Source organism: Populus alba, chromosome 2, assembly GCF_005239225.2.
Source record: "Populus alba chromosome 2, ASM523922v2, whole genome shotgun sequence".
Lineage (NCBI taxonomy): Eukaryota > Viridiplantae > Streptophyta > Magnoliopsida > Malpighiales > Salicaceae > Populus > Populus alba.
This window is the reverse complement of record NC_133285.1, coordinates 7,883,552-8,021,672: the sequence shown is the minus strand read 5'-3', so window position 1 is coordinate 8,021,672 and position 138,121 is coordinate 7,883,552. Positions and strand designations below refer to the sequence as shown.

The window sequence follows — 138,121 nt, the reverse complement described above, 5'->3', positions numbered from 1 at the left end:
GAAATTTCATCACATGGGAACACACACGTGGATTAAGCAATGATGGGAGAGGGTAAGACGTTCACACACACACATATATATTTGGACATTGCTTGATCCACATTGGAAACTTTCTATTGCACTGCCAAAACTGAATTAGCTTACTGAACATTTTGGACCCTTAGGCCTGCCAGTGATGAATAGAAAAACTTACAGGAAGAAAAGGATACGAGGATAGTGTTATGAAACAGTTCTGACTAGGCCCAACAACTGAAGCTGGACTGCCTCAAATAATCTAACAAACAAATGAAAATGCCTTACCTCACAAACAAATGTCGAAGGAAAATTTGATGAAAACAAAAACGAAACCTGAGTATAATTGAGCTTAAGAAACACCGGGCAATCAACGGTCAGGTCCAGTAATCTTAACAGCTTACACCTAATTATAAAAAAATTAGCAATACAGAGTGTTCGTACACAGCGAGCATGCCTCTGGCATGAAAGGTCTTCCCATTAGACCGAGTTTCCAACACGTAGGTGGTTGCCTAGCAGTATGAGAACAAGAGGGAAAATCAGAGAACACTGCTGTTGTGGTGATAGTTGAATTTACTTTCTGTGATTGAAAATTTTCGGTAACTGTTGTGGTGACACATTGGATCATTATCTGCAGATAGATTTCTACTGAACGAGGAACAAACCAGTACAAAATCATTCAAGTTACAGCTACAAGTGTACAGCTCTTCGGAAGGCCAAGCATGTTGCTGCTGCAATTCACTTGCAAATATATCCCGGCACCCAACTCCTGACCTTCAAGGGACTTGATTCCTTGCCGGCTGTTCAATTGCGCTCACATTAGTTTATCATTCATCCACTCATCACCATACAGACACTCGAATTTGATTCCCCACATTCAATTCATATTTCCATACGTAGTCGTGTGAGTGTAAAACACGAAACAACGGCCAAAAGGCTAAAAAAGGAGTGCGACAAAAAATTAGTAATCGCGACTTCTTGAATAAATCCAAGTATATACAAAAAACATCAGCCGGAAATTGGCAAGGTGAGTTAGAATCTTGCACTCCTCCAAAATGCTCCTCCATGGAAATCAATTTTGTTTGAAGATTTAAAAACCCAATTCACCGCAGTAGGAGACCCAAGTTAGGGACTTCCCAGAAACAAATAGAGACAATGTTGGCCACATCTCTCATTATCCTAGTTGACTGGAAATTCATTTAAGGTTTCCTTGATGCCTTGTATTCAAGTTTGATAAGATTTGCCCTCAGCAACATAGCCCGAACATCCCTATCAAACTCACTGCCTGTCTGCAGTACCCGCTGGAAAGTGGCATTCCTTTGATCTGCATGCCGTGCATATAGAATTTTGTTGTGTGAGTCAATTCGTGCCTGCAGAGGCATGATGTTCTTATCAGTAAGATACTGAAATAAAATGCGCAATGGTATGAAAGGTTTGGCAGTGAGACCAGAAAACAATCACTGGATATGCCCAATAATACTGAAAAGTGATCAGGTCAAAACCCCCATCATGAAGGTCAAGGAATTCCAGTCTCGGGACATTTCCTACGCCTAGAAATTTCCTTCTTTTTTGTGGAAAAAAAGAGAAGGTTCAGGCTTTTTAGTGCTTGTTTAGGAGTGTGATAAATGTTGCGTTTCAAAGTGATTTTCGCTCATAAAAGCATCAAAATAACATTTTTTTTAAATCATTTTTGACATCATTAGCGCATCAAAATGATTCAAAAACATTAAAATAATTTTAAGCAAAAAAATATTCAAATTTTGGGCAACCAATGTTTTAGCTGCAATGCCAAACACGCCCTTAAGCTGGACAATAGAGGGGGGAAATAGCAATGCAAATTTCAAGGCAAACCTGTATTTGATTGTCATTAATCAAAGCTTCAAGTTCTTTCTCTAAGCTCGCAACAGTTGTTTTGAAAGCATTAGCCATCATGTGCAGATCAACAGACAGGAATGGGTGTGTATACTGAATGAGAGCTTTGTTGCGAATTTGATCATACAGTGTCTGGACATGGTCATGCAAATGGATGTCAAGCATCAAGTTTGCTTTAAGATTTCCCAGGTAATCCAGACATGAAGCATAATGGCTGCAACAGAAAGCAGAGTAAAGGAGAAAATTTTGTTTATGTAACACGCCTCAAGCCCAGCAACAAAGATATAACTGCTGGGAAGCATATGAGAAAAGGCAATGAAAAAGAAAATAGAGCACTCAACTAAACTCCAGGATATCAATTAGAGTTGAACAGTGATAAATTTAAAAATATGAATGTAAGCTCAGCTGATGGAAAAAGACACTAAAATAAGAAGGCAACTGATGTCTCAGGCTCCCAATTGGTGTTAAATATCAAAATGTTGACATTATAATGCAAACTCTCCAAGCAGCCTTGTACAATTCAATAATCTGACACAAGGCTGCTGAAATGAGAAGGAACCGTGTTTTCCTTCTTTTCCAGCTTTTTCCTGCTTTAAGCAGAAAAAAGACTACAGGAAAACAGAAAGCTTAACCCAAAAAGATTTCTTTTGGAACTTGGAAAGGTTGATCCCAGAGATTATAGATCTATTAATTGAGACAAACTCTTGGAAAAAATGAGCAAGTATTGAAAATCTTCCCAGTGTTAAACAACTCATTTACTCAAAATCAAAATCCAGGACTTTGATTCAAGAAAAAGAAAAGATCCTACCAACACATGATTTCTTGAATTTTACAATATAGAGCAGAATGGCTCATTTCCATCTTGCAAGAATATATCATCATGAAGTCAAAGAATTAAAAATGCAAATCAAATCGTGTACCATCATAATGAATTACCTTGAGTAGAAATCATGAATAAGCTCTCTCACTTCAGGTACCAACTCCAAGAAATTACGAAAGTTGATACTGTCTATGACTTTGTTCTGCCAAACAAAAGCATTGATTAGAAACTATCTCTGAAGTACATTAACGGCCAGAGAAAAACAAGTTAACAGGGAGAAGTTGAGAAGAAGGAGAAGAAGATACACCTTCAGCTCCATCCGGTCAAAACTTGCAAGTGCACAAAGTCCTCCATATGTTGCAACATCTTGAGGAGCAATAACTTCATTGTATGAATTTCCCAATTCAGGACCCACTTCCAGGAACTGCACCCATAGAAAGATAACATGCACAAAGTACGATCACAATTACAATAAAGATGCGAGTTACCTCTAAATGCCCAGAACATAGCCCATCCAAGTTAAACAATATTGAAAATGAGCGCAAAAAAAGGGGACTTGATTCATCAAAATGGCTGAGCAGCTGAATTTCAGTAAAATAACAAGCACCCTTCAACTTCAAGTTTTCAACAGTTAAATGAAACGTTGACCAATGCCTACTTAGAATGCAAGGAAGATACAGTATCTCTATCAGCAATAAATGACAATATTCCATCAATAAACAGGAAAAAAGGATTCTTAAATAGCTGAAAGCATAATCATAAACTTGATAATTCCAAAAGATACTTATAAGATGCAAATGTGGCGCTGTGAGTTCTTTACAGCCAGAAAGATCACAGGAAGTACAACTCACATGAAGCAACCAAAGGCACTTGAACACAACCAGTAAGTGATTCAGATAATTTTAACACACACAGAGAGAGAAAGCAAATATCAGCTGTGTAGTCCAATTCTTACTTATCTTAACTGCATCCTATCTAATTATAATGCTAAAAATGCAGAATTACCAATAATGCACGAGTTAAAAGGAAAGGAGAAAAAATGGAGAGACCATATTGATACTAAACAGAATACATTGGAAGTACACAACACAAACCTTTCGAGCAGCGAGTTTGTATTTTTTAGCATCCAAATTAGCCAATCCTGCAGCACAACGTAGTTTTGAGACTGTATTAGGGTCAAGGGCATCCGCTGTTTGTTCTGCTTTGTTGATATAGCTCGTGACATGAGTAAATTGACCCATCTCAATGCTTACAAGAATTGCACTCATACACATATGAATAACGTGCTTTGATGTAGTGCAATAATCACGGGTACGAACATAACTTTTAAAGGCCTCCGCAAGGGAACCATGAGCGTAATAGTAATCTCCAAAATCATTATATCCCATTCTTATGCTTTCTTTTATCAAATTTGTCTGCACAACACAATAAATAGAAAAGAAAAGAAAAGTAAATCATACCAGCAAAGACAGTCATCATAAAAGTGAAAAAAGGGGAGAAATTTACTTAATCCTACACCAAGCCTCAACTGTCATAATCAGAAGGATGATCATAAAAATGTGGCAGAGATACAACTACATAATCTCCTTTTATAGCAAATACATGTCCACCATTAAAATGTGGCAGAGATACAAATACATAATCTTCTCAAACAGCAAAAACAGACCAATTTATAGCAAATACAGTAAGCCAACAAAACAAACATCGCTCTATCTTAAAAAAATGAAAGAAGCAACCGGCATTAAATTAACAAAATAATCATCACTAAAACAAACCCACAACAAAAACCATAACCAATGTTTAATACTTGCATTACAGCGTAAATGTAGACATAATATGAATTCCGAAAATCACCAAAAGAATAATAATCACTGAAAGAAGCTCATAATTTTTTTGAAAAGAAAAAACAAATCAGTGCTTTTTACCCTGTAAGCATTAAGTTCATTCTCAAGCTTCTCTTTCCTCTGATCGGCTCTTCTATCCACCATCTCACACCAAGCACTATCCATTCCATAATCATCCCCCAACCTCCCATCAATCTTATGCACTACATCTCTAAACAATTGCGTGTTCTCTCCTTTCTTGATCTCTTCGTAAGCCATTCGAAGCGCTTCCATCTGCATCGCCGTATTGTTATTCTGACCACACTGGTCCGCGATAAACAGCAACCGCGTGATTTTCGTTCTTCCTGTGTACAGTCCAGCATATGCTTCGATGTCAAGTTGTTCGCTGCTTATGATTGGTCTGTTTCGGCTGTTTGAGCTGTCGGCTTCGCCGTTGGCGTAGATCTCGTCGTCCGGTTCCATTGAAATGATTGAATAAGAATTTTGTGGGTTAGGGTTTTTTTGGGTTGGTGAATGACTACTGCTTGGATTATCTTCCTGGGCGGTGGCTTTTATATGGACGCTTGTCTAGACTAAAGTCACCTAAAGTCGGCGTCGTTTCTCTTTAGTCCTTAAACGTGTATATATATATATATTGAATTATTTTTTTAAAAGAAGATAATCCACGAGTTGACTGATCATTAAAGGGATGCAATTTCGCAAACTGTGAAAAGAAGAAATGAAGTTCCATGGTAAAAGTCGAAACCAAAATTATGTAAGGAAACAAACAAAAAAAAGAGAGAAAAAAACTGTGAAAATATTAATAATTGCTGAGGCGAGCTGATTTGACATGGTTTATGCATCAGATTTGTTTAAAGAAACAACCTTGCCGCGAGGATCGAGAAAAAAAAAAAGTATTAATTTTCTGAGGAACCTTGAAAAAGCAAGAAAGGCTGCACAGGTAATTCAATTGTTTCTTGAGAAATTATACAAAGCACCACGCATCCCATCCAAATGACCCTGTCTTGGCTAGTGGGCTTAAGTTCATTGATCCTGTTTTATGAAAAAACAACTAAAACGGAAGTTAAATTGCTCGGAAACATAGTTTTGAAATTCGATTTGATTTAATAGTTCGAATTAAGACCTGATGATCTGGAATTAGAATCAGGTCAAGTTAAAAAAAATAAAAGAAAAAAAAACTTAGTGTGACCCGGCAAGATCTGGCTATAAATCCGTTGATTTTTTTTTACTAAAATAATATCATTTTAATTTTTTCAAAAAAATTAACTCAGTCAAAACTTGAAATCTAGATCTTAAACCACACAAGATCTTAAAATTATGGCTATAACCATCTACCTATATCTCTAATTGTTATTTTATATAACAGGATCAATGAACTTAAAACCCATTAGCTAAGGTTAACACAGGGCCCATTGGAATATATATAGACACATGTGATGATTATTTTGCTCTTTCAAAAAAAAAATCATAAGGCTTGGATTGGAGGTTATATTAATTTTTTTATACAGCTCATTAATTATTTAATGATTGTAAAATGATATATATAATTTTTTTTTTATTTTTAAATAATTAAATGATTTAATCACCCTCAATTTGAAAAAAAAATTAAAAGGTCAACTTTGCCAAGACCCCTTTTCAAATAGTTTTTATGGTAAATCTAAAAAACATTGACGGTGCACTTGAAATATTATTTTTTAATTAATAAAGTTATGATGCGTGGCAAACACCATACCTTTATTTTTTTTTTTATCTCCTTCCTAAAAAATTGAGTTCCTTCTTTTGTTTTTTATTTCAATCATTATTCTTTTAATTTTTTTATCCTTTAATTAATTTTCTTTTCAATTTAGTCCCTTTATTCTAATTTGGCATATTTTAGTATTAATCCTTATTGTTTTGACTTCTAATTTTTTTTTCCTACCTTTTTCTGTGAATTTTTTCTTTATTTTCAATTTATCCTCAATTCTATTTTATATATATATAATGTTTTTTCAATTTGGACGTTTCTTTTAATTTTTAATTTTTTTTCCTGGGTTTTTTTGTCGAGATTTTAATGGTTTTCACTTTCATCATTCAATTCAAATTTGTTGTGTTTTGTTTTTTTTTTTTTTAATTTGATCCCTATACTTTTGACTTTTTTATCCTCTTGTTAATTTTTTTTGTTTTCAATTTAACCCTCCAATCAAAGAATTGTTGTTGCCCTTTAATTTATTTTTTATTTGGATTTTCACACTCGTTATTTTAATTGCTCTTTCTTTTTTTTTCAAATCCTTTCATGTAATTGTTTTTTTTTCTTGGTTTCATTATTCAATATTTGATTCGTGTAAGAATTGAAATACTCGATTTTGTCATGTATGATGCTTCAAGTGCGATGACATATGTCGTAAGTTTTAAAAGTTGTCTATAACATAGCTTTCAAACTTGATTTGAGGGTCGGCCCGAGGCAACTCTCAGGTTACAAATCAAGTGGGTTGATCCTAGTCAATCCATTCTTTTTTATTTTAAAAATATATAAAAATGACATAATTTTGAAATAAATAAATAAGGTCAAAAGGTTTTTAGTAATTTTTTCTAAGGCTAATTAGGTTATGGATCAACTTTGTTTTTTGTTCGTATTATACCAGGTCAATCCACCCTTTATTTTTAGTAGAGCTCAACCTGGTTTAACCCCTAAATTATCCAAGCTAGGGGTTAAACAATCAGGCCGGGTCAGGTTTTAAGGATTATTCCTATCTTATTGTCTAGGCCATAGGTGTTGAGAGTTGCCTAAGTTGGCTTGCCCCTTATTATTTAAGTTACATGTTTATAATGTAACCTTCAAGTTTTCTTGAGTTCAAGTTTTTTTTATTTTTTTTTATTCAATAACATGCCTTTTGAGGGTTTTTTTTTCCAGGTTGTCAATTTTTTATTGTCTCATCAAAATAAAACTTGTTTATTCAACCCGGTCAAGGTTATAATTTGATCCTTATTTTTTTTGTCCTATTGTTATTGTTTTTTTGTTTTCAATTTAACCCTCCAATTAAAGAAATGTTCTTTCCCTTTAATTTATTTTTTGTTTTGTTTTCATTCTTATTCTTTTAATTGCTATTTTTTTTAAAATCATTTCATGTAATTGATTTTTTCTTTTAATTTTATCATTGGATATTTGTTTTGTTGAGGATTGAATTTTTTTGTTTTTTCATGTACGGTGCTTCTATTTTAATGACCTGTGTCATGAGTTTTAAAAGTTATAAATCACATAATTTTCAATCCCGACTCAGGGATCAACTTGAAATAAGTCATAGGTCACGAGTCAAGTGAGTTGACTCAGGTCAAACAGTTTTTTTCTTATTTTATAAATATGTAAAAATAGCATTGTTTTTTTTTCTTAAAAAAAATAATTTAACTAGGTTTTACTTAACTAATTGGATAGTTAAAACTATAACCATGAGTTTTTTTTTTCTTTCTTTAAAACACACCGGAGACACCTAAAGATTTTACAAAAAAAAATTAGTACATGCCCCCATCTAGTTGATTTCATTGAAAGTGTGGTAATAGGTTTTTTTCAAAGTATTTTTACTTAAAAAAACATCAAAATAATATATATTTTTTTAAAAAATTTATTTTTGATATCAACAAATTAAAACAATAAAAAAAACATTAAAAAAATTAATTTTTAAAAAAAAACTAAAATTTAATAAAAAAAAAACAGGTTGAAATTCATTCCTAAATAGTGCCTAAAAGATCATAGATATGATTTTTAAGACGGGTGGAATTTGAATTTATTTATATCCAAAATTATCTCTATAGTGATTACGTTAATTCTCTGTTATGATGAATACAACTAACCACTTATATAACTTTTAACATTAAAACTACATTTTTTTTTTTTTCTAACATTACAGATAACCATTTAAAAAACAAGAATGTATACAAGAATGTCATTTATAAGCCATAAGGGTGTATACAAGAATGTTTGTGATTATAAATTTAAAAAACTCCAAAAAAAACAAAATAAAAATGCCATCTCTGAGCAGCAACCCCTCCCTAGTCTTGGTCTGGACGTGGTGCTGTCCAATACATTTTGGTTGCAAAAAGAATCTTCTCCCTCTCGTGAGGGCCACTTTCATGGTCCGTAATTCTGCCATCCCATTGCATCGCATCCATGATAGCCTTGACATTCAGCAAGATATCGACGTCGTCTCTGATGATAACACTACCTTCCGGCCTCAAGATCCTATCCATTTCCAGCAGAATATCTTCCACGCCACATCTGCAGTGCCAAGCACCGGTGGATAAATTTAGAGGATCGATATCTTCACCGTGTACAAAGGCAGTACACACAGTCAAAGACACATAAACAACACAGAAATTAATCTCACCTGTTCTCATAGAGGCTGAAAAGAGAATCAACGTGGATAAAATCGTAAGTCCTTGGGTAGGTAGACATGGCTTCGCACCTGGAAAGAGACAAATCAGTAAGCAGGTAGTAGTAACAACCTCAACTTGATCGAATGAGCCTGGCTGGCTTGAGCACAGGGACACCGTGTATGACTAAGAACAGTAAATCATGTGAGAACAATGATTTCATTAATAAATATTATTCATTAGCATGTTTGATGTCACTAGCGCTGACAAAAACGAGTCTTGCCAGCAATAGACTGATCTGGAAGTTTACTACAGTCTGCAAAAGCAACCACCAGAAAGCGGTTGTGGGTCTGGGTGGTTTACCTGCTGCTTTTCTAGGGTGCCCTACTTTAGAGTAGCAGCAATTATGCATGAAGATCCCGATTTTCTTTTCCTACACTCCAATGTATGCATGTTCCTTTAATCAGTGAAAGTACCTTAAAAAACTCTTGGTGAAGTGTTTCATTCTTACTTTCTTACACATCATGTCATGTGAAATTATAGCTAACCGGTCCCTTAATCAAACTACCTGTACCTAATTGGAATATTGAGATTAAAAAGCATACCAATTTTGATAAGTTCCAATGAGGCCACGCTGGAAAATGACCCCCAAAGTATTCATCTTTGCCTGGACAGGGACGACATTCATAACCCAAACTGGATCATCAACAAGAGCAGCTGCAAAGCCTCCTAAATGGGCGTTCATATCGAGCAAGTTACGGTACCGCCCAGTCTTCGCTAGCTGGTAGTCAATCTTCTTGTAATATGCTACTCTTTTCTTCCATAACTCTGAATTTTCTACGAAACTATTTGCTGTAAGTCCCTCCAAACTCCCACTACTAATCCTAGGAGGGATCGCGTTCAACCTCTCAGGCCATTTTGCTAGCTGCCCGCCAGCTATATCTCTAATGCCAGCCACTTCAGGCAGCGGTGTCAAACAAGTCTCCATCTTGGTGTACCTATAAAACGAAAATAAAATAACAAAAAAGCCAATCAAACAGTGCAAAAGCAAATGAGCATCATAGGAAATTAGTGGGCAAATTTTTTTTTTTTTATTTTGAAAGCGCCTATTCACTGCTTGTTTCAGCAACCAAATTAAAGCATAAAGTGCCCAAAAGAGAGGGCAGGGAAGAAAAGTGCCACCTAAAATTAAGAGTTTAGGTGGATGAATCCGTTGAGTATCACAACTAAGTTTCGGCTACTATTTCGGTACGGCTTGTTACACACTGTCAAATACGCTTTTACAATTGAAAAATGTTTTTTTTTATATAATTTTTTTAATTTTGATATTTTAAAATTATTTTAATATAATAAATTTAAAAAAATTAAAAAAATATTATTTAATATAATTTTAAATAAAAAATAATTTAAAAAACAACCAACAACCTAAATTTACTTAATAAAAGTAGATTCATTATTAAAAGCAAGGCACGTGACATCTGAACCCAGGACAAACAAGTGTTTTCTGAGGCAGGTGACATAAGAACCCAGGACAAACAAGTGTCAACTCAAATTGAAAGCTACTTACCACGCCATGTCAGGATTTTGTGACTTGCAAAAGAGGGGGCGTTTGAACACCTTCCTGTTAACTTTGCAGTGGACGTGATTGGTGGGTTTTTGCCAGATAGCAATATCATTCCTTTGAACCAGTTTTCTCCAGCACAGGCTCTTGGCTACTCCCTCAATCTGAGATTGCTCTGCTCGAAGATGTTCACGTGTTCTGTTCCAGCCCTTCCAGTGAGTTTCCCAGTTAATCGGCGGCCCCGACAGAATCCAGTATCCACCCGGACGTAGAATTCTATCAATCTCAATAAGGTATTGTCCGTCTGCTCAGAACATTTCTCAGGAAATAAATCAAATCATGTAAAACACATTACCAAGTAAATCACAAGTTGATTGTAGCATCTGCACTACCATATTTGCCCCAGGGAACCAGGCAGCGAGAGCAATGAGCCATGTCGAAGGATCTTGAAGGGTAAGGTAGCCTAATGGAGGCAATAATTCCGATCAACGCAGGGACTCCACGTTCAAGAGCAAATTGCACCTGAGACACATGGGTGTCTCTCGGTGCAAATGACACTGTTAGAATATTCCTTGAGAGAAGGTAAGCTCCCCAGCTTGCAACCTGCAACCCGGTGAGGTCAATGAATTAAGAGAAGAGGGCCCATTTCCAATAATTGATAATGTCAAATGATTGAACAAGGGAATCATGCCGGCCACCATAAATACATACTAATAAGCAGTGAAAAAAATTGCATGATAACGTGTATCGAACAAGTTTCGATCGATCGCCTTTAATTAGATATGCCTAATTGACATTAAAATAATTTTGGTGAAACAGTGATCAGATTAATTTGTTAAAAAATCCTGACACAGCTAATAAAAAATAAAGGAGGGGGGAGAGGACGGCTCTGCAATTATTCGTTTACTATTATGGCCGGAAGGTTGATTCGGTGAAATAATTATTTCTATGCTGTCTTTCTTAAGAGTCAAACTCAATTACAAAATGGCGTGTAAAAAAAGAAAACTGATGTCATCAAATTAAGTAGGGAGGTTGAAATTTGAGTTGTAGATGGAGGCAAAAGCAGTCTATTTTGGATGGTTTTCTTGAGAAATGAATTTACAGAAAGTGATTATTTTTGGATGTTAAATAGTACTATAAAAAATAAATTGAAAAATATTTTCTAGTATTTAATTATATTTAAATTAACTTATTTATTTTAAAAATTTATTAAAATAACAATGAACAAATCTTATAAATTAAAAAGTTAAATGAGAATGAAATTAAAAAATAAATAAATCTAATTTCATAAATTATCTTAAATAAATAAATAATAATCAAAAATAATTGAGATCAAATCTAATAGATATCTTAAAATGTAATAGAGATCAAATCAAAATAATTGAATCTTAAACATTGAATTTCAAAATAAATCAAATAACAATTTCTAATTTTTTCAAATTTGATAGAAAAATAATTTTTCATTAATTAAAAAAATAAATAAAAAAAATTTAAAAAAGTTTGCAAATAACCACTTTTCATGAAAAAAAAAGGCCTGAGTTTGACATTAATATAAAAATTCAATTTTTTTGTTTAAAATTAATTTTAAGAGATGAAATTGAAAAAAAAAATCCACAACAAAATATATATGATAATTTAAAAAATAAAATAAATATTTTAATACAAAAAAAAAAAACATTTTGAAGAATGCAACAATACGTTTCCAAAGACTTGTTAATTAATGATTGTTTTCTGGGGTAACTTAGATATGTAAAAGGCATTCCCAGAGATCAAACAAATTATTATCCCTTGCTAGCAACTTTACTTGAAATTGAAGGATTTAAAAAAAAGAAAACAAACACAAACTTGTCATCTATTTGTTGACTCGATCTCCTCCAAAACTAGGTGCATGTTAAGAAACCTTGCGCCATTAAACTGTGTTTTACGTTTGTTTTAATGATGAAAAAAATAAAATTAATCTCGTCCACTCAAGCTCTCCTTGACTTGACCCACAGAGACATCAAGTCTAATTTAGGCTTTATAATATAAAAGAAAAAGGCATCCTTTTGGAGGGCTGCCCGGCGACGGGTTGAACCCATCACATTTTCTTGTTCAAGGACAGTTGACCCAGTGTGATATTAATTATTTTCAGAAAACTGTCCCCTAATTTTAACACGGGAAATTGCTCCGAAGTAAGACTTTCATGAATCCTAACATGAAATCTCACTTTCAGAAATATTTACACTTATTTTCCACTATAATGCAGTTTCTTCCCGGAAACTACTGGCTTTTCTTTCTTTGAAGGGCACTAATGAAGATTAAACCTCATACATATTATTCAATTATGAGGCCCAGAACTGAAAATTGGACAACCCTACAGTATTTCCCAAAATCTACTATGCATGATAATAAAAGAGGAGAAACATCAGATTAGTGATCTAATATGCAAACTCACGATCGCCTTGTTTGCATGAAACCTAGAATTCTTCAAATGCTACTTGATTAGAAAAAAAAAATAAAGAAAATCAAGCAAACATGCTCAGCCAGCTCAGTACCAGCAAACAACGTATTTTTAATTCCTTTTCAAAAAATAATAAAGATGAAACTTCAACTCTATGGAAACAACGTTTTAGTAACACTAAAACCGCCCGATTCATCGATCTCTTCAAGAAACAGTAAAGAACACAAGGGTAAAATAGAGTGAAGAGGTTACTTACCCCGCAACCAGTATCGATGGCAGTCCTTATCGACCCATCTTTGAGATCTATCAGCTTCCCTATGGCATCAATATAAGCATCAGCACCGCGAGGAAACATGGTTCCACCACCCGGGAACCTGAGCCGCTCTCCTTCTACGCGGACCCAATTCTGATTCTTCTTCTCAACCGTCAAATCTTTATGTGGCACATTAGCATACCATGCCAATCCTCTACTCTCCGGCCAGCTAAAAGGCACCTTATAACCATACGGAGGCGGTACACGGCACTTCAAGATCTCATGGCTCTCCGGGCAGTGTCTCTCTCTGTATATAAGTCTATCCCTATCAAATCTCACCGAACGTTCAACGTCCTCACATGGGGTGTACTCACTGAACTTGGGCTCACATGGCGGGAAGTGATGCTCACGCGCCACCGGAGGTTTTGGGTCTTGAGCAAAGTGGCGTGCTGCAAAATCTAGCGTTGTGGTGCTGTGATTTGTGGGGGCGCATCTGAAAGCTGTGCTTGAGGATGATGATGTTGCGTTAGCAGAGATAGTGCCACGAGAGTCTTTATAAAAACCTACCAGATAAAAGACTGTACATAGGATTATGGTTATTGTGATTTTGTAGAGATTGAATTTCTTGGCTTTGAATGTGAGATAAGGAGATAATATTGCCATTACTATTTGAACCTGAAACCAGACAAAACAAAACCAGCCTCTCAATTGCAAGATATCAAAGAGGGGTGTGTGTGTGTGTGTATATATCTCTGTGAATATATACAATTTTTAATATGAGTTGTATTTTGTAGAGAGGGATAGAGGAAGATTCAACGTAAGAGTAACGACGAGTAAACGCTTCAAGAGGTGGGATTAGGGGGAGGTCTGTGGACGACCAAGAAGAAGAGTATATATATGGGGGAGGGAGATTGAAGATCACGCGCGTACGCGCTCCCCCCGTGAGTAGTTTAATGGTTGCTTGTTACTGGAACTCATCTGCAAAGCGTGTAATAATTAATAGAATTTGTTTGGTTTTTATTTTTTAAGGTTCGGATTGTTTGCCATATTTTCCTTTCGTCCATTTATGAAACCCGCCGTGTCCTTTTCAGGATATTTCACTAGTAAAATTAAAATAATTATTCATAAAAACTCTAATGATTTTAGGAAATGTATTTTAAACCAAAAATTTCCTTTCATTATTCATTTTTGTTTACGCAAATATATATATATATATATATATATATATATATATATATATATATATAACCAAAAACATAGTTAAGAACTTAACATTATTGTTAGAAATTTTTTTAAAAAAGTAATTAAATTAATTTTATGCGAAAATATAAAAAAATAAAACAATAATTAATTATCAATAAAGTAATTTTTAATATTACCAAAAACTATCTAACCTAATTTGAAAAAAATAAAATTATGGTGTTTAGTGAATAATTAGTGTATTTATTAGTTACTTTTTATTATTTATTTTAATAAAAGAAATAGACACAATTAAAAGAGATAAAATAAAATTTTTAACGCATCAAAAATGATAAAAATATATTCATTTAGTTTTCTTTATTCTATCTGTATTTTTTTTTTAAGTGTATTTTAAAAAATAACTAATAGAATGTTACTAGTTCTTCCCAAGAACCATAAAATTTCTTTGAAAAAGATGGTATAATTGAATAATTTTTCACACATCATTTTAATAATTTTATTTAAATAGAATTTTTATTATATAATTGAATAATAAAAAAAAAAAAAAGAAGAAGAAGATGGACGGCCTAAAATAATATCTGGATCACGTGCTTGGGTATTTTTTTCAACCAATATATCATCAAGGCATCATCCGCCTAAACTATTTTTTTTTTTTGAAACATATAGGGTGTGTAACACCCGAAATCTTTTAATACAAAAAAAAATCAATTATTACGAAACTATAGTACGTGTAAAAGATGTATTATGCAATATTCAGGTCGTGTTTGAATTCTTGTACATGTTTTAATATTAGAATATATAGGATCAGATGGTTTTTTATTATTTTTATTATTAGTAATGTGGGTGTTTGATTCAACTTGTGTATATTTTGATTAATTTTACAAGTCTTAAAATTAATAATCATGTAAACCTTTAATTATTTTAAAAGGATTCGAACTCGTAATTATTAAAAAATAAACTTAAAATCTAACTTGTTGAGCAACCTTAATATGATTTGGCTTTTTAATTTTACAAGAGATGTGTAGCTTCAATAAAATATAGAATAATGATGGGTTTTTTTTTTTCTGATTTTTTAAAGGGGTTAGCTATTATTGGGATTTATTACAAAGCTACCCTAATATGATTTTTTTTTTTTTATTATTTTTATATATAGTATTTGAGCTTGTTTGCGCGTATCTTAACTAATCTTCACGGATCCTTGAAATTAATGACTGGATAAGAATATAGAATATTGGTGGTTTTTTTTTTTTTTCAATTTCTTCAAAGGGGTTAGCTATTACTGGGGTTGATTATAGAAGATATTGGAATCACATTTCAACTGAGGAGTCAAGGTGAGATACAATTCTCATAAAAAACAAATATATTTTCTGTTCTTCTTTAGATTGTTAGATCCAATGGGATGCAGTGGAAATATTGTTTAATGAAAAACTTTAGAACATAAAGCCTTTTTTGGTGGTTTAGCAATGATGTCTTCTGTGTGATCAAATCTCAACTTTTTGGCTTTTATATGGATTATACGTCTTGCCCTTTCAAATGCTTTGATTAGTAAACTCAATTTCATTTCAGTAATTTTATTTTGCTGGCCCTTCACTTACTAGTATGTTCATGGTATCTACTGATTTATTTTAGTTTCCTGGTTTGAGTTACCGCTAATGAATCATTCTGAGTAATTAATTTCATTCAATAAGAGACCAGCAAGAGAGAATTATGTTTATTTAGGGCCATCTAAACTCTGGATCTATATCTTGCTTATGGTTGTCTCTCTGTCTTTGGACTCTGAATGCTAGAAGGAACAATTGACTAGTTTCTGGATTTAGATTCCACACTAGTTAAGGCTGGTTCTTCTAATTCTGCAGGTCTTCAATGGTCTAGTTCTGTAGCACTTGTATGTTATGGTCCCGCTAGTTTGCTGTATTGCCTACCAGGAGCCTACTTACTCTTTGGTCAATTTTTTGAAACAGAAACAGAATCGCCTTCATTTGTCTCTTTTCTTCTGATAAAGGAATTCTCGTCCTGGGAACAGCATCCTGTTTTTTGTACAAAAATTTGCATCTGAGTTGAGATTTTTATATTTTATGTGTGTTGTAGTTCTGTTGCCATTATGTTTCATGTTTTGTTTTGGGAACAAGGAGTGTTAGATTTTGGGTAATCGGGTTACAGAATTAGAGATGATCTCCTGGTGTTCCCGTTGAATTTCTCTACACCCATGGCCGTATCTTTAAAAAGCATTTCGTGCTTGTATGTTTTTTTCTTTTTTCCTGTATAGAATCATGCAAATTATGGGATTTTACTTGAAGATTAGATCTTGCAAATTATTATAGCAAACCATACTTGTCTGCAGTGCTCTCAAGCCTCCAGCCTCTAGGAAAATTATCATAAACAGAGCGTGTCAGCAAGAGGTCGTAGAAACACCAGTTTTTTTCTTCTTTTTCCTTCTTTATTAATCATCTCCCACAAACTAGTATTAACTAAACAATTAACAATGTTATCATAAACGAGCCACAAAGCTTAAATACTTGAAATGTATTAAATCACACTCTGGCAAAACAAACAAGGAGAAACACCATAAATACAACTGGAGGCCTGAGGCCTCAGCTGCACCCTAATTAATAGATAAGAAATCTAGGACAAATATGCTGATAAAGTACCAACATAGGAACTTAGTAAATAAAGTTGGCTACAACACAATAGCTAAGATTGAAACATGGATGATAGAAAACCCATTTTAGGAGGGGGGGTTTCTCACTACACGTTCCCATTAATTTGTAAAGCGTAGGGCAGAGTTGAGGTTATAATCTCCCTCGTCAATCCCATTGAATGATTCCAGTTGTGCTCGTAGTTGAGAGCCTTCCTGTAGAGGTCAAGGTAAGTTCTTGATAAGCTTATAAGAAACAATTTGAAATTAAAAACTGCCTGTAATTGGTGCTATTTCTCACCTCATCCACGTTGGAAGCACTTGATTCACCTTCATCAAATGCTGGCAAATCATCTGGATTTTTCTTGAGTTTGTAGAGAATGAAGTCCCTCTGCACAAAGTTGACAGTAGCATTTCAATGTATAATAATAATAATAATAATAATAACTAGAGAACAAAAGGCAGGTTGTATAATCTGATCAAAAGAGCTGATATCAAAAAGTTTTTTATCAAATGAAAGAGAAAAAATTCTAGAAAATTACTTCGAAAGAGAGCATACCTTGTTAGGGAAGCTGAAAGTTGGGTTGTACTCGTGCATGATCCAATTGGTCTTGACTCCATTAGGAACGCGACCGGTGTAGAAAACCAAAGTTTTCTTCGTAGCAATTTGCTCCCCTGTGCTCTTAGCCGTGATTGTACGATCCCTACCGGTGCCTTTCCAGTATCCAGCTCCAGTAGTCCTGTTAGCCCTCTGACTATTGGAGTACTTGTAATTCCGACGAGAAAAGAAATAACACTCTGGATCATTTGACTGAATTGCTGATAGCCCTGCACAATCAACATGGAATTTGTTCCTTAGCAAAGTACAAATTAGAAAAAGATTGAACAAACATGCATGCACATATATCTGCAAGTACCAGGTAGTTCCCAAGGTTCATAAGCGCACACGTTAACCTCGGCGATTGTGCTGACTACGTGATCATGGCCACCGATCATCTTTAACTTGAGGAAATGGTTCACTAATTCCTCATCGGTTGGATGGAATCCATAACCCACTGGGGCTGATCGAAAAGGTGTTGTTGAGCCTGTCATCTATCTGTCACTCACTTCGTCTGTAACTGTGAGAAAAAAAAAGAAAAAGAAACTGAAGTTACAACTTACAACCCATCACACAACTTAAAGCAAGGCCACAAGATCACATAATCTAAACAGTTATTAGAGATAAATCTTCACCGATGTTATAGAAGAAATTCAGTATTCTGCAATCGAAAATGGAGGCAAATAACTAAGAGAAGGAGGAAATGGAGCAGTGACAATGTGTAAGATCAATCGTCTATCTATCTGTGATGAGCACAAGAAGCCGTTGCATGTTTGTGTGTGTATATATAGGCAATCTTGTGCTTCTCAGCTTGAAGCCCAAACATGCAAGTATCCGCTTCCTCCTAAAAGTCTCTACTTCACCAAGAAGTTCGTCGTTTCGAAGGCATTGATTTCTAATCTAAGTGGGGCCTACTTCAAACTGTGTCTTTATGTCCGTACAGTGTGTTGTCCCTGTTCAGCCGGTGAGTTCGGTATTACGATGCAAATGTGTTCGGTAACAGTTTCTTGAAATGTATGAAATAACTTTTTATATGTATTTGACTCAATGTATTAAAATCATTAGAAAATATTAATAAAATATTTTTTCAACGTAAAACAAATTATGCTTACATTAGCAATCAGATTTTACCAAAAAGAAAAGAAAATAAAAGGAGAAATTCATTTTCCGAGGGTTTCGCAGAACTTGTTTATCCCACAACTTCCAGCTCAAGGTTGTTGGGCTCCACTAACGAACTTCTCTATTCCCTTCTCAGAAAATTCGCTCACGCGGAAGAAAAGTCACGTGTAAGTCAAAGCATACACCAAAATTCAGATGTTCTTCTCTTCAGTCATTTAAGTGGCGTCACTCAAACAGCATAAAACCTTTTTCTTTTGGGTTTTGTTTTATGCTAATCGATTATATTTTGTTTTTACTTAAATTAATTATTTTTCATGTTTATATATTATTTTAATGTGTTGATGTAAAAATAAATTTTAAAAAAATAAAAAAAATATTATTTTAATATATTTTAAATAAAAAACACTTTAAAAAACAATTATATATATATAATATTTAAAAGTGTAGTTGCAGTTGTTTTTTAAAGTGCTTTTCATTTAAAAATATATTAAATTAATTTTTTTTTATTTTTTTTAATTATTTTTAATGTTAGTGTATCAAAATGATCTAAAAATATATATAAAAAATATTAATTTAAAAAAAAATAAAAAAATTCAAATTTTTTTTAAATATTTTTAAAATATAAAAATCAACAAGCTTATAATAACTTAAGTAACAAGCTTATAATAACTTAAGTAACATGCCGTATGAAACATAGTTGTAATTTGTCATGGAAGAATCCAACCTCCTTCAAAACTAGCACAGCCACAGCCTTCTTGAAACACGTTCCCAATAATCGACCCCAAGTAATTAATAATCTCTAAACACTTTGTTCGTCCTGTGTTACGGTTGCAAGTGCTGTATTTGTTTGAGAAATGCTTAATTTTTCTTGATCAGAAAATATAATTAAGTTCAGTTTATTTGCTGAAAAATAATTTTTATTAAAAAGTAAATTTAGAATAATAAATTATTTTATGATATTTAATAGTGTAATAAAAAATAAGTTGAAAAATAATTTTCAGTACTGTTTGGTTATATTATAAAAAATAAGCTGGAAAATAACTTATTAATATTTTATTTTTTCAATTTTATTAAAATAATAAGGAATAAATCTTACAAATTAAAAAGTTGAATGAAAATAAAATTAAAAAAATATAATTTCATAAATTATTTCAAATAAAATAAATAATAATTAAAATAATAAAGATCAAATCTAAAAAATAAAACAAAATAAAAGATGAAGAAATTAAAATAAAATAATTAACATTTCATAAATTATTTCAAATAAAATAAGTAACAATCAAAAGAATAAGGACCAAATTTGATAGATAAAAAATTTCAATAAAAAAATGATAAAGGAAAAAGTAAATAACAATTATAAAAATAAGGACCAAAGTGAATATAAAAATTAAATTTTAAGAGTAAAATTGAAAAATAAATATTCAAAACAAAATATATATAGCAATCAAAAGTTTGAGGATCAAATTTGATATAATCAACAAATAATATAACATTTCTAAATTTTTCACAACTTTCAGAAAGTGTTTTTCGTCTAAATTTTATAGGAAAACATTTTCCTGAAAACTAAGCCAAATTTTTCTTTAACTAGAAAGTATTTTTGTTGACCAACTTTTTTAATGATAAACAAACATATTAAAGTTTGAAAATGGTAATTTTTCGAAAACCACTTTTCTAGAAACAAATATAACTTTAATTTAATTAAAAAAACATATGGCATATGATATTACTGGCAAATTAAAGGAGTGCCTCTCAAGGCTTGATAGGTGATGAAGAATAAAATTAAATATATTGATGTGATTCACAATTATACATGATAGTCAAGGATTCAAGTGGATTATAAATTTTTTTTAAAAAGAAAATTGTTTCTTTTGGCTTTTTCATCGAAGATGCTCCAAGTGAAGTGGATAAAAAAAAAGAGTTGGGCAGAATTGACGATAAATACATTTTATATAAAATTAACGACAGGAAACAAGATTGTGCGAAGTCACAATCACTTCCTCGAGAAGTTAAAGACGGAAGACCACAAACTGCAACGAGAATTCTCTGGAAGGAACCATCACAGAAACTACACGCTGGCTTTCGGCTTGATCTACGTTGTAATATTCGGGATCGAATGTAACCAGACATTGTTTCTTTTCTCATCAAACACGACCTTACTGGATCTACATCACAGAAAGCCTGTACAAGTTTTGCATGATGGGATCAAAACTTATGAAAACTAGGGTGAGTAAATTCGGTTCGGTTTGGTTTTTATTTGAAAAAATAACCAAATCGAATTTTTTTTTAAAAAAAAAAAAAAACCGAACCGAAACTGGTTCGAACCGGTCGGTTTCGGTCCGGTTTGGTTTTTTAGGGGAAAAAACCGGTTTGGCGGTTTTTGGTTTTTTCAGTTTGGCTTGGTTTTTTTTTGTTATTTTTTCAGTTCGGTTCGGTTTTATAAGCCTAAAACCGATACCGAACCGAACCGGTCGGTTTTTTCAAAATTTTAATTGGTTTTTTTTCTCGGTTTGGTTTTTTCGGTTATTTTTTTCTCGGTTTTCTTAGTTTTCTCGGTTTCTCGGTTTTTTTCTCACCCCTAACGAAAACACAACAAAAATTATGTGAAAAAGGCATTGAAATCCTCTCCTGCGTGCTTGTAGGCTACCATTTGGGTCTAAAGATTTCTTTTCAATCATGAAGCTACATGTTTTATCAATCATGTCAAGGTTTGTTGCAATGTGGATCCCGTCTTTGGAAAAAAGGAGGCGTTGAAACTTGTTTCCTTTGCAACTATTTGCCAATGCTTTGTAGAATTTGTTCTAAGATCTTATTTACAGGGGACTTGCCTGCAGGTAACCACAAGTCGTCACACCTGAAAGATTTCAGCTATTTATGTTGGAAAATTAAGATGTTGTTGGAGATTTTCAGGCTTGTTTCCCAGGTTCCTTCCGATCATACCACTTTTGTCCCCCAATTTTGCTTTGGGGGTATCCATTGGTCCCCTCATTTTCACATCCGCCTTCAACCTGACTGCAAGTTTGATTTGATTGCTTTAAATGACACGGCAGAACTCCTGTTCTCCTTCCTTGTTCCCCGGTTCCTGTGCTAAATGCTTACAACGCTGCTATTGCTTTCATATGACTAGAGTAGGGATCACAAGAATCCGAACCCCATGAACATCGACTCCACCTAAACGATTATGACTCTTTTGGACCTTGTACAGGGTATGAATATTATCAAATCCGCTCGAACTTAACTCGAAATACATATTTATATTATATAATTATATTTGTAAAATATTTCAATTTTTTTAATACAATATGAATACCACTTATTGTTTTATTATTTAATATCTAAAACCTGATTGATGATAGGTTATAGATATCTAAATTTTTTAGCTAATGAATAATAGATAAAGAATGAATATATATTAAGAAATCTGACCCGCGAATACGCATTGACATCCCTACTCTAGAGATGGATGTTTCCAATGCTTTAGTACTTCTGTCCTGGATGTTGATCTTGATGCGGGATTTCAATAATAAAGAAAGAAGAAAAAAAAAAGAGATGCAACTTTGAATCAGTAACATGTTAGTTAGCAAGAGGCTGCAAATCCCTTCTGTTGTTATGCTAATGGTACACCTAACCAGCTAGCATTCGACAATTAATCATGGCCATTTACCTGCAGGTCTGAAATTTGGATCAAATTGATCCAATGTTCATTAACATAATTCTAATTAATGAATATAGATTTCTTCATTACACACTGTCTATTACATAATCAAGGCATTCTAGTACTAGTATTCTGCATTTACACATCAGCAAAGCAACAGGTAACAAAGATACGATGAACTAGAACTTATAAATTAAACAGAAAATCTTGTTTTAACATTTTCGAAACATAACTGATACTTAGATACAAGGTCCATGAGAGCTTTTAGCTCTTGATACATATCATCTTCACACAGACAGCAACAAATAACAATAACTAGCAAGCAACTGTAGATATGTAGAACTTGCAGGCTTTTTCAAGTTAGTAACTTCGGTAGTGAGGGATAACAATCTCATCAGGACAACAGAACAAGACGCATCCTCTGCTACTAGAAGTAAAATCTTTCTTTGAATATAGCATGCAGATTCGGGACAGCACAGGGTATCTTTTAGATGTTTGCAGCTTGAAGCTGCATGGAGTGGATGCAGTCGGACAAAGCAGCATCCACCATAAAGTAAGCAAGGTCTGCAGATCAGCAACCATGCAAGGATCCAAACAACTAGAGCGACACCAGTTTTTCACATTGACATATCAGAGGAGCATTAGTATTTTCCCTCTTAAGCCATATATAATAAACTGCATCGATTGTTTAGGATGGATGTTTATGTTAAATTAAAATAGCAGAAAAGGAACGTGCCGCTGATGTATAGGTCCACAGAACAGATATGTTCAAGTAGACGTGGAGGTATCATAGTCCATGTAGGAGTGGCTTTCCTCCACGCACACAGGCGGCTGAAGTACTGTGTAGAGACTTTTTTTTTGCTCAAAAATTGCTTCCTGCGCCCCTGCTAGAAGTTCAGGGCTTACCTGTTGAAAGTATCATGTAAAGTAAGAATAAACCGTGGGTTTGTTACTCGAATCACATAAGAATAACCAAAAAGAATCTGTAATGCATGTTACTTAATTCTTACATCTGGAAGCGAGACATCAGCTAGGTTATTTTCTGAAAAAGGGCCCGTCAAGTAACTCGAGTAACCTTCTTCATGGGTTGATATATCAGCCTTCTTAGAAGGATTTTCATTTCCAAAAGTCGAAGGTATTGCTGTGAGAGAACTCCATTCACCTTCATCGAAGGCTGGTAAATTAATTTCCTTGTCTAGATTTTGGTTTCCAAAATCAGGAGCCAAAAGGCTACTTAGTTCGCTTTCATCATAGGTTGATTGGTTTATAAATTTAAAAGGCATCACCACAGAAGGACCACATTCACCTCCAGGTGGAAAGGGTGGATTTTTATTTTCAAAACCATGAGAAGCCATTAACGAGTTCTCATAAGTTGATGTAGAATTTATAATGTTCAAATTTTGATTTTCTGAATCAAAAGACATGTACTGACTTTCACTGACATCATAGACTGAATCAGCTGTCAGCAGCTCATTTGGGTTTTGATACTCCGAATCAAAAGCCATATAATGGTTGTTGCTGACAGTATAAGCTGAATCAACTGTCGGCAGTTCATTTGGGTTTTGATTTTCCAAATCAAAAGCCATGTAATGGTTTTTGCTGACAGTATAAACTGAATCAACTGTCGGCAGTTCATTTGGGTTTTGATTTTCCAAATCAAAAGCCATGTAATGGTTTTTGCTGACAGTAGAAACTGAATCAACTGTCAGCAGTTCATTTGGGTTTTGATTTTCCAAATCAAAAGCCATATAGTGGTTTTTGTTGACAATACAAACTGAACCAACTGTTGGCTGATTCAGGTATTGAGTTTCGGAGTTAAAAGCCGTGGAGTGGCAGGAACCACTTCCATCGTAAGCTAAATTAGACCCTGTCTTAAATGAGTTCTGATTTCTAAAATCAGAAGCCATGTAGTAACTTAATTCACTAACTAGGCGAGCTGGGGTCAGCTCACTTGAGTTTTGGTTTCCAGAATCAGAGCCCACATGGTGACTTAATTCACTATCATCAGAAGCTAAACTCACAACCATCTCACTTGAGTTTTGATTTTCAGAATCAGAAGTCATACTCTGACCTGGTACAGCTTCAGAAACAGAGACTGAAGCCATAAGGTGATTTTGTTCACCTTTCTTGATCCTCTCATCTGATCTATTCTCCAATCTACATAGAACATATTGACCCTGCAAATGTCAAAACAAAAAAGTGGACGGGTTCTTTAGATCACAATTTCCCTACTCATCCATCGAACACAGTGTTACTTCAACCATGAATTTACCTTTTTAGAGAGGCTAGAATTGGTGACGATGTCAAATTCGTATATCATCCAGCCAGTCCTCACATCTTTCGGCCGAGCTTTTTTATAGAAAGCCAAAGTCTTCATGACACCAATGTTTTTCTTAGTATGCCCGGCCATGATTGGCTTTATCTTGCAGGTCGACTTCCAGTATCCAGCCTTTGTTTTTCTATTACAAAGTCTGCTCTTCTTCTTGTACTTAAGATCGCGAGGGCAAAAGAAATACCACTCTTGATCAGCTAAATTTATAATCGATCTATCTGCAAGGAAATAAATCCAGCCACCTTGATCCACAAAATATCCTGACAGATATATATATATATATATATATATATAGAGAGAGAGAGAGAGAGAGAGAGAGAGAATACTATCGTCGTGCGTTATTACTTGGTAGATCCCATGGTTCATGCTCGCAGAGGTTAACCTCTGCCATGGGCACGCCTTCCACAATACCACCACGTGATTTCGGCACCAAATAATTGATTATTAATTCTTCAGGGGATGGTTGAAATTTAAATCCAGCTTTCATTAATTGCATTAAGCTTAATGGATCCGCCATGACTACCATAACCATAACCGATTGATTAGAAATAATAAACAAAACCAAGTAGTGTACGTTGGAGATGAAGATGACTAGTGTTGAAAGGGTGAATTTGACTGACCTGATGAGAAATCGGAATTCATTACTCTTCCTAAAACAGGAATCTGGTCTTGAAAGAATGGAGAAGCGCTCACTTCAGTGGGAAGTTGGAAACAAGAGAGAGGAGTGGCTGGACAGAGTGAGCATGCTTTCAACATAAAATATATGCACCAAGTGCTAGAGATTCTCTTCTTGTGAGTAATTGACCAATAGAATCAATGGTGAGTCCACTAATGTAGTGATGTGGGCCATTGATTGATAGAAAATGTCCATTGACACTTTACTCACTACTTTGTCGAGAAGAAGTTGAAGGCATTGGACTCCGAAGTTCCACATTTGTAGTTTTCTGCTGGAAACGCGTTTTCTCCTTACACTTTTATGAAAAGCATTTTCCACAGGGCAAGTTTGGCACTCAAGTTCTTACCACCAGCCACTGCCCCTCTTCTACAATAATCTGGAATGTTCACTGGCTCACTCGTAGACGTCTTTGATGCTCTACGAAGACTACAGGATACTCTGTGCTATACAAATTATTTAATTTTACTGTATTCTTCTACATGGTTGTGATGATATAATGTGATTTTCACTCATTTTCATTTTAGTCCTTATATTATGTGTACACGGAAAGAGTACTAAAGCTTGAGCCTTGGATTTTGCTACAAGATTTATCCAATCCGCAGGCAAGGGAGGACTTTCTTTCTTGGACCCTACAGGGACTTGCTGGAAAGTGGAAACCATAAGTTATCAGGCAGAATGGATATCAGTCGTCTGCATATTGGGAATTTGATATGCTATTTGAGATTTGTTTTCAAACTTGTTTCCGAAGTTCTTCTGTATCTGATCCCATCACTTTCGCCCCCCCGAAAATTTTTTTGGTTTCCATCGGTCCCTTCATTTTCACATCTTAGTCATCTGACTACAAGTTTAATTTGATTGCTTAAAATGACACAGCAGAGCTCCTGTTCTCAATGCTTGTTCCCTGGTTCTTCTGCTAAATGCTTACAACGATCCCATCTCTTTCATACGATCACTCGCTCTCAGGGTTGGATATTTCCCGTGCTTTAGTACTTCTGTCCTGGATGTTGTGCTTGGTGCTGGATTTCAATGATACAGGAAATTGGTCTTGTTTTAAGATTAATGACAGGCTACATAGTTTGATACGGGAAAACACACACTGCCACTGGCTTCTGAGATACCAGATTAGGCAATATTGTATATATAGCAATAATTTATATTTACAGGATCTTAGAGCAATGTTAGGGATTTATATGGTTGGTGGAGCAATGTTAGCGATTTCGAATGATTTGATAGAGAAAATCATGCATGTAATTGATAATTAGGCTGTAAATAGAGAGAATTCTAACTATTTAAAGAGAAGCAAACCTTTATTGAGAGGCATTCAAACCGAAAACCAATTTCAATCTTTCTAACATGAATCAGTAACATGTTAGCAAGAGGCTTTCAATCCCTTCTGTTACGCTACTAGTACATATAACCAGCTAGAATTTAACAATCAATCATAATAGGATCATCGCCATTCACCAGGACAGAAAGTTGCATCACATCTACCCAATGTTGATCAGCACAGTAACGTCATTCTAAACTTTCAGTAACATAATCACCACATTCTAGTGCCAATCTGCATTCACTTTACATTAGCAATCCAACATTCAACAAAGATAAGAAAAGAGAGCTAGAACATATCAATTAGACATAAGTTTTGTTCAACATCTTTGAAACACACTGATACATAGATACAAAATCCAAAAGAGATGTTTGCTCTGGATACAATTTCACCTTCACGCACCCAGAAACACATAAGAATAATAAGAAAGTATATGTACAGATATAGAACTTGCACACTACTTGCAAGTATAATGTCTTTAGGACCGAAGGACAACAATCGCATCAGGATCATAGAACCAAGTTGCATTGTCTGCTAATAGTAGTAAGACTTTCTGTAGATATAGCTGCAGATTTGGGACAGCAAGGCTATGTTTTATAGGATTGCGTCTTGAAGCTGCATGGGCTGGATGAAGCCGAACTAAGCAACATCATCATTTAAGCAAGCTGAATATATAGATCAGCAAGCATTCAAGGATCCAAACAAATAGAGCGGCATAAGTTACCCTAATTAGCTGATTAGAGGAGCATTAGTAGTTGCCCTCTTAAGCCATAAATGATGAACTCCTTACAACTGGCGGTATGGTTTTTTTTTTTGGTCAAATAGCAAATAGGAAATGAAGGGGGTATAGGACTAGAGAACTGATATTTTTAAGTAGATGCACAGGTGTCAGAGCGCATGTAGTGGCTGTATTCCACGCATACTGGCAGCTGAAGTGCAGTGTTAAGGCTGTTTTCTATAGCTCAAGAAACTTTTCCAGATTTTCCAACGTCTTACGGATTACCTGCAGGAAGTATCTTGTAGGGTAAGAATAAGCTATGGTTTGCCACTCAAACCACATAAGAATAATTAAAAACAATCTGCAAGGCATGTTACTTAAAACTCACCTCTGGAAGCGCGACATCAGCTAGATTATTGTCTGAAATAGAAGTCGTCGAATTACTCGAATAACCTTCTTCAAGGGGTGACATATCAATCTTCTTACAAGGATTTTGATTTCCAAAATCCGGAGGAGTTTCTGTGAGGGAACTCCATTCATCGAAGGCTGATATATCGATTTCCTTGTCGGCATTTTTATTTATAAATTCAGAAGCCAAATCATTAGTTGATTTATTTATAAACAAAGAAGGTATCACCACGGAAGGACCGCAGTCACCTTCAGGTTGAGAGGGCGATTCCTGATTTTTAATATCAGGAGCCATTAACCATTTCTCACAAGCCATTAACCAATTCTCATTAGTTGGCATGGTAATCATGTTGTTTGAAATTTGAGTTTCCGGATCAAAAGCCTTATAGTGGCTTTTGCCTCCTTCATAATCTGAACCAACCGTCGGCTGATTCCAGTATAGAGTTTTAGAATTAGAAGACATGGAGTCGAGCGACCCACTTCCAGCATAAGCTGAATTAGACTTTACCTTATTTGAGTTCTGATTTCTAGAATCAGAAGCCATGTAGTGGTTTAATTCACTAACTTGAGGATCTGAGTTATTCACCAGCTCATTTGAGTTTTGAGTTTCAGAATTATAAGTAGCCACATGGTGACCTAGTTCTCTTGCATCAAAAGCTGAATTCACCGTCATCGCACTTCCATTTTGACTTTCAGAATTAGAAGCCATACTCTGACTTGGTTCAGCATCAGAATCTGAGACTGCAGTCATGTGGTGATTTTGTTCACCTTTCTTGGTCTTCTCATCTGGTTTTTTCTTCAATCTACAAAGAACATATTGCCCCTGAAAATGTCAAACACAAAAGTGAAGCAACTATATAGACCACAATTTCCCAAATGATCCATCAAACACAGTGTTACTTCAACCATTTAAAAAAAAAAAGAAAAAGAGTTGGCATTTACTTCTTTAGACAGGCTAGAATCGGTGATAATATCATATTCGTCTAAAATCCACCCAGTCCTCTTAGCTTTCGGCCCAGCTTTTTCATGGAAAACTAAGGTCTTTCTTATACCGATCACTTTCTTGGTATGCTTAGTCTTTATGGGCTTTCCCTGGCAGGTTGATTTCCAGAATCCCGCCTTCGTTCTTCTGTTAGAACATTTTCTGTTCGAATTCTTGAGTTCGCGAGGGCAGAAGAAATACCACGCTTGATCATCTGACTTCATAATCGATTTATCTACGCAGACATAAGTGCAAGCAACATTGACAAAACATTCTGACATTAACATACAAGATATACAGATGTCAATTTTTATTACCAGGTAGATCCCATGGTTCATGCTTGCAAAGGATAACCTCTGCCATGAGCAGCAAGTCCTCCACGTTATCACCACGCGTTTTGGGCACCAAATAATGACTTACTAATTCTTCATGGGTTGGATGAAATCTAAATCCAACTGGTTTCATAGGCTGGAGCTGGACTGAGCTTCTCGGATTAGCCATGACTAGCCAAGACCAAAAAACCAAAATGAAAATCAGAATAAAAAAAAACCCTCCTACTAACAAATTGTTTCAAGAGTGAAACTTGACTCGCCGGATGAGAAATTGCAATTCACTCGTCTTCCTAAGACAGGAAGGAAGAAGAGGCCGATTGATTTATATATTATTTACATTGGCTTTCACATTCTCTGTTGACCAATAGAGTCCATGGAGAGTCCACCAATGGGGCCATGGGTCACTGCTCACTCCTTTCAGAACAAGCTGAAGGGAATAAAGGGATTGGTTCCTTTTTATTACTTTTGTTAGAAGCACTTTTCACTGTGCAAATAACGCGTTTGAAATTATAACTTATAAAAATAATATTTTTTAAAAAATAAAATATAATATAAAAAGAAATAGTTTGTAAGCTTGCATCCCAAGTTCTCACCAGTTACCACTACATGGCCCCACCCACTAATTGATTCGTGAATCAGGAGGGAGTAGGGGTGTTCAAAATAACCGAGTAACCGAGAAAATCGATAAAATCGAAGAAAAATTAACTGAAAAAACCAAACTGAAATAAAAAAACCAATTAAACCGATTTTTAAAACCAAAACTTTTAACAGGTCCAGTTCGGTTTCGGTTTTGAACCAGAAACTAGACCAAACCGGACTAGACCCATTAACAAAAAATTATGGTATAAATAGTTAAGTTAACCTAATCGGTTAACCCTTCCTCCTTGTGCATCTCATCTCACAAAAAGTCGCCTCCTTCCTAGATAAATTCTCAATTTTCCTCTCAATTAATTCACAATCTTCCTTTCTCAGCTTCTGCACTTTCTCAATTTCTGCACTACCATCTGCATTTAAGGGTTTAACAAGCAAAGCCCTGGCCTCCTCTGTTTAGTTCAACTTGATAATGGATGTGTCAGATATGTATATAGAGAGAGGTTTGGTTTAGATTTTTTCTTGGCTTTAGGGATCACAAACAGTTGAATTGTGCTTTTGATTCAAGTAACCCCAATGGTACCTGTTCATGTTCATAGGTGAAAATCCAGCCAGGTTTCCCCAAACGAGCCCATCACCCTTTGATATACTTCTGAACGACGACAGCGCTAGCCTCAAAGGAAGCAGGGAGATCATGGACGGCGTGTGAAGCAACATCACGGATAATGGCAGATTCATTTTTCAAGCCCGATCTGAATTCTTCCAAGTCTTTCTTGTAGATTTCGATGATGGATTCAGATTTGGTTGCTAAGGTTTGGATGAGAGAACCAAAGGACTAGGTGGAGTTTTGGGTTGGCAGGTCAGGGTTCAGGTTAAGGTTTCCCGGTTTTTTGCCAAGAAAACTGGATTTAACCGAACCGGACCAGTTCGGTTTGAACCGGTTTTCGGTCCAATTCGGTTAATATTTCACAAAATTAATGTAATTCGGTTCGGTTGGTTTTTTTAGTCTAAACCTAACCGAACCGTGAACACCCCTAGGAGGGAGCATTCTGACAATTCGAGTGGAATATTGTTATTTTGGACAATTATCCAAATTTCTTTCTTTTTTTGGATAATTTGTTGATTTCGCATCAAAATCAACAAACTAAAATTTTTGTTTTAATTTTATTTTTTAATATTTTGTTGATTTTGTATTATTTATCATAATTTATTTTGATTTGTTTTTTATAAAATTATCGTAGTCTCAAACAAATAACTTAGTATTTGATTGGTGCTTAATTTTATAAACGCTTATTTTTTATCATTAAATTAAATAAAAAATAATTTAAAAAATAATTTTTTAAAACTCAATACAGTTCATGATATGAATTACAGGTTTGACGAGTTAAGTCACGAAGCCTAAATCGATCCAATATGTCGTCATTTTAATATTAAAAAAAAATCATCTTGAATTTCTTTAAAAGTCAAATCATATTTTTATTAGTTTTTCAAATTACCTTTGGATCCACCAGTCGACTAAATCACGTCGAGGCAACTCTCATACAAGTTAATTTTGAACTCGGTTAGACAAGGAGTTGAGTTGGGAAGTTTCAAGGTTGATTATCTGGGTTGAGTTTAATAACAATGTCAAATAATTCTCTTTCTTAAAAAATCTCATCTTTCAATTTTTTTTTCTTTTGATAGAATCCTTTTTAGCTTTTTTTTTTTTTTATTGCATCCTTCAATATGTAGTTGATTTTGAATTGATATTTATGATTTATTTTAATTTTTTTTATATGAGGTTATCGCAGTTTTAAACAAACACCTCGGTATTTTGTTAATGCCAAATTTTATGAGTATATATTTTTGTTATTACATCATTAAGTAAAAAATATTATTTTTTTTTACAAAAAAAAGAAAGTTGTTAAACTTAATGGAGTCCATGATTCGGGTTGGTGGTTTGGTGGGTTAAGTTATAAAACTTGGGTTAATCTAATATATCGTTATCTTAATATCTAAAAAAATATCATCTTGAAGAAAAATTTAAAGTCATATCATGTAGTTTTACTAATGGTCTGTATTATCTTTAGACTTAACAAGTTGACTGGGTCATATTAAGATAAGTCATAAATTATTTAATTTTAAACTCGGGTTAAACAAGGAGTAAGATTGGAAGAATTTTAGGTTGACTTATTATATTAGGTTTAATAACAATGCAAAATAATTACTTGTAACATGAATATATTTTTTTTACATTAAAAAAAATTTCAATCTGACCCACAACATAACATGAGTTAGGAAACTAATTAAATTTGACCCGTGCAAGATAGCACGAATTAGGAAACTAGTTCAAAAAAAAAAAAAAAGCTAAACCCAAAAGAGAAGTTGTAACACCTTACCCCACTAACAAGATATTGTTCGCTTTGGCACATGAGCCTCACGGATTTGTTTTTGGCAACCACGCATGGCCCCAAAACTCGTCCTACTAGTAAAGGTAAGTATGCTCATATAAGACCCTCCCCCAAGTCCTCACTCGCTGATATGGAATATTACAGAAGTTATTGTGCCCCAATACACATATTATTATTCATTGTAATTTATGAAATTGCCTTTGCAAAATAAAACCATTGAACTAGGCATTGGGGCAATATTATATTTTTACTATGACACAACTGTCTTTAACATATTATGGGGGGTTAGATTTGTCATTTTAAAATTTTTGACATGGTAAAATTACTAATTAGCCTTGAAATAAAAAATACTTATGCTTTTGTCTTAGGGGTATTTTAGTGCTTTCATTTTATTCAGAATGTACAACTACTTTAGTAACCTTGCTGACAAAAAAGATATTACTCTCTCAAAAGGGTTTTCTTTATCATTATACATTGGTTTTATTGTAATTTTAGAGGTTACTCAAAGGTGTTATTGTAATTATTATTTATTAAGTATTATTTAAAAAAAAAAACTTGTTTGCACGCACCAATATATGGACCGCCCCCGCGTCATTCAAACAACACATGTTGAGCCTTCCAACAACCAAAAGTAGCATTGTGGGGCAACATTTGGAATACCCCAGTGCCTTATAAAAGTTGGTATGACGTGTTTTTCAATATTGATGGCAGTTTGTCGATGATAGACATTTTTTTCTTTCTTCTCTCTCTTTTCAGAGTTTTGTGTCAGCTCCTACAAAATTTCAAAACACCTCCTTCAATTTCTTCTTCATTTATATTTGCTCCTTATACTTTTGATTATTTTAGAATAAGCTATATTTTTTGCTTAAGGATCAACTTTAAGCAAAACCAAATTAATATTACTCACACAACATTTATAATTTTTTTATTATTATTATTACTAGTAGTAGTATTATTATATATTATTTTATGTTAAATAATAAACAGTGCATGGATATTCAAAATCTAATAAGTATGATGTGAATATTTAAATTTTTTACTCAATGAATATTAGATAGAGTATACATATCTTTTCTTAGATATAAGTATGGATATTGATATAATAAAAAATCAATTTGTGGATAACTTTGCCATCCCTAATAATTGTAGGTTTATAAGCACAAATGTATTTTCATTACCATGCCTAAATTATATGCCCTGGTTAAGATGTTGGCATACTTGCGAAAGGTTTAATGTTTGGAAGAATTAGCTTAATTTGTTTTTTATATTTAAGGTTTAGTTTCTAATATGTCCTATAAATTTAATTGCTCCTTATTTATTATCTAAGATTATTGTTCAATCTAATCTTTTGGGATTAGATTATTATAGCTCTAATGATTTAAAATATTTTTTAATTTAGAAATATATTAAAATAATTTTTTTTATTAAAAAAATTGTTTTTTAATATTAATATATCAAAATAATTAAAAATATATTAAAAATATATTTTAAACAAAAAATATATATAATTTAAGATAAGGCGGTTCGAAAACACATCTTTAATATCATCAGATCTAATAAATGAAACAGGTCCCACATGTTAAAGGCATGCACACAGGATCAGGACACTCCCTGTCATTTTGCTGGTCCTCTTTGCTTTCATATCCTGGACAATCACATCAATATTTAGGCCCAATCACACGTCACCTGAAAGGCTCGAGGTTCGCTCACCTCCACACACATGCCATCACGGTTTTTTTTTTACAAAAATAATTAACAATTTTTAAAATATAAAAATGTCCTAAATGATAATTTTTTGTTGATTTTGAACCAAAGATAATTAAGTAAAATAACTTTAACATATATATATAAGCCCTTACATCTCTATGTAAGGTATCTTTTTTTTTTTCGGGCATTTATTCTTAAAAATAAAAAGATAAATGTACCCTCCAAATAATTTTTTATTATGATAAAAAAATCATATTTGTCTCAACTCCTAGTTTAATTGTTTTATACTCTAGGGGCAAATTCATTAGAATATTATTATAATAAATAGTGTTTTGAGTGTAAAAGTCGAATAACTTCCTTTCCCCTTTTATTATTTTTTTTTTTATTAATGTTATATAAGAATTTTCAATTTTAGCTATATATATAATTGAAATGATTGTCTAGATTAACAAAAGCTAAAACCCATTTGAAAAAAATTGTCCACCTAAATTTAATGATATTGTTCACTGAAACAACCGTAATGATGGTTTTGTTTTTCCTTTAAAAAATCATTACGTTAGCTATTGGAAGTAAGAAGGCTTTTTTATAAGGCTCATTAGATATTATTAAGTTCATTGGGGACAATTTGATTTTTTTTATATTTTTAAATTATAGTGAAATTATTTAATTATTTTTCAATGCAGGAAATTTAAAATTGGTTTTCAGAGGCCTTTTTGTGTTTTCAAACTGTTTTTTTTTATTATTATTATTATCATGTTGGCTCAGGAGTAATTTGTTATTTAATTGGATATAAAATATAATTAAAAAAAATTGTTGGTGCATACAACGCACATACTATCGTATGAAAGGCACCTATACCTTTCAAGCAGTGCGAGCAGTATCTCTCAGCGAACAAAACTCTCTTCCATCATGTTATTGGAAGTACTATGCCATCTTTTTCCTATTGAGGTAGCATGTGGCGATGAGATATCGGTGAAACTTTTTTTCTCTTTCCTCCTATTAAAATTCATGATGAACATGTCAAATTTCAATGTTGCCCCCTTTATTTATTGAAATTTTAACTTTTATCCTTATTCATTTGATTTCTAATTTTTGTTCTTAACCCTTTTATATATATTTTTTTAATTTTATCCTTCAATCCTAATTTGTGATATGCTATTTTTTTTCAATTTATTTTTTGTTCTAATTTTGATCCTCACTCTTTTAATTATTCTTTTATTAAATTGATTTTTCTTTTCAATTTCTAATATGAATCAATGAGCATCACCAAAAGATACATTATATGTGCTAATTGGACAACTAAAAAAAGCTTAAAGAAATATTCAATGGATTAATCAAGATATTTAGGCTTTATTTCCCAAAAGACCTGTGGATTCAATTTATTTTTCTACTTACACGTGGATGGAGCTTATTTTCCTAATATGTTGTTTTATGTTAATGAGCATGAGTTTTGATCTAATCGTTGGATCAAGTTAAAATTTTACCAGTAGATTCCTTATTTTCCTACAAGACTTGACGCCTTGTTTTATATTTGGTTAAAACTTCATGTCAATTAAACATTGGGAAGGACTTAGAATAATATCCATAAGTTATGGTGTGAGATTTGTATTAGTTGCTTGATTGATTTGAGATTTTTTTTTTAGAGCTCTTTTATTATTTTTCAGCATTATTTAGGATTTTTTTTACCTATTATAAATAAAATTATTTAACATGTATTTAAGTTTTTAATAAAATAATAAGAGATTGACTGACTTTGATTTTAGCAATTATTATTGTGTGTTGTGAGAGATTTTTCTCACTTTGGTTCTTCAAAGAGCTCCTCTTTACTTATTAAAAAATTAACCGATCTTTATGGTATTTTTCATATGTCTCGTTTGTTATTCTCTATAATTGTTGGGTGAGGGTATGGTTATTATAGTCTTGGTATATCGATATAAGTTGTCGTTGTGTCAAACTTAATTCCAAACTTGATCTTAACTTTTCAGGATTTGTGATCAATTTTAACTTTAGTTATGGATTTTTATATCCACTGGGTTTGTATCAAATTCAACTTTCAATCAAAAAATTTATATTTGTCCTCTAATTTATTTTTTATTTTAATTTTGATTCTCATTCTTTTAATTATCCTTTTGTTAAATTGATTTCATTTGCAATTTCAACATTCAATACAAAAAAACAACTATCCTCTAATTTATTTTTTATTTCCATGTCCTTTTAATTGTTATTTTTGTTTTGAATCCTTTCATATAATTTTTATTTTCATTTCATCTTTCAATATTTGATTGGTTCCATTTCACCCTTCAATCAATAAATTTTAGTTGTCCTTTAATTATTATTTTTTATTTCAATGTTGATCTTTTTAATTGATATTTATTTTTGTTTTGGATCATCTTGTATAGTTTTTTTTTTTTTTTTTGCTAACTTCATCCTTTAACATTTAATTGGTTAGGGATTAGGTTTTGTTTATTTTTCTAGGCGAGGTGCTTCCAATCTAATAATAAAGTTATGAGTTTGGATATTCAACACAAGTTGACATTTTTTTTTTACTTATTTTCTTTTCCAACTTATCATTTTATATTAGTTTATTTTTTTCTAAAAGAACGGGCTTTCTAGTTTTCTTTATTTTCTTTTCTATTGGGTTATCTCAATCACTTGATCTAAACTGCGAGTTAGACAGGTTAAATTAGGTTGATTTAACTTTTTTTTGTGGGGGTTCACTTCTTTTCAAAATAAATTTTAATTTGTTTATGAACATCATTTTTTATAAAAAAAATAATAATAATTTAACCTATAGTGTAGCGCTGCTCGACGTTTAGTTGTATCTATCCCAATAAAATATGATCCCATGAAATTTTGTTTATCAATATTTAGTATTATTTTCTTTACAATTTAATACAAATTCATAAAAAAGGCCATTGCAAAAAAAAGTAAAATGAAATAAAATAAAGAATGAGCTAGAAGAATTATGGTTGCTTTGACAATGTATGTGAATTGATGTTATGATAATTATGTATAAATTTAATTTTTATTCATTTTAATTGGTAAAATATCATTTTATATAATAGTTTTTTCTTACATATTTCTTAGAGGATATGATTACTCCTTTCCCCGGCTCTGTACCTCCTACATCTAATATTTGATGTATTTTTTTTTTAAAAAAATATACGAGATTATCAAATGCTTAGAAAAATTAGGAGGGGGGGGGTGTTGGATCGAATAATTATACACTAATTAGTGCAGGAATATCTTTAATTTGAAAAAAAAAAAATAATTTTTTTTTATAAATAGATGGGTCTGGACCGATAAAAACTTAGTTATCTTTCAAGTTTGTTCGATAATGTAGCTGTAATTGCTTTTCAAATAATTTTTTGTATCAAAATACATGTTAATTATATTTTTTTTTTATTTTTTAAAAATTATTTTTAATATCATAATATCAAAATAATTTGAAAACACTAAAAATATATTAATTTAAAATTAAAAAAATTAAAATTTTTAATTTTTTTTTTAGAAATACAGAAATAAACTGAATTCAATTTGGAGATGTTATTAAAATTTAAAAAAAAAAAGTTTAAAAAGAAGGGGCCTATGTAAGATATCCACTCCAACCCAATTAATAATAATAATAATAATTGCAGATAGAAGGATCAAATTCTGTCTCTCTTTCTGTTACCATAATCCCCACCAAGTCTATCTCTATCTCTAAACAAAATCTCTCGTTCGCTTTCTCTCTCTAGGGTTTGTGACAAAGAAGCACGCTTTTCTTCTTCATCAACAAAGGTTAGACATTCAAATTCCGTTTTTTACTCCCCCCCCCCTTCTCTTTCAAAAAAATTGGCATTCACTGTTTTCTCCCATCAATTTGCAAAAAAATCACTCCTTTTCTGATTGATTTTTGAAATATTTTTTTTCATGGGTTCATCCTGAAATGGCCAATAGCATTGATTTAATTGAATTTGTTTTTTTTTTCTTTTGTTATGTTTAATGATCAATGCCATCATCATCTTCATCATTGATAATCCTGATTTTACCTGTACTATTTTTATTTTTTATTTTAAATCCTGATTGTGTATTTCTGGTTGAATTTAATGGAATTAAACTAACCCTTTTGAATTCTTCGTCTTTTAATGCGAAACTCTTCTGTCTCTCTTTTTTTGGGCCCCCTTTGAAAAAATTAAAGAGGTTTTACTCTTTTTAATGATTTCAATTAAGTTTTTTTAAGTTAAAATTAATTTCGTGAGTGATTTCAATTAATTTTTTTGAAGTTAAAATTAATTACGCGAGTGATTAGTGAATGAATTCTAATTATTCAGCTTGTACAAGGTCCCAGTCCCTTGATAGCTTCTTGGAAGCTTGTGGTTCTCATGATTTTGTTTGGCTTTGAATTTGACATAAGGATTTTTGGTATTTGCGTTGTTATAGGAGGGTTAGATGAGAGTGAACTAAAGCTTTAAATATAAGCATTTGGTTATTTCAATATTGGAATGTACTTGAACTGTTGATGTTATTTAATGAAGTTGTTAGTAATGCGTTGTTTTTTTTTTTTTTTTTTCTCCTTTTGAATCAGCTTTTGAGGTTCAAAAAAAGAAAGCACGGTGCTGTTAGTGATTTGGTTTAAGTCGTTTACAATGGAGATCCGTATGGATTTCTTGGACTGGCTTGACCATGACACGTCGATGAAGATTCTTAGGTGTTTGGAAGATCCGGCTGATCTTGTCCGTGTTAGTTCTGTCTCTCGTTCTTGGCGACATTTTGGTGAGTATTTAGTGTTATTTTGTGTAGACTAAACTCTTTAAGCATTTTGCATCTGTTTTGGTATCTACAGAAACTCATTGCAAGAATTATTGTGCTCTCTAAGTGATCGTCTAGTTTCTGCCAAAGGAAAAAAGTAGACGGCATTTGTTGCAATGAATGTTGGTTGGTTCTTGGTCAGTTGAGATTTTTTCCTTGTGTTTTCCTAGTCATTTTAGGTTTTAAACAATGGTTATCTCTTTCATATAGAAATTTATAATTAATTAATTTTCCGGTAGCTGCAATTTAGTTAGATTCTCCCCGAGGTTCATTCATGCAATTGTCCCCAAGTTCTATTTTAAGGGATCAATCATCTGTTGCTGTTGCCCATGCAGTTTTCAATTATTTCTTAACAAGACTGATCCTAGTTGTTTTCAACCTTGCTATATATAATGCATTCTTGTTTGATAGTTTTTGAAAAGATGTCTCGACTACCTTCTCAACTACAAGCTTCATTGAAATTTTAGTGATGGTTGCAGGGTTTGGCTGGTGGAAGTTTCCCTTTAACATTGAATTTTGCTATGGTTATGGAAATGTTTTGATTTGTTTTGGTTTGCTTCACAGTGATTGCAAATGGCCTTTGTAAGCAGCTGTGCTTGAGAATGTTTCCTCACTTTCTTAGAGTTGAATGCGTCGCTGAACCCTGTTGTGATATTGAAAAAGCTTCGGAAGTTGGATGTAGCAAATTTGCGGAATGGGAAACTCTGAAGAGGGAGCATAAAGTGTATGCCTTTTTAGTTCAAGGGTGCATGTCATTTCCATTTGGAAAGTGCATTTTGGATGCAATAAGTGCTTCTAGCACTGATAATTATCCAGAGGAAAGCATTCGTAACACTCTGCAACAAGGAGACCCTATTGAAATCAGAGCTTCGTACTGGTCGAGTAAAGGACAACGTAATGCTGCGGTGCCTGAGACACTTGTGTATAAACTGGTTGCTGATATCTGTGTTATTACTGAAATCAATATACAGCCTTTCCAAGGTTATTTTTCTGATACACTTAATCAAATTCATTCACTCTCTCAATTTGTTTTGACCTTCTAGTAGTCATTTATTGAGGTATCATATGGTTTTATGTTCAGCTTATTTTCAGCCGGGTTCACCTATATATTCAGCCATATCTGTGCGGTTTCATATGGGTCATCCCATACACCCAATGGTTGATCCCTTGGGTGAACCATTTGATGACTCTGCTGATGACAAGTTCATATGGACTTACTCATCACCAGAGTTTCCAATGGCCCAGGTATGTCACTATGTCTTCCTTTATTTTTGTCATGATGAAGGTGGTGTGATTTATTTTCTTTTCTTAACTAAAACACTACCTATATCAATGTAGCCACGGAACTGCTTTACTATTAGCTACAGTTTCTTTATCAATTCAATAAGTGGAGCTTATGTAAAAGATCATAGTGAATTATTGATTGACATTGGCACAGGTGTGGCATTCTATATTCAGGCATAGTATATGGATCCTTTTGTGGGAAATTGTGGCAATCTATAATATGTAGACATGGAGTTGGGATCCAATATGTAGACACAGCAGCATGCATCTGTGTTGGTTACTTATTGCAGGAAACCTTGGGGAGTAAATTAAGCAATGTAGTAGCCAAGTTTTTCACAGACAAATGCAAGTAGCGATCTTTCATTTGCAATCACAAAGGATATTCCTAAATCCCAAGTAACATGATCATAAACCATATACAGTGATTGATTTTATCTTTTTTTGTAGTCTGTGTGATAAAAGAACAGGAACAGTAATTGGAATTACAAACTCTTTGAGAACACTGAATGGTAACTTAAACCCCATGGAGCTGTCTTCATGTAGCAAAAGAAGATTTTGCATTTTAGAATTTTCGGTAAAGAGAACATATATTTTCTGTTATCTTTAATGGCTTCAATGATTTCTATCCTAAATATTTCCTTTGTCAGCTGCTCTGTGTCTGTGTCTATATGTGTGCTTGCTTGCGGCATGAGCTCCTATTCACGTGCTTTTGAGTAATTACAACTTTCTATGACCGAATTCTCAACAGAATTCCTAATTTGACAAAGCCTTCTACATGAACAGGAGAGCAGCTTGCAGAACTTCAGGCTTCCAGAACCAGCTGTTTGCATTGGTGGGATTTTGCAGATTGAGCTGCTGGGAAGGGTTCAGAGGCAGGAAATGGATGGCTTGTTCTATATATGGTTTGTTCAACCCACTCTTCTTTAGCGGTTTTATTTTGGTGTTGATATATATTATGCTGCCCCACCCACATAATAGTGAGATTTATGGATAGTTATCATGGTGGATCTCACTCTTATGTGAGCAGGATCTCTACTCTAGGAATTCTCTCTCTCTCTCCACACACAACCTTGCGTGTGCGAGAGGCTTTTCATGGTTTGCTAGTCCTTGAATATGTTCAAATAATAGTTTTAATTCCAGTGACCAGGCTTGATTCCCTGCATGTGCGTAAAATTTGACGACGTTAAGTGTTGGCCAAATCTTTGTTGTGGGAATAAAAATAGAAACTGTGCACTTTGCGAATTGAAAAAATTTTCAAATTTTTTGTCAGCCTTTAACATCTGAAAGTTAAAAGAAACTATTCCTTAATGCAGAGCTATTGCAATTGTTACCCTGTACCACCAGTTTGCAGTGTGTTGGAATCGGGACTGCTGACTATCATGTATGGTTTCTGTTTTTAATGCACTTTCTTGTTGTATTGCAGCGTGGCTCAAGTTCAAGTTAAAGGTAGGCCATTATCACCAGCATTTGGTGTTGAAATGCTTGGACCTGCAGGAAAGTTTATACTGAAAGCCGAGAGTTCTAACACACCAAGCTTACCTGATGAGGACTCCTCATATCATGGTGGACATTTGCATGGGCGTGTTGATTGGGAGCAGATTATGAATGTGTTGAGGGGAGAAGGAGACTTTGAATATGATTGGAATTCAGAGGATGAAGTGGATGATGAGTTAGCATTCTAACCTGTCACCTATCTATAATAATTATAACCTACCTTTGTTTATTTTACCATCCCATCTGGGCCGAGTAACTAGTTGGTATCCTGATCTATCTAAGCGAGAGTGACTATGCTGGAAACCCTTATGCTAAGCATCCCAAGTTTTTCCGTTTGGTTTTTATTTTCTCTTCCGCTCTTAAGAGTTGTTATATATATATATATATATATATATATATATATATATATATATATATATATATATATATCATTTTGGTTTCCACGAGTAAGAAATTCGCACGAAGATCGTGTTACGTGCATGTGGTGGTGTTGATTTTTCTGTCAGTTTTTAGTCACAATGGGAATGTGCTTGTATCGGAAGACAGGTTTTGCTGTTAAAGTTGGTCACTCGCAATCATGTTCAGATAAATAAATAAATAAACCCCTCTCTATGTCCATTAAGGATATACAACCCCTGGTAGCGAGCTTGTGTCCATTTCTGCTCTAGGCCGCAAGCCTGGCTTAAGAGGGAACGACGTGGTGGCTGATTTAAGGAGGAATCAATGTGCATGCCACTATCCGACGTCACTGAGATTGAAGGTTGCCGAAATGATAAACGGCCTATCAAAATCCCTTGTATTTTACTATTTTGTCTGTACTTTGCTAGGGCTTTACTTGAATGTGATATTATAGACATGTCCCAAAAAAAAGAGGTTAAAATGAAAAAACTGTTTTGAGTGATTCCGGGAAAGGCACCTCCCGATCGTAATGTCATGCTTGGCTCAATTGGAAACTAAAATGGCCGACCCCTTTTAAGAAGAGAGCAAATTTTGGTAGCTCGGCGGGCCTGTAGTTTTTTCCGGCAACAGTTTCAATGCTTGCAAAACTTCCAGCGCTAAAAAAAAAAAAAACACCCCTCTTCGGGTGACCAAAAAGGTGGATATGTTTGTATTATTCTTATAGTGCACTGGTAATTTTATGATGAAAATGCACAGGCATCAATTGCTTGTTAGAGCATGGAGACTCACCATACTCACAAAGTTAAAAGACTCGGGATGTTATTACATGAAATTAAAAAATTGAGGATTTATAATAGCATATTAACTGATGGACACGGTGACAATCTAACAAAGATAACGAGAAACAAATACCTCATCAACAAAACCAAACACCCAAGAACGCAGAAACAAAACATAAAATGCATACCACCGAGCTTAGATGATGATGTTTGGCCAGGTAGGTTAACTTGAACATAATCATTTATACAAGAATTATGAACGCATGTGGAAAGGCCAAAAAAATGCCACCCTACTTTAGGCATATGTGCAAAACTGTGATCCGATGGAATTTAGTTTAGTGTAGAGCCCTCCCCAAGACAAGAATTAGCAGGTCAGCTGCTATGATTGTAGAGCAAAATATGAACCAGAGATTACATTTGCAGAATTATCATTACTACTGCAAGATAGATTGTAATGGACTGTGAATTGTGACCAACAAGGGTGCTGAATAATAGTGAGAACTAAATAGGTAAATAACCTTCCAAGTCACCCACAAGATGGCAAGAAGGTAAAAAGCTTTACACCAACACGGGTTTATCACATAGTTCAAATAATTATTGAGATGACATTTTTGACTTCTTGAGCAGAACAGGCTCGTGTCTTCAATTTGTCTTTGGCTTTTGTGGTGATGGAAGCAGCTGCATGGCAGAAAGAATATCCATCAGTAAAAAGCGCGCGCATTACCATCTAAAACTTCGGGGAACTTCAATTTTAAAAAACAAAATCCAAAGAAAGCAAGTTCAACCCAGCAGTGCTTCATACAATGCATGCAGATTCATGGTAAAACTCTGTCTCTATCACTCAGACACTCAAATACTCAGATGAGCACGCTCATACATCACAGCACCCTTCTCCCTCATTTGGTTAGAACTGGTTCGATTGCCAATGTCACCGCCCCTCATCATCATATGTCAGGCAAGATTTTGTTTTAAAGAAAATATCAAAACAGTTTACTATGTTGAAATGACGACCAAAAAAAATAATTAACTTAAAAAATGCCAATTAAATATAGTTTATGAAAAGCACAGCAGTTTTTTTTGGTTGTTCAGTTATAGAAAAATGTACTCTCTAAAAACTAAAAGCATCAAATTTACACCGACACTATTCAGAGATGCAAAGGGAGGAAGCAAAGGGGGTGAAGAGTCGAAATTGAATCTTGGATTGGGCAGGAGATATGCTTTAGTGGGCAATCCATAGCCAATCTCAAAAAAGTAAAGTAATATACTGATGATTCCCCGGTTACCAATGAAAACAGTGCATGAGAAGAATGGATACCTGGTAGCAAGAGATTAGAGAGGTAACAACTCCAAAAGCTCCTGTAACACGAGGAGTGACTTTCTTGGGTGCCAATTGAAGTAGCCCAACAGCAACTACAATGTCCATGGCTGATTTGACAAGGGCTAGAGACCTTTCATTTGATTTTTTAAGTTTGGCACGGTATTGCTCATTCTGTTCTCAGAAAGGACCACCAATAAGAATGCCTTATTACATGAAAGCATTTAAACAATCAACCTGATACGACAATGATGTACATACATGATGTTTTTCACCATCCTTAAGCTCCTTCTCTAACTTCTTCACTGACGCAGAAAGCCTCCCAAGCTCCCCAACCTGATGTAGAAATGGTGGAAGATGTCATAGAAATCATCTTCAGCTTGCAAAAAGACGCTCATTCCCTCAATTTATAAGAGAAGAAAAGGAAGTGAAAAGCTACAAACCTCAACCAAAGTAGTACAAATTGAGGATCCCATCCAACAGAAAAGGGATATTCGGCCAATTAGGTCAACACGCTCTTTGTTCTGTAAATATCAAGACTTCTCAGGTTTCTAACTAATGCTTCTCATATAATTTCATTCTGAAACATTAAACGATTAAAATAGAGCGCAGCATTTCATACCTTGTAAATGCCACTTCTTCCAAGCCAAACAATTTGATCAAGAAACAAGAAAGTTGACAACAACGCATTTTTGGACTGAAATAAGCATCCAATTGTTAAAGCCACCACCATGAAGACAGTGATAATGTAACAAAAACATTTTATTAACAAATCATTCTTACCTTTCCCAATAAAACGAGAGGCAAGGGGGTCCCTTGAGAAACTGGACTAATAAGACCATGCAGGTCATTGACAAACTGCAATTGGACAAGATCAAGAAGCATGATAAAATTTACCAAATCATAAATACAAGAAGAATGCTTTCATTCCGCTTCATAGAATGACCACATGAAACACTGCCAAATGTAGGTGCTTCAGCATTTTCATTCATTCCACTAGTTCTTTCTAGGAACAAAATGGACAACCAATTTAAAGTACCTTTTCGGCTTCCATTTACTGAACAATTATATATGTTTTTGGTTACAGAAAGAAAGACAGGAAAAAGTTCTACATTTCCTAGATTTGAAGGGATATAAACAAAGCCAGATGTAATTCCACTTAATCATATCTAATGTTATATCATATAATTCTACCTTAAAAAGACGAAAAACTTTCCGAGCTAAGCTGGTTGATTTGTCAACATTTTGGGCGGTACCAGGCTGTCCATCGCTCAAGAATTTTGAACCATATTGAATTGCCCGACAAATCTTGTCCCTGGCTTCAGCCTTATTCAGATACAGAACTATAAGAGCAAGTTCTGCTCTGGTTGCATCTAGTGTACTCATCTTTTATCCTGATCAAACCTGCAAAATCAATTAATGACCTATCCTTGGAACTCAAGAAGTAATAGAGTTTTAACATAATTAAACAAAGCAAACATTCCATCATGAAAAAATGAAGAGAAACGCAAAAACAAAACTCAGAAAAATCATCTCCGTGGAAATAAATTCTCGGGATCCTTTCTTAGACTGTGCCAATGGCTGTTTATTACAAAAAAAATGTCCTCTAAACAATCTTTTAACAAATTCAACAAAGTAAAGCTATAATAAATTGTCTAAATCCAATAAACATAAGATAAAAATCATTGCAGTTATCAGATTAGGAACACTCATTCCTTAACTATAATTTCAAAACGAAATCTTTTAAACCTAATCCGCACAATAGAGAGCAATCGAGGCGTATACTTATAGCACCTCAAAGTTTACTCTCTTTGATATATCATAGACAAGCAACCCATGCAATCTTCTTTAACAACAAAAAAACAATTCCAGTAGATTATCACCAGTTTTTGTCATAGTTTCTTGATGAATCACCAAACACACATAACTCTTAATGAAACAATTCTCAATTTAAAACTGACCAGGTTCCCAAACTCTTTAGAAATTGAAGATTCTAGGAATCTAGTGAATTCAAAGATTGTATGCCTTTGGCCTTCCTAGTATAGAGAAAAATAATAAAAAAGAAAACGGTCAATCAGAATTCAAGCCTGAAATAATGTTACTGACCTGATTAAACAAAAATATGATATCTAGCTGAGCCCATACATATATATATATATAAGACAACAACAGTAGAAATTAAAGAAAGAAACAATATTTGCTTTTGAACCTGACAATCAGTAATTCACATCAAGAATGCAACAAAAAGAAATCACCTTTAGAACACCCAAATAAAAGTTAAGACAGGTAGCAACCTCAAAGTCATCAGCAATAAAGTTACAATGATTAAAATAACTAAGTAGAAACAAACATGAACATCCTCTAATAAATAAAGACCAAAGCTTGACCTCAGAAAAAGCACAGATCAAGAATCAAACACAGGGGGTTCGCAAATTCACTATTTCTAAGGAGAAAGAGGAGAGAGAGAGAGAGCGTGTGTGCGTGTAATACCGAAGGGAGTGCCCAGATGGATATGGCCTCGAAATTCACAATCTCTCCTTAGCCGTCTCTCTCTACAAAAGCATTGAGACTTTGTTCTCAAAGAGATAGAATTGGCAAATGCGCAGCAACCAGTGTTTTTTAAGTTTCCAGCTAATGATAGACCATGACAAGGCCATGTTTGGTGCGCTCTCTCCCAGGACTAAAATACAAAATTAATTTGTTGGCCTCCTTTTTATTCAATTCCTTGTCTCTGCATGAAATTCGAGCCATCTCTCAAATTGGTTTATCAACATCTACGGCTCTGATCACATGTACGTGTCATTATGTGAATTCTTTTGTGTGGCGACGGATGATGACGTGTATAGATAGCCTGATTTTAGACAGTGCGGTGGCTTTGCACGCAGCCCAATCTGGGAATTGCTGGGTAATGATGAAGAGTGGAGGGCGCTGTGATCCGACTAAAAATAGGGAATTACGGGTTATATCTTATTTTTTTTATTTATCAGGAAAAAAATTAAAATATTTATAAATTATTTATCGGATTCAAGTATATTATTTATTATTTATTATTTATTATTCAATAAAAAATAAAATAATTAATATATATTTAAAGCATGTATGACTTTATTAAATAACAAAATAATAAATATTATAATGTTGTTATATATATATATATATCAATCATGTTGTATTAATAAATCTAAATTTTTTAAAATATATTTATATAATATAAATATATATATTTTAAAGTAGTTTCGAATAAATTTTAAATTAAATTTACTACATTTTTCACATGTAATTATTTTTCTTACCGGCTTGCAAATTAAACTAGAGGTAGAGCAAGGACGATATTGTTTGCTAATGTGTTCCATGCAGTGTTTTATAAAGATTTAAATTTATTTTTTTAAAAAAATTATTTTAATATATTTTTTAAAAAAGGAGCGCCGTACTTTCACGCAATCCAGAATACATCCCATGTTAGGTTAGCTGCTGCCCATTCATTTTAAACGACGGATTCTGAAGGGAAAAAAGGTACCACGGTGGTGGGGCCAAGACAACAGTGCTTTAATCTACTTTTGAAGTCTACAACCGACAACATATCTTGGTAAGGTCGTATTTATATCTTCAATTTTACAGGGGCACAGCTAACATCAATGAAGTACGGGGATTTTTCTCGAAAGGTGGGATCTTTGGCTGCATCTTTCTATCTTCTCGATTAGCTTGTGAATACAAATTTAAATCACAAAAAACAAAAAGGAAGGCCTCGCCTTTTTGCTTCATGGACGATTGAATCGATTGAGGTTTCTTTCTGGCGCAACTGGGCCTTGACAGCAAATTTGAAGCATCAATGGGTGGTTCTGCTCATTAGTCTTTGCAGCACTGTACATCGAGCACAATAGTTGGGCACTAGGGGATAACACAATCATTTCCTAACTATTGAAGACGACAGTGTTTTCTTTGTCGGAATCTTCGACACCCCCAGGTGTGGATGGCAGCCCAAGAGAATTTTCAACAAAGAACCCTGAAGCTGATCACCTGTGTTGCCTTGCAGAGGCTTAAATCACCGGCTGGAACATCTTCGATTCCTTCCACGACTGAAATATGACAGTTACAATGGCCTGCCTATGGCATGAAGGTCTTTGATCTCCCCAAACATAAAGAGAAGTGGAGTAACAGAAAGAAATATGATGGCCGCAGCGCTGTCTGCGTGCGAAATATGGAAGCTAGAAGAAGAATAAAATAAGCATAACTGCATAAGAGGTTTCTTATGTATTTTTATAAATAGAACATCGATTGCATAGATTTTAGCACACTTTTGAGTGCTCTCAGCTTGTCATTGACTACTTTGTTTCGTACAGAGAATTAAACGGTGAATACATGAAGGAAACGGGAAGCGAGCTTGTCAGACAAAAGTAGATTTTCGTCTCTCTATTTCTTACCGAACAAACTTCTTAATTTCCTTCTTTCTAATCGCTCGAGTAGCTTTTTAGCGCCAGGGATGTCCATCTCAGTGAGCTTCTTGAGATATCCAATCGCTCCATATGAAATCATCAACCTCTTACGTTTCTTACTCGAAGCGAGTGATGCAAGGGACGCTACAGCATATTTCTTTGCAGTGTTCTGTGGACTTGGATCAAGCAATTGCACTAGATTTGGCACGCTTTTATCATCCCTTTTAACTTCTCTTCGGTTCTGGGAAAGGGATACCAAACTCGAAATTGCTTGCGCAGAAACCTCTCTAACACTGTTTGATTTAGCCTCGAGCAATTTTATAAGAAGAGGGATGCACCCAGCTTCACCCACCAATTTTTTCATATCTGCGGAGGTGCAAACCCTGCAAATTGCAGATGCAGCAGCCTGTTGGGCACCCAGTGATCCAGACCTGAGCACATGAACCAAACGGGGTATAAAACCACAAGATACCAGCATTTCCGTAGAAACCGAGCTAACCAAATTCCTTAATGCCCCAACTGCAGATTCTTGGGGTAGTGGACCATCAAGATATACCAACAGACTTCGAATTCCGCCTTCTGAAATAACAGCTCTTTTCAGATTGTCATTGCTGGCAGTGAGATTCTGCAAGCATTCTGCTGCATATTCTTTTGATCCCAATAAAATCCCGCAATCTAGGAGATTGATCATTACCTTCACGATCCCTTCTTCAGCTAGATCTTGTCGAACCTCAGGGACAGCTGAGATATTCTTCAACGTGCAAGCAGCTGCAGCCTGTGAAACAGAATCACCAGTTCGACAGATCTGAATCAGTGGTCGAACACCACCATGCCCAACAATTGCCCTGGCTGTTTCTGTTGACATTGACAATCTCTGGAGAGAAATTGTAGCCTTCTCTTTGCCCACAGTGCTGCCTGACTCAACAAGCCTTATGAGAGGTGGCAGAACACCCTCTGAAACAAGCCAATTCTCACAGCTTCCAGATTCTGCAAGTGAGCAGATTGCAGTAACAGTCTTTTCTCGAATGCAAGGAGAAGTTGCTGTTAACAACTGGACTAAAGCAGCAATGTTGCTCCGCCCCATAACAGCCAAAACAGTCTTTTCATCCTCTTTCATGACCTCAACAAGTGTGTCGAGAGCTCTGTGCTTCGCCTCCAAGTGCCCAATCTGAAGCCGGGCAAGCAATTCCCTTGTATTGCTGTGAATAGCAGCCTCAGGTTCTGTTGATGAGCCAGCCACAGCTGAAGGCATAGTAGCCTCGCCAAGCACCCCAGTCTTGATCAAAAGTCCACAATCTCGTAAATTCAAATCCAGTTTACCAGATAAAGCATCAAGATCACTCTGCGTCCTAAGCTTACCACAATAATTGTCACCCATACATAAGATTGCCAATTCAATTGCTTCTTTGAGTGTTTTTGACACAGCCTGCAATTGCTCCTTGCAAAGAGAGTTCTTGGAGAAGCAAGGGTGGCTTGACAAATCCGATAAACGCGATGGGATCTGCTCCAACTTCGAAATTATCATCTTCCATCTACCAGGAAAGCCCTTAACCTCCCTAGCCTTGTGCACGGCTACAGGAACAAGCTCTTGTGCATGACATAACCAGTCTTCAACTGACTGAATATCAACCACAACTTCTTTCCCTCTATCTTCCACCATGATTTCTAACGTGTACGGATCAAATTGGCCACCAGAGCTGCAATAACTGAGTTACAAAGAGAACCAAACCTTAAAGTGATGAGCTGGGCATTAAGAAACGAGGAAGGAAATGATATTTGCTTAGAAAATTCAAAGGTAGTGGAGCAGTTAAAGTCATCATACATAAATTATAAACTAAGGTTACTGGTTCTTTAAAATAAACCACAAATAAAAAACAAATACGCTAACATCAAGGGCTTCGAGAATCTTGCATGATCACACAAAGCTTGTTTAACTGAAAACAAGACTTGACCAACCAAATCAAAGTACCCTTTAAGATGCTCCCACAAATCATTTCCATGGCTTTTTAAGTGATCATTAAATGCCAACTAAAATTAAACCTAAAAGAATGCATATCCAGCAAAACACGAAACTGTTGTAATTATTATGGATCGACTCGTGAAATTGAAAGAATTTTCTTTTTTAAAGACTAAAAAATATTGCCGTCCTATTAAGACATAACACCATGCAAATACCAAAACACCCTTTCGAATACAATCTTGAGCTTGACAACTACTACGGGCCATCCGCACTAGTCAAAAATTTTGATTTGCTTTTTTGTAAATTTCTTTTTTTATGTTTTTAAATTATATGTTGATGTGAAAAATAAATTTTAAAAAATAAAAAAATATTTTAAAACATAACCGTGATATATTACCAAACACTTCCTCCCACTTCGTGATGAAGGGTACAATGGGAAGTGAAAGAAAAAATTTCTGAAACTTTACTTTTCAACCATGAAGAAGGTAGAACATGGGTATCAGATTTATCTTCTAAGCTTTGATAAGGTGATCTTGATCGATATCCAATGGTCAAGATTTCATTTTTGGATAAAAAGTTGGATTCTAGGCTGTGTATTGCCATTTTTATCCCCATAAATAGAGAGCTAGCTGGTTCAGAGAGAGAGAGACTTTCCTTTGAAGAGAAGTTACGAGTCTCTATCTACATTTGTAATATACATCAGGTGTATTTAAATTCTTCAAGATTGATTCAATAGACCAGCCCCACTACAAGTTCATTTTTATTTAGAAAAAAATTCAAATCAATAAATGCAAAATATATATACCTCAAATAGATTTGACCTTCCTCGACATTCAAAGACCTCCACAATTCAAAGCCCCTCCTGTCTCTACGAGAAGAAAATGATACAGTAAGAGAATGGAACCATTAATTATGTGAACTGACTGATCTTTAAAAACCAGATAAGAGAACCCAGTGAGACAGGGGGGGAAAGCAAAAGGGGAAAAAGATCACTTCTTTTTTTCCAAATAGGATCATAAAAAGCAAAAGAAATCAACTCCAAGAACCAACCTTTACGCCTCAGGAATCAGAATTTGTCATCTCTCCAGAAAGCAACAACCAGCTGTATAGCTTGATCTTCAACTTCTCTCTCCTTTTCTCTCTCAGTTGAAACCTGAACTGCTTCTAAAGTTCAATAACTCACAACTCTTGTCTTCAAGACTCAAACTTTATCGAAACCAGAGCTGTTTCTCTCTCGATTGAAACCAGAAACTCACTAGGAGGAACAGCAACTTTGCCTTCAAGACTCAAACTTCGTGCAAGCTAGAATTAAGGAGTGCCTCCAGAATGAACAATACCAGTTTGATCTTCAAAAGCAAAGGAATCCCACACTCACTCACTGAGAATGAGGAATGCCCAGAAGCTGCTTTTGTTTGAAAATTGAGAAACTGACACAAACGGTCGAAATCATTGTAAGAAAATAAAAGAAAAGGAAGAATCTAAGAAACTAGCAGGTCAAGTTTGAATGTAGACACTAGCAGACACAGGAGAGCATGACAAATATACTAATAACAATCACATTTAAAAATCAAACTCTCTCCCTCTCTCTCTCCAGAACTGTTTCTCTCTCTCGGCTACTGGTAAATAATGTGTCAGGCCTCTCTGTGTGCTAAAAAACATTATTTTACTACGGAGTGTACTTCCACAGAGAGAAGTTTTGTTGGGGGGTAAAATATAGTTAAGGTTCTGTATTTTAAAGAATCATCACATTGATCCCTCTAGTTTTATAATATACTACTTGATCCTTCAGTCAGGTTTGCTTAAAGGAGGGACTAATCTTAGGTAATATTCTTCGCAAAACTGCTAGTGAGCCCATTTGTTTATTTGTTTTAAATTTTGTGTAAAAAAATTACTATATATTTTAGTAATTATTAATGAGTTTTGCGTGAAAATAATAAATTTAGTCGACAAATTGAGGTGAGTTTTGGATAGAGTTTACGGGCATTCAAATTTTTCTGACAACCCTAAAAGGGATCATTATAAGATTGGGCTTTAAACTAGTACAGCTGATTTGTTAATTTTTCAAACTGCTAGATTAGAGTTTACTCTTTGTCTAGATTAATCGTGGAGCATGATTAATGGATCATTCGGCTGTGATTGTTTCTGAAATAGGGCATTTGACTGTAGAGATGTGGGTGAAATTTGAATGTGTTTTTATTTTTGAAATATTTATATAGGCCATTGACGAGGTGGAGTTTTATTTTTTTAAAAAAAGTTATCAAATTTAATTTTTTTTGAAAAATAGTACATTTGGGTGAAACTCGTTGATAATAATTATGATTTTAAAAAAAGTCGCCATGAATAGTGGTGAATAGTAATGTTTTAAAAGGTTTCAAAAAAAAAAAAGAAAAAAAAAAAGAGAGAGAAAAACAAAAAAAAACCTAAAAGCATGCCTCAAAACTTTGATAATAACATTATTAGTATCATTGAAAAAATTTTAATAAGATAAATTCAATGACATCAAGAAAGGTCATTAACTATTTTTTTTTTTTTTTGTAAATTATAAGAATGCCTATATTTAAAGAAGCACACGCGCCGTCCAAAGATATAAAGTTTTTCATATTTGAACAACACTTGTGAAGCACTCTAATAATCATTGTTAACTTTTTAAGATGACATTGAATTCATTTCATCATAATCTTTCTATGGTATCAAGAATATTATAATCAAAATTTTAGTGTAGCTAAAGAGTCTCATTCATTTTTTTTTTTTTTCTAGGGTCGAGAAGGTCAATACCACTTTGTTTTATTTTAAGCTTAAGTAGATGATATTTCATTTGCTTTAGCCTTTCTCTCTTTATTTTTAATAAATAGGTAGCAAATGATATATCATCCATTACAATAATTACAAATCACCTTAGATTATTAAAAAAGTTAAGGTCTAGGCATATTGGATCACAAAATCTAATTTTTAATTTATTTTTATTTAAAACACTCAAACGAATATTATAGGAATCTTGATAACTCAAACTTTCTCTCTCATCTCTTGACTAAAAATTTGATGTCTAAAATATACATGCCTAAAACTATAAAAACTGTACATGTTAAAAAAAATAAAACTATACCAAAGCGTATATTTTTGAGTTCCAAGAGTAGTTACAAAGGTATTATATATAGACGCATAGCTCAATTCATAGTGTTTTTATCTCTAAGTCATACATGTTTTTATATATGTGTACCCTCTTTGAATTCATAAATATTCAAAATTGAAAAGAGAAATGTATCCTAGAATAAGGTTGATTATACAATTAATTTTTTTTAATACAAAAAATTTATAAATATCAAATCGATTTACAAGACATGGTAGTCTGAATAAAAAACACAGAAATGAGCGTAGAATATAAAATAATAATAACAAAAAAAACTAAAATCAAAAGATAAGGAATGCCATGAGAGCCTCGATTTCTAATAAATTCAAAAAACTCCTGCCAACTCAACCCTAATAAGCATCAAAGAGATACAAGGGCATTTCATTAACCATTGATTTTGTGGGATTTAATTAATTAGCACTATATATATATATATATATATATATATATAAAAAAATTAAATTGCATATCTTCTTCTTTCATTCCACACGCGTAAACCTCTCTGCAAAATCTCAAACAGACACTTGACGAATCCGATTCACAATTTTCTTGCAGGGAGAGGAAGACATGTTTCTAGGATTTATTACATCTCAAGTAACAAAGGCAGGAGACACGTCACCACTTGGACATGGGTGTTTGATCCCACGTTTTAACGGTAGTTTTTTTAAAAAAATTTTTTTTTATATATTTTTAAATAAAAAAACAAACTTTATCATTATTCTTAAACTTTTCGCAGATTTACTATCCAGCTTTATTATAACCAGACACGCACAGTGCATTGACAAAGCAACATATATAATAAATAAGCTCAATGATGAATTTGAAGTTCAAATCTCCTGGCTCAAAAGGGTTGTCAACGAGAAAAGAGTTGTACCATGGAGTATAATTGTGTTTGGATTCAAATTGTGTTTTTTTAAAAAATAAAATTTTTTGTTTAAAATAAATTTTTTAATATTTAATAATTATTTTAATGTGTTAATGTAAAAAATAATAAAAAATTATTATTTTAAAATATTTTTAAATAAAAAACACTTTAAAAAACAATCAGTACAACAATCCCAAACAATTCCTAGAATGAATTATAATAACCTATAGTTACCTCAATAATTAAAAGGCATGTGTTCCTTCCAGTATGCTCTGTCGAGTAAAATAAATCCTCCCATCTCAGTGGCATGCATGGTGAAGTAGTCATGCCACTGATACTACTTTCCTAGTGAAGTAACATCCAAATCACAGCTACTTGATAACATCAAGCACGAATATTATTAGTTCCCTAGAGGAGCCATAATCTTAATATATATATATATATATATATATATATATATATATATATATATGGAAATTAGAACCATTTCTTGATTGAAAAAAAAGTAACCGTGCAAAATTATGGTTTTTAAGGATATTTTACTTCGGGCAACCAAAATTGAAAAATGCAACCCTCTTGAACCTTTGTAAAAGGATATAATTATGTAAACGGAGAGATTTGCAGATTAATAACGAGACAAGAGAAGGGATTTTTTGAGAAGGAGCAGTGAGTATGTGCATGCCAAAATGTTGCATAAAGCCGACATGCACAGCGTTACGTTCCAGTTATGCATCCACGCGTCTTGGTAGACTCGCTCTTGCCCCTCTACCAAAAAAGCTAGCTTGCTCTCGGTTCTACTGCTGCCGGCTGTGAATGGTCCCACAGTCATTGGACTTCCTCTAATGCTATATATATATATACTTCGATATATGAAAACAGGGGTTATGATAATTGAAGTGGTTATGTAATGATTAGTTGTTGTTAATGCTAACAACTCCTTGACCTCACATAAGAAGCGTTTTTAATATTGATTGAGGTCAAAACATTATTCATATCATGTTGAGTGTGTACAGCGGATGCATTTAAGAGAGATTCTTGGCTTTTCATAGAGAATGCCGATGGGGGGCCTTTAATAGACCAACTAACTAATGCTTTAAAAGGTTTTACACAAAAAAACAAAGGGAGCTACGACATGAATACTTCTAATCGGTGATGCTTTGGACAGATCAATTCCTTCACGCAAACGCAAGGAAACGAAAATTGAAAGTATCGTGACCAATTAAAAACCTACCGCCAAAAAAAAAAAAGAAGAAAAGAAGAAGAAGGAATCTAGGTAGGTTTGACTTCCAAGTTTGGTGGAATTGTATACAAATCAAGGTGGAACTTTGGCTGACAGGGTTTGACCCAAATCGACAAAAACCAATTCATGCAAGTTGCCACCAGAAACCTAATCCATCATTTCCACAATCACCACAAGAAAAATAGGCAATTTCACTCTCGAAAACAAAAACACATTCAAATATTAGCATGCATGCAAAAAGATGTCCACAAAAACCCATGATGACATTTTGTAATCCTCACTGTTGTCATTGAACAAAGGCCCAGTGATTTCAGTGTCAATTGCCTAAACAAATGATTTCTCGACTCGAAAGTAGAAACTGTTCTTCTCCAAGAAAAGGGATGGAATGACAACAACAATGGTACACAATTACAGTTACAATTACAAGCAATAGCTCTCCAACTTCTATTCAACATTCCAAGTCCCAGCTTTATATGCACTCATCCAGAATTGCACTAGGACCAAGAACGAGACTTGAGAAAAATCGCACCAAAATCTCTAACAAATTATTAAATATGAAACATCACAAACCATGTCAACACACGAGAAGCCTCTAGAGCTAACCAAATCAACAGCATATCAATGCCAAAATCACTGTCTTAAAAAAGAAAGAAAGTCACTGATACAAAATGCACATCACCGGAGTAGCCCAGATACCTGAATTGACTAGTCAAAAGATAGAAAAGGATAGTCCAACAAACAGACTATCAAACCTTCTGCTTTTTCTCAAGAGCGTGACCTTTCCTGAGATGGTGGGGAGCGGCTGCATTGTAAATAATACGGTCAAAGTGCTTGTAAACACGGCATATTCACATCATGCTACAGCATTGAAAAATTAGAAAATGCACACAAAGCAAAAATAACTGAGAATTGCTAGTGGAGGATAATATGAACCTGCGGTATCTTTCCTTTTCAGGACCTTCAGCTTTATCATAAGTATGATTTACTCTTTGAGGTCTGGCATTTGTATTCTGTCCATGGCCGTAGTCTGGGCTACCCCTATCTCTACGATATGGACTTGGGGATCGTTCACGATCATAATTTCTGTCAGGAGATCTGTCACGGCCTCTTCTCTCAGGACTGTAACCGTTCCTTCTTTCATCATCATCTCGAGCAGCATATTCCACTGAAATGACCCGGTCCATCAACTTGCTGCAACACAGTATCAAAATAGAAAGCACTAAAATAAGCACAAGTTTTTGAAAAAAACTTTTGAAAGTGGCAAAAGTGAAAATGCCAATGGGAGTTTGGAAACACTTATCAATGAAAACATTTCATATGGTCACTTAATGGGTTTCTTGGGACTGTCTCACACATTGAACAATAAGTTATTGCACTGAAGCATATTAAACTTGGTTAGATTATTTTGTTTTAACCAAGAAAGCAAAACCACTAACACAACAACTTAATCACACCTGTTATTGATAATTACTAAGACAAAGTTTGAATGGGGCTACTAAATGAGATTGCAAGCAGCTAGAAAATTTATTAAGAAAAAATCAACCTCATATTAGTTGCTTCCAATGCCTTAGTAGCATCTTCCTGTAACTCATACTGAATGAATGCAAAATTCCTCCGAATCCTTGTGCTCAATATTTTTCCATAAGGATCAAAGTGCCTCTCCAGATCCCTAGTTCGGGTATGAATTGGATCAAAATTAATGACAAACAAAGTTTTTGATGGAGTCATATTAGCTGATGATCTTCTTGAACCAGCAGGCTTACTGTCACGTTCTTGCTGCAATACACAATTTTGGTTGATTTGATTAATTATAGAAAAAAACATACAACAATGTATATATGAAGTGAATACATTTTTCCCATTTAACACTGAAACCAATCCTTGAGAAAGTAAAGAAAAACAAACAGAAGCAATTGCAAGAGTTGCACACACATGAAGAGAGGGTCAAGAGAGGGAGAAAGGGGTTAAGAGGATTAACCAAAATTTCATGAACATGTTAAATGTCATGTTATTCTTGGCGTTCTTATATTCTTTGGAAGCCAGAACTCAGAGATTTTAAACAACACATACTTGCAAACTTAAATATGAAGGTCACGTTTTTAATACTCGTACAGATACAGTTTCTGTATGAACACGAATATGCATACCTATGTATGGAGCCAATATAAACCATGATGCGGGATAAAAGAGATTTAAAGCTAAAGAAGACAAAAAAGAATAAGCTACGAAGAAGAAGCCAAAGAAAGAGAAGAAAAGGTTGAAGAAGAGAAGAATGGGGGTTGAAAAGTCTACAACTTTGCAATTTTTATTCAATTCATCAAAACTGTCAAACATTTAGAAAAAAATAGAATATAAATACTAAAATCCTAACTAGAACAACTAATTAAGCTTATAGCCCACTAAATAAAATACCCAACAATTATTAAATCAAGCCCAACAAATAAAACCTAATTAATAAACCTCAGCTAAAAGTTCAAATAATTCAAATAAATAAAATCAAATCATAAGCTAAAGCCCCTTCTCTCAACGGTTTAGACTACCTTCCATCATCTATGATCATACGAGTGTGTGAACAGTATCTCGGGTACTTGTCCCCACCACACTAGGATATGGAATGCAAAAATACTATGAAACAAATAGACTCCAAGGCTTACACACCTTAAGTAACTACCAAACCTACCTTAGTCCACTCAACACGTAGACGGCGTCCTTTTCTCCCAAATTCTATTCGGTCAAGCCTGCGGATGGCATCCTCAGCATCTCTTTCATCCTCCATATAGACAAAAGCAAATCCTACAAAACCAGAGTGTCAAGTGACCAGGAAAAAACAGTTACAACCCAGAAGAAAGATCATCTTGAGTCAGGCATCCTTTAATGTAGACATTATACACCATGAGAAAATCTCAACAAAATTTAGTTTTTTAAAAATAGATCCAAAAGAAGACCTGTTGGGAGGTAATATGACACCTGTCATTGGCTTTGAGATCATCATGATTTCTATGCTGAATGATTCCAAAATCAGAACATTGACCAAAACTCATGAGGAAATTAAGGCAATGGTGTCTCAGGGAATGAAGGAAGACAGTTCCATGGTGGATCAGGTTGGTTCTTGTGGAAAAAAGACAAGAAGAAGATGATGCTTGAAAACATGCCACAAAAAGAAATGCAGAGGAGCATATCCATCCAAGAAGAGCATGGACATTCCAAGTAATCCTGCGTCAAAGAAATCTTTGAGTATATTGGGTTCACATCCTGAAAAAAAGTGTTGTGTTCTCCATTGAAAAAACTAATATGCATCCAAAAATAATTATTTCCAAAGGGAAAATCTCCTTTTCAAGTACATTCAAAATTTCAGCCAATAGGAAAAATTTCTTGGTGCCAAAGTGCCAGCCTACATGCTCAAAATATCAGCATCCCTCATTCCCCACCTAGAATTCACAGTTGTAGCTCACATCTTTTAGACTATTTATACAAGGAAAATAAGCACTAAATTCCCAACAACACATCAACATGATGGCAAAAAAGCTCTACCATAATTGTCCTGCCATCTCCAAATGCAGCAAAGCAGCGGGCTTATTAGTGTGTCACACTCATAGTGGTTGCTATAGTTTAAAAAAGGGCTTGTGAAAAACACAGAATATGACATAGGTTGATCTACAAAAAGTCAAAACACTAAATGTCCCAGCTCCGTCTTCCAATTACAGTCTCAGAAATCCAAATGCTCTGGAGATCTTTCCATTTGGCCTGGACAGGCATCCGTCTAGAAATAGGGAGCAAACCATGTTGCCCAATGCCTCACGTGGCCAGTTGAAAGGATCACTGCGCCTTACATCCTCTGTATCAACTTTGCGATGTCCAGAGTAGAAAACACAAGTAAATCCTTTTGCCCTAGTTTCTGAATTTGCAAAGTTCAATGACTCATGTGGGCAGGCGAGAGGATCATCACGCCTTACAAAGATTCCATTCCATCATCAAGAAAAGTTAATGACATACCAAACAACATCCAGCAAAATGTACCAGTTACTTTATTTTTTGATCTATTCTCAGGCAGCAACATTATAATAAAAAAACAAAATAAAATTGACTAACCAGACTTCATATCCACCCTGTCAATCCTCCCATATCTTCTAAAAAGACGCTCCACATCAGATTGGCGCGCGTCATAATCAAGATTGCCGCAAAATATAGCCTTCATTCTCCCTGGCAATTCGAGCAAAGCTTATCGTCCAAGGCCAAAAAGAAATTAATGATTAGAAATATAGAACCAGGCAAATAAAACTGGAGTAAAGATACTCAGCAAGAGCGTACCTGGTTGTGTATGTGAGGCAGAAACACAGAAGAGAAACCCTAGGATTGGCAGCGTAACTGAACGAACTGCAAGTCAGAAATTGAAGATAGGCAGCATAGACACTAGACGTAGACAGCCAGAAAGACAGGAAGCTCAAGGGAACAAAATGGTAACAATACGACAGCGTTTTCGTGGAAATATGGCGTCATTTTCTTTTGTTTTGAAACTCGAAAATTTCTCTCTTTCTCCTAAAAAAGAGAAGAGGTCATTGTCTTTGTCCAGAGGCTGTCAGGCCGCGTGTTTTTTTAAAAAAAAGTTTTTTCTATTTAAAATTAATTTTTTTATTTTTCTAAGTTAGCTAATTTCAAAATAAATTTTAAAAAAATAAAAAATATTATTATTTTAATATATTTTTAAATAAAAATATTTTAAAAAATAAAAAATACAAAGCATTACCCAAACCCCAAATAAAAAAAATGACGATCATGTGGATCTAATATTTTTTTTCTATAATTAGTGTTGTTATATGTTAAAACCCAATAAAATAAAAGTAATTCAAATGAAGGTATTGTTAAATTTATTATTTTTTATTATTTTAAATTAATATTTTTAGTATTTTTTTAATTTTTTTGATGTGTTAATATAAAAAATAAATTTTAAAAAATTAAAAATAATATTTTAATAATTTCTAAATAAAAAATATTTTCTTAAAAAAATATAACGATAAATAATGTAAACACATTTGCTAATTCTATTAATGTATGCGTGATCTTGGTGAGGCCAAATATATATATTATTGTTGGTCGAGCTGGCTAGCATTTACAGGTCCAGACTTGTGTATAATATATAGAGCTAATAGTCTTACAATTCAAGTGCCGGCGACGGATCTTGTGGAGGTTCTCTTTTCTTTCATGAAGAAAATCGATTTGAACTTCATCAGTCTTTCATGGACATATCCGAAAATCTTAGCTCTCCATGTGCTCCGTCGGAATCCCACATTCCATGCACCTGCGAAGCAAGGCTAGGTTTTATTAAGATCAATATAATATATTAAGATGATTATTGTAAATTTTTTAAAAAAATCTACTTCATTTTTAACAAATAAATAAATTTTTATTGAAACAAAAACTAAATTTATACTTTTTTGTCATTTGTTATCATCAATTGTGTTATTTTTTTATAATAACAACTCTTGCTTGATGCTTTATTTAGAAATAATTATTTTCGGTTCTCTTAAGTTTTTATTAAAAATAAATAATTAAATTAAATTAAAAAAAAAAAACCGAACCGATACCGGTCTCGGTTTGGTTTGGTTTTGGCTCGATTTTTTTTCAGTTTGGGTTCAATTCGGTTTTTTCAATTTTAAACTTATAAAATTAAACCGAACCAATCAATTTTTTCAAAATTTTAATCGGATTTTTTTTCACGATTCAATTTTTTTTGTTATTTTTTTCTGATTTTTTTAATTTAATTGGTTTTTTGGTTTTTTTTTTTTCACATATGCTTCTACTAGTTAATAAATAGTTTGTAACCCTCTTATAAATAAATGGTGTACATTTGAATTATTCATCAAGATGGAAAATAGAATTATGATAACCTAGCCGCCCATGATATATAGAATACGAGACTATGGCCGCAAAACTCATAAGCCTATAGAATTATGCATCATGAAGCTTGTTCTGGAATCCAGAACTTAAGTGCAAATCGCTGTCGTTTTTTTTGTTTTTATTGAGTCATATTTTTATTAATTTATTTCGACTTTTCAAGATCATATATTAATTTTATACATGTATGACTATATAATTACAAGTTTCATATAAATTAATCTTTGGCATTTTCTTAACAAAGAGCAAAAGGGATTTAATTTCTTGGAATGTGATGAAGATGCTAGTAAATTATTATATGATATTTAAATAGTCATGAATTTTTTAAATAAGATTTGAAATATTTTTCAAATCTCATTATATCTGGCATGATGATTTACAATCAATGTTATTTAAAAAAAGATAAAACAATTTTTCTAATTTATCTAGAATGATTAACTCTATCTTAATTATTTAAATATCTTCATATACAGTTCATATTATACTTCAATATTTATCTATTTTTTACCCTTAATTAGAACAACAAATAGTAAAATCAAAACATGACACTCTTTATATAAAATAATTTAATAATTTCAAGTCTAATGATCACTTACACAGCCATTATATGAGTTTTTCTATAAACACAAGTTAGTCTTTCCATATGAAATTTTCATGTGGGTCATTTAGTGTACATTTCATCCTACAAGCTCTTATATATATTCGTCTTACTTTAACTTATGAGAACAAGCTACTTTATTTTATAAAGAAAAAACTTAATATATATTAGTTTCAATAATTTTCATTAATGTCAAGTCTTAATAGAGTATTGACCATGAAGATTTAGAAACAATATTTTGATGTAATAAAAATCTCATAATTATAATAACTTTATATTTTTTTTTTGCAAAGTTTTTTTATATTAATAATTTTATCTTTACTATAGATTTATTAATTAAATATTAAATTAATTAATAAAATAAATATTTAATGTATATTAAAGATAAATAAGTTTTTATTAATAAAATAAATATATTTACACAAATAAAATCAATATTATAATTGATTATAGGGCATATTCACTAGCATTTTCATCACATTCCATGAACGACGCAGTTGCCATCCGACTTCCATTTTTCCACACGCCACTAATTCTCACCATGAAATGCAGAGCCACTGAAGGAAGGAGACGCGCAGAAGGATGGAGACCCACTAAAGGTTGGAGGAACGACAACAGAAGAAGAAACCTTGAACCTCTTGCTCCTTGAACACTCTCCACAACAAGTACTGGCATCTGGGCTATCAATCCAACCCATCATTTGATCAGCATTAACAGGGATGACTTCTCCGGTTTCAGATCCATCTGAATCAAGCGCATGTTGTCTGAATCCAATCCATCCATTGCTACAATCTGAAACACTAGATGTTTCCCAGGAATAAGAAGGCTGGTGACCTGATACATGGGGCACAATGATGCTTGGCTGCACAACTTTCTCAATGTTCTTCGTCTCCACCGGGTTTTTGTACTGGTAGCTCCTACAGTGGAATATATTAGCAAAAGTAAAGTTGTCACTCACTCTATTTTTTGTTGACTTATTCTCTGTCGTCCCAGCCATGATACTCTGTAGATTCTTGCTCAATCTAGCCTTCGACGAAGAGAAGCTAAGACTGTGCCTCCCGTCAGACTCTGGCATGTTGAACCCACCATTAGAAGGGGACGATCCAGACTGGTTTAGGCTAGGATTAACCGGAGCAAAATTGGTTCTGGCATTCCCCCCCCGTAGGGCACGAGCCGCTTCATCATAGGCTCTAGCTGCCGCTTCAGGCGAATCATACGTTCCTAGCCATAACCTTGCACGTTGAGATGAATCCTTTATTTCAGCTACCCATCTTCCGGACGGCCTTTGCCTGACTCCAACAAATCTCCTAGCTGTAGGGCCTTTGGTTGCTTGTGCCTTGCTTGTGGTCGCAGTGGTAGGGTTTTCCAGTGTTTCAGGCTCTGCCATTAACAGCAAATTATAACAAGTTTAAACAGGCTAAACTTATCTGAGCAGTGATTAGGTCTTTTTTGGGACTGCATATATATGTTGCAGGTGGAAAATGCATAGAGGGTATTAGCCCACAGTTAGGTAGTGATTAGCACCATGTATATAAAGGTGGCTATGGCTCCAATAAGTTTGTGAGTGTAGGCAGTTTTCCCATCTCAATTATTATTATTTTTTTATTATTATTATTTTGCATTAGATTTTAGCTCCAATCAGTACTTTGCAGAGTGCTTCAAGCAGTGGCTTAAGCTTAATGACCTGGCTGGTGACTGATCCATCTATCTGTATGCTTTAAACCCGTTTAAAGAAGTGATCTAACCTATATTTTTATTTTGATTAAAAATTAATTATTTTTATATATTTTGAATCGTTTTAATATGTTAATTTAAAAAGTAATTTTTAAAAAATAAAAAAAAATATTTTAATATATTTCAGTATGAAAAACACTTTAAAAAATAATTACAACTATACTCCCAAACAAATATTTTATCTCATACAATTAATCACACGCTAATTTTAATTAATCAGTGCTTATCACTCAAAAGAAACAATAATTTAATATTTCAATTATTAACCTCTTATTTGTTTCATATATAGAAGTCATCCTCGTGGGGTCATGGTTGGGCTGTCCACATTTGGGGGATTGTAAAATAGAATTATATCGCGGTTAGTAAGAATATAAATGAGTATAAACTCTTATTCTCAGTTATAATAATAAGTATAAGAATGATATTTACAATGAAAATTATATATAATCTTATGTTCATGAAAGAGGTCATAATAAAAATAATGAATGAAAATATATAATTTAAATGATATGTCATTTTTATTCATTATATATATATATATATATATATATATATATATATATATATATAAACTACTTGTCGTCGCCATCATCCATGATGGTAGTAGCATTTTTCTCTTATAAATATATTATTATTAATATTATTATTATTATTATTATTATTTTTACACCACCATTTTTCTGTCATCATGGCCGTCCCCGTTACGTGTTCTACCTTCCCCGCTGCTTATTTTTCAGGAGTGGTTAGTATTAAGGTTGCTATTGTGATTATGATTTTAAAAAAATTATTTTATAAAAAGTATTTTTAGTTAAGATTAGTTTGAAAAAATATATATCTGGTTAAAATTATGATTAAAATTGAGGTTAAATAAAAAGTAGTTTAATGTATTTGGTTTAAAAAAATGCTTTTCAAATTGAGTTAAAATAATATATATATATATATATATATGATTTTTAATTTAAATATTGTAAATTTAACTACTATTATTACATCATGAAATAAATAATATTGATATCAAATATTTTTTATTATTCTATTAAACTATGTGTAATGTCATCACATACGAAATCTATCCAACAAGGTCGACTATATTTTTCATGGTTTCTTAAGCGCGCAACAACAAAAACTGAATTTTTTAATTTATGTAATGTTATTAAATAATAAAGATTGTGATATCTTTATTATTGAAATTGCGATCAAAATTCCACAAATACTACAATATCGTGCGATATCTTTCTAATTCATTATTAAATAATATTAAATACTAGTTTTTTGAGTAAAATAGAATTTTTTTAAAAAATTACAATTTCATTACGTACAAAAGTTATTCGACAAGAACTACAGTTTCCATGATTTTTTGAGTGTGCTATAAAATTAAGTAAAATATTATCAGGAATAAAATTGAGATTACAGTACAAGTAAATTTAATTCATCTTAAACTAATTTAAAAAAAAAACAAAAAAAAATATTGTTCACGTGAACAATGCGAGTGAAATTAATTAATTGTACTGGTTTTTTGAGGGGAAAAAATAAACTAAACTTTTTGCACTGGTTTTTTTTTTTTTAAAAAAAAAAAAAACTATTCGCGTGAACAGTGCGAGAGTAAAGCATGGCTCCACTGTTGATTAAAAATACCCACGAGAAGCAGCTTCTCCAAATCTTGTGCCATGGCAGCGAAAGTTGGTGGGTCCTACTAAGCAAAATCATTTTTTTTTTTGCTTTAACAAACACTGATATGTGTTGCTGCAGGTGAACCTCACCAACAACCACATTACCAAACAGTCTCTTCATTGAGAGCGTTTAGAAACGCAGATGAATCTGTATTTTAAAATAATTTTTTATGTGTATTTTAAATTATTTTAATGTACTAATTTTAAAGAAAAAATTTTAATTTTTTTTCATACATCTTAATATAAAAATATTTTAAAAAACAATATTCACACTCCCATTATCTTCTTCTTGTAATTGTGATGATTACATTAATATTTTAAAATATATTATTTTTATTAATATAATATTCATTTTTTTTCTCCACCACCACAAATCATTTTTCACTACAGCCACGATTGATTAAAATATTTCGTAATCATTATTTTTTTTTTCAATTTAAAAACAAGGTATTAAAAATTCAAATTTCATTCGTTACCCTTTCAAACAAGAAATTAAAATCAATTAAAATGTTATTCCCATTTTAATTATAGACCTTTCATTTTTGGTAATTAAATGAAAATCATAAGATAATAAACTTTATGAAAATCATAAGATAACAATTAAAATATTGTATCTTTGAAGTATGCACATTGCACACATATTTTTTAAAGCGAGCCTTACCACGTCTTTCTTATTTCTTTCATTGTTCAAATAGACCCAGGTGTACGGCGGACTGCTGCCATGCACCTGGGTTGATCCTTCTTCCTTTTTTTTTTTTTTTTTCCCTTTTTAGTCCTTTCATGGTTATTCATTTTGGTCTCTTAACATTTTTTTCATTCAATTTCATCCTTTCATGTTATGCTAACATAATTTTAAACCTCCCACTAGCACTATACGCGGTGTGCATTACATTAATACTATGTTTTGCAAAATTTGATTTGGATTTGTCAATTTAAAACCATTGAAATAACATGGAATATTAATAAACCATCAAAGAATAACATTTTGCATGTATCAAGCTAAAAACTCAATAAATGATCAAAGAATATAAAATCAATTCAAGTAAAATTTTTCTTTTTCGGCTTCAATATATTTTCCAGGTAATATTGAGGTTAAAACTAATTACCACCAAACTTCTTGTTTAATGGAATATTTTGACACTAAAATTAACTTTTTAAGTATTTATAATTTATGTTAACCGTTGACTTTTTTTTTTTTTTTTGAAGCCCTGACTTTCTCTCATTTTTTTCAAATACAAGGACTATAAATTAAAAAAATAAATCTTAGATTAAAATTAAATTTAAAAAAATCATAGAGACCGTGAAGATTGAGAAGAGAAAGTAAAAGGATAAAAATAAATAATGTAATTAAAATCTAGATTGGTAATGAAATTTCTCTGTGTTTTATATTTTGATCCCTTATATTTAATTTGTCCCAAACTTGATATATTTTGTTTTTAGTATATGTTTTAATTCTTTAAAAAAAATTGTATATATTTCACATAATGGTTCTTCAACATTAAACTTATTGATTTTATCCCAGTCATATTTCAATTCCATCGCCATCTGAACTTTGAAGACCTAGAACTGAAGAAGCAAACTAGGGGCTTAATCAAGAAGCCGAGCCAAGTGGCTTAATGATGCAGCAAAAGGTACAGAGAGAAGCCGACAGAGAAAAGGCAGTCTTATTTGTCAGCTTGTAAATCAAGACCGGATCTGGAACGTTGGATCCCCGATTTTTAAAATCCGGCGGGAAGTTAGTTTTTCTAATTAAAATACCGTTGGAATTTAGCGCTTGGAAATAGAAAGAACCGTGGGTCCCATATCTTCGTCTTATCTTCTGTTCTTATTCCACGCCATCTTGTCCCCTTCTAATTAGACTTAACATCGCTTGATTCCTAATTAATTTTCTGTTTTTTGCCTTAGTGGGTTGGGAAACAGAAGTTTTTGTCCTTAATGACCAACGCGTGGCCCTTGGATTGGGACTACAGTCGTCATCATCATCGACAGGGGTCACTGCAGATTCCCAGAACCTCCGTTCCTCCTGGCGTGGAAGGGGGGGAGTTGTCACCTTGTGATTGGATTTTCTCCATGAGACACAGGTGTCATGTACGATAATCATGTGGCTTCACCCCATTGGCCAAAGGGGCCCCTTTCGTTACTAGGGTTCATACTATTTTGCATGAGGTAAGGTCAAAATTAACCACAGGTTCAGAAATGGTTCATGCCCCTAACTTTTATGCTGGATATTTTAAAATTAATCGGGGAAAGATGGATATTTTATGTTCTCATAGAACAATAGATTTACATCACTACCACTGAAAATAATAAGTTGTTAAGTTGTTATTGGGGGTTATTTTTGTATTTTTATATAAGATGTGCATGGTAAAATAATGTATCTACCCTTTATAGTAAAAAAAAAAAAACTAACAATGGGGGGGTTTTCATATTTTTAATTTGATTAGCACATTTAAAAGACATAATTATTCTTGTTTAATTTCGTAACCCTTTAGCAAGAGGGTTTTTTTGTCCTTATGCGGGAAATTTAGTCTTTTAATACATTACAAGTTTTTTTTTTTTAAACACGTGTCGATCACATGCCAGCTGCTTCACCAACCTTGGATAGCAAGTACGGCTTATTCATGTGGCTAAAATGGTTGTTTCGGGGTGGCATTCGATTAGTATTGGTGTTTCATCCATCACCCAAGGACATGTGCATATAAAAGATTTCCAGTTTGGTGTTGATAATTCTCTCATTTTTCAAATCAACCTCTAAATTTTTCTTGCTTTTTGATTTAGTATATGTTCTTTTGGTTATTATTTATTTTATTTGAATTAATTTATAAAATTAAAATTTTATTTTACATATTCAATCAATTACTTGCTTTGTCAAATTTGATCCTTATGTTTTTTAATTTTTATTTATATATTTTTAGAATTGATTTTTTTTTGTGATTTCACCCTCCATCTTTTTTTCTTTCCATTATATTTCCTCATTCTTTTTATTGTTATTTTTTTTCTTTGCTAGATTTTTTAGATTGATATTTTTTTATTTAATTTCATCATTCAACATTTAATTGGTTTAGATTTAAGTTTTTTGGTTAAGTTCATGTCTAGAATTTCAGGGATTGAAAGTTTTAGAAATTAATCTAATTTTAGAGGGTTCGCCTAGGAATTACTTTGATGTTTTTGTCATTTTTTAAGTTAATATTTTTTATTCAATTTTATTTTGTAATATTTATTTAATTGAAGATTGAGCTTTTATTATTATTATTATTTTGTTTTTTATATCTTTTGTTTTTTTTTTTTTCATTTAATTGATTATTTCAAGTCTTTTTATTTATTATTATTTATTAAATTTATTTTTTAAAAAATAATTTTTTATTCTTTAACTAAATAGAATTAATTGATTAAATATAGAAAGATGATGCCTTCCTTTTGTTTTGTTGACTTTTCTTTTAGAGGGCAATGCTAGTCCTAACCTGGTCTCCAATTCAGAAAATGCCACCACTCTACCTCTTGCTGCTATCAACGCCGCGTCTCTCAGCTCCGGCCCGTAAGCTATTAACAACCATAAATTACCCTTCATGGCATGCTTAACTTACCTCCTTACTCATGATCAATTATGATCCTTTTAGTTTAGTGGATGGTTCTTTAACCTGTCCACCTCAAACTGCTCCTAATTCCCTCTTCAATATTTCCACCGCCTCTGTTTCTCCTGCATATTTATATTGGAATTGTCAGGATAAATTACTTCTCAAAGCAATTTTTCTTGTTTGTGTCTCAAACTGTCATGCCTCTTGTGGCCACAGTTGACACATCCCAAGATGCTTGGAGCACCTTTACTCCTCTGTTTTCCAACTGTTCATGGACCAGGGTTATGCAGTTGAAGAAAGAACTCGTGTTAAGCCAGCTTAGTATTCACTTGGTCTCTGAGTTTCTGCATTCCATCAAAGGCACGATTGATGAACTTGCTCTCATTAACACACCTTTAACCAATGATAATCTTACTCTTCATGTCCTCAATGGACTTGGTGCTGAATTTCATGACATTTCAGCCATAATTCGGGCTCGATCGGGAGACATCCCTCACTTTTAAGGAACTTCATGATCTTCTCATTGGCCATGAAGCCTATCTCAAGCATATTATACGTTAGAATCTCAATACCCTGAATGGTATATAAATCATATTATTCTAAAATTAAACACAATAAAATGTGAATATAAATAGGTTTCAAGTTTAAAAAGAAAACGTGTTAGAAAATTATATAAATTATATCTTATAGTTTTATATAATAACTTAAGATTTTAGATGAAACCAAGATATATTTTTATTATTCTCTAGCATCCATGTCGCAAATACATTCATGTCCTTATGATAGTAACGTATGTTATATTGACACGTGGCAGTCTTGCTGTGATTTCCACGGCTCTGGTTGACATGCTCGCTCAATGTGGAGCTTTCTATTAGACAACTCGAGCTTGGAAACATTAGACTGGAGTCCAATATGCTCTCACACGGATTGTGATGCTTGTACATTGTCATGCATTGTGATTGCTTGATAATACAGAATGAAAATGTAATGACCGATAATTTTACATAGAATGCAGTGTTGAGTTGAGCCTCATAAATAGATTTGCGCTGTGATTGAAGAGATTGTACGGCATCTCAAATTGGATTGAAGTAATGTTGCAGGCTGACAGATAGCTTCTTCGACATGGAAGGGGAAGAGAAGAACATCCTCTTTTATTGCACAGTGAAAATGGGTTCGTTTTGCATTAACCAGTAGTTCCCCTTGCTTTTGCAACTCAGACTGTTAAGAAACCTTGTGCCTGTAACTGCAAGTGATTGGAGCAGGTTTCTGCGTTTCACTAAGGAATCTCTGTGCCTATAAATTCTATGGGGATGCTAATATTTATTTATTTATTTATTTTTAATAATTAAAATACTAGCAAATAAAGCAACACTTTTAACATTATGAGTCAAACCAGTGAAGGAGAGTTCAGAAACAAACCTAAAGGTTGGAGAAAGTTCCGCAATAAAATTGCGACTGTATGAAGTCATCCATGTCAATACGTATGGAGTTCCTAAATTCTACGTGTTGAAATCTGGAAAAGTATGTGCAGGAAAAGAGCTAAAGATGATTCAAGCTTCTTTTTTGAACTTCTAAGATTATTGAATTTCTCTTACAATGAATTTGACTTAGTCTGAGTATTCATGAACGGCTTGTTTGTGATTCTCCAGGAGTAATTTCAGGGTTTCCAGGAACAGGGTCAAGATGCCTTTGATTACTGTGGTTCCCCGCTGAACCCTGATAGCTGGGCAGCAGCCATTGCCGAGATTGTTCACTTGGAGTATCAGGACTATCAATTGATTGGACCATACTGATTGCTGTCTGTCTCAGGTGCTTTGCTTCAAAAGAATCTTGTATTGGGAACCGACAGACTGGGCATGTCGACTGCTTTCTTAGCCATACATCAATGCAAGAGAGATGGAAGTTGTGGCCGCATCCGGGCATGATTCTTAATACTTCCTTCTCTTGGTATTCCCCTAAACATATGGAGCACCTGTTGAAAGAAGATATATTGAGTCTCATCCATGATTAATTCAGAGAATATCAGATGGTACACTGAAGTCAAGAGCACACTGAAGTCAAGAGCATCAGGACTTCACTTTCTTTATAGGTTTCACTGAACACAATAGAAGCAAACTAAACAGCTGAATAGCAACAACAATGTCCACCAAATATTGAGCTTCAATGTGAGGAGAAACAGGGCGCGAGGAAGAAAACACAGTAATCAAATGTTGAAAAGATGTCTAAGGCTCTATTGGTGGCGGGATCTCAAAGCACAAAACCAACTTTGATAATACTCTCAAGTTTTAAGCCGTAGAGTTAGCAGCACTAACTTTGATAACAACAACGACAACATTCTGTCTGTACTTCGTCCATCAAGAAGTAAAGAGAATACAACACATGAATATAATTGAATCTTAATCTAATGGGGAACAACAGAAGGAAAAAGGAAGCAGAAGCGGAGAGCCTCAAGTCTGTTGGTTTTCATCACAAATATGAAAACTGAGTTAATAGGAGGTACGTTTTACGTTTACATATGAGGCTAACAAAGAACCAAAATTTTCTTGATCGATTTGAGGGGAAAAAGATGTTTGCTTGTTATGGAACAACAAGAAGAAAGCCTCAATCTCAAACTAGCTGCATGTTCTGCAAAATATAGCAAAAACCCTATAAATATAGGCCATTTTAATGTGTCAAAACTTACTGTGCATCTTCTGCAGAACTGAATTCCTCATGGGTGAACCGTAGAGTGGGGATTGCAGCAACCAGAACTGGTTCAAGGCCACCAATACGATGCTCTGGCTGCCAGAAAAATAGAAGGTAAAAAAACCCAATGCTCCGATTTCAAGTTTTAATTAACTTTCAAAAAGTAGAAAAGGTAAATACTAATTCACAGCGTGCTGGCTTGCTCTGTGTCTTCTGAATTTCCTAATGTTATGGCTAGCCTGTTCTAATGAGGAAATAAATGAAATTCGCTGTTCATTCAAAGTTTTTTTTTTTTCCTTCTTCTTCCCAATTTAGTGACAGCTGCAAATTGATACCAAACGAGAAATCTCAGAATTTGTTTTACTCTTATCTTTTGAATTCTTTCTTCTACCAATCTAATTCGCAATCGAAACCATATAAATATTCAAAAACTTGGTGAATAAATTGCTATAAACATGCACCAAAACTTGTGCCACAAATAAAATGCCAGCCCGCCCTTTTATCCCGGTTGCCATGTGACCATGTGAAAAGATGCTACATGGAGAAATTCAATGCACGACAAAATCATTGTAACAAATAACAAAAGAAAGAAAAAGCTACTAAATCAAAAGAAAGACAGCATGTCACCTAAATCCCAGTGATGTCTGTATCCAGAAAAACAATTCTTACCAAACATGAACATGTTACGAAGAATTAAAAATACCTGTTCAAGATCAATTCTGGACTCAATTTCAAACATTTGCCTGGAATCAGCACCTCTTATCCTCCCACATATAATTCTTGCACAAACAAACACAATAAAAGTAGCACTCATACCAAAACCAATAGCTGTTGTGATTAAATTCATAGTTGCACCAATCATCTCCCAGCTGCACCACCCCTCAAGTTTCTGACTTCTGGAACTCAGTTCCTCAAAACTAAAAAACACCAAGTCCAACACCAAATATTCAAGAATTTTCAATCAAAGTTTGAGAATTTACCACTTCAGTTCAGCAAAAAAAAATTAAAGAAAAGACGGCAAGAAACAATATAAACAAGGAGAGTAACAATGACCCCAGATCAGGATTCTTCAAGAAATGGCAAGAGTTGAATAATCCAATGCCAAAATGGAAAAACAATCCAAAGTAGAAAAAGAAAAACTACCCATTTGGAATCCTAATCGCTTTAGGTGGACTCAAAGTTGATTCTAAAAGACTAGAAGAGAAGGAGAGGAAGCACTGAATGGATGGTGATGATTTGAACAGACTTATGTAAAAAAGGATACACTTCGCTTTCTTGCTCTTAGCAATTGTTTTGGTATTAGTTAGAAAATAATATAAATTTTATTTAATAATTTAAGTTTTCAGGTTAAAATAATAATTTTTATGCCTATTTGTTTTCACTTAAATAAAGTATATTAAATAATAATATAAATTATATTTTAAAAACTCATCTAATAACTTTTAGATTACAGTATATTTTGGCGGCAAACAGTGCCGTTAGACTGTAATAAATGGATATAGAAAGATTTCTTTTGAGTTACCTCCTTCTGAGTTTTTTAGGTGAACAGGTTTTTTGTCTTTGCTTGTAGTTTTTCTTACAACGTGGATTTAAATTTCTTTAAGATAAGACCTAGTTCAGTTCCCAGTGATTGGAGCTTGGAACTTTAATATTTTTTTTTCTGGGGGGAGAGAAAAGATCTATTTGCTCGCTTTCTAGTTCGACAACAAAGAAGAAAGGATGCTTACCTGTCAAGCCACTTGTTCCATAAAATTGATGCTTATGCTTTGAATAACCTTTCCTTGAGAATACTAAAGTTCTGGGGGATTACATTAATGAGGGTATAACACAGTGCAAAATCCCACCTTGCAAGCAACAGGAAATTGTTTGAATTTGGGGTTGATTCGAGTCTTGTCATTGAATAGAGAAAATTTGACAAGGACTTGGCCTTCTTGACGTGCACTTTACCTACAATTCACTAATGCTTGATGGTAATGGCAGAAGTAAGTAATCCAGAAAAAAACAATCAGGTGGTTGATTGGTCTTGGACCAAATAACACGTCAATAATACTTGCCTGTGAATTGTTTAAACAAGGGCAAAACTATATTGTTCGTCAAGATTAATGACCCACTTCATTAGAAATCCCTTTGTCAAATCACCTGGAGTTGCTTGCTGAGCTTGGTCATCATGGCCCACTCATGGAACACTGGCAATTGGCAAAAAAATGAACTCAAAAAAGGGAACCATTTTCAACATGAGAGTGACTTCTCTGCAAGAGGAATTGATGATGATTTTTCTGAAAAACACCTTCGCCAGAATGATTTCCGTCTCTTCCCTCTTTGGCAGATTTGATATATAACCACCAAGTTCCCTGATAAATTCAAACTGGCAAATATTTCCACCCTTGCATCATCCTTGAAAGCATACCAAAATCTTCCAATTGAGAATGGCATTTTGCCCACTGACAACAAACTTAATATTTGGAACAAACCTAGGACCCAAGCTTCTCTATACATTTCCCCAAATGCATGCATGTAATAAAGGATTAGGTATGCGATCCATTCCCTGAAGACTCAACACTATACGATGGCGAACAGTTCGATTGAATGCAATGAGCACCACCATACTAGTCAATCACATGATTCTCCAGTTGAAATACATGATAAAGCAGCAAAGATATAGAAAAGCAAAAGGTTCTTTTCTAGTCCTTCAAGCATCATCCAATCTCTATTGAATGGACATGGATGAACTGCTGCTAGGGATTAAAAAATTTGAATCAAGATTCCCCACTAATCAGAATCACTATTATGACCCGTATCAGAAGGATCAAATATAAAATATGACACTGCTCCTCTGTTGAACCGGTCCACAATACATACCTGGCTGATTAATGTTGACATTTTAACACTCCACAGAACCTAACAGAGCAGAGGCCTTTGGGCGACTGGATAAACAAGTGGGTCACTGCAGGCTTCTCTTTTGCAATGACGATTACGGTTTTATCTGGTGGTAAGAGTGTACTTTATTACACGGATCCCACAAAAGCAAGATCTAATATTCTACGACCAACAGATGCCAAGTCTATCTAATGAGGATGACTAGCAACCACTTACCCCTGTCATATGCCTCTGAATGATAGTAACCACTTAACCGTGTCATATGCCTCAGAATGAAGCTACCATATAACATCTTCGGGCTGTGTGAAACCAATTCATTTTGTTTACTTATTATCTTAGTAGAGTACAGCAAAATCAATCTTTAAGGACTCTACAAAGAAACATGCAAATTAATCTGGCTAGTCTAACCAGCAAGAACGAGATATACAGAGAAAACCCATGAAGGAAAAAGCAGCAAACATAAACTAGTAGAATCTCAACCTACATAAGCCTGTCAATTTACCCCAATAAAACTAAGATAGAAATAGAGAGTAGAGTTGGACCGCTAATGAGCAATCAAGAAACCAAAAATTGATTGAACTGGACCATAAAGCGAAAAGATAATATATATATATGGTGCAAGTGATGACTGTTCACTTTATATCCTGCCAAAATTATCTATCCATCTCAAAGTAACCTAGTTTCCTTCTAGAACCGTCACAGTACGACCAATCAACACAAAATGAAATAAGGATAGTCGTTCTTAAAGAAGAATGTCCACCACAATCATCACAGATCCACATTTCATGACTATTTAAGTGAAAAGGAGCGTTACAACTTAAAAAGATCAAGTCAAAAAAGAATCAAAGATATGAGACAAATACTCAAACACATAGAACACGCAAAAAAAAGATGGTCAGGTCATGAAGAATGACCATTTACCAGCATTTGGTCACAGTTGGCAAGCTGATGCCCTCACGAAAGCAAAAACAGATTGTCAATCAAGAAAAAGAAGAGCCAGGATCAAGAATCACAAGAACACTCCACCGCAGTCCCAACAGGCACACAAATGTCCTTGTAGAGACAAACATAAGGTGCATCACACCCCATATAAGGTCCAGTCCAAGTTGCGTCACAAATGTAGCTTGCATCCCAAATTGAAGCATACAAAAACATGGGTTTCTCAGGGAATCCCTCCCCTCCCCTTTTCTCCACTTTCCTCGCCACCTTTCCATCAATCAACCACTCTATGAAACTTGGACACCATTTTATTACATACTCATGAAACGCATCAGAACAATCAAACCCCAGATCATGAATTTCTTCTCTGTTCCCAGTCCCTGCACACAATCATCAAGTCTCCTTAAAAAACAACCACAAAAAGAACCAGTCTTGTCATTAACAATCATTACCTGAAGCGTAGTAATTAGTTTGTACGATGGTCTTGTCTTTACCAAGAAACTCAAAGTCGATCTCATCTTGGGATTTGTCACCTTCGAGAGAAGAAAGATAGATGTTGAAGTTAAGGCCACTAGTGTTACCTTTGGGGCATTGGATGAGAGAACTGAAAGTGCCGTAATGAAAGCGGGTGGTACTGCGCCACCGTGCGCCCCCACGGTGATCGTATGTGAGAGTGATGGAATTGGACTCCGGGCAGTGAGTGCATGCCTCTGGGGTGTAGTCTATGGCGATTTGGTTAATGGGTTGGGTCTCATGGTGGATTGCTGGATCCGCCATTTCTGTTTTCTTGGAAACCAAAAATAAGAGACTAGAGCGCGAAAAATTAGTTTGTTACTGCGATGTAACGTGCTTTTAAGAGTTATTTTTATTTAGGAAAATAAAAATAGAGATATATTAACTATTAGAAATAAAGAAATATTTTTTAGGAAAATATAAATTCAAGTAAAATGTTATTTTCTTACAAAGAGTCCCAATAATATGGTAGGTTTTGTTTGACATTTTGAATGAAAACAACATAAATACAGGATTACATATAAAAAATAGCTTTTTTGTATTCTTGTTTGAAGAACAAAACCCTAAAACAACTATGAAGAATACAAGAATTTGTTAACAAAACATAAAGAAATACATTATAGGTTAAATATATTTAAATGTTCATCTAACACGACTATGTTTGTGCCAAGCCTATCCAGGTTTTTTGGAAGATGGCTTGCTGCCATGTCTGTTTGTGCTAACCGCGGCAAGCAATACTCTGTACCTAGAATAGGCCACGCAATGTTTTATCTTCAAACAGTAGCCAAATACATACAAGAATAGACTAAAAGGGAAGGGTCATTTGAACAGTAGCTATACCTAGATTTACTGTGAATGCGTGGATTGTGACAGTGAATTTATAGTTTTGCCTCTCTCAATCCAAAAAAAAAAAAAAAAAGGGCTAGTTGAAGGGTAGTAAAGTCCTTTTCTTTTCAATGAACGGTGTAATGACATAAATAACCTTAGATGTAAAAATTGAGGCGGGGTAATTTCAAATTTTCACTTTTCATTCACAATTAAATTACTAAAATGACCGTAGGATAAAAAAGTTTCTCGTGATTATTTTTATCTTTTTAAAGGGTTTACTTTGATATTTCATAGCTTATCAAGAATAATTTGATCTTGATTAAAAGTTGTTGGCATGTAAATATATGCGCCAACGCCTGAGAGATGCTTGTGTACTTTAGACGGCGCCTCCTAATGATATCACTTAAGCTTCCATCGTCTCTTTGATACATTGTTGTTTTTTTTTTTCTCTCATGGTGCAGACAGTTTGTTGCTAGTTGGTCTTTTTTTTTATTATTATTTTTATCTGTCGTACCTTAAAAATTACAGATTGGTCTTTGTTAATTTTTATATTTTCTACTTTGATTTTTTTTTTTTTTTTTAATTTTTTCCTTGGCCCTAATGTGCAATATTGTTTTTTTTTTCAATTTAGTTCTTTAATTCCATTTTTTTCATATATTATATTATTCAATTTAATTCTTATTATTTTGATTTTCTTCTTAGCACTTTTATAAGAGTTTTATTGGTTTTCAATTTCATCATTCAATTCAAGTTTATGATTTTTTATTTTTTTACAATTTAGTCCTTATTTTTTAAAAATTTTATTCCTTTTGTTGGTGCTATTTTTCTTTTCAATTTAAACCTCCATTCAAAAATTTTTGTCCTTTTTTCTTTTAATTTCTTATTTATTTCCTTGGCTCTTTTGTGAAAGTTTTATTTCTTTTTAATTTGGTCATTCAATTCTAATTTGTCATATATTATGTTTTTTTTATTTTAATTCTTATTCTTTTGATTTTTTATTTTTCTTTCTTAGCTATTTTATAAAAGTTTTATTGGTTTTCAATTTTATCCTTCAATTCAAGTTTACGACGTGTTATTTTTTTAATTCGGTCCTCATTCTTTTAGTTTTTTTTTGTTGGATTTATTTTTCTTTTCAATTTAATCATTCAATCAAAGATTTTAGTTACCCTCTAATTTATTTTTTATTTTAATTTTTGTCCTCGTTCTTTTAATTAATATTTTTTTTAATTTTATATCATTTTGTGCAGTTAATTTTTCTTTCCTTTTCCATTTTCCATCGTTTAATTTTCCAGGAATTATGCTTCGTTATTTTTTCATATATAATTTTAGATCCTTTTAGGTTTAATGACCAAGGTTATAAGTTTGAAAAGTTATTGAGAGTTTACATTCTTTTATTTTCCTGTATCATCGTTCGATATTAATTTTACTTTTTTTAAAAAAATTATCTTTGTAGTTTTCTTCAAAAAAAATTTTTGTTGAGTTATTCTAATTTCATGATATTAGCTACAAATTTTGCAAGTTAACTTAGGTTGACTTGCCTTTTATTATTTAGGTTACATGTTCATCGCACTACCTTGTTACCTGGGTTTCATGTCCATCACAATGCCTTGAGTTGAATTGAACTGATTTTTTTATCCATTTTTATCTAATTCTGTACTTCCATATATTTTTTTCAAGGTATTGTAAACTTTTTTTTTTAAAAAAATTTGTTTGTTTACTATAGTTATCTAATATTTATTATCTGATTAAAATAAAACAATTTATTAAACCTGGTTATTACTATAATCCAGATAATTGAATTTTTTTTTATTGTTTTTGAAACGTATTTTCGGCATCTAAATATCATTTTTCATGATAAAAAATATGGACCCGCGAGCCATGCCTAGTGTCACCAAATGCACATCCAGTAGAAACAGGATACACTAAAAAACAGGGTGGCAAAACATACAAAGAAACGACGAGTAGAAGGAAAAGGAGATAAAAAAAAATGGTGGCGTCATACATTGGTATTTCATCTCTCAATTCTTCTTGTTTTCCTCCTCGACCTTGCTTTGCTAAACGCAAACCATTTGCAGGTAAGGTATCGATTATTTAATGGCATGTTGCTTTGAATTCTGATGATGCTTATAGCATTAGTTTTTGTGCTGTCAAGTATAAATCTCTACTTGATAGTTAGTTTTAATTAATTGAGTTTCTTCTGTCTTTTTTTAGTGACTACCCTTCATTGCAATGACCATGTTATGGGCTTATTTGATGCCTATAGTAACTGCTGTTAAGTCTCAATTTTTGGGGTATGACTACGAAGCCTTGTAGTCCTTCGACATAAACTAGTTATTTGAGAGATACCCATTTCCATTCAATGTTCTTGGAACAAGAAATTCACTTCTTCAGTCTCAACTTCACTTTGTTTGACCCGTGACAGTTTCAATATGCAGTTTGAAGCCATCTGACATTTTTTGTGGAGTCTTTAGTAATGTTCATATGTCTCATTTAAACTGTAGAAGTATTTTTTTTGTTGTTGTCCGTTTCTAGCTTTTAGTTGAATGCTAGTATCTTTGCATTTAGAGAATTGGTCCATTAGATATGTAGATATAGTTAAAATACTGGAGCTTTTACTGATTTCAACAGTAGAGAAACTCTTTTTTTGTCTGGGAGATTATGAGCCTTTCTTTCAAGAAATTATGATGTTTGTCAAATTATGGGAAATTCATTTGCCTTAAAAATTTCTTTATGCCACAAGTTCCTGTAGTTAGGGGTTTACTTGAATTTGTTGGTTGTACCTGAGGTTTGGTTCTCTACCAGTTTCAGCTGCAATGAGCGATGATCCAATCAGTGATTGGATTTTGTCAGAAGGAAATGCAACCCAGATAACACGAACTAGTCCCATTGGTGGTGGTTGTATCAACAATGCAAGGCGTTATGACACTGATGCTGGTTCTTTCTTTGTAAAAACAAACAGGTAATAAAGAAACTTGACTCTAGATCAGTGAAATAACTTGAAAGGCTTATGCTTTTCTATTTTAACATGTCTAAAGGGATTAAAGATTTTTACTGTTCAAATACTGGATTAGGGGTATTGGACCATCCATGTTTGAGGGAGAGGCTCTTGGCCTGGGTTCTATGTATGAAACCAGAACAATCCGGGTACCTAGGCCATTTAAGGTGAGAAGGCTAAGCTTATTCTTCTATTAGTTGCTTCTTATTGATGGAACTTGTCAACTTTATAAGTTTTCACATGGCATTATGATTGGATTGTAACTACTTGCTAAGCATTGTAGGTTGGACCCCTACCAACAGGTGGATCATACATCATTATGGAGTTTATCGAATTTGGGGCATCTAGAGGCAATCAGGTGAGGGTGCAAGAAAATGGATAATTTGATCCTGGCAATAACTCTTTACAGTTTGATGTCTGAACTGTTTACCAATCTTCAGTCTGTTCTAGGGAGAAAGCTTGCTGAAATGCATAAAGCTGGGAAATCTGAAAAAGGCTTTGGTTTCGATGTTGATAATACCATTGGCAGGTGCAACCATTCAGGAAACTGTTGTCATCTTTGTCCTCTATTTTTTGATGCAAATGTCATATGTACACTGACTTTGAAATTGAAAATGAATCCGGGCTCTTGCTCAATTCTAAGAAATTCTTGTGCAAATTTGTAGTACTCCACAGATAAACACTTGGACATCAGACTGGATAGAGTTTTACGGAAAGCACAGATTGGGTTACCAACTTAAGTTGGCATTAGATCAATATGGTGATTCAACCATTTATCAAAAAGGTTATCTACTTATCCCATCCTTGTGATAATTTATTTTATCCATTCCATGTCTTTGCTTGTGAAAAATGCAAATTTAATAGATGGCAAAATTAGCAAATGTACAGGAAAACATGATGCTGGGTATATAAGCATGAATGCATTTGGTATAGCTGTGCAATGTTGAAACTGCAATTCAGTTTGCATCTCTAGAACCACAGTAGTTAAACGCTTCTTCTCGTGCTTCTTGTATGCAGCATTATTTCCATGTTCCTTGTTGCATTAAGTCATTCTGAGATCTTAATTCTGTTTTCCAACCCATGAACTTTGGATTCAAAAGCATATTTTATGGGAAGACTGCCTGACCTCTCTTTTCTAAGGAGAACCTCATCATATTAAATCACTAATGTTGAATAACTCAGATATCATATGCTTGAGTGCTTCTCATCACACTTATTGTTATTTGGTTTCAGCACTCATAGACAAACAAAGACTTTGATCTATGAAACTTAAATGTCAATTGTTACTCAGTAGCTTGTGCAAGTGACATATTTTTGGGATATTTATCTGACAAATGATTCACAGGAAAAAGATTGGTGAAGAACATGGCACCTCTCTTTCAAAACATTGTCATAGAGCCATGCTTACTTCATGGAGACTTGTGGAGTGGGAATATTAGCTCTGACAAGAATGGCGAGCCTGTTATACTAGACCCAGCATGCTATTGTAAGTTAAAAATAATCTGATTTCTAAAATCATTGTGTAGCAGCAGGGCTCGTATTCTTTGAAAACATCTTGCACCTGTATATATGACCGAATTATTTTTCTGCTGTAGACAATATGTAAAGAAAGAAAACACCTGTTTAGATGACTAATGGCTTGAAATTCTAACCCGAGAATGTTGAGAACTGAAGTTCATGGCTTGCTTAAGTTGTTCATTATCTAGCTAAATGCATGAAGTTCATGTAGAGATTACTTTTTTAATCCACTAATTGCACGTTATTTGATGAGTTTTGTTTCAGATGGACACAATGAAGCAGAATTTGGAATGTCATGGTGTGCTGGTTTTGGAGGATCATTTTACAATGCTTATTTTGAGGTATCAATTCTTCCATAGAGATACGAGCTATATGAGTACCAAAATTATGGTTTTCTTTCATATCCAAAAAACTATCCACCTAAACATGGGGCTCAATAACCATTGACTTTGTCCCGTTGATACACATCAATAGTGGCACGTCATGGTCATGTTTACATCCATCCAATGTCAAGGCAATAGATGCGATACCCTGACACAACCATGCAATCCAGGCAGTCCTATATCGATCACATAAGATAAGGGAAAAGTTGCATCAACATTACATTTTGAAACTAAAAAATGCTTAGAAGCGTGCTGGCCTGCTCAAATGTTCAATGGGTTGCACCCGCAGTCTTATGCAGGATCCAATGACATTCTTGTGCATACCTTTTTTACCAGGTGATGCCCAAACAACCAGGCTTTGAGAAGAGGAGAGAGATCTATTTGCTGTATCACTACCTGAATCATTACAATCTCTTTGGTTCCAGTTATCGGTCATCAGCAATGTCAATAATAGATGATTATCTGCTGATGCTAGGAGTGTAAGAATTGTATTACACGCATTTAAGTTTGTATGATTTGAAAAATACTTGAAAGTATATGTTATGGCTTGCCAGAGTGTAATTCCCTCCTCATTACATGTATCAAATTTGTTTACAGATGAAATGAAAAGGTAAACTAGAAAACGAGGCTGTATTGAATTTGTAAAGTGAATTCAGGTCTCAACTCTAAACTATAGAAGACTGTAAACCGTGGTTGGAGGGTGTGTTTATTGCTTAAAAGAACCTGAACCCAGTAGAATAATGTTTTGGAGACCGGAGGATTGAAGTTCTCCATACCTCTAGAGAGGCTAATAGCTGTGCAGATGGATTGGCTAATTTAGATATTAATCTATGTCTCCAGGTATTCTGGTTGGATGTTTATTAATACAAGACCAATACGGAGCAGGGCAGTTTAGAGTTTGCAAGAAGTCGCGTGTTCTCTTGGGCTTGTAGCCCCTTTTGTAACCCTTTTTTTTTTTTTTTATTAACTTTTAAAATTGACTTATGAGTGTGCTTTGTGCTTTTGATTTTGAGGAAAGACACCCCCCCCCCCCAAGAGGAAAAAAAAAAAAAAAATCTTTCCACAGTAGTACATGGGCATCTTCAAGAACTGACTTCGAATTCTGACATCGTCAACACCTTACCATGATTCCTAAAATCAAAATCCAAGGAAAAAAAACCTACTTTCTGTTCAGTACGTCTCGACTCTCAATAGCAAACTGACCAAATAAAAAAAAAATCTTTGCTGAGAAGAGAAAGAGAGGCAGCAAACATGAACAACAACAACACCACACCACCGCCACTACCAGACCTGATACTATCATTAGAGCAAGCAACACTAATGGCTAAACAACTCCCATCAACAACTGACCCAACCCACCTCCTCCAAATCTATTCCTCTCTCCACCAAGCCCACCATCACCTCTCCTCCTTCCTCTCCCAAAACCACCAACTCCCTTCTTTCCCACTTCAACCCCCACCACAAGAGAACTCTCTCTCCTCGGCAACTGGAGCTGATGAGAATGGAGACGAGCCTATGCAAGTTGGAGATGATGATGAAGAGAATTCCAACAAGGTGGTGTCTATTGAGAAGGTAGAGGAGAGGATGAAAGATTGTTTTATTAAGAATAAGAGGCCTAAAAGGCCTCTTTCTCCATCAACGGTGGCGGTGGCGGAGGAGAGGAGGATGTATGATGATGGGTTTGGGGGAGGAATTGTGGGCTTTGATCCCCGTGAGACTAGGTTGAGGGCTTTGGATCTTATCTACCAGTTTCATGGCTGATTATTATTGGGAAGAAATAGAACAGAGGAAACAGAGGGCAGAGCAGGGGAGTTTCGCTTGCATTGTCTATTTGATGAAGTGAGCTTTTGGAATGGGATGAATGATTGAGTTTCATCTCGTTGGCTATATTTTTATTTCCATCTTTCATCTTTTATTTTATTTTGAGAATGCCATGGCAGTATATGGCACAAACATGATGCAATTGAAATTGGATTTCAGAGGTAATGTATTGCATTATGAGCGACTCATGTTTTTATCCCTATTCTGGGATTTGACATGCTATATAATTTTAGATTGTCATAGCATTTTCTCTGAAAAAAGATTGCTTTTTAGCCTCTGTTGCTGTGATATGAGTTCTCAAGAACATCACTTTTTGTTCAGGGAAAAACTAATGAAAACACATTTAATTGTTACATTAAGTAATTTTCTTATATACAATCTTATCAAAGTTACACTTTTAATATAGTCTTCCTGTTCTCTTTTGAATGGCCTCTAGAGCATTAGCTGCCCTTTCATAACGCACAACTAAGAGAGAAGAAAATGGAAAAATTGTCATCTTGAAGAACTCATGATCATAGCACCAAATACACACAAGGAATCACAAAGTAGTTAGTACCTTCATACTTGCATGCTTGAAGTATCCCAGTCACAATGCTGGGGCATGTATTGTCGTTATCCACAACCACAATATTGAATTCTCAAGGAAGGTTTTGGGGTTTGGTTGATTGAACAGGGCCGGAGATTGTATCATCCATGCTTGAAAAATTATGAAGGCTGATCCAAATTGTATAAATGAGAAGCTACTCTTTGAAGTCAACATGCACACAGACCTTGCTATGGAATCAGGAACCGACATGCATAAAATGTGATAGATTTTCTTGTTAAAATTTATTATTTTTATGGCCTGGCAAAATTTACACCAGTGGAGAATAAATTGAGTGGCAATGAGGCATGCAAAATGCATTTGGGACAAGGTCAATGTAGTTTTTTTAAGTTAGATTACCAGGTGAGCTCCGACTAATCCAGATTCTAGCCGGGTAGAACCACAAGGGCTGCAAAGCTCTCCCTACCAAGTATTTAACGCAGCTACATTCCCAATCCTCAAATAGAACCCCTTGATTAAGCTAGAACAGTCCCATGTCAGCTGATTTATCCAGTGATAATTGTACTCTATGATTAGCAATATGCTTGTTATCAAATTTGTGAAAGATGTATACAAGGTATGTAATTTTATTCAGAATCAATTAAATACCAACCATAGAACAAAAGTAAAATCCTTTTGAGATTGGTAATCAACTATCCTGGTAGTCACATGAGGGGTGATTTCATTCAACTGCCCCCCCCCCCCCCCCCCCCCCCCCCCGTCTAGGATTTCATTCAACTTCGCTTTGAGAGATTCCACATGCAAAAGCACAGGCTTTTTTCGCAAACGTATCATTTATGGTAAGCTTTTATATTCCTTATGCCAAGGGAGTTTTCATACCAATGAAATAGGCATGATTTCATCCTCCTTTCCTGTTGAGAACAGAATGAAAAAACTCCATCCTCTTCTGTTCTATGAACTTTAGGAATATGAAGCTGGACAAGTTATCATAAAGAGGGTAGCATTTCACTCTCTTGACCACACCATAACGAGCTACAAATATCCAGTAACTTCATTTTTTTTTCCCAGACAGGGTAGATTAATTTATGCCATTGCAAACAAGAAAAGAGCAACTAAATAACAACAAACAGTCACTAATTTATCAGCATAGCAAACAATGAAACAGCATCCAAATAACAGAGTCCTCATTGAGGTATTTTAACAACTTATTAACTGTAAAACTAAATGTCAAACTGAGAGATAATGTGTCCAACAATTGCACCCTTTCTTTGGCTTCTGCTGCGTCAACCATGGCCAGATTCAAAGTTTTCAGGGATCTTGCCCTCCATTCTATAAAGCATCAAAGCCAGTCTCGGATTCAATGGCCACTTCAGAGCCTTGTGTAAGAATTCATAAAAGGATTACAAGTGGGAAAATAAAAATGACACTGGAAATACAAATAAAGATAATTATAATTACCCTACAGAAACTTAATGCATGAAGCAAGCAGTTAAAAATTAGATCACAAAAATAATTAACCTACCAGAGATCATTATTAGGATAGTCAAGGAACTCATTTTTCATCACCAACAACTCATTCCTTGCCTCTGTAACAATATTGGGAATGTCAGATTCATCTTCCTTCTCTGGAAGTGGTTGAGGCTGTAGCAGTGGAAACTGCAGCTGCTGCTGAGAGCTGCCCAGAAATGTTGGGCCATGAGTTCCGACATTAGAGAAAGTGGTTCCTTAATTGAGATGTTCTTCCACATTATGATTTCCTTTCTGTCCTAAACTTGCAAAGTTCCCATCATTAGTAGTCCCAATTCCAGTATGACTGCAATTGGGGTAAGTACGGTCTAGCTGTTTGCTTTGTTGCCCATAGCTAGGAATCAACATGCCATCATAGTTTGTGTTCACTCGAGTAAGAGAATGTGCAGAACCAAGGGAATGCATTGACGCAGGACTACAGAGATAATTCTGGATATTGTTTGTGTGTTCTGATTGAGATATTGCCATGAAGAATTGCGGGTTTGTGAATTGAGAAAACCCTCCTTGTAAATTCAAAGTCAATGAAGGATGGTGATCTCTAATCATGGTCTTCTGTGTTGCATCTTGTTCCCGCTTCAAGGAAAGACGATATTTCTGAAAACACAGCATTTGTAATAATTAGATGCAAATGACGCCCTTTCATAATCCTACAATGCATAAGGACTAAGTATACAGCAACGTAACATTGTTCAATTATTCTGAAAAATCAACATAGCAACTCTGTCCTGCAGAGATCTCCAAAAAAAAAAAAAACAGATGAAATATATGCTTCTAGTATTTACATGTTGGTAGTTTGAGACAGTAAAATCCTCAGGCCAACTATCACTCATGTTTGAAATATCAGGCTTCAAATATTACCAAGTAAAGGTCCTTACACCCTAGACATACCTGGCCCTCAAACCATATACAGAGAACAAACCTGTAAATGGCTTGAAACATTTTCTTTCTTTAGCCCTGAGACATTCATGTGCTGTAGTATTTTCTTTGGATGGGCACCTGTATTGATAATGAGATTTAAGTAATGTTGTACTATATTGTCAACAGAAAAGATGGAAACAGAAAAATATTATCCTACAACTTCTGTCAAGAATTTTTTACCATCAACGCCTAATATCCTGATAGCTTGCAAGAATCTGTTATGCAGCTCATTAGTCCAAACAAGCTCTGGCTTCTTTAGAACAGTCAAATTGTCATTATCTTCATCATCGATATCTATCTCTTCTAGCTCCTTTCTTTTCCCCATTTGGTCACTCTGCCCCGTGGTACTTAAGAGTGATGGGATCCCTGTGGTCACACTTGAAGCATTCTCCTCTGCCAACCCAGCATGAAAGCTGTTTGATCGTACGCTAGATACAGTTATCTTTTTTTTCTTTCTATATGTTAACTGCCAAAGGTTTTTTACATCATTCTTGACAATTGGCTTCATAAGATAAAGTGCAGCCCCTTTATACAGCCAGACTAACATGGCACTCACATTGTTATCAGCTGAAAAAACTGCGATAGAAGTAAAACCACCAAATCAAATGTTAAAAATTGTATTTCTAAATAACAAGCATCTTATGGAAAAAGATGCATGGCTGAGGTTGAATCAAGAACTGCTTACCGACAATGGGCAAAGAAGACATTGCTCTCACTGTCCCAATGATCTCATATTGATCCATATCAGGCAAGTGAGTTTCTATCATAATAAGGTTAATTTCATCTTCTTTCTCCCGTAAAATGTGCAATGCATCAGTGGCTCGTGTAGCAGTTGTAACTACAGGTACAACAGTATAGCAAGTTTTATGTATAAGATTTATCAACGAAAAAGTTGAAGGTACTTAAATTTGACCATTCCATCACAAAGAAGAAAGAAAGACAAGCTAAGTGCCCGTCAATACCTAAAATCAAGTGGCTGGAGCTGGTAAGAGATTCAATTTAGCTTTTTTAGACCAAATGGAACATAACAGTTTCAACATAAATTACCAGATTTTGCTCTTAATGGTCTTTTCCAAAGCAGGAACACAGATCCAAAAACTAGCATGTTTGGAATCGTGTCGTTATCTACAAGGAGCAACTAAATCTCAACATCTGAGAACAGGATCACAAACTCTACCCTGGAATCCGAGGAAGGGATTGCCTGCAACATCCCCAACACCCTCCACCCCACCCCCGAACGCAACAAACCCTCTTCTTCTGTTTTTCTTAAACTTTGTACAACACTCTAGCATAGCATGCTTATTATTGAACATAGGGTCCGGTTGAGAACGTGGTACACAGGGCATTAACAAAAACCTTCCCTGCCCAGAGGCAGAGGATGCATTGCATTGCTCCACCACATTCCTAAATGCTAAAGGTGAGGATAACCAAACAATAAAGCAATATTGCATCTATTGATCAAGGATGCTGATAAAACAATCATAGTTTAAGAGTCTAGCAGAAGTGGATATAAAAAGATAACCGACTAATCTCCAGTACATACCTTCATATCCAAATGCCTGAAGCATTTTTGACACAATTCTGAGGCATGTAGGATCACTTTCCACAACCAAGATTCTAATACCTTTAGCTAATGAGCTAGCATTATTTTTTGTAACTTCAACTGAGAGAAACTGCTCACTAGTCATGTCTGGAACAGAACCTACAGGGGAGAGGGACAATTTGACAGGCACAGAGAGGGAGACTCAGATAGATATGCTTCAGCTGTAAAATATAGGATGTCTGCATTTATTTTGAGGTGCCTGTATATAACCGATAATCAAGTACATATGGTAGCTTCCCAAGGAAAGAATCTTTGAGAAAAGATTTGTACAGTTCTCCATGCAAAGTGAGATGATCCTGTCCGTTCATGGCGTGTGGACCCCACATTATGGATGGACAAAATCACTTCACACAAGCATAGATGGTTATTTAAAGCATTCCCCGATAGCAACAAACTTTGCCCAGATGTTGAATCCAAACCAGGAGGCTCCTCAATAAATTACTCTACAAAATTATTATAGCGTATCTGGAATTAAAGTTCAAGTGTGATAAAACAAAATGATCATAGAAATTTTTTGACAATCACTTTGGAAGATGTGCAGAGCATTCTAAAATGGCAGCACTAGCCTTGTAACTGTCAATTGAAAATTGATGGCAGTCAACACAGTTTAATTAGCTTGCTAGTATACCCCTAAGATTGCCATATATACAGAACTCCAGGTCGCTTGATGAGTTTCCTCTCTAGGAAGTGTGCACAATTTTCCATATTTGAATACATAAGAAAACCCTTATGCATGAACTTTTTATATTGCTCATACTGTCATTACATGAATGTAACCAAACATGTGATGACAGTACCCACCCATAAATGTTCAACTCAATGGTGTTTGGGATGATAACCAATGCTATTACTTCTCATTACAGGGAACAGAATAGAAGGGAGTGTTTTAAAGCTTATTTAATATCTTGCAATGCTCTATAATGAACCAAACTAATTGAGCTTGACTCTTGTTAGATTTGATAAAATACTCATTCACCAAGTTTGATCACAATTTCAAAGTTCAATTTTTTTTTATGAAAAGTTACAACATTTAAATACTCAATTCAAAAATGTTCATAAACATAAAATATAATTTAGATGATTATCTAAAAAAGTAAATAAAAACAATATTTTATTATAGCTTGGATGGAAGATAAAATACACCTAACATGATTTTAACATTTAAGTTGAGGCTAATATATTTAGTACTTAGAAAAAAAAAATAGGTGTAATTCAAAATTATATTAACAATATTTACATTTATTTCATTTCCTATATTAGTAAACAAGCTCAAGCTTCATAAAAAAAATGTCAAATCAAGTTTCAGAACTATTTTAGAAGAATTCAGAGCCATCAAAAATCAGTAACAACTATTCACTTCCCCTAATATCCAGGTTCATACGAAGGTGTTTGGTAATAAGAGCAAGGGAAACTACCAAACACTAGATAAGGATTACAATATGATGCAAGATAATATGGAAATCAGGTGTAGGTTGAGTGTTTGAAGAAAATACTGATCATAACAGACTCAGTCTAGAGAGAAGAAGCCAATTGACTATCAGTTGATTACCCAATTGAAGGTCAATGTTTCCTACTAACTGGATCTTCCCATCAATATTACCAATTTGTGCTGTAACACATTATATTTGGAGCCTGGAATTGGTCACCCTGTAGTTTAAATGTGCACCCGTTAAAAGTTGTTAAGCAGCAAAGCTACCCGGTATAAATGGACTGTAAAGATAAACTGGTATATTTCCTACAAAGAGAGCAGGCTTCTCTACAAATCAACAAACAGTAGACTTATCATTCATGTACAAGAATACTCCTTCACTTATCCACAACAATGGTTCTAAGGCTAACAGTTTATTTACACATTCATATCTGAAGTCCCTAAATGTCCTACTTAAACAAAAGGCTGTGTCTCATAGACTTTGGAAGGTTTGAACTTGAAACCTTTCTCTTCTGTTTTGATGGCCCATCCTGTTGATTTTCAGAATTATTGGCTAGATCTCATTGTTTTGCATGACTTGCTGCTACCTTAGCAGAACGATAAAATTCTGTTAAACTAAGCTGAACATGTTTTGACTTTGTTGATTCCGACTTTTCATTGGACCCTTAAGCTCTTAAACTTGAACCCTTTCTTCTGTATGAAGCTCTCCATTCCTGCCAATTTTCGACCACAAGTAAATAATCTGGCAGCCCCAGAGGCTATCTCATTTCCAAGATCCTTATATATAACAGGCAGCATGATAACAAACTAAACAATTTCAGAGTCCTCAAGTTTAAACCATTTTGCACATGAAGAAAAGGACAGAGCACCCCTGATGAACTCTGGCCACCACAGGGAACATTACCTTTTCAACTGAAACTAATATCCTTGTTTTGCTATCCTTCTTCCATCCAGAAAATCCATCTCCACCTTTCTATCTGTATCTCATGCTGTCATTTACTTCTCATATATACAATCACCTCTGAATAAACTAGTCCTTGTCTTGTCATCCATTCAACATTCCTATTTGCACTATTCATCATTTTGGACTAATAAAGCATGGACTATGATGCAATTTCTTTTAAGTTTTTTAGCTAATACAAAAAAGAAATCAGAATCAAGGAGTAAATAAAACCAGTTCTCCTATTCCTACTTGCTTCTCTCCTTGGGCCATCAATATTAAACATCCAAGATAATGGGTACTTAGAGATTCCTGTATAAGAATTAATCTGCAGATATTAATTTATGATAATTACATTTTGAGACATGCCTCTACTTCATCAAGTTTGCTAAATCACAAGGGAAAACAAGAAAATAGGGTATCCATGATTGTATAACAAAAAAAAAACAGCAATTTGACAAAGTGAGAAGGAGAGAAGAAGAATGGGGACATACCTTCTCATGCAAAAAACTTTCAACTTCTTCTGAAAAAGCACAACGAGCAAGCTCCATATTTTCATCTGTCAACAGGAAGCAATACCCATCATCATCCAATTGATCAACGAGTTCATCACTTTCAATGATCTCTTCTTAAGGCCTGTCAGACTCTTCGATACAGTTGGTATGGATAAGACTGCTTGCTGTACCTGTGGCTTTTCTCCACCTGATCACATAAGATTGGTGTCCGACTTATGTTCACAGGCTGGATGGAATCAAATACACACTGCCCATACAACATGGTTTTCTAAGGCTTGGCAGAAATTTCTTGCAAATATATGGCGGACAACATGGGAGACATTCCCTGTCAAACATATGATGGTTCCCAGTGCTGATGAAAATCCAAGAAATCAATTAGCATCTCAATGCCTGGGTTTCTCCATGATAAGCACGGGCCATCATCAGCTATACAAGAAATAATTCAGGGCTTAATAAGGGACCAGAACAAAGCAGAAAAATGATGTGCATTTCAAAAAAGAAAATCAAACAAGTTAATACAGAAAGCTGACTCACAATAAAAGATTCAAATAAAAAAAAAGCTACAAACATATCCACCTTGCTCCTACACCTAACACCATTCACACAGCCCTTGATCCCAAGGGGAAAAAAAGGGGCTTTCTGAAATGTTCCAAAGGTGGAATTATACCCACACAGGAGGATTTTTTTTAATATATATAATTTTAGAAAAGAAAGTCAAAATGAAAAAACGAAATATCATGAGATAGGTTAGATTAGACTATCTCAGTTAACAAAATTTGATATACATTACATGCAATCCACATCCTACAGCCAATACCAGTAAAGTTTCCATGATTGGTGCACAAATGCATTCAAATGATATCATCATTTGAAAAGTTTGGCTCCAAGGATATCTTGCTGCAAACTTTTATGCGCCAATTTTCATGTTTTTGCTGCTGCTTTTCTTTTCGATCCTACCAGACAAATATCATATAATGCTTTCAATAATGGTAATCAAGGTATACTACAGCTAAAAAAACTCAACAGAAGAACAGGAAAAATATACCTCATTACAGGAGGAACAATTACACTTAGAACCCTCTGGCTTTCTTAAGCAAACCCTGAATATTACTAGTGCCACAATATTCACAAGTTGACTTGAGATGTGCTCTTTTGATGTTTGGATGCCCACAGAAGGAGCAATGAGAAGTTTTTGACTTTACTAGGCTCTCATCTAGACCAAGCATTAAATCATCTACAACTTTTGAACCAATTTGAAATGGAGTGTTCGTTCCCTTTGCCAATTTCACGTAACCTGCATAGAGAACAAGTTGGAACGAGCTCAATCACAAAGTACTATTTTCAAGAACACAAAAGAAACTATATTGGAGACAGGTATAGAAACGAACAGATCCAATATCTTGTCCTCACTGGAACTTCAGACAAAACAACAAGCCTTCTCAAGCCCAACCCCTTGCACGCCATTTAGATCATGATCATTTCCAACGAAAAGAGAGATGGCTATCAAGTGTTTCCTCTTCAACCCAAAACCAGCTTCAATATATGGTAGCATTCAAATGGTTCCTGCACACAATGACATTGTTGTGTTTCAAAAGGAAGAAGCAATTTGAATAGCATATTACATTCAGAACAATAAAAAAGATCTATAAAACTACCCTGCATTGCATTAAGTTGTAGAAATTATGATTCAGGCACTACTTCCAAGTTTACCTATAACTCACAAATAATCAGAAAATTGAATACAAGACACTTAAAGCTTACTTTGGTATTAGGCTTGAGGTTTTATCACAAACTTAGCCCCAAAAAGGAAAGCATCACTATCAACTGTTATACAAGCATCCACATGGCCTTTGGCATTTAACTGAGCACACGGTGCTTCAGCTTCATCATTGCCTTTTTTAAACAGGCATACCAAATAGTTCAAGCAGTTCCTACAAAAACCACTTCAGGGAATCAGTTAATTAGAAGCATCCTCCCATTAGAAGTAAAATCCAATTCATATATGTCCAAACAAATACTGCTAGGAATGCAATTCTCAGAAACCAAATGCAGGTTCACTAATGAATATAAAAGGAAAGCACATTTATAAAATTAACAGCGACTAACCACAACCCCTCGAACACATTTCAGAAAAGTCTTTTCCTCTCTACCGAAAAACCCTTTTCAGCCATCAGCAAACCCGGAATATCAACCCCCGAAAACAGAAAAAACCTTGCTATTTGTTAGGTATTGCCATTAGTGGGACTACCCCACCACCATTGAAGTGGCCACCACCACTAAGCAAGTGGCAGCAGCCTTTGTTGAAGAAGATGGCAGCCACCCACTCCCATGTGCAGCTGCTGGAAAGAAGAAGAGAAGCCACCATTAGCCTATAAATGAGGCATGCAAAGAGAGCCAAAGTGTGTGAGAAGAGAGAACGTGAGAATGAAGTGAAGAGAAAGAAGAGAGAAAGAGCTGCTGCCATGGGCAGCAGCCCTGCAGCTGCAAGGGCAGCAAGAGAGAAGGGAGTTGAGTGATGATATCCTCCTCCATGTATTTATTGTATTCTTTCTCTACTCTAATAAAATGACTCTCTCCCGTGGATGTAGGCGGTTTTGCCGAACCACGTTAAATATTGTGTCTCAGTGTGCTTATCCCTCTGTTGAGCAATTATCAGTACATCACCGGTCACCGGATTCCGCCCAACAATTGGTATCAGAGCATATGGTTTAAGTGGTGTTTGATTTTTGCTCAAAAATAAAAAATAAAAGTTGTCAAAATTGTGTTTTGACCATACCACTGTGTAGAGGACGACGAGACGAAGCCACTGGTGAAAACCGCGTCGAAAACGGACGTCGAAATATCCTTCACGCGCCGTCACGCTCCGGCGAGGTGACTAGCCACGCGTCACACGCGTCTTCTTCGCCCGGATGTGCTGACCCGACCCGAATACCAGACGACCCGACCCACGTGTCTGACCCGGATAAGGGTGACGTCATCATGACGTAATTTGTGACGTCAGCATGCACAGTAAGCATGGCCCATGATGACATCAGCATGACATAATGGTGACGTCATCTAAGTGGGGCCCACTGCCACGTTAGCGCCGCGGAGCCGAGCCGGTGGAGCCGAGCCGAGCTAAAGGAGAGCCGAGCCGCGAGCCGAGGGAAAGGATTCTGTGCAGCAGAGTCTACGTGCAACCGGATCTGATAGTGAATCTGAGCCGTTGATCAGGCCAGAATTGTTTTGATCAAATCTTAGCCGTGTGATGTGCGATTTGGACGATTCAAGACATGTTTCCAGCTAAGTTGATCATTCCAGATGCAATGGTACGGTCCGATCGTTGAGATTCGAGACCGAAAATGGCAGTGGTGAATTATTGAAGAGAGATTGCCCGATCAGGAGGCATCTGAGGGTCATCATGGTGGTCGATGAAGAAGAAGAAGAAGAAGGTGCACATGTTTACCTAATTACATGTGCTAAACTGTTAAATGGAAAAATGTAATGCCTTGATGGAAGGCAAAATTGGGACACTCTGGACACCCGGTTATGTGGACAATTAGAGGTGTAGAGTGAAAACTGATGAAGACCAATCTTGACGAATCTAAGCACTGGTAGTCTTGCCAGATGTTGAGAAATCAGGTATAAAACCTGTATATCCTAGATCACTTGTAAATGAAAGCCGCAACAAAGCTAGCAAATGGTTGTATATACGGAGAGACAGTACGATGGATAGATATGGCCTAAGAAGTTCTGTCTAGGAGATTGGGTTTTAAGCGGGACCATTGTGACCCCTCCAATCTTTCCTGGGAACTTGCTTAGTGGAAGGATTATCCATACGGTACTATTTTCGTATATATAACAGTTTGTAATGAAACGGTTGAAGACTAGCAGGATGACGGCACAAGAGGAACAGTTGGGTTCCGTATGATCAAGGATCTGATGGAGTGGCGATTTCTCCAAAGATGTTAGATTCGGTGACTGTGATTTCTCGAGGGGAGAATTGATGAAGACCCTGATAATGGAAGAGAAATACAGCAAGGGAATGAAGATTGGCACCCTATTTTGACTTGGACAGGTGTTGTGACAGGATGAGCTGCTGTCAAACATAAGCAAGGAATAGGGAGAAATCTGGAGAACAGAAATTGCACGAGGGCACACAAAGATTGTGCAGGAGTACCCGTAGGATCCAACGAGGTACTGTAATGAGACAACAGGTGCAAAGAGAAGAAAAGTTCCCAGATAAAGCTCAGAGCAGAGACTATGTACAACAGGAAGTCTCTTGTGCTCTTGATGAAGACAACAAGCGAGGACCTTTCCAATGCATGCAAGGATGGAAAGATGAGTTGTTGTAGAGGCACCTAATTAAGGGGGTGCAAATGCCTATGATAAAAGGCGAAGACACCAAAGAGAGTGGTGTAGGTGGAGCTGTCAAGCAGAAAGGCGTAGAAGCTCCAAACATAGAAATCGAGGTGGAGGATTGCGAGGAGTATACCGCAACTTTCTCTTTCTATGTAGTCAGTGGCAGTAATCTCTCCCAAGTCCACATGGTGGTAGAGAATCTTGGAGCCACTGGAGTCATCCCCAATAAAGGAGGATGAGACCGCCCCATGACAGCGGGCGGAGACACCTTAGAGAGAAGGTGTGAGGGCTATGAAATGAGCCCAAGATCAGGTCGCCCAAGACAACGGGCGTAGACACCTCAGATGGAAGGTGTGGGCCACGATGTGAGCCTAGTTCAAACCGCCACATGACGATGAGCGGAGACACCTCATGAGAAGGTGTGAGGGCCATGATATAAGCCCAGATTTCAGACCGCTGTATGACGACGAGCGGAGACACCTAAGAAGAAGGTGTATGGGCCACGATATGAGCCCAGTTCAGAACGCCCCAAAGCCAATGTGATGGCTAGATATAAGTGGACAGATGGATAGTCAATGAAGTGGTTATGATGAGTATGAAGACAAATGCAGGATTGACTTTCATGGATATTGCCCCCATGCTAAAGATCAATGAGCTAGAAGACATTTGCCTTGGACAATAAGTGGATAACTTGTGGAGCATTAAGACGCGGCTGCTATGAAGGAGCAGAGGGCATGTGCAAGTTCCGGGAACGAGTTGACTCTTGTCAAGGTGGTGAGCTCGGTAATGACATTGTAATACTCAGAGTATGGAGATAGATATGGATCAACCTTTAATGGGCTGCCCCCATGGTTAAAGGTGGAGAGCTACCTGGACTCTTACGACTAAGAGCGAGAGACTCATGGAGAAGTAAGGCGTGGTTCCTATGGTGGAACAGAGGGCAGGCGCAACTCCTGGATGAGTAGACTCTTGGAAGAGTGGTGGGCTTGTGATCATATTGAGATACTCAGATAATGACTGTCGCACTTGGAATATCCGTTTGAGGGGGTGCTGTAAGCCTTGGTGTGAGGCTTGGTGAATCATTCCAGACCGAGCATGGTTGATACGCTCGAAGGGGAATGTTGTGTCCCAGAGACAAGCGTTAACACTCTTCAGATGTGATGTGTGAGACCATCTGGTTGAAGTGATCCTTTGGTGTAAGCAAGGGTGTGCTTTGGTGACTCTGGTGATTGAAAGGTTTGGCGAGTACCTGTAAACTTGGCCACAGACGCTCTCGGAATGGTAAGCCTGGAAGAGCTGCAAGATGCAAGCTTGTGCTGAAGAAGCAAGAGGAAAATTGCCCACATAAATGGCAAAGGGGGTGATTGTTAGGTATTGCCATTAGTGGGACTACCCCACCACCATTGAAGTGGCCACCACCACTAAGCAAGTGGCAGCAGCCTTTGTTGAAGAAGATGGCAGCCACCCACTCCCATGTGCAGCTGCTGGAAAGAAGAAGAGAAGCCACCATTAGCCTATAAATGAGGCATGCAAAGAGAGCCAAAGTGTGTGAGAAGAGAGAACGTGAGAATGAAGTGAAGAGAAAGAAGAGAGAAAGAGCTGCTGCCATGGGCAGCAGCCCTGCAGCTGCAAGGGCAGCAAGAGAGAAGGGAGTTGAGTGATGATATCCTCCTCCATGTATTTATTGTATTCTTTCTCTACTCTAATAAAATGACTCTCTCCCGTGGATGTAGGCGGTTTTGCCGAACCACGTTAAATATTGTGTCTCAGTGTGCTTATCCCTCTGTTGAGCAATTATCAGTACATCACCGGTCACCGGATTCCGCCCAACACTATTCTCGCTTGAGCATTCATTGGCGACGAAGTCTCATCAACAACAAAAACAGGAGACACTCCAAACTGCGAAAAAAAAAAAAAACAACGTTTCAAGCTTTCAAAATCTTCAACTTTTTCACAATTTCTACTCAATCTAACCACAACATTAACCAAAAGGGTACTCATACAGTGTATATCTCCAAAATAATAATGATGATGATGATAAGTATCACACTAAAGAATGATTCTTTAAGGCCATTACTAAACCCCACAAAAAAAATATAAAAAGGGTTTCTAAAAAAGGCTCAAACCTTGGAGCAGAGATTGATGGTACGGAAGAAAGTGAGACGGAGATGAGGTTGACGGAAATGGGTTGCCTCGATAGCTGTTTCATGTTGGACTATCCATTATGAAAGATCGACTGTGATCCTCAAGTAAATCCCATAATTTGCCACCAACAACCATAAATATTATTTCTTGAATAATGTAAGTAGTTGCAAGACAACACTAAAATTGGGAGTTTGGTTTTATTAAATGGACAATGTGTTAAGATTTTTTAAGGTTTGCATGTTTTGCAAAAAGCAGAGTGTTTGAAGTTTTTATCTACTATTGTTTTTCCATTACAGGAATCTTCGTGTTCTATATGTGTGTATGTGTGTGTGTGTGTGGATTTGTAATGGGCTCGTTTATGTCCGTGATAGTTTAGAATGTTCGGAGTAGGCCAGGCCTTAGGTTTTAAACAATGGTGAAGGAGAGGCCCACGTTTACCTTTTATGATATTGTAAAATATTTGGTCCAATGTCGACAAGTTAAGCCCACAGGTGACGTGCGTTGGGTACGAAATGGTTATTTTTTAATGATCGGCAGAGTTATTGAATTTCTAAAAGAAATTATCAGCGAGGTATTAAGTTGGAAAACATTTATGGTGGTACAAAAAATCTGGAAAATATTTGAGGTTAAATAAATGATGAATTTATGAAAATACTTTACATAGAAATTGATTTTTTCACTAGTTATAGTTTTGGACTAAGATATGTGGGCTTAAATACAAACTTTTGTATTTGCGCCCAGTTATTGGGCTTAAATTGATGATCAATAAATAAAAAGACAAGTTCCTTGTAGAATAATGAATCTTCGATACTTAAATTAATAAAAAATAATATAATAATAAACTATTGAAAAATAAAATGTTCAGTCCGAAACTAGTGGTCTCTTTTTATTTACATGAGCTAAGATTTTTACAGAACTTTTTCACATTAGCTCATCTCAATAACACGGAGTGGTGCACGGCATTTTTTTTTTTTAACCTGGGATGTCTGGGTCAGCTTGCGTGCACCACAACTAATTTTTAGGCTCACTGAACATCCTGTAAGCTCAATAATACACGACAATTATTTGATTGAGTCGTTGGTACTCACCATTGGCGTGAAACATATCATTGATGCATATATGATAATTGTTATTGTAAGAAAAAAAATCATTTGGAGAGAAAAAATAGAACACTCGTGTCTATGATATGACCATTGGTTAGATAAAATTAGTGTCATTATTTTCATAAAAGTTTGCACTTCAAAGAATTTGTTAGTAAAAACATAAAAAATTACATGTCGTGCATTGTTCTTACTTATTGAAACTCAAAAAAATATTAAATAAAATGTTCAATTTATGCTTATTTAATAGTCTGTGTGGTGAGGAAAAGACAGAGAAAAGGTGTGAGAGGAGGGGAAAAAAGTGACATTTATTTTTAAAAAAATGCTGCTTCAATAAATATATTCAACATTTATATGAAAGGATTTTCGTATAATCTAACATCCTCACCACAAACATATTACTGAAGATGAGAATTTTGAAATTTCAAAAAGTAGCCTGTTTATGGAGAATCTAGTCCCAAGCATGCTCGAGAGAAACCAGAATCATGATTTTAAATTGACATTGATTCATACAAAAAAAGGTGAATCCAAGCTATAATTCTAGCATGGTACTATTAGAAGTTATCACTTTTAACTTTGATTTTTTATATATATAAAAAAAGCCCAGTAAACCGAACCACTCACCCCAAAGCATTCTTATTCCAAACAACTAAGTAAATTTTATTGTTACCCATTTATGATCTCGTCATTAAAGTTATTACGAGAATCTACATGAATATAATCTAAGTTTTTGTTTTTTGTTTTTTGTTTTTTTTGCAATCATTCATTTAAGTTCTAATTTCAGAAGAATACGGAAATAAATTCCTCTTAATGGATCAATTTGACCGTGAATAGTTTATTTAAGTAAGATTATACATAAATCATAGGTAAATTCATCCAAAAAAAAATATTAATCATAACAAAACTCGAGAAATTAAATAACATGGAAAAAAATACATATATATTTTTTTTATTAATATAATATTCGAGTTAATTTTTATGTACCTAAATTAATTATATAAATTCTAAAATTATTAATTATATAAACCTTCAGACTTTAATAATTTCGAGAAAATTTAAATAATAAATTTATTTTTTTTTTATTTATATGGGTGTCCGGGCCAGCTTGTATACACCACGACTAATCCCACGGCTCACTGAATATCCTGCAAATCCAGTGAGCATGTAAGGCACCGCAGGGATGACAGGCGTGTACTGTGAGGTTTGAACTCAGGATGCAGAGGAAGAGAACAAGTTTATTTAACCGCTGGGCAAGACCTAGGTGAAAAAATGAGATGTGTGTATATATATATTAAATTTAATAATAATAAATTTAATATTTAATTAGCTGAGTTATCGTTTAAAATGAGGTGTGTGTGTGTAATGATTTTTGACGAGAATGTTTGGGTCAAGAGGGGCTGAACTGACACTCAGCACACTGACTCCATCACTCGCAATCAAGACAACAGCATTGGGCCCTTCCGTCCACGTGTCATCTGGGAGCTAGATTTTGCATGTTTTAATGGCAAATAGTAAGTGGCCACATGCACATGTCCTCCGTGACCTGGCAATATGTGAAAATCGACAATTCAGATATCTGAAGATTTCCCGTATCATAAGGCTGTTTTGTGCTCAAAAACATTTCAGACGGGGCCCTGCCAGCTACCTCTCCCACGCTTCGCACATCTGTGCCCATTCCCAAGTCAGCCACTACAGACCGCCAGTTCAACGAGGGTAAAAAGTAGAACATGCACAAATAGTTCAATAGATTGGTGGCTAATGCTCTAGTATGTGCTTGTTCAATTTTTCAAAGGATAAATTGAGTTTAATTTATTAAAGGACAGCTCAGACTGAAATAACTTACAGAAAAAAAATAAAAATAAAAAAATAAAATTCAAGATTTAATAATTTAATATCAAAAATAAAAAAAATATAATATCGAAGAAGCAAACTCGAATTAACTTGTTAAATTTACAACTATTGATACGAGATTGAAATAAGAAAAATTCAAAAGAAGCATCTAGAAAAAAATAAGTAGAATAAAAAACACCTTTAAAAAAATCGAGCTAACTCGAGTAAACTTTATCAACTAACCATTGTAATAACTAAATAGGAAGAAAAGCAAAAAAATGACAAAGCACAAGGAAAAAATATTGTGTAAAAAGATGAAATTGAAAAACAAAACTCATAAAAAAAATCAAGGAAAAAAATATACTTCCAAAAGAAGCACTTAACAAAAAATACCAAAGTTAAATAAGGAAAACTCAATAAGAAAATGCAAGCTAACTAGGGTTAATTTTACCTCGCACTTGGGATAACCCATCACGCGTTGACACGTGTATTTTTTAAAAATATTTTTTAATAAAACACGCTCAAGTGTCAATAATTAAATGACAAATGATAAAAAAAAAAAACAAAAAAAAATCAAGTCAACTCAAGTTAACTTAACTAACTTGCGATTTGAGATATGAGATAGAGATCACCTAATAGAAAAAAAGCAAGAAGTTCAAGGCCTAATAATTCAATATCAAATGATAAAAAAATAAAAAAAAAACTATTTAAAAAAAAGATCGAACTTAAATCAAGTTTATAGTCAAAACTGGTGGATCAAGTTATGAAATTGAAATTATCTTTTAAAAAAACAAACATGAGAAAATTACAAAGAAAAATTTCAAACCATAAAAATAATTAAAATTAAAATAATAAAGATTAAACAATGCACAAAAATAATTAAAAGAAACTAATAAGGAATTAAATTGAAAAACAAAACAAAATAAATAAATAAATAAATAACAAAATTGAAAACCATAACATAACTGAATTTATAAAAGCTATTCATGAATATTGGGACTTGGGAGAAAGTGAAAAAAAATAAAGGAGGAAAAAGACCACTCAATCGTCACCGTACCGACCACCACTTAGATGACAAAACGCGCCACCTTTGGGAGTTAGATTTTGCATGTTTTAATGGCCAGTAGTAAGCGGCAACGTGCACATGTCCTCCATGACTGGCAATATGTGCACATCGACAATTCAGATATCTGTAACAATCTGAAGATTTCCCGTATCATAATTCTGTTTTGTACTGAAAAACATCCCAAACTAGGCCCTGCTAGCTAGCTCTCCCACTCTTCGCCCATCTGTGCCCATTCCCAAGTCGGCCACCACAGACCACCAGTTAGTTCATATGGCTGCCTTTTCGAGTTCGATTGTGCGGTGGCTCCACCACGCAGCAGGACATCGAGGGTAAAAGGCAAGAACATACACAAATAGTTCAATAGTGGGTGATGATCAGTCTGGCCAGGAATAACCCATCCTTCTGTTTTTTGTTTGCTGAGAAGGCCGACGACGGAGTTTGAGCTGCGCGACGGCTGGCTAATAGCCTTCTTCCTGTACTCGGGTGGTAAACAGATTTGTTCTCTCTGACTTTAAATGGTCCAGATTCTTAGATTCGAATTGGGCTGGATTACAAGCTAATTATAAGATGAGATTAATTACTAGGGATTATCTTAGAAGATCACCAAAATTAATGATATAAACTAAATATTACTAGGGACTCCTTCTTCTTTACATATTATTTATTTTATTTTTTCACGAACAAAAGGCAAATCGAGTTGGGGTTGAATCATCGTGAGTGTATATCAATTGATTCCCAACAGCTCCAAGAAAAAATGACGGAAAATTAATATTTTCATTTCTGTGTGTGTATATATATATCATATCTGAATTATAATTTAACAACAAATTGTTTTTGCCATTGTAGGTGATGTTATTATTTACTTTTTTATAGGATATCTTATAACATTTTTATATCATGTCATTACAAAGATTTTATTGTTTCTATATATAAAATGTCGTCTGAATTACAATTTAAAAGCACATTATTCTTGCCATTATTGGCGATGCTATTGTTTACATCAGAAACAATAATAAACAATAATATCATTATAATAACATGTTATAAAAATATTATAAGATATCTTGTGAAAAAAAAAATCTCCTCAATTGATTGGAATTTAAACTAAATCACATTAAATCAACCTTAAATATCAAAATTTATAGCAAATTCAAACTAATTCAAACAAATTCTCAAAATTTAATGCAACATAAAATTCAACATATTTCATAATATCAAACCTAATTGATATTTTCATACTCAATTGCATGAAATCAAACCTAGATTCATAATAAATTCAAACAAAAATATCAAATTCAACAATTTATTCACAATTCAACACAACATGTAATTCATCAAAATTCTACCTCATTCATGCTCTATTGCATGAAATCACCAAGCCTAATTAATAGCATTCATAGTTGATTCGAACCAATTCACATAAAATTTCAAATTAATCAACTTATCCAAAATTCAAGGTAATATATAATCTATTGAATTCTATTTTCATGCTCATTTGCATGAAATCACCAAGTTTAATTAATAGCATTCATAGTTACTCTCAACCAATTCATACAAAATCCTAAATTTCAACAACTTATCTGGAATTTATCACAACACATAATTCATTAAAATCAAACCTAATTGATGTTATTTTCATGCTCAAATACATTAACTTCATCAATTCTAATTGATGACATTCATAACTAATTTATCAATAATTCAACAAACCCTAAATTCACTTAAACCCTAAATAACAATAATAATTTCATTTCAACTAAGCTAAACACAAATTAAATATAAAACCCATGCAATTAATAACAATACAACATGTTTACCTTGCTTGTAGAACTATAAAATATTTGGGTGGCGGTGACGACAACAACAATAATTGTTAGTAGTTTTTAAAAAGAAAACATCCTAAAAGGCTTAGAGACTAAAATGAGTTTGAGTTTTAGGTGTTCTAAGGATAAGAAAAAACAAGTGTAATTTGTGAGTTGTTTTAAAAAAAGAGGGGTTGTAGGTATCATTCTTAGAAAAAGAGAAACTATATATTTATGTTTATGTTTATTAATTTGAGTAGAAGATTAAATTTCACAACATATCACATCTTAGAAGTATGATATGTTAAGCTATTTGAAAGCAATATAATGATTGGCTTAAAAATAATGACATTCACTACATATTGCATTTCGAAATGTTATAAGGTAAAATACCAAAACTTTATTACCTAAAAGTTGGTTTTACCGTGCCAATGTAAAAAAAATAAAATAAAAATGGGAGACATAAATCACGAGATCGAGCAGTGGTACTTGTAGGCTCCAGTGGCTGCATGCATGTGATCCAAGTCGTTAGAAAGGAGACAAGTAACATAGTATTGACAATTAGGACTTAGTTGCGAAAATGATTCTCTTTAATTACAATCTGATTTTCGAATCAAATCACACCCTTCTCCCTAACCAACGACATACCTCAAGTACCAGATACTGGAAATACATTAATTAATCTTACCCTCTCAAAGATTTTATTACCACTACAGTCTAACATGTTCCCCCTTTTTTTAAAAAAAAAAAAAAACATAAAACAGAAGTTTCCACGCTCCTACAATTTTTTTTTTTGTCACTTACACCCATTTTATTACCAATAACTTGTTGAATATTACCAATAACTTGTTAAAAAACCAACTCAACTCAATAATTTAAATTTTTATCAAATAAATAGGGATGATGAGATTCAAACTCATAACTGTTTGGTTATCAAGACTCTGATACCATATCAAAGAACCATCTCAATCCAATAGCTTAAGTTGTTAGGTGAGATTCCAGAATATAATTTATATTATTCTCTAATACCCCCTTAAGTGAAAGTCTTTTGAACTTAAAACTTACACATATTTATATTACCTTATATTTAATTTTTATCAAATAAATAAAAATTACAATATATAATTTATATTATTCTCTAATATAACTAATATAACTTACATGTTCTTATTCACTCGCACGAGCTTCTTACCTGGAAATCCCCAGCAGCTAGAAGTTACCTCCCCCTTTCTTGTTTTTAGCCTTTAAAAACCCTCTCCCCCCACTCACTTCCCATTTCATTCTAATTTCTAGCTGAATTTCTACTTCCACTCCTCCCTCTTCTCACCCTCACCAGCTAGCTTGCTCTTTAAGTCTATTTTTCTAGCTCGTTGATTTCGTCTCTCTTGTGCTTTCCAGAACATGGGTTCTCTCTGTAATTCATATTCAAACACAGATTATAATCATAGAAACCATTTTTCAATAGAGCGCAGGCCTAAGATGCTCAAAGAGTTTCTCATAGATGATTCATATTCATGTTCCTCAAGGGGGTTCAAATCATTTTCAAGAAAACCCTGCGATTCCACCATGAAAACCCTTATCGAAATTGATATTTATAATCCTAGCAACAATATTGCAAGTTTCAAGCTGCTTAAAAGTCGTTCAAAAGCAGCAGCCTCAACAACAATCTCAGCTTTTCAAGCCATGATGAACGCCGTCAAGAACGTGCATTTCATTGCCGTTAAGTCTCCCTCACTTTTACCAAGGAGTCTCTCCCGGAGACTATCAAAAAAGAAGTGTCAAAACAAGGAGAGTGAAGTCAAAATGACAATCACGGTAAAAGACATTATACGGTGGAAATCGTTTCGGGACATTGTCGAAGACAAAGCTCCACCATCGGATTTGCCGCCATCACCCCATCATTGCACCACTACCACAACCAGGTCCACTTCTACCACCCCACGTAGCGGGTCAAGTTGGTGCGATAGTGATTTCAACTCGGATTATTTGCCTTCTTGGAACGGTAATTTTGACGAGTGTGTTGAAAATGAGGCAGGAGCGGGTAAGAAATTGTTACCATGTGTCGGCGAGGATTCTTTGCAGGCGACAACAGAGGCAAGAACATATACAAAAGTGGGTCCCGAGGTAAGATTATATAGTGTATCGCATCCTTATAAAATTTGTGTGTCTGCTGTTTTTATATAACCAGCGGCGAGAATGTGTCTTTTAGTGGCTCGTGTTTTAACTTTGTCGGTTTCCTTAGCTGGGCCTAGGAGCATGTAATTTAGTGTTGAATCACATAGGACAAAAGAGAAGTCTGTTCGTTGTCCCTTTGTCCAATGAGATTAGATAGATCTAGACCTCTAGTTAAGGGCACACCGGCACAATTTTTTTAAGAAGCTGCTAAGGTTGGCTGGGAATCAAACATTCATTACATGCCAGTGCCATCAAAATACATATTACTTCTAGATTTATCAGCATGGAAAATGCCAGGAACATAATATTAATGGAGCCTAAGATATGCTTAATGCATGCAACATGCCCTTTATTGCTTTACTCTAATATGTGATTGAATGTTTAATTAATTAATGGCTTTCTTTGGACACGGGTTGACAATGAGATCACTGATTAATCTTGCATCGAATCACTCGGGTTGTATGAAAAACAATTTTATGTGATTGTTCAAGCTAGAAAAAAGTTCGTTGTGCTTAAGATTTATATAAACTGGAAATGTGTTTCAAATGTCTCTATAATGATGTCTATGGTGTATCCTGTGTTTGTTTTGCTGTGTAAATTGATCTAATTTGGAGCGATGTAAAATGACAGGAGGACGAGGAGGAACGACAGCATAGTCCTGTTTCAGTAATTGAGTTCCATTTTGAAGAAGATGAAGAGTCAAGCTCGTCTTTTCATCAAAGCCTTGCCACTTTGGATAGTATGTTCCCTTCTGGCTTAATTCCTACTCCATAATGCACCATTTTTTAGCACTGCAAGCATAAATGAGGCGGCATTAATTCATTAAATTAATAAGAAGATATGAGGCTTCATTAATTAGTGCTAATGGTTCTTTTCCTATATATGATGGTAGAGTGTTTCTAAGACGTCCACGAAATGCAGGGACTAGAGAAAAGATTATGGAAAAGATCCGAAGATCTGAGAGTGTAGCCAAACTGGTCCCTGTCAACCTCGATAAATGGATGTCAATGGACGAAAACGTTAGCTCTGGAGAAGATGATGGCGATGACGAAGACAGCGATGATCTTGAAGGAATTAGAGAAACAAATATGATCAAGGACGAAGAAGAGGAAGAAATTAACAAAGTCGAAGAAAAGGCATGGAAGCTACTGAACAATGTCAAAGAAACTGGTGTGGAATGCTGCAATGACAACGTGGACCTACTATTGAACTTCTTTAGAGATGAATTGGCAACAAGGAGATATGAGACTAGAAAAAATGGGATTGATGTGGAACTACTGAACAAAGCAAAAGCTTGGATAAATGGGGAAGACAGCTTATGGGTTGGATGGGTGATAGTGAATAAAAGGGAGGATTATGTTAGAGAAATGGACAGGGAAGGCAGATGGAAAACGTTTGAGGAAGAACAACAAGAGCTTGCTTTGGAAATTGAGAATGGCGTGCTTCGTCTTTTGGTTGATGACTTGCTGCTTGATCTCATCTCTTGCTGATGATGATTGATTAGAAGCAACAGAAGTGAATATCTAGCTAATATTAGAATCATCCATTATACTGAAAATGCACTGAAATTATCCCTTAAATGACATAACTCATGCTCATTGTTTTGGGATATTTCTAGCGTTAGCCTATAATGAAATTTTGTAGGAGGAAATAAAAAAAAAATAGTGGTGTTACTGTGTTAGTACTTATTTTTCTTAGCATGGACCAAGAGGTTAGAATATTGTCCGTTCAATATTTTTCTTCTGTAAATACACAAAATTTCGTTGTTCTTGTTCATTTCCTGTCTTATACAACAGCTCAACAGTTCGAACGGAAAAGGCCTCGTCTTGAATTGCAATTTTTTTTCCAGTTATAAAGACATGGCTCAACACCGAGACCTTGAGGAGGAGGCCATGGGTGCAAGCTTATTAGCAGCTTCAAAAATGGTGAAATGCAGCAGTCACAAGAACTAGTACGGGCCTTGAGATTCCACCTTTCCTATTAGTGTGTGGGCTGTCTATGTTAATGGGATGTCTTCTTCGCTAATGGGCCACGTTAACGTTAACCCTAACCCACCCATTTCTTTGTCAGCACGGTTTATCAGTTACCATACATGTATTTACTAATATTAAATGATAAATAATATTAACAGTGAATATATATATATATAGGAGTCACTAGTCTCAAAAGTTAATGTGGGTTATTTTTATTTTTATTAAAATTAATTTATTTTAGTTTCATTATTTATCATTTAATTTATTAAAAATTGATCTTTCTATTTTTTTAAGTGCTAATTGATTATGAAGTTGATTAATTGTGGTCACATTATGATGAAAATGCTTTATTACTTATTAGTTCAATAATGAGTTCATTGTATCAAGTTGAATATTCATCCGCATAAGAATTTAATAAAATATTATGATAGAACTTCACTATGAGGTTTCTAATGGTTATTAATTATATCTTAATGTGACTCTCATAAATAAATTAGATGATAATTTTTTATCTAAACATAATATATATGTTTTACATAATTAATATTACTTTCTAATTTTATATAATTTTAAATAACTCATTTAAATTATATAATTAAGTTAATTAAGTAAGATTCAATTTTATAACATTAAACATATTCAATTAATAATAATTTTAAATAACTTCATCAAATTATCCATAAATAAAAAATAATATTAACCTGGTTGGGTCATTTGGGTATCTTTACAGAACACGACCAAACCAAACATTAAGCAAGCACAAAAGGCGTTGTACAGAAAGAAAGTCTTTTTGGGGGCCGTTCCTGGGCTCATCAAGGTGACTAGAGGGACACAATCGTGACCATTTTGTCAAGCTCCTCAGCACCACACACCTCCTCCATAAAAAACCGCCAAAACTGACTGATCCCTCTTCCTCACATCTCCCTCGTGCCACATCAACTCGACCTCCCATGTTTCTATAAAATCTGAAACATCTCCGTATCTTCTTTCTCCACAGCTCTCATGGCTTCCATAGTCTCAAACAAGCCTATGTTTACATTGATGTCCGTAGCTGATGCAGCTACATGGTACTGTGCCCTTGTTCTTCTTGCTCTGATATTGCTTACTTCTTTAAGAGAGGCATCTCCCACATACGATGATGATCGTCACCATGATGTTGTCGTCGAAGACAATCAAGTATTTTACCGGCCGTGCGATGAAATATATGTTGTGAAAGAAGGAGAAACCCTTCACACCATCAGTGATAAGTGCGATGACCCTTTTATAGTGGAGGAGAATCCTCATATTCATGATCCTGATGATGTTTTTCCTGGTCTTGTTATCAAGATTACTCCTTCAAGGTCTAGGAAATTATTGCGGTAGCTAGTTCTTCTTGATCGTCTTTATAATATCAGTCTTCTTGGCCTCTTTGTTACTCTTTTCTTCATCTTTTTTTCTTGAAATACAAAATAGTGTTATGTAAAAAATAGCCATCATATATTGAAGTCTGCTTTTGAGTACTTCGTTTTGTTGAGTTTCCATGTATAAATGTTTGTAGGCTTACGCACACATCAATTGCGAAAAATTAAAAGGAAGGGAGGGAGATCTTCTATGAAATATTTTGCAGAGTAATTGTGTTTGTATTTATGGTATTGAGCAAAGTCTCAAAGATATGTATATAAAATTTATTGAACCAAAAAGAGATTTGAACATTCTAATGTTACTATTTCTTGAGGAATATAGTTTGACAATATACGCAGTATATTTTTCGAGTTAGGCCTTGTTTGTTTCTTGGAAAGTAGTTTCCGAGAAACCATTTTCCAAACTTTCCTGTGTTTGTTTGTCATTAGGAAAGTTGGTCAACGGAAAACAATTTCCGGTCAACGAAAAACACTTTCTAGTCAACGGAAAACACTTTCCGGTCAACGGAAAACACTTTCCAGTCAATTTTAGTCAAAAAAAAAATTAACTTGGTTTTCAGGAAAGTGTTTTCCTTTTAGCTGTGTTTGTTTTCCGGAAAGTGGTTTCCGGGAAAGCACTTTCCAAACTTTCTTGTGTTTGTTTGCCAGTAGGAAAGTTGGTCAATGGAAAACACTTTCCAGTAAAAGGAAAATTTGGCTTGGTTTTCAGGAAAGTGTTTTCCTGAAAAATTTGAGGGGAAAACACTTTCCGGAAGTTGTGAAAATTTTAGAAATGTCATTATTTACTGATTATATCAAATTTGATCCTCAAACTTTTGATTGCTATATATATTTTGTTTTGAATATTTATTTTTCAATTTCATCTCTTAAAATTTTATTTTTATATGAACTTTGATCCTTATTTTTATAATTGCTATTTGCTTTTTTCTTATCATTTTTTTATTGAAATTTTTTATTTATCAAATTTGATCCTCATTCTTTTAATTGTTACTTATTTTATTTGAAATAATTTATGAAATGTTGATTATTATTATTTTAATTTCTTCATTTTTCATTTTTTTTTAATTTTTTAGATTTGATCCCTATTATTTTGATTATTATTTGTTTTATTTAAGATAATTTATGAAATTATATTTTTTTTTCAATTTCATTCTCATTCAACTTTTTAATTTGTAAGATTTGTTCCTCATTATTTTAATAAACTTGAGAAAAATAAAATATTAATAAGTTATTTTCCAGCTCATTTTCCATGACATAACCAAACACTGGAAAGTGTTTTCCAGTTCATTTTTCATAACACTACCAAATATCGGAAAATACTTTCCCGGAATACACTTTCCAGGAATTCACTTTCCCCAAAATTTACTTTCCAAAAGGAATTTATTTTCCTGCAAACAAACGGAGCCTTAATATATGGCTGTGTTATTGTTACTGCTATTGATCTTCTGTAAAGGGAGAGGTTTTTAATTTATTAAACTAATTATAATATATATATTTCCATGTAACCCTACGAGGGTTTAGAAAATCGTGATCCTGCAGAATTAAAAAGGAACTGGTCAAGCATCGGATCATCAAGTTGACACGACATTCTTTCTACAAGAGCGGCTCGGCATTCAAGGAAGGAACACCATGGCCCTTCGTCAACTAAGTAGTAATTAGAGAGAGAGAGTGTTGCTGAAACAGCTTTTGTTTTTTTTGGAGATATCCATGACATGGTCCGTGCGCAAAACAGAGAGACCTGCGCACGGCAAGAAAAAAAGGAAAGAACATAGAATGACTGCATAGCTAGCTAGTAGCTAAACTACGAAAAAGGAAACGACGTGTAAAGATGGAAAGAGGACGAAGTAGAACTCTATTTTTTTCATGGTAATAAAATTCTGAAAATCATTTCGTTTTTTCTTTTCTTTTCTTTTTGAGTCACTAAGGATATCCATGGATGTTGTCATCTTCCTCCAAGCGCATGAGAGAGACCAGGGTGGTCAGTAAAACTTACCATCTATTCTCGAATTATGAGTTATCTTTCTTTGACTGGAGTTAGCGGTCTTGTCTGAAATTATGAAAAAGCAATCCATGGTCGGTCGCCGATGTAGATGTAGATTCAGTGCGTGGATTTTTAAAACAGGCACCTTTACAAGTGGGAAATGTCATTAAACAACTTGGTTCATTTTCTAAAATCAATATTGGTACTGCAAATTACATTACTAAATATAACATTTTGTAGCAATCCGGTACTAAGAATTTTTTTTCCTTTTTCACTGCCAAACTTTTCTTTTTATTTTTTCAACTGCAGTCTTATTTATTAAAATTAAATGGTTGCTACTTTTCAAATGCATTTCTTACCTCATATGTCCATCAAAATTAAAAATACATGAACCAAAATAAATCACCTGACATTGCTCTGTAACCTTATGTGACTCGTTTAGACCGATTGACAACAGAACGGTCTCAGCGTCGGTATAAAAAGGTCAACTCAAGCATTCTTTTTCTACAGATTTGACAATTTACAAATGCATACTTTGAACCAACGGTTAAGATCCTTTCTATTTGAATCAAAGGCTAGGATTTGGCACCATTAAAGAAAAAAAATACCCCCTTCCACCCCTTATAAATAAATCTAGATTTCGCGGCTAGAAAATGAAGGAAATTGGGACCAAAGTCGGCCAAAAACCAGCCCCCCAACCCTTGATTTCTGCAATTTTTTCTCTATTTCTCTCTCCACTAGCTCGTCTGTCACCAGCTCCACCACAAGAAGCCAACACCACCACCGACCAGCCATTAAGAGCCACCATTGGTCTCTCTCTCACTCCTTTATGTTACCGTCTCTTTTCTTTTGTTTTCCTCTCTTTTCCTGCCTCTAGCTCCGCCTTGAAACCACCACATCTTCTCTAGTCATGCCAAGCACCACCAGTCAGGTTGTCAGCAATACCCTCAACCCAAGTGAACTCCGTCATCCATCCCCGCCTACAACACACCTTTTGTTCTTCCTTCAATCAAAGCATGCAAGATGTGAATTAATTCACGTCCTGCACTGTTGGCATTTGCTAGCAATTATAGGGATGGGTTGGACCCGTTTCCAGTGTGGGTTCGGCCTAGCCTAAAAAAATAAAATATGTTAGGCTGAGATCGGCCCAACCCAACATTCTTGGGTTCGGCTTAGTTAGCTGGGATGGCCCAGCCCATATATATGTATTAAAAAAACAAAAAAAAAAATCAAAAATCATTTCAAAAAATTGTGATTTTCTCAAATAGTTTTTTACCAATTTTGTATAATATCGGGTTATATATTTACATTGTAAAATACAAATTCATGCATGAAAACATTTTTTTTTCTTTTTGAAAAGGGAAATTAATATAAAGGTTTTGAATTTTTTTTGAATTATTTTTTAAATATTTCAGATATCTTTCCAAGCATATTTTCATTAAAAAAACAAAACATTGCATCCCTCTCATGTCTTGAAAATCCAAGAAAAAATGTTATCATAACCAGTTTATGACTATCCATTAGGGTTTGATCAAAATATCAAAAAAAAAATTCTAATTTTTTTTAGGGTCTAGATATAGACTTTAATACCTTTTGTGTGTAAAATTACATGATAAAATACACCCTTAGGTATTAAAGATACAAGGTGTCAATAAATATGATGCTGAAATTCAGACTTTGAAATGATTATGATTTAATCCGATAAGGTAAAGAGTCTCTCATAAAGAGAGATATGTCTTAAACCTTTTAAAAAATCAACAAATAGAAACCCAACTTAAAAAAAACAATCAAATAACAATGCAACTTAAGTTACTCAACCAATCATTTACCATTACTCTCGCAGACTATAGATTCCTAGTGACTATAATATTAGGTAGCGACTTCTGAACATTAATCAAAATTTTATGATTAAATCCAAAAATCTTTTCAACACGACACCTTATTGGAGGCATGACAAAAGTCTCCATCGACAACGTAGCGGCGCGACCCATGACATTATTTTAGCCTTTTATGTTTTGATTCTAAACTTTATTTTTATCACATTTTAGTCATTTGCTCTTGAGATAGGATAGGGAGGATCATCCAAAAGGTAAAGGAGGGAAAATATGTTTAGTCAACCACATTTCAACCATAAAAGGTGATGATTTTAGTGTTAGTAAAATCATTTTAAAAGTGGAAGTTCAATTAAGATGATTTTTCTTTTCAAATATATTGGAAATGGTAGAGCCTGCAAATTTTGTTTTTGATTTACGATTCTTAAACTCATTAAATGATGTTTTAATGTTGTAAATGGCTTTATAGGGATAATTAAGATGTTTTAGAGGTGTTTTTAAACTGAAACACGTTGAAATTTGAGATGTTAATATCCTAGAACTTGAACCCTGATTGGTGGGCAAAATTTGAATAAGAAGAAAATGCATTGTTCAATATGCTTTATCTATTCTATTAAAAGATAGAAAGTGAAGTATGCAGGCCTAACCTCCAATAAATAACCTTGGGATATTTTTTTCAGTTTTTATTTTTAAAAATTTTAAATCAAATTTTGTTTAAATAAATGTATTAAAGTGATATTTAAAGAATTATACAATTATTCCATAGTTTTTAAAAAATAGAACTTTTTATGGTAATATTAACAATTACTTTATGAATAATTATATGTTAATTTAATATATGATTTTTTTAAAAATAATCATTAATATTCAATAAGAATAAATTATATTTTAATATAATTTTATTATATTTATTATTCAATATGAACAATTCATCATTTTTTTTTTATTTTTTTATTGAAACTTAATTTCCTAATCATAATAGTTTTAATAAAAAAAATTGATATTTTTTTTAAAAAACAAAATATATGTATAAGGAAAGATTTTTTATTAAAAAAAAAGTTTTTCCTCTTTAATTCAAATTACTATAATTGTTTAAATTGCTATTAGTTTTTTTTTATTCAATAAACAAGCTGGTAATAAAAAAAGACATGTTAGAAGAAAAAAAATATTTAAATTAGAAAAGATCATTTTAACTAAAAAATACATTTTTCTCTGTTATCTTAATTACTGTATTTCTTATAAGTAGTTATTTTAACTATGATTTATTATGTAATTAAATGGGTACCTTGGCTAGTAGTTTCTACATTATCATTTTCAATTATAAAATTCTAGGAGTCGGGAGAAGGATCTGCGGTTCGGGGCAGCTTCGGAATCCTGACAAACCGGAAACTCATTTATAGCCCAAAAAACAGTATGGCTTGGCCCATGATGCCACTTTGTGTGCTTAAAATATAACGAAGGATCCAGAAACGCCACCGTAACGACTAGCCTGCCACTTCCCTGCTTCGATTTGTTCTCAGTTTAGAGAACCGAAAAGAAAACTCAAAGCTGAAGCAAAAACAAAACAAAGACAGCCACACGAAAAGAAAGAAAACATTGTAGAAACATGGCAACAACTGATATACCAGATGGAACGGTAAGGAACATACTAGACCAAGACACTCTCAAGTGGGTTTTTGTTGGAGGCAAAGGTGGTGTAGGCAAAACGACTTGCAGCTCGATTCTCTCAATTCTTCTGGCTCAAGTCAGATCTTCCGTTTTAATCATATCTACTGATCCAGCTCATAACCTTAGTGACGCGTTTCAACAACGATTTACGAAGACTCCTACTTTGGTTAATGGGTTCAGCAATTTATATGCTATGGTAAGAGTTTGGATCTTTTTTGGTTTTGGGTTTGTGGATTTGTTGGATTTCAAGGGAATTTTGTATTTTTTTTTTATTGAATTTGAGAATACCCAGTTGTGAATTTAGTTCTTTTTAAGTTTTTGATTTTTGGTTTTTGAAGAATTCAGAAATTGAGTTTGTTGTGTGAAACATCTGTTTAAAGTTTGATGAAGTTTTGTTCCTTTTTTCTTTGAAGAGGTTGATTTTGAGTTCTATTTGTTAATTGTATTGGGGAGTTGTTATATTGGTTGATAATGTTGTTTTTCGTTATATAATCGTGGCATTGTTTGGGTAATGGTGATTTGCAGGAGGTGGATCCTAACGTTGAAAACGATGATATTGGAGGAAGCGAAGGAATGGATAGTCTGTTTTCTGAGCTTGCGAATGCAATTCCTGGCATTGATGAGGCCATGAGTTTCGCGGAGATGTTGAAGTAAGAACCATGTTTCCATTATCTTGATCACTTGCAATGTTGAAAAGCATTTAGTGGATCAATAAATATTATGATCTAATGGCTTAATGTTTGATTGACTTTATGGGTGGGGATGCTATGCTTATTTTCCTTTCTTTATTGAGGTTGCTCTGGGGTTTCTATAAACTTTGCAAAGCTGCAAGAAGTTGAGATTTATGACATTATTAGTTCCAGGATTGCTCTTTTGTTTCGATGAAAAAAACTGGTCAGGGGTTAACTTTAAGTGAATTTATTTGTCAAGTAGCTATAGTTGAGTTGACTACTCCTACTGATAAACTGGGCTTCTTGCATGTTATTCGAGCTGTGCTACATGTTTTGAGCTAGTGGATGTTATTTATTTGTTTCCATCATATGAATCTTTGATCAAACAATTTTGAGCATGTCCTTGATATGGTCTTTTACCATATTCAGTTCCTGTAATATTTCTATAAATGTAATTAGAATGTGAGTGAATGAATTGTGTTGTTGTATGTGAAGTGCTTTTTCTATTTTACCTAAACTGACATCTTATTCCCTTCCTTGCCAAAGCTCTGCTGAGAGACACATGGTGGTTTCACTCTCGCCTTTGCTTGACCAAGTTGAATCAACTTAATTTTTTAATTATCAAGAATCGAATGCTTTCTGCTCAACTTATTTTCCTGCAGACTGGTGCAAACGATGGATTATTCCTGTATTGTATTTGATACTGCTCCAACTGGTCATACACTCCGGCTATTACAATTTCCATCAACTCTGGAGAAGGGGCTTCAGAAGGTGATGTCTTTGAAAAGTAAATTTGGCGGCTTAATTGGTCAGGTATGTCCTTCATTGTTATCAAGTATTAGCCTTTTAATTCAAATGGGGGTCATATTGTTGGCTTGTCTTTGACTATATGATAGTTGAAACAGCTATTTAAATAAAGTTTATCCTTTTCTTTTCTTGTCAAGTGATGCTTATGTAATAAGTTATTTCAAACTGTTCAGATGCCTGGTTTAACTTCTTTTTTCTATTCCTATTTTAGCATGTTCTATTAATTGAGCAGTTGTATTTCCTTTCCTTCCAACATCCACTTACCTTAGCTTAATGGCTAGGAGATAAAATTATGGTGCACTATGATATGTTGTGTTCTATTTTGGAAAATTTTTAATCAATGCAGTTCACATTGATCCTTTGTTGTTTGGGTTCATAAGTTGTGACTCACTATACAATTTTGTACCCACAGGGCATTGATCAGTCCAGTGCTCCTTTTCTGTCTTCCGCCATAGCATGAAAATTAATTAATTCTGTTCCTTCTGCTTTTATCAAATGTTCGAGTTGATTCTAGGTTGTGGAATGATCATTCAATCTCCAATGTGCCAGTTCAATATTTGAGCCTTTTGCCCATGCATGACTGCAATTTTATTTCTCTTTCTGTGTTGTCCTTTCATTTCCCTGGTTATCTTAGTTCAAGCAGTCATTCATACATTAGGCAGGAATGGTGAGACCAAAAACATACTGAACCATCCATGATTGGTGGACCATTTATAGGATTGACCTCAGATGGTAGTACTCTTTCTACTTTTCCCTTATTCTCTGCCTAGTATTTGTATGGTTGACGCTTCTGATTAAAGAGCTGAATCCAGAAATACTAAGTTTTCTTTATCTGAGAGAAAAAAGAGAAGAAAAGATAATAATACTAGGGGCTTGTCTGCTGCCTTTAGTCACTGTAACTTCTAGTCATTGGAAGAAGTGCAGAATGTATTACTCTTGCCATTTTGACCCATTGATGACTGAGAATAAAGTATAGTCTCTGAGTAGTGGATTCCTGTTCCCATACATTTGAGTGATATTAAATTTCACGCCTCTGCATCCTTAATTCTCTTGTGTCTTTTGATTATTCTTGGAATTTTTTGTGACAGATGACTCGTCTCTTTGGCATCGATGATGAGTTTGGTGAGGATGCAATCTTGGGAAGGCTTGAAGGCATGAAAGATGTGATCGAACAAGTCAATAAGCAATTCAAAGACCCAGTAAGATCTTTCATCCATGTGATTGTGTTTGCATACATTTGAGTGTTAATTATGTTATGTTTCAGTTGCAGGGGTTTTTTGTTTGATTGTATATATGCCAGAGTTTGTTTAGAGGATTGAGCCTCTTGTAGCATATTCGATGAAGGTGCCTGAATTGTGGTAATGGTAATTAAATAAGTAAGGGCTTAGGAAGTTCTCATTGTTGCTGCATTATCTCTCCATGTGTCTGGAATTATTGTAGTTAATGACATGCAGTGGAGTGTTGTTGTTAAATGGGATTGAAGTTAATCTATTTTTCATATCATGGGTGTCTTGCATATAGTTTTGAGGGTGTAACAGAATTTTATTTTTTGGCTCTTTCCTATTAAGGTTTGGTGTAAGGATGTGTATTTTGTCTTTGAAATGTTCATCAACTTGAATAATTTCTTACATCGATGGCCTAAGATACTGTAGATTTGTAAGTTTGGAAGCTATGACTTGCAATTTTTCTTGATGGGCTGATTCTCACTGAAAATTTTCATTATATAGATGATACTTTTATTTTCCAGTTGAACATCTAGTTTCTTTATCACTTTTGCTTTTTTCTTGTCTTTTCTTTTCAGCTGACTATAATTAATTATTTAATGCGCTTGTATTTCTTGTTTCCAGGACTTGACAACCTTTGTTTGTGTTTGCATTCCCGAGTTCCTATCCCTTTATGAAACTGAGAGACTGGTTCAGGAGCTTACCAAGTTTGAGATTGACACGCATAATATTATCATTAATCAAGTCCTTTATGATGAAGAAGGTGTTATTAACATGTCCCTTACTCCCCTCTCTTTATACTTTTTATATATATATTCTTGCTTAGATAAATATGTTAACCATTATTTGTTGGTGTTATTCTTGTAGATGTTGAATCCAAATTACTCAAAGCGAGAATGCGGATGCAACAGAAGTACCTTGATCAGTTCTATATGTTGTATGATGACTTCAACATTACAAAACTTCCATTGTTGCCACAAGAGGTAAGCTACTTGTGCCATAGCTTGTAGGACTTGCCAAGGAACTTCTTGCTTCTTTCGTGTTTTTAAAGCAATGTAAACTGTTTTTAAAACAAGTTAGCTATTGTGTTCCTATATTATTTTTTTTATCACCTTCTAAATATTTTAGGATGAGCATATGCCAATGTTTTCCAAAGGAGCTTATTTTCCATTGAATGCAATTTGTTTTTGGATTATTTTCTACCTCAGTGTATTCTGGAGATGAAGGGGTGAATTTTCTGTCATTCACTTGGCTTCTTGCCGCTCTGATGCTTTTTTAATCTTATTTTTATTAGTTAATCATCCATTTGACTAGCTTTCCTATTTAATAGGTTACTGGAGTTGAAGCTCTTAGAGCCCTATCAAGTCACTTTACATCACCATATCAACCTTCCACCAGCAGAAGTGCTGTGGAAGATTTAGAACGAAGGATATCTACCCTAAAGCTGCAGTTGGAACATGCTGAAGCAGAACTAGACAGGCTTCAAAAAGGAAAGCAAAAGGTCTAAATGTTGCGTGTTCAAGAGTGCACTATTAGATTGCGTCCAGTCGTGTCATATTGGGCTGATTGGAATAAAAGTCATGCTTTATGGAAGCTCTGTATGATGTTTTGGGTAGGTTAATTTATTCATGAACATTTTTTTATGCTTCATACCGTGCAATAAGTGTGCTTTTTCATTAATAATATCCATGCTTTAGCCATTTCAACTATTGGAAGGCGTTTTCTATTTTTGCCATTCAGATGATTTTGATGCTTTGATTTCGAATAATGTTGATGATAGAAAAATATTTTTTGCAGTCAGCCTTGTTGTTTCCGTGTCTTTTTGAGCTTTTGGATCTGATGAGAAGCGCAAATTTTTACCTTCCAATGTTTTGTTTTGTTGGAAAAGGATGTTTATTCGAATGGCAAAACATAATTGAATGCAGCAGCGAATATTGCTTTATTTATGCTTTGCGTGAACCAACAATATAGTGACTTTTCCTTCACTTAGATTTGATGGAGGATAATGAAGAAAGGGGAAAACGAAAGCTTGTCTGTATTTTGAATTCTCAGGGTTCCCTTTGGATATCATATAATTTATATGAATCAAAACAACTTGTGATTGAAACTTGGTCTGTAACAGAGTCAGGGTCCCAGAAAAAAAAAAAAAAAAAACGTAAACCTGGCGTGTTCTCCTTTTGGCTGGTCATGGAAAAGGGGGAGTTAAAAGGTGGTGATAACTGGAGTGAGATGGATAGTATCTGGCAGGCTGCGGAGATGGGAGGGTCCTGATAAAATCATGTAGCAGGTTCTACACCAACGCGTTATGACAAATGGATTTGGGTTCCACAGAAATTTTATCAGCTGCTTCTTGCTGCTAGTTTTGTGCACATGTTGAACAAAATCCTCTGCTAAAAGGATTTGGATAAGTAATATGACGTGGTGGGGTTGGCCTTGGACGTTGGAGGCTTTTGTTTGCGTTCTCCGTCAGGAAATGTGGTGATGCAGAAACGATAGGGTGGTTGACGTTGGGCGACCATCGATTTTCTAGGAATGTAAATGAAATAATTAAAGCTTTTGGCAGCGATATTGAAAGTAACAACAGTCTCATGAGCCTTAGATATGAGAAATTTGCTGTCTTCTCCACAGAAATGTTCTGGATTTCAAGTGTGTTGATGAGGGACTTAACTTTTTTTTTATTTTTTTAGGTAACGGTGGGTGTCTAAGCTAACTTACGTGTATCTCGATTTATCCTTAAAGACTCTAAAGTTAATGACTAAGAGACCGTTTGTCTCTGCGTTTGGTGCAAATTTGAATTTTTTTTTTTTTTGTTAAAATTAAGTTCGGTTTGTACTTTCTGGATCGTTTTGATGTGCTAATGTCAAAAATGATTTTTAAAAAATGAAAAAACATCATTGGCATGTATTTCGGCACGAAAAGCTATTTGAAAAGCAACCGCTACCACACTACCAAACACGCTCTAAGTAAACTTCCAGTGACTCTAAGATTTATGACAAAATCTAGAATCTTATTAAATTCAGAATCTAACCCATTAAACCACACCCATCAAGACACTAACTTTTCTTTTCGATATTCCACTAGATGGTGTTTCATTTTTATCTTTATAGGAGACAATGCTAGTGGGTGTTGTTTTGCTCCGCTTGTCACCTGTAATCTAGTTGTTTTCTCTGAGTTTCTTGTGAAGATTCTCGTTTCTAGTTATCTTTTTTTCTTTTCTGAAAGCTTGGATGATGATTAATAACACGAAAGAATTTTCGGAGAATTTGAATTCTGTGTACAAACATGTATAAAACAAAACAATAATAGTAGATCAATTTGTAAAGAGTTCGAAAACTTTTTACTATTTGTTCCAAGACGTCTTGGCACTAGGCCAACGCAACTTTTTTTATGTTAATGCATTTCTTGTCTTGAAAAAGAAGAAGAAGAGTAGTAGTTTGAAAATCTTTTCAAACTAATGAAAGTTTTAAATTATGAGAGATTTTTAAGCATGCTTTTTGCACGAAGAATCTTAAGCATATTTGAGTGCACTTGTAGATTTGTTATTTTATTTTATTTCTAATTTTCCACCATAAAATGTATGTGAAATGTAATATTAATCTAAAATAACTAAATTTTAGATTTAAATGAAGTAATATTTGGGTAATAATATTTTAAGCAATCGTTTATTTTAGAAGGTTTAAATTAAAAAAAAATCATTTTTCTCCCTCGAAACCAAATGAAAGCTCGAAACTTAACGTGAAACAAATGTTTTTAATCTAACCAGGATTTTGTTTTCCCTGGTAATTTCACTACTGCCGCTAAGCAAAAACGTTTTCTGGTATGCAGCTATAATATAAAGTTTATATATTATCCTGAGGCTTCCCAGTCAACAAATGTTGAGATGGCCGAGTTGGTCTAAGGCGCCAGATTAAGGTTCTGGTCCGAAAGGGCGTGGGTTCAAATCCCACTCTCAACATTTCTTTTTCTTCTTCTTTTACAATTCAGAGCAGAAAAGTTTGCCATGGTGAATGACAAATATCATGCCTTAGCCTATCAAAATGCACTTTTGGCCTTTTTCTGTATACCTTGCAGTGTCTCTCTTCCAAGTTACCAGAGCCTCGCAGCTTTCATGATAGTTTCTTCAATCTTTTCGTAAGAAGGTACAGCAGCAGCAGCATCAGAACATAGAAAGCAAGAAGTTGAGGTCAAATAGCTTGAACTAATGAAGCAACATTAGCCCAAGCTTCACAGATAATTGGTTATGGTTGGCAAACAACCAGAGCCATTTCTTTCTCATCTTTGCGTTGAATCCTGGGACGAAAGTCCCTGCCATCAGACTCGTAACGAGAACCCGTCTAATTAAGTTACCTTAAAGAACCTGTATACAAGTTATTTCTCTGCGATATATTCCGGCAACCGGCACCGAAAAAGCGGTTCATTTATCTCCGCTCTCCAGAGGTGCTTCAAGTGTAGTGAAGCTTGTAAATATCGACATCAAAGACAGCGTAATCAAGGAGATGGAAGATGGAGGAGAACCAAAAGGAGATGGAAGAATAAAAAAAAGGTCCCACAACTTGTATTGAAGACAGTAGCAAGAGCTGTGCTCTGCGACACCCACATTTGCTAAAATGTAATGCTGATGAAGTAGTTAAAGAACATGTAAATGATGGAGGACGATGGCGGTGGTACATTCGAATTAAGCCATGGCTAATGAGCTAGGGTTCATCGTAGAAAGCAAATGATATGCAAACATTGCCTGAGGTCCAATATTCTATATATGTTGGAATTGTAAAGGTGTTGGTAAATAGAGCTTTAACAGCACCATCCTTGAATTGGGAAGGTGTTGCATAAACCATTTTAAGAAGAGATGATTGATCATTAATAGTAACAAGTTAATATTTATTTTTTGTTTTAAGATCTTGAACTAGGAAGAATCTTAAGCTTATACACTGATTTTATTTTATTTTTTATTTTAAACTTCAATATATATATATAGTAATGTGCATTGAAGGATATTTTATACTTAATTTATATTGTTTTATAAAAAGAACTATGTTAGCTTCCTTTAATTAATTTTTTACTATATTAACTTAATATAATATAAAACTGCATAATTATCAGAAAATTTTCAGCAACTTTTCTAAATGTGAAACCTCAAAATTTAAATCTATTACTAAACATTGAGTATAGTACTTGAAATATATCAAATTTATATCATGTTTGTTTTATGTTTTAAAAGTATTTTTTATAAAAATAATTGTTTTTAATTTTTTAATTTTTAATTAACATTTTTATGTTTTTAGATTATTTTGGTGTATTGGTGTCAAAAATAATTTAAAATCAACATATTAAAATAATTTAAGAACATAAAAAAATTAATTTAAAATAAAAAAAATTATTTTTTTATAAAAAACACCTTCCAATCTAAAAACTAAAAATTAAACAGAAAATTAATACAACATTTCCATGATATAAACAATTAACTACATTAAAGTTCAATAGTTAATTATACATGTACCGTATTTAACTTTTATATTAGTTTTTATTGTGGTAGTTTTTATTTTTTAAATTATTTTAATATAAAAAATCAAATTAATTGTTGTTTTTAAATTATAATATATTAATATTAAAAAATCTAAAAAAATATTTTAAAATATTTTTAATTAAAAATGCTTTAAAAAAAATATAATGCTTGCATCGGATGGTCAGCCACACCAAATTCTTATCCGGATCAATGGTTAGGATTAAATTCCTTTTTTACACCAAACAAATGACCACAATATCAACAAGCCCATCACTACCTCTGATTTTTGCCTCTTCCTTGACAACAACTAGTCTCTGACACTCTCTTTTCCAAGCATTCTTGGTCGTTTCCACACCTTGACTCCTGAGATCGAATTACTTAAAAGGGTTTCGTTTTCTCGGTATTTCGTCATCTGGGTCTGGTCCTAAAACACCAGAGAGAGAGAGAGTTAGATTCAAGTGAGGCAAGGTCAACGTTTACATTCGGTTATTTGGGGAGCTGACTCTCCCTGTTTGTTATTTTCTTGTTTTTCTTTGAGATTCTGAACCCATGGAGACTTATAAGAAATGGGTTAGAAGGAATAAAGATTATGTTCACTCATTGGAGTCTCTTGCCAATGTAAGTCTAATCTTTATATTTGATTGTTTTGGCTTTCCGGGTTCTCTTTTTGGTTCCTTTTATCATCCATTGTAGCTTACAAATGGAGTATATCTTGGGGAAAAGGTGACGTTGAGCTGTGCTTGGATATGAATTTAAGTTTGTTGCATTTTCTTATGACTTCTGGGTAGTGTACCGTTATTTTCTCGGAGAAAATTGATTAAAGGAGCTCTCTTTATGAAAATGCTTGCATATTTTGCTGTCTAGACTTGCTTATATCATCCTTCGTGGATGCGAATAAATGAAAATATGAGAAAAATATTGATCATGGACAGGAAGTATGTTAAGATAACAGAGATGGTTTTTGTTTTACGTATGTAATGATTATGGTTTTTGTCTTAGCTGTTCCAGGTAAGAGTCTTTGACTGTTAGATGAATATGTTTAGCCATGTTGATTGTTTTCATCGTATGGATAGTTTATTCTGGTGGCACTGGGCAGTGGCATCCGAATGTTGAAATTTCTGATGAATTGGGTTCGGATGTGACTGTATTTCAAAAATGTTGTCTGATCCAGTTTCAAAATTTGCACAGGGATTGACGTGGCTTCTTCCCGAACGGTTTTCCGCTTCAGAGATAGGACCAGAAGCAGGTTTTGTGAAACTTTGGTAACTTTTGGCTACTTCTTGTTAGCTTGGGATTTCTTTTTCCTTATTAAGTGATCATGGAAAATGGTGGGAGTGGGAAGAAACAAATTTTAGACATCAAAATTTATGTTTTCCGATGCTTCCATCCTGAACTAATGAGAACTAGTAAGTCACACTCACACAGTTGTTTTAGGTTCAGTTTGGAGTTTTATTGTTTTCTCAGGCTCCATAATAATATATTAAACTGTCAAAATTTTGAGTTTTTTAGCCTTGGTTTTTATCTCAGGAACCAAACACGATGGGCGTTTTTATCTAGCTTCTCAGATTCCTTTTCCTTTTCTTTTGTATTCATACACATTGAAAAGTTAAAAATGCTGCTATATTGAGAAAGTTATTAATTATCTGCAGTAACTGCAATCTTGGGCATTATCACTGCTATCAACGAGCATATCATCGATACTACTCCAACCCAGATGCATGTTGGTCCTATGGAGCCTAATTCTTTCCCATATTCGTTGTGCATATCTGCTATAAAGGATTTGGAAACATTGGTTGAAGTTGCAGCTCAACATTATTTTGGTGACAATAAGAAATGGAATTTCATTGCTGTTACAGAAGCTACCAAGTAAGCAGCATTTGTCTTGCTTGCCACTGTTTCATCCAGTTGGGCTTTTTAGAATTGTATTGTTTTGTTGATATTTGCCTGATTACTCTGCATTCCTATAACTCAGGGTGCTAGTTAGGCTCATTTTGTTCCGGAATAGTGGATATAAGATGCTTCTTCATGGAGGAGAGACACCAAATATTGAAAAGCATTCAGATGTCTCAAGCTCGCAGCATAATGTTGGGGGTTTCCCAAAACCTGGATCTTGCCATGGTCCTAATGGACTTAACCCATGGAATCTAGAAGGAAGGGCATTGTCTGCACTGAGCAGGTTTGGAGAAAATGCCAGGATGAGTTCTAACCCTGTATGGCTGCGCAGGGCTGAACATCAGCAAGCTATTATGGAGCCTCCATGTATAATTATTCTTAATAATTTCATTTCAGGGTCAGATCACTAATATACAACTATAATTCAACTCGACTAATATTTGCGATTATGCCTTGACAGCTTCAGCGGTTGAAAGGCCGACGCTTTCCATGATTTTATCTGAGAAAGGTGTTCAGGGGGCATTATTTCTCATGGGAGAGGTCCTTTTTATTATAAGACCCCTTATTTATGTGCTGGTCATCAGAAAGTATGGAATTCGGTCATGGATTCCTTGGTTTGTTTCTCTGGCTGTAGACGCTGGTGGCGTAGGCTTTTTAACACAGGTTACTAAATCAAGGGATGGTGGAAAAGAGCAACACTATCACCTTACTGCTTCTGAACAGGATGAGGTTGGAGTTTTACAGATTTTTACTATTCATATTGCATATGCTTCCAGCTCATCTACTTTCAGGATGGTTCTGACAATCCCCCCCACCCCCTCCTTGTCCTTTATGTGAATGCAATACTCATTAACTGATGGATTTGATGCTAAAGAGATGTTGATATCATGTTTGAATCAGTTGAAAAGAAGAAAATTGTTATGGGCGCTTTACCTTATGAGAGATCCTTTCTTTACCAATTACACCAGGTAAGGCTCTCTTTCCTAAATTTCTTGCTAAGCTATGGTGTCTCATAGTTGCAATCTCCACAAGATAAAGTAATCTAAGATTCAACACTGTATTTGTTGATCCGTTCAGGCAAAGACTTCAAAGAACTGAAAAGCTACTGGAACCTGTTCCTATTATTGGGCTTCTAACAGGTGCGTGGTGCTTATTTCTTTCTGGCTTCATCATATTTCTACCTTCATGATCGCGTTTGTCTCTGAAATATTCATAGTTTTCATACAATGTCTCTTGAACATGCAGCGAAAATTGTTGAGCTTGTTGTTGGTGCTCAGACTCGGTACACATACATGTCTGGATCGTAATGGACCGCACTAGAAGTTGAATTTCCGAAGTCTCTTTGATTTTAGGTAAGTATTCTCCTTAGTAGGAGTTTGTCCTTTCATGTCTTGTCTATAGTTTTCACTCCGGATGCAGTTATAAGCGTCAGTTGCCAGACTCGAATTGGCATTGCTTTCATCTGTATCGCAAGAAATTAAAAAAAAAGCTTTCCATAAAAATCAGCAACAGTTTTTTTAGATGTGTTTCGCCCTATTCTAAATAAGTGAATGCTTTGCTGATCTTACTATGTAGCTATGATTTCTGGGAGGTCTGTGATATGCTTTAGCACGGCCATGCAATGCAGTACTACAGTTTCGAGAATTCATGCTTCCAGATGCTTTATAAATCGAGAAAAATCTCGCTTTTCGTTGTTTATTTAACCAAATTCAACAGAATCCTTTTCCAAGTAATGTTGTTTCTTCCATAGCTGGAAGAAAACTCCTGCTGCTGGAATCCTAAAGAAGGCTCATCGCGTGAAATCCATGTCTTATCTACTGTCCTGTAATGGAAGTTTAAATTTTCCGGCCCCTCTGCCATCCAAGCCATGTTTGTAGTTCTCTTATTTCACAAAATTATCCTGTTACAGTACGCTTGTGCCATGCAGTTCTTAATTTACTAACGAATTGATCTTCGTCTACCTCTGTAACACCATTCTGAATCTGTTTGAAAAGTAAAATGTGACTGTTTTTGTTATGTTCTATTATGTCTTATCTAACACAATAACTCACCAATTAATTCAACCATGGAAGAGGTTTTTTGCATTTTAGCGCACAACTTTACCTTTAAGAATCAGGAAGGTAGAGGTGTTGGTGGCGATGAAAAGAGTGAAGAAGACGACGCTGGTCTGGAGGAAGACGTCGTCGGTGAGGAAATCAAAGGATAGGCTATGGGGCGGCTAAAGAGTGAATAGAAAATGTTTTGGGCTGCGTAGCCCGTTGGAGGATTAATATAGAATTAGTGTAATTTATTTATGAATTATGATCCAACAGGGCTAGCATCCCATCTGAATCGACTTTAAAATGGTTTTTTTTTTCTTAGTATTTATTTTGAATTGAATATGGATATATAAAATTTTTATTTATCAGGTAATTAATATTATATGACGGAATTCAAAATCTAATCCAAACACACATATATATTTGAAACATGACCTTCCTAAAAGTTCATAAAAAATGTAACGGTCGTATGGAAAACCATGACTAAGTAATTATTTCATGTTCTTAAGACGTTGCGGCATCTTAGCTCCGTACTTTGGATAACTAGTGGTTTATTTATTATTAGGTATGGGGGAGAAAAAATAAAAAAATTGATTAAACTGAAAAAATCAGAAAAAAATAATTGAAAAAACAATTAAACCGATTAAAATTTTAAAACAATCGACTAGTTCGGTATCGGTTTTATAAGTTTGAAACCAAAAAAACTAAACCGAACCCAAACCAGAAAAAAAACCAAGCAAAACTGGAAAAAAAATCGAGCCAAATCAATTTGAATTGATTTTTGTCCTAAAATACCAAACTAAAAACTGGTCAGTTTGAACCAGTTTCGGTTCGGTTTTAATTTTTTTATAAATAATTTAATCATTTTTATATATATATAAATCAAACCAAATAAAAAATAATCACTCCTATTATTAAAATATTCTTTGAGAAGAAAAAAATGGAGAAACTAGATTGTCCACAACTATATTTTCCACAAAATCAGAGCCCACCTTGATCGAATCGATAATTTTTCAAATATTGTTGATTCAGTTAAAAAAGGGAGATTAGACGAAGTCATCAATTTTCGTCCTTGTGTTTTGTGGCTCTTAGGTAATTATTCCATTTAATTCTTAAAAATCTAATTTTAGTACGGATTTTATTTTTTTCATTTCTAATTTTTTTTACTAAAAGTAGAAAGAGACTCGTCAAATTCCATTACAAAGAGAGGGAGTTGTTACTGACAACGATTCCAAGTATTAAAATAATAGATTATTGTATTAAATGGTTTTATATAATGAGAGAAATTTGAATTAAGTGTGTTTTTTACCTTAAAAGTGCCTTAAAAAATAGATCCGGGTTCAGGAAGATTTTTTGTTTCGGGTTTTAATGCCTTTTTTATGTTTTTAGATAATAAATTGGTTTAACAAGGTTCCGATGGTGTTTTCTAAGTTTTTTTTTTTTTGTTAAAAACAAGTTAAAATGAGTTTTTTAATGAAAAAATATAAACCTTATTTTTCCAGCTATTGTCTAGGAATATAGACAATGCGTCGTTTATTTTTTTCAAAAGAAATTGGAGCGGGTGAACATTAACTTAAAGAAAAGGGTCCATGTGCGAGCCATTTCTTGATAAGCCAAATGTCTAGCTTAGCTTACCAGACCCAATAATGCATGTTCTTGTGTTTTTTTTCTTTTGATTTTTTTTAATTAATACATTTCTTTAGATGTCTTTTTTAACATAATTTTTAAGTCTATGTTTTTATCAATACATTTTCTCTATGATTTTTTTTGTTTATTTAGCATTTTTTAAAATGATTTTAATTTTTTAATTATACCATGTGCGTATTTATTTTTCAAGGAGGCTAACATGATTCATCTATAATTATTTTTATATATTTTATATTTATTAAATGTATTTTAAAAAATAAAAAAATATTTTATTTTTATAATATTTTTAATATATACAGCCTTTCATAATATGTTTTTTCATTTATTGTATTCAACAAATTTTATGTGTATTTCAATTTATATTACAATGTGATTCTAATATATAAATTCATTAAACACAACCGGTAAATAATCTATTTTATGATATTAAATATCTTAGTTATATTTGTCTCTTAATTTTTCTAGTTTTGTTTTCATTTTTCATTAATTTTTTTTTACTGAATTATCTCAATCTTGTAACACAGGACGCGTTATAACATATAATTTGAATAAATCTCATGTTTAAGTCATAAATTTTATATGTTTACCCGGCTTTACTTGAGGTAATATATTTTTGTTTATTTGTTGTTGTTATTTTTTTGTTATTATATTATTAAATTATTTAAAAAAAAAAAACTTTCTGGTCCTACCGGCGGTACAGTAAAGGCCACCAATGTTGTATGATCCTATATCAGCCTTCTCATTTCGGCTCAAGGTGAGCTAACAGTGCAAGACACGAGGATGGTTAGTTTTTAATGTGGGTCCAACCGCATTTGCCCATCGGGAAAGAACCGTGCGCTATTTTACTACAATACAATGGCGTGTCACAATGGCACTGGCTGGCAGTGGCAGGGTACTACAAAAGTTGTACTGTATAATGGGGTCCAGTCCATGTACCCCACACAAAGGGGTCCACCCTTTGATGGCGTGGCAGGGAACAGGGATCCCTAAACTGAACAGTAAATGAGGGACCGTTAGGGCAAGTGGGTCTCTGAGTTGTGACCATCCCCCATTGTGGCCTCCTCAAGGTGGCGGGGTCCCTCACCTCAAATTGATGAGGCCACGAGGTCATGAGGGTCCCCCCCCCGGCGAGTCCTCCTTCGTTAAATTTTAACCGGGCCCACTTGTTGAAGAATCCTAACCCAGGGCTTTAATCTGGTAGAAATTTGGCACAGCAAAAAAAACTCCGCTGCCGTGTGATTTATGCCTGTCGGGCTGTACTGATTTTTCATAAAATTTTGAATTTTTTTTCGATATTTTAATGTTGTTAATATCAAAAATAAAAAATATTTTAAAAATAATCTCAATCACCCTATTAAATATACCCTTAATTTCTACATAGTTTTTTAAAACATACGTGTTTTGAGAATATAATTGTAATTATTTTTCAAAGCACTTTTCATTAAAAAAATATCAATAATAACTTTTTATTTTTTAAAAATTATTTTTAAGATTAGTACATCAAAATAATTTGAAAATATAAAAAACATATTACTTTAAAATAAAATAAAAAATTAATTTTTAAAAATAATATTTTTAAAACACAGTCCTAAAAAAAAATTGTTACATGGTTGATTTGGGCTGTAAGAAAAAAAAAAATCATTCGGCGTATAAAGATTAAATTCAAGTTCGGACTTTCTCATCTGTCCAGTATTTCGATTAATTTCATACATAAAGACATTGTATAATAATATACATATATATATATATATATATATATATATATATATATATATATATATATATATATATATATATATATATATATATATATATATATCATGTAACAATGATGTATTTTCCGTGCGTCAAGCTTTCACAATATGATGCAACGTCAGAATGTCAGGACTACAGAGCCTATTTAGCATCACTACTACATTGGAGTATAAGATTTTCCAATACTAGACCATGTTGTAAAGTAAAAATAGTCCAAATCTCATGAAATTGTCCACCTGCACATAGAACTTCGAGTGTTTTGGTATTGTTTTTTTAAAATATTTTTTAATTTAAAAATATATTAAAATGATATTTTTATAAAAAATTATTTTTAAAATCAGCATATCAAAACAAATTAAAATAATTATAAAAAATTTTTATAATAATATTTTTAAAATACAAAAACTAAATTGGTATAAATCATGAATGAATGACGCAACGGGATGTAAAAATATCAATGAAGGAGCCGCCGGATTCACAGCCCATTATTTAGGCAGGAGAGACCCCATGCGTGAACAAACCAATCCTCCATTGACGCAATGCAAGAGAAATTAATAAAAGAGGAATAATGGGCAAGTGAATGAGGTGGACGTCTTCCTTGACGCTCTAGGGACCTAATCACCTAACCCACTCTGTCACGGTGTTCCTGCTTGAAGCCCTAAACCATCGACGTTAACCACACGACCCCAAATCTCTCGCACCACTAGATGTGCCCTTTAGGCCCACAGGTAGGCTTGACCCTCTCAAGTTCAGTTCTTTTTTTGTGTGTTCTGCTACTCTTACAGTTAGATCCACCGTTTCCATTTTGTGGCTATACGAAGAGGAATAGTGAACATCTTCAACTTTAAATTCATTTTAGAGAACCATGATTTTCCGTTTTGTTTGATTAGATCCCTGTAGTTTTTTTTTTTTTTTTGGGTGTTTCTGATTGAAAAAATTGGTGGAAATGAGTTTGTTCTAGGCCTATAAGTCGGCAGCTCGACTTTGAGACCTATGATGGGTGGAATTTGGAACAACAGTCGACACGTCAGCAGCTGTAATTCTTTTCCTTTTATTATTTTTTGTCGTCCTTTAAAAAGAGAAAAAAATAAAGAAAGGCCAGGCACTTGGATTTTTTTAAGGTCTAGCTAGATGTGCTGGGCTACCCTGTTTTTTTAAGGCCGGCCTTTTTTTTTCCTTTGATTTTCTAGTTAATTTTATTATTCTATAATGTTTTTTATTGATTTTTTTTAGTTTAATTTTTTTATTTTGAATTAAATTTATAATTTGTTTTTGTCTTGTTTATCATGCACTCAAATAAATATCATAATATTTGATTGATGATTAATTTTACAAGTATTTATTTTTATTATTATATAATAAAATTTAAAATAGTTTCAGAATTTATTTTTTATTAAATCTAGTAGAGTCTATGATTTACATCACATGTGTGATTGGTTAACCTATGTTAGCTAGGAATCAATCTTCATTATTTTTTTTATGATGTTATCGCAATTTCAAAAAACATCTTGGTATTAGATTAGTACTTGATTTTATAAATTTTTATTTTATTATTATATAATTAAATAAAAAGTAGTTTGATAAAAAAATATATATTAAACTCGGTGGAGTTTGTGACTTGATCAGTAGTTTTGACATGATTGTTAACTTCTAGATTTAAATAATTTTAAGAGGTGTAGCTCATTAGCTAAGTTTTAGATTTGTTTTTTAAAGACTATTAGTTCGAGTTTACAAACCTTAAAGTTATTAGAAGTTTATATGGATTATTAATTTAGAATTATAAAATTAATCGAGTTACGTATAAACTATCTGGACAACTATAATAATAATAAAAAAAAAAAATAAAAGGAACGACTTCCCCCCTCGAAACAGTTTGAAAGACGGCACCACAAAATGAAATTGAACACACAAAGTACTACAAGGCACATACGGGATTTCAAGGACTTGTAATTTGACCTCATCAGAGGCACCACAATTTGACCCTACCGAACAGAAAGCATCACGGTAAGGGACCCACCACGTGTCATCATCCGGTGAGTCCAATGTCTTTTTATGATTGGCAGGTAACCGTAGATTTCCACTATCAAATTTCACGACCTTCACTAGGCAATAAAATCTCCTTTCCATGCCTCTATATATAAGCCGTTTCTCGTCCCTGCGGTTCGAATGTGCTTTTGCGAACCCAAACCCCTCAATTTCCATGCCCCCACCCTCTCCTCCTTTGCTCGTTTTTTCTTTTTATCCACGGTGGTGCGTCTCTAAGCATGGCGTCGACACAAAAGCAAGAGCTCGGGGAAGATGAAGACATGAGAACCGTTGATCTTAGAATCAACAGCAGAGAATTACCAAACATTCGAGCACGCCCCCCTAGCAGGAAAGACTGCAACGACATGTCGGTAGCACTCAAGGAAGAGCCAAGCATAGAGGAGAGATCACCTACACCACCATTAGGTGTCATGCCGTTAGCAGCAGTTTCCATGCCATTAACCACAGTAAACCCACTAAAACGGCCATCAACAAAAGACCGACACACCAAGGTGGAGGGTCGAGGCCGGAGGATCCGCATGCCCGCAGCATGCGCTGCCCGGATCTTTCAACTAACCCGAGAATTAGGCCATAAATCAGACGGTGAAACAATCAGGTGGTTGCTTGAACATGCTGAACCTGCCATAATTGCAGCAACAGGAACCGGCACAGTCCCTGCTATTGCCATGTCTGTTAACGGAACCCTCAAAATCCCAACAACAACTAACTCCAGCTCCGGACTTGGCCAACCGAACGCCACAAAGAATCGCAAACGACCCGCTAATAGTGAGTACGTTGATGTCAACGACACCGTTTCTGTCTCGGCTTCTCTCGCTCCCGTGACAACGCAACAGCTGCAGTCACAGCCACAGTTACCACCGCAGCCACAACAAACAGGTGCGGCAGCGCCACAGGGTTTAGTGCCCATGTGGGCCATACCATCCAATGCTGTGGTTCCAGGGGCGTTTTTTATGGTACCGTCCATCGCAGGGCCGTCTAGCCAGCCCCAGATATTTACGTTCCCGGCTGCAGCGACCCCTCTGATAAATATTTCGGCAAGGCCAATTTCATCTTTTGTGTCTTCCATGCAATCAAATATGGCAGTGGCTGTGCCTGTTTCAGGTTCTATGACTGCGAAAGGTATTTCAATGATGGCACCAAGTTCAAGTTCTGCCTGTGCTGTCAGTACTGCAAGTACAACTACTAATAGAACTCCTCAAATGCTTAGAGACTTCTCTTTAGAGATTTATGACAAACAAGAGTTACAGTTCATGTCTCGATCTTGAAAGCAATGACAAAAATTGATGGTTTTCTTTGGTCACTGTTTTTTGGGTTCTCATTGATTTTGGTGCGTCCGCCATTAACAAGTTTATTCGAGCTTGGGACTACGTGTCTCTTAAGATTAAAAAAAAAAAAAAAGTTGTTTTGATTTGTGGATGCAGGAGAGAGCACGTGCTCACGTGTAGAGTGGGGTCGAAGTAGGCGGATAACGGGGTCCACATTTATGGTGGGTCAACACTCACAGCTAGAAAAGAGGAGGTGACGCTGCCCTCAGAGGTTAACCTAATTAATTGTTCTTTCATGATCAGCCAATGTGAGAAAGAAAGGAAAATTCTTTGCTTCATTCAGTTCAATTTTATTTGTTTTTTATTTTAAAAAAAAGTAAAAAAGGGACGGGCACCCTGGACCGTGCAAGGCGAAAAGAGAAGCCCATTTGTTTTGTTAAGTGGGGCCTGCATGATCGGGCCCCAACAGGTTCGTGGGCTCCAAATGGGACCGTTTCTTTTTTGCACTGTTTTCAAGGTGGCCACTTGGTGGTCCCTGCTAATGTTTTTTTGGTGGTCTGATCGAGAGTGGGGAAGCAAATGATTAGACTGGAATGACGACACGTGTCTTCGATTATCTGTAATGTGGGGTCCATTCCTTTCTCAACCGGCACGTGGGTCCTTTTTTTTTATATATATATATACCGGGCCCCTTCTTTCTGATCAATCTGATGATGGCATCTGTTTTGTTACACGCAATCGTAAATGGACCAAGTAATGTGGTAGTTGTTTCTCGTTGACTGATTATATATTTCGCCGGTTGGAATTTTGAATTTAGGGTCGTGGTCGACGGCGTGAAAAGTGTCTTTGTTTTGTGTTTTTAAAATTTTATGAATTTTTTTATAATAAATGAATTTTTAAATATATAATTTTAAATTATTCTCAGTGTTGATAATAAAAATAAATTTTAACACATAAAAAAATATTATTTTTATATATTTTTAAATAAAAAATATTCTTAAAAATAACAATTAAAACACTATCTAAATAGGACGGTGGAGCCCAAATCCCACGACAAGTGCACCCACGGTTTATTCCTGCATCGAAAAAACGGTCTATTTGGAAGGTGGTTTTTAGAAATGGCTCACCGATACAAAAGATTGGATAAAGGCATGCGGCATCAAACTATATGAATCCAAGAATATTCTCTTCTGATATTAAATTAACCTTTTTTGTAATAATTTCTTGGATAGAGATATTTGTAAACTTACAACTTGATGACATAGATAGGGTTTGACATTACAGTTTGATTGTTATTTTTTTTAAGTTTTTTTGATTTTTTACTTTTAAATTAATTATTATTTTATTTTTAAATTATTATAATATTCTAATATAAAAATATTATTTTAATATATTTCTAAATACAAAATATTTTAAAAAACAATCTTCATAACACCCCTTTATTTGTAATGATTTTTTATTATATTCAGTGGCCTACCACCTCTTTTAGCGACTTCTTATTTTCTTGGCCCATCAAGGATCCACGTTAGAGTTTTGTGAGGAGTCCAGGTGCCATGTCATCAGGCGTTGTTGGTGAAACAGAGTTTTCAAATACTCACGATAATCCCTAGAGGAAGAGGGATGTGTTGAGAAACCTTTGATTAATAACAAGGCAAAGCTTTGTAACTCTTTGTATCTTGCTCACTGTTTATTGAATGAACTTGGGCTATATATAGCCTTACAATAGTAACTGAAATGAAGGAAATATCACGTGTGCAATTTCTGTTAGCATTACAGTTACTAACAAAAACAACTTCATAACAGAATCAATTATAGAACAGTTATTGATTATGTTAATTATCTCCTATAGTTATGCACGTTTTCTTCTTATCAATTCTTCCCCTAAACTAACTGTGATATATAGTTAGTTTAACTTAATAGCTTTACAAATTCCTATTTGACTTCTAAACTTCTGGAAGGATTCCAACTTCAATGGTTTTGTCATGACATTTATAGTTTGTTCTTCTGTTCCACAATTCATCAGTTCAATAATTCCATTGGTAGAAAGTTCTCTCAAGAAATGGAAACGGACATCAATATGCTTGCTTCTCCCATGCATAACAAGATTCTTTGGCAATTTAATAGTGGACCTATTGTCATACATAACTGTGGTGCTTTTCTTCTGAACATGTCCTAGTTGATCCAAAACTCTTCTCATCCATACCACTTGACTTGCACACCCTACAGCTGCCACAAACTCTGCCTTTATGGTTGACAATGTGACAATTGGTTGTTTCTTTGACAACCAAGACACTGCCCTTAAACTTAACAAGAAGATGTAACCTGAAGTGCTCTTTCGATCATTTAAATCACCAGAATAGTCACTATCAGTGTAGGCAATCAAGTCATTCAAGCTCCTCTTTTTGTACACAATTCCATAATCAAAAGTACCCTTTAGGAATCTCAATATCCTCTTAGCAGCTTGTAGGTGTAGGTCTAGCCATGTATTTGCTAATCAAACTTACACTGTAAACTAAGTTTAGATGAGTTAAAGTGAGATACATGAGGCTTTCTATGATTTGTTTGTAAAATGATTCATCAACTGCAACTCCATCTGCATCTTTGTTTAGCTTGGAACCTAGAATAATCAGACTATTGACTTCACGACTTTCTATCATTCCAAATCGCTTTAAAATCTCGAGTGCATATTTTTTTTTTTTTGCAGATGAAGATACCATCACTTTGTTGTGATACTTCAATGCCAATAAAGAACTTCATTTTGCCCAAATCAGTAATCTCAAACACTTGCATCATTAAACACTTGAAACTACTTATCATTTCTTCATCATCACTAGTGTATATTAAATCATCGACATAAACACTTGCAATAAGCATTTTACCTTCTTTACTCTGTTTGGTGAAAAGTGTCTGCTTATTTGGACATTTGTCAGAACCCTCATTGATAAAGTAATTCTCTATGCAGCTGAACCAAGCTCGTGGAGTTTGTTTTGGGCCATATAGTGCCTTATACAGCTTGTAGACTTTTTCCTCACTTCCCTTGACCTCATAGCCTTTTGGTTGTTCAATATACACGTCTTCGTTAAGTTCACCATGGAGAAAAGTTGACTTCATATCCATCTGGAAAATATTTCAGTTTCTTTGAGCTACTAGAGCTACTATCATCCTTATAGTTTCAATTCTTGCCACCAGAGCATATACTTCTGTGTAATCTATTCCATGTTTTTATGTGTAACTTTTAGCCACCAAACGTGCTTTGTGCTTCTCAAATTCTCCATACTCATTACACTTGGTTTTATAAATCCATTTCACCCTAATTTTCTTGACTTCAGCAGGTAATGTAACTAATATCCATGTCATGTTCTTTTTTATGGACTTGATTTCATTGTCCATAACCAATCTCCAGTTTGCATCTGTCATTGCTTCCTCATAATGCAATGAATCACTTGACATTATCAGAGCTAAATCTTCATCTTTAGAAGAACCTAGGCTCTCCCTAGTAACATAATCCTTTATCCATGTAGGGGGATTTCTCATTCTCATACCTCCTTTATTATCTTCATTGTCTCTATTATCAGTGCATAAATCTCCCTCATTAGCTTCATTGTCTCTCTATTCAATGCTTGCATTTCCTTCATTATCCTCACTACAATTATCCTCATGTTCAGTGTCATTATCATTAACACCATTTACTCCTTCTCCATCATTATCTCCCCATTCTAAGTCCACCAACATCTGCTTTTCAAAGTTCTCATCCCAATCCCATTGTTTCTCCTCTTCAAATATCACATTTTTACTTACTAATACCTTTTTTTTAATCGGGTTGACTAATCTATAACCCTTGGATTCCTCACTAACACCTAGAAGTATACACTTAACACTTCTATTGTCAAGTTTAGTTCTTTGTACCTCTGGCACATGAACATGTGCTATGCACCTGAAGACATGAAAGTGATCAACAGAGGGTTTAATTTCATTCCATGCTTGACTATCAAGGTTGGACATTTATTCAGCATATAATTGCTCCAGTTCACTGCCTCTGCCCAAAGTGTTCTTAGAATTTTATTCTCATATAGCATTGCACAAATCATGTTCATTACTGTTCTATTGTTTCGTTTAGCTACACTGTTTTGTTGAGCGGTGTAAGTAGTCATTAGTTGCCATTTAATGCCATGTTGTTCACAGAATTTGTTGAATTTAAGTGAGGTGAACTCGCCTTCTCTATCTATTCAGAGACACTTGATAGATAGGTCTGTCTCATTCTTCACCATTTTTTTAAAACACTTGAAATGACTTAGTGCTTCTGATTTTTCAAGCAGGAGATATATCCATGACTTTCTGCTATAGTCATATATAAAACATAGTGTATATTTCTTGTTGCCATAAGACATGGGGTTATTTTTTTTGTTTTTTTTTTAATTGGATATTTATTTTTTTAATTTTATTCTTTAACACTTGGACACTGTTTAGGAATGCGGTGCAAATCGCGTTCCATGAAATTTTAATTTTTTTTTGGCTTAATTGTTTTTTATGTTTTTAGATCATTTTAATATGTTAATATTCAAAAATATTTTTTTTTAAATAAATTATTAGCTTGATGTATTCGTAGACAAAAACACATTTTGAAAAGTAACTGTTATCAGACTCTCAAACACCCTCTAAGTTGATTTGGAATTGAGATTCACAATTTATTTTAATATATTTTTTTTTATGAGGTTATCATGATCTCATGACTTGAGTTGCGAATATGACAGATTAAACTATTAGGTTGATCAAATATATTGTTATTTCAATATTTTTTTAAGATAATTTGTCTAATATACTACTATTTTAATATTTTAAAGAAAAAAATATCATGTAATATATATCATATTTGAATTCATGATTAATGTTTTTTACTATAAAACATGTAAGCAATGTATGTATATTTATTTTTTACCTTTTTGAAAGATATTTGA

General features: G+C 34.3%; 19 protein-coding genes and 1 non-coding gene across 39 annotated transcripts; 9 read left to right on the top strand and 11 right to left on the bottom strand.

Annotated features, from left to right (window-relative positions):
* Positions 1-866: 866 nt before the first annotated feature.
* Positions 867-5,093, bottom strand: LOC118042248 (COP9 signalosome complex subunit 1). Its single transcript, XM_035049864.2, has 6 exons — positions 4,630-5,093; positions 3,799-4,119; positions 3,012-3,128; positions 2,821-2,906; positions 1,864-2,098; positions 867-1,382 (listed from the first exon to the last, which is right to left on the bottom strand). Exons 1-6 carry the CDS (start codon positions 5,008-5,010, stop codon positions 1,212-1,214), a joined length of 1,311 nt encoding a protein of 436 aa, XP_034905755.1. The 5' UTR covers positions 5,011-5,093; the 3' UTR covers positions 867-1,211.
* A 3,360-nt stretch (positions 5,094-8,453) lies between these two features.
* Positions 8,454-14,025, bottom strand: LOC118042265 (probable methyltransferase PMT15). Its single transcript, XM_035049878.2, has 6 exons — positions 13,150-14,025; positions 10,846-11,056; positions 10,460-10,757; positions 9,498-9,890; positions 8,907-8,984; positions 8,454-8,797 (listed from the first exon to the last, which is right to left on the bottom strand). Exons 1-6 carry the CDS (start codon positions 13,807-13,809, stop codon positions 8,572-8,574), a joined length of 1,866 nt encoding a protein of 621 aa, XP_034905769.1. The 5' UTR covers positions 13,810-14,025; the 3' UTR covers positions 8,454-8,571.
* Positions 14,026-16,854: 2,829 nt separating this feature from the next.
* LOC118042267 (protein NTM1-like 9) lies at positions 16,855-18,367 on the bottom strand. Of its 3 annotated transcripts, none has more exons than XM_035049883.2 (5): positions 18,215-18,361; positions 17,899-18,099; positions 17,541-17,809; positions 17,283-17,372; positions 16,855-17,197 (listed from the first exon to the last, which is right to left on the bottom strand). In XM_035049883.2, exons 2-5 carry the CDS (start codon positions 18,071-18,073, stop codon positions 17,105-17,107), a joined length of 627 nt encoding a protein of 208 aa, XP_034905774.1. In that variant the 5' UTR covers positions 18,074-18,099; positions 18,215-18,361; the 3' UTR covers positions 16,855-17,104. The 3 variants fall into 3 exon arrangements, with proteins under 3 accessions (XP_034905774.1, XP_034905772.1, XP_034905773.1); XM_035049881.2 differs by having other exon boundaries at positions 17,082-17,193; positions 18,215-18,367; XM_035049882.2 differs by having other exon boundaries at positions 17,082-17,193; positions 17,899-18,093; positions 18,215-18,367.
* Positions 18,368-22,520: 4,153 nt separating this feature from the next.
* Positions 22,521-26,127, bottom strand: LOC118042260 (uncharacterized). Its single transcript, XM_035049873.1, has 7 exons — positions 26,095-26,127; positions 25,914-26,000; positions 25,303-25,471; positions 25,028-25,201; positions 24,623-24,900; positions 23,361-24,527; positions 22,521-23,256 (listed from the first exon to the last, which is right to left on the bottom strand). Exons 1-7 carry the CDS (start codon positions 26,125-26,127, stop codon positions 23,119-23,121), a joined length of 2,046 nt encoding a protein of 681 aa, XP_034905764.1. The 3' UTR covers positions 22,521-23,118.
* An 831-nt stretch (positions 26,128-26,958) lies between these two features.
* On the bottom strand, positions 26,959-29,473 carry LOC118042309 (uncharacterized). Its single transcript, XM_035049952.2, has 4 exons — positions 29,111-29,473; positions 28,754-29,028; positions 27,792-28,634; positions 26,959-27,688 (listed from the first exon to the last, which is right to left on the bottom strand). Exons 1-4 carry the CDS (start codon positions 29,292-29,294, stop codon positions 27,641-27,643), a joined length of 1,350 nt encoding a protein of 449 aa, XP_034905843.1. The 5' UTR covers positions 29,295-29,473; the 3' UTR covers positions 26,959-27,640.
* Positions 29,474-37,444: 7,971 nt separating this feature from the next.
* On the top strand, positions 37,445-41,726 carry LOC118042196 (F-box protein At4g00755). Its single transcript, XM_035049802.2, has 6 exons — positions 37,445-37,593; positions 38,381-38,568; positions 39,169-39,585; positions 39,686-39,849; positions 40,672-40,790; positions 41,312-41,726. Exons 2-6 carry the CDS (start codon positions 38,442-38,444, stop codon positions 41,568-41,570), a joined length of 1,086 nt encoding a protein of 361 aa, XP_034905693.1. The 5' UTR covers positions 37,445-37,593; positions 38,381-38,441; the 3' UTR covers positions 41,571-41,726.
* Positions 41,727-42,960: 1,234 nt separating this feature from the next.
* LOC118042270 (peroxisomal membrane protein 11D) lies at positions 42,961-46,555 on the bottom strand. 4 transcript variants are annotated; one of them, XM_035049887.2, is made up of 9 exons: positions 46,366-46,555; positions 45,837-45,911; positions 45,070-45,279; positions 44,659-44,733; positions 44,498-44,572; positions 44,319-44,399; positions 44,137-44,211; positions 43,876-44,049; positions 42,961-43,238 (listed from the first exon to the last, which is right to left on the bottom strand). In XM_035049887.2, the coding sequence occupies exons 3-9, from the start codon at positions 45,259-45,261 to the stop codon at positions 43,203-43,205; spliced, it is 708 nt and encodes a 235-aa protein (XP_034905778.1). In that variant the 5' UTR covers positions 45,262-45,279; positions 45,837-45,911; positions 46,366-46,555; the 3' UTR covers positions 42,961-43,202. The 4 variants fall into 4 exon arrangements, with proteins under 4 accessions (XP_034905778.1, XP_034905779.1, XP_034905781.1 ...); XM_035049888.2 differs by lacking the exon at positions 45,837-45,911 and having other exon boundaries at positions 46,263-46,555; XM_035049890.2 differs by lacking the exon at positions 45,837-45,911 and having other exon boundaries at positions 45,070-45,269.
* A 903-nt stretch (positions 46,556-47,458) lies between these two features.
* On the bottom strand, positions 47,459-51,896 carry LOC118042264 (uncharacterized). Its single transcript, XM_035049876.2, has 3 exons — positions 51,319-51,896; positions 51,074-51,136; positions 47,459-50,014 (listed from the first exon to the last, which is right to left on the bottom strand). Exon 3 carries the CDS (start codon positions 49,966-49,968, stop codon positions 48,286-48,288), a length of 1,683 nt encoding a protein of 560 aa, XP_034905767.1. The 5' UTR covers positions 49,969-50,014; positions 51,074-51,136; positions 51,319-51,896; the 3' UTR covers positions 47,459-48,285.
* A 4,018-nt stretch (positions 51,897-55,914) lies between these two features.
* Positions 55,915-60,017, bottom strand: LOC118042284 (serine/arginine-rich splicing factor RS41-like). Of its 4 annotated transcripts, none has more exons than XM_035049910.2 (6): positions 59,809-60,017; positions 59,590-59,718; positions 58,181-58,293; positions 57,044-57,276; positions 56,434-56,691; positions 55,915-56,302 (listed from the first exon to the last, which is right to left on the bottom strand). In XM_035049910.2, the coding sequence occupies exons 2-6, from the start codon at positions 59,693-59,695 to the stop codon at positions 56,266-56,268; spliced, it is 747 nt and encodes a 248-aa protein (XP_034905801.1). In that variant the 5' UTR covers positions 59,696-59,718; positions 59,809-60,017; the 3' UTR covers positions 55,915-56,265. The 4 variants fall into 4 exon arrangements, with proteins under 4 accessions (XP_034905801.1, XP_034905802.1, XP_034905804.1 ...); XM_035049911.2 differs by having other exon boundaries at positions 59,590-59,700; XM_035049913.2 differs by lacking the exon at positions 59,809-60,017 and adding an exon at positions 58,446-58,713 and having other exon boundaries at positions 59,590-59,729.
* Positions 60,018-70,330: 10,313 nt separating this feature from the next.
* LOC118042271 (RING-H2 finger protein ATL1) lies at positions 70,331-76,319 on the bottom strand. 5 transcript variants are annotated; one of them, XM_073407284.1, is made up of 6 exons: positions 75,923-76,319; positions 73,942-75,850; positions 73,499-73,840; positions 72,358-72,571; positions 71,653-71,750; positions 70,331-70,941 (listed from the first exon to the last, which is right to left on the bottom strand). In XM_073407284.1, exons 3-6 carry the CDS (start codon positions 73,549-73,551, stop codon positions 70,590-70,592), a joined length of 717 nt encoding a protein of 238 aa, XP_073263385.1. In that variant the 5' UTR covers positions 73,552-73,840; positions 73,942-75,850; positions 75,923-76,319; the 3' UTR covers positions 70,331-70,589. The 5 variants fall into 5 exon arrangements, with proteins under 5 accessions (XP_073263385.1, XP_073263386.1, XP_034905784.1 ...); XM_073407285.1 differs by having other exon boundaries at positions 73,499-74,637; positions 74,748-75,850; XM_035049893.2 differs by lacking the exons at positions 73,499-73,840; positions 73,942-75,850; positions 75,923-76,319 and adding an exon at positions 73,382-73,472.
* LOC118042272 (probable xyloglucan endotransglucosylase/hydrolase protein 27) lies at positions 75,534-76,247 on the bottom strand. Its single transcript, XM_035049895.2, has 2 exons — positions 75,923-76,247; positions 75,534-75,850 (listed from the first exon to the last, which is right to left on the bottom strand). Exons 1-2 carry the CDS (start codon positions 76,245-76,247, stop codon positions 75,534-75,536), a joined length of 642 nt encoding a protein of 213 aa, XP_034905786.1.
* A 2,388-nt stretch (positions 76,320-78,707) lies between the features above and the next one.
* LOC118042277 (protein-ribulosamine 3-kinase, chloroplastic) lies at positions 78,708-82,358 on the top strand. Its single transcript, XM_035049902.2, has 9 exons — positions 78,708-78,886; positions 79,614-79,770; positions 79,883-79,973; positions 80,090-80,164; positions 80,247-80,335; positions 80,472-80,590; positions 81,152-81,292; positions 81,589-81,665; positions 82,044-82,358. Exons 1-9 carry the CDS (start codon positions 78,799-78,801, stop codon positions 82,188-82,190), a joined length of 984 nt encoding a protein of 327 aa, XP_034905793.1. The 5' UTR covers positions 78,708-78,798; the 3' UTR covers positions 82,191-82,358.
* A 386-nt stretch (positions 82,359-82,744) lies between these two features.
* Positions 82,745-83,770, top strand: LOC118042278 (uncharacterized). The gene has a single exon (XM_035049903.2). It carries the CDS (start codon positions 82,959-82,961, stop codon positions 83,466-83,468), a length of 510 nt encoding a protein of 169 aa, XP_034905794.1. The 5' UTR covers positions 82,745-82,958; the 3' UTR covers positions 83,469-83,770.
* Positions 83,771-85,187: 1,417 nt separating this feature from the next.
* LOC118042305 (putative two-component response regulator-like APRR4) lies at positions 85,188-93,224 on the bottom strand. Of its 4 annotated transcripts, none has more exons than XM_073407334.1 (12): positions 93,111-93,224; positions 92,766-92,935; positions 92,393-92,567; positions 92,050-92,298; positions 91,822-91,957; positions 90,984-91,430; positions 88,061-90,262; positions 87,203-87,355; positions 86,698-87,093; positions 86,519-86,595; positions 85,595-86,193; positions 85,188-85,448 (listed from the first exon to the last, which is right to left on the bottom strand). In XM_073407334.1, the coding sequence occupies exons 7-11, from the start codon at positions 88,203-88,205 to the stop codon at positions 85,798-85,800; spliced, it is 1,167 nt and encodes a 388-aa protein (XP_073263435.1). In that variant the 5' UTR covers positions 88,206-90,262; positions 90,984-91,430; positions 91,822-91,957; positions 92,050-92,298; positions 92,393-92,567; positions 92,766-92,935; positions 93,111-93,224; the 3' UTR covers positions 85,188-85,448; positions 85,595-85,797. The 4 variants fall into 4 exon arrangements, with proteins under 4 accessions (XP_073263435.1, XP_073263436.1, XP_034905838.1 ...); XM_073407335.1 differs by having other exon boundaries at positions 85,188-85,401; XM_035049947.2 differs by lacking the exon at positions 88,061-90,262 and having other exon boundaries at positions 90,984-91,048; positions 91,175-91,430.
* An 11,371-nt stretch (positions 93,225-104,595) lies between these two features.
* On the top strand, positions 104,596-107,544 carry LOC118042304 (uncharacterized). Its single transcript, XM_035049942.2, has 3 exons — positions 104,596-105,412; positions 106,094-106,202; positions 106,385-107,544. The coding sequence occupies exons 1-3, from the start codon at positions 104,690-104,692 to the stop codon at positions 106,951-106,953; spliced, it is 1,401 nt and encodes a 466-aa protein (XP_034905833.1). The 5' UTR covers positions 104,596-104,689; the 3' UTR covers positions 106,954-107,544.
* An 894-nt stretch (positions 107,545-108,438) lies between these two features.
* Positions 108,439-108,798, top strand: LOC118042303 (uncharacterized). The gene has a single exon (XM_035049941.2). The coding sequence runs from the start codon at positions 108,439-108,441 to the stop codon at positions 108,796-108,798; it is 360 nt and encodes a 119-aa protein (XP_034905832.1).
* Positions 108,799-114,104: 5,306 nt separating this feature from the next.
* Positions 114,105-119,110, top strand: LOC118042302 (ATPase GET3A). Of its 2 annotated transcripts, XR_004686427.2 has the most exons (8): positions 114,105-114,513; positions 114,843-114,967; positions 115,651-115,801; positions 116,884-116,994; positions 117,643-117,781; positions 117,886-118,001; positions 118,349-118,630; positions 118,816-119,110. XR_004686427.2 is itself a non-coding variant. In XM_035049940.2 (7 exons), the coding sequence occupies exons 1-7, from the start codon at positions 114,256-114,258 to the stop codon at positions 118,523-118,525; spliced, it is 1,077 nt and encodes a 358-aa protein (XP_034905831.1). In that variant the 5' UTR covers positions 114,106-114,255; the 3' UTR covers positions 118,526-118,727. The 2 variants fall into 2 exon arrangements, 1 of the variants encoding a protein (XP_034905831.1); XM_035049940.2 differs by lacking the exon at positions 118,816-119,110 and having other exon boundaries at positions 114,106-114,513; positions 118,349-118,727.
* A 1,782-nt stretch (positions 119,111-120,892) lies between these two features.
* Positions 120,893-120,973, top strand: TRNAL-AAG (transfer RNA leucine (anticodon AAG)). The gene has a single exon. It is a non-coding gene; the product is annotated as a tRNA-Leu (tRNA).
* Positions 120,974-122,792: 1,819 nt separating this feature from the next.
* LOC118042301 (peroxisome biogenesis protein 16) lies at positions 122,793-126,430 on the top strand. Of its 3 annotated transcripts, none has more exons than XM_035049938.2 (9): positions 122,793-123,139; positions 123,710-123,767; positions 124,171-124,387; positions 124,494-124,780; positions 124,875-125,143; positions 125,315-125,382; positions 125,492-125,553; positions 125,660-125,766; positions 125,990-126,430. In XM_035049938.2, the coding sequence occupies exons 1-8, from the start codon at positions 123,071-123,073 to the stop codon at positions 125,719-125,721; spliced, it is 1,092 nt and encodes a 363-aa protein (XP_034905829.1). In that variant the 5' UTR covers positions 122,793-123,070; the 3' UTR covers positions 125,722-125,766; positions 125,990-126,430. The 3 variants fall into 3 exon arrangements, with proteins under 3 accessions (XP_034905829.1, XP_034905830.1, XP_073263466.1); XM_035049939.2 differs by having other exon boundaries at positions 122,795-123,139; positions 123,710-123,783; XM_073407365.1 differs by lacking the exons at positions 122,793-123,139; positions 123,710-123,767 and adding an exon at positions 123,790-123,927.
* Positions 126,431-131,995: 5,565 nt separating this feature from the next.
* LOC118042300 (transcription factor TCP9) lies at positions 131,996-134,411 on the top strand. Of its 2 annotated transcripts, XM_073407351.1 has the most exons (2): positions 131,996-133,020; positions 133,323-134,411. In XM_073407351.1, the coding sequence occupies exons 1-2, from the start codon at positions 132,120-132,122 to the stop codon at positions 133,421-133,423; spliced, it is 1,002 nt and encodes a 333-aa protein (XP_073263452.1). In that variant the 5' UTR covers positions 131,996-132,119; the 3' UTR covers positions 133,424-134,411. The 2 variants fall into 2 exon arrangements, with proteins under 2 accessions (XP_073263452.1, XP_034905827.1); XM_035049936.2 differs by lacking the exon at positions 133,323-134,411 and having other exon boundaries at positions 131,996-133,201.
* The last annotated feature ends 3,710 nt before the right edge of the window (positions 134,412-138,121 follow it).

Bases quoted from the DNA above. Each gene is read 5' to 3' on its own strand.
- LOC118042248 (XM_035049864.2), bottom strand. From the start codon at position 5,010: ATGGAACCGGACGACGAGATCTACGCCAACGGCGAAGCCGACAGCTCA. The intron at 4,120-4,629 runs GTAAAAAGCACT...TGTGTTGTGCAG, and splicing joins ATGAACTTAATGCTTACAGG to ACAAATTTGATAAAAGAAAG. The intron at 3,129-3,798 runs GTTTGTGTTGTG...CTATGGGTGCAG, and splicing joins ACAAACTCGCTGCTCGAAAG to TTCCTGGAAGTGGGTCCTGA.
- LOC118042265 (XM_035049878.2), bottom strand. From the start codon at position 13,809: ATGGCAATATTATCTCCTTATCTCACATTCAAAGCCAAGAAATTCAAT. The intron at 10,758-10,845 runs GTAGTGCAGATG...TGTTCTGAGCAG, and splicing joins GGTTCCCTGGGGCAAATATG to ACGGACAATACCTTATTGAG. The intron at 9,891-10,459 runs GTAAGTAGCTTT...TTCGTTTTATAG, and splicing joins CAAAATCCTGACATGGCGTG to GTACACCAAGATGGAGACTT.
- LOC118042267 (XM_035049881.2), bottom strand. From the start codon at position 18,073: ATGACAGGCTCAACAACACCTTTTCGATCAGCCCCAGTGGGTTATGGA. The intron at 17,373-17,540 runs GTATGCTCTCTT...AACTTTGTGCAG, and splicing joins CTTTCAGCTTCCCTAACAAG to AGGGACTTCATTCTCTACAA. The intron at 17,194-17,282 runs GTGAGAAATAGC...CTCTACAGGAAG, and splicing joins GTGCTTCCAACGTGGATGAG to GCTCTCAACTACGAGCACAA.
- LOC118042260 (XM_035049873.1), bottom strand. From the start codon at position 26,127: ATGGGATCAGATACAGAAGAACTTCGGAAACAA. The intron at 26,001-26,094 runs GTTTGAAAACAA...TCCACTTTCCAG, and splicing joins CAGAAGAACTTCGGAAACAA to CAAGTCCCTGTAGGGTCCAA. The intron at 25,472-25,913 runs GTACTCTTTCCG...ATTACTCACAAG, and splicing joins AATCCAAGGCTCAAGCTTTA to AAGAGAATCTCTAGCACTTG.
- LOC118042309 (XM_035049952.2), bottom strand. From the start codon at position 29,294: ATGGCTAATCCGAGAAGCTCAGTCCAGCTCCAGCCTATGAAACCAGTT. The intron at 29,029-29,110 runs GTAATAAAAATT...ATGTCTGCGTAG, and splicing joins TGAACCATGGGATCTACCTG to ATAAATCGATTATGAAGTCA. The intron at 28,635-28,753 runs GTAAATGCCAAC...TGACATTTTCAG, and splicing joins ATTCTAGCCTGTCTAAAGAA to GGGCAATATGTTCTTTGTAG.
- LOC118042196 (XM_035049802.2), top strand. From the start codon at position 38,442: ATGGAGATCCGTATGGATTTCTTGGACTGGCTTGACCATGACACGTCG. The intron at 38,569-39,168 runs GTGAGTATTTAG...TTTGCTTCACAG, and splicing joins TCGTTCTTGGCGACATTTTG to TGATTGCAAATGGCCTTTGT. The intron at 39,850-40,671 runs GTATGTCACTAT...CTACATGAACAG, and splicing joins CAGAGTTTCCAATGGCCCAG to GAGAGCAGCTTGCAGAACTT.
- LOC118042270 (XM_035049888.2), bottom strand. From the start codon at position 45,261: ATGAGTACACTAGATGCAACCAGAGCAGAACTTGCTCTTATAGTTCTG. The intron at 44,212-44,318 runs GTTTGTAGCTTT...TTTCTACATCAG, and splicing joins TTTGTACTACTTTGGTTGAG to GTTGGGGAGCTTGGGAGGCT. The intron at 43,239-43,875 runs GTATCCATTCTT...TCTGCCATGCAG, and splicing joins CTCTAATCTCTTGCTACCAG to CTGCTTCCATCACCACAAAA.
- LOC118042264 (XM_035049876.2), bottom strand. From the start codon at position 49,968: ATGGTGGAAGATAGAGGGAAAGAAGTTGTGGTTGATATTCAGTCAGTT.
- LOC118042284 (XM_035049910.2), bottom strand. From the start codon at position 59,695: ATGAAGGCTATATTTTGCGGCAATCTTGATTATGACGCGCGCCAATCT. The intron at 58,294-59,589 runs GTTAGTCAATTT...CTGGTTTTGTAG, and splicing joins CAGGGTGGATATGAAGTCTG to GATTTGCTTTTGTCTATATG. The intron at 56,303-56,433 runs GTTCATATTATC...TTTACAATGCAG, and splicing joins GAAAAGGAAAGATACCGCAG to CCGCTCCCCACCATCTCAGG.
- LOC118042271 (XM_073407284.1), bottom strand. From the start codon at position 73,551: ATGACAAGACTCGAATCAACCCCAAATTCAAACAATTTCCTGTTGCTT. The intron at 71,751-72,357 runs GTATTTTTAATT...TTTTTCTGGCAG, and splicing joins CCAGAATTGATCTTGAACAG to CCAGAGCATCGTATTGGTGG. The intron at 70,942-71,652 runs GTAAGTTTTGAC...TTCTTTCAACAG, and splicing joins AGTTCTGCAGAAGATGCACA to GTGCTCCATATGTTTAGGGG.
- LOC118042272 (XM_035049895.2), bottom strand. From the start codon at position 76,247: ATGGCGGATCCAGCAATCCACCATGAGACCCAACCCATTAACCAAATC. The intron at 75,851-75,922 runs GTAATGATTGTT...GATTGTGTGCAG, and splicing joins AACTAATTACTACGCTTCAG to GGACTGGGAACAGAGAAGAA.
- LOC118042277 (XM_035049902.2), top strand. From the start codon at position 78,799: ATGGTGGCGTCATACATTGGTATTTCATCTCTCAATTCTTCTTGTTTT. The intron at 79,771-79,882 runs GTAATAAAGAAA...ATACTGGATTAG, and splicing joins TTCTTTGTAAAAACAAACAG to GGGTATTGGACCATCCATGT. The intron at 80,591-81,151 runs GTTATCTACTTA...AATGATTCACAG, and splicing joins TTCAACCATTTATCAAAAAG to GAAAAAGATTGGTGAAGAAC.
- LOC118042278 (XM_035049903.2), top strand. From the start codon at position 82,959: ATGAACAACAACAACACCACACCACCGCCACTACCAGACCTGATACTA.
- LOC118042305 (XM_073407334.1), bottom strand. From the start codon at position 88,205: ATGACTAGTGAGCAGTTTCTCTCAGTTGAAGTTACAAAAAATAATGCT. The intron at 86,596-86,697 runs GTAAAAAATTCT...TTATCAATACAG, and splicing joins CAGGATATTAGGCGTTGATG to GTGCCCATCCAAAGAAAATA. The intron at 86,194-86,518 runs GTTTGTTCTCTG...CTGTGTTTTCAG, and splicing joins ATGTTTCAAGCCATTTACAG to AAATATCGTCTTTCCTTGAA.
- LOC118042304 (XM_035049942.2), top strand. From the start codon at position 104,690: ATGGGTTCTCTCTGTAATTCATATTCAAACACAGATTATAATCATAGA. The intron at 105,413-106,093 runs GTAAGATTATAT...GTAAAATGACAG, and splicing joins ATACAAAAGTGGGTCCCGAG to GAGGACGAGGAGGAACGACA. The intron at 106,203-106,384 runs GTATGTTCCCTT...CACGAAATGCAG, and splicing joins AAGCCTTGCCACTTTGGATA to GGACTAGAGAAAAGATTATG.
- LOC118042303 (XM_035049941.2), top strand. From the start codon at position 108,439: ATGGCTTCCATAGTCTCAAACAAGCCTATGTTTACATTGATGTCCGTA.
- LOC118042302 (XM_035049940.2), top strand. From the start codon at position 114,256: ATGGCAACAACTGATATACCAGATGGAACGGTAAGGAACATACTAGAC. The intron at 114,514-114,842 runs GTAAGAGTTTGG...GGTGATTTGCAG, and splicing joins TCAGCAATTTATATGCTATG to GAGGTGGATCCTAACGTTGA. The intron at 114,968-115,650 runs GTAAGAACCATG...ATTTTCCTGCAG, and splicing joins AGTTTCGCGGAGATGTTGAA to ACTGGTGCAAACGATGGATT.
- LOC118042301 (XM_035049938.2), top strand. From the start codon at position 123,071: ATGGAGACTTATAAGAAATGGGTTAGAAGGAATAAAGATTATGTTCAC. The intron at 125,144-125,314 runs GTTGGAGTTTTA...TGTTTGAATCAG, and splicing joins CTGCTTCTGAACAGGATGAG to TTGAAAAGAAGAAAATTGTT. The intron at 125,554-125,659 runs GTGCGTGGTGCT...TTGAACATGCAG, and splicing joins TATTATTGGGCTTCTAACAG to CGAAAATTGTTGAGCTTGTT.
- LOC118042300 (XM_035049936.2), top strand. From the start codon at position 132,120: ATGGCGTCGACACAAAAGCAAGAGCTCGGGGAAGATGAAGACATGAGA.